The sequence below is a fragment of the Takifugu flavidus genome, chromosome 5, assembly GCF_003711565.1.
Source record: "Takifugu flavidus isolate HTHZ2018 chromosome 5, ASM371156v2, whole genome shotgun sequence".
Classification (NCBI taxonomy): domain Eukaryota; kingdom Metazoa; phylum Chordata; class Actinopteri; order Tetraodontiformes; family Tetraodontidae; genus Takifugu; species Takifugu flavidus.
In genome coordinates this window covers 14,115,711-14,217,186 of record NC_079524.1, presented here as the reverse complement: position 1 = coordinate 14,217,186, position 101,476 = coordinate 14,115,711, and the positions used below count along the sequence as shown (strand labels likewise).

The window sequence follows — 101,476 nt, the reverse complement described above, 5'->3', positions numbered from 1 at the left end:
TCATTTTTGGTCAAGAGACACATTTATTTCAAAACAGAGGTAAATGCAACATAATCATGTGAAAACGTATGCCGCAGTCACATTATAACGTTTTTGACGTTTTCTCGTGGAGAAAACATCATTTTTGGTCAGGAGACACAGTTATTTCAAAACAGAGGTGAATGCAACATAATCATGTGAAAACGTATGCTGCAGTGACATTATGACTTTTTTGACGTTTTCTCGTGGAGAAAACATCATTTTTGGTCAGGAGACACATTTATTTCAAAACAGAGGTGAATGCAACATGATCTTCTGAAAACTCATGCTGAAGTCACATTATGACGTTTTTAACGTCTGCTCGTGGGGAAAACATCACTTTTGGTCAAGAGAGACATTTAGTTCAAAACAGAGGTGAATACAACATGATCATGTGAAAACGTATGCCGCAGTCATATTATGACTTTTTTGACGTTTTCTCGTGGAGAAAACATCATTTTTGGTCAGGAGACACATTTATTTCAAAACAGAGGTGAATGCAACATGATCATGTGAAAACGTATGCTGCAGTCACATTATGACTTTTTTGAAGTTTTCTCATGGAGAAAACATCATTTTTGGTCAGGAGACACATTTATTTCAAAACAGAGGTGAATGCAACATGATCATGTGAAAACTCATGCTGCAGTCACATTATGACGTTTTTGACGTTTTCTCGTGGAGAAAACATCATTTTTGGTCAGGAGACACATTTATTTCAAAACAGAGGTGAATGCAACATGATCATGTGAAAACGTATGCTGCAGTCACATTATGACTTTTTCTCGTGGAGAAAACATCATTTTTGGTCAGGAGACACATTTATTTCAAAACAGAGGTGAATGCAACATGATCATGTGAAAACGTATGCTGCAGTCACATTATGACTTTTTTGAGGTTTTCTCGTGGAGAAAACATCATTTTTGGTCAGGAGACACATTTATTTCAAAACAGAGGTGAATGCAACATGATCATGTGAAAACGTATGCTGCAGTCACATTATGACTTTTTTGAAGTTTTCTCGTGGAGAAAACATCATTTGTGGTCAGGAGACACATTTATTTCAAAACAGAGGTGAATGCAACATAATCATGTGAAAACGTATGCTGCAGTCACATTATGACGTTTTTGACGTTTTCTCGTGGAGAAAACATCATTTTTGGTCAGGAGACACATTTATTTCAAAACAGAGGTGAATGCAACATGATCTTCTGAAAACGTATGCTGCAGTCACATTATGACGTTTTTGACGTCTGCTCGTGGGGAAAACATCATTTTTGGTCAGGAGAGACATTTATTTCAAAACAGAGGTGAATGCAACATAATTATGTGAAAACGTATGCTGCAGTGACATTATGACGTTTTTGACGTTTTCTCGTGGGGAAAACATCATTTTTGGTCAGGAGACACATTTATTTCAAAACAGAGGTGCATGCAACATGATCATGTGAAAACGTATGCCGCAGCCATATTATGACGTTTTTGACGTCTTCTCGTGGGGAAACCATCACTTTTGGTCAGGAGACACATTTTTCTCAAAACAGAGGGGAATGCAACATGATCAGCTGAAAACTAACGTGAATGCAACATGATCATCTGAAAACTGATGCTGCGGTCACATTATGACGTTTTTGACGTCTTCTTGTGGGGAAACCATCACTTTTGGTCAGGAGACACATTTTTCTCAAAACAGAGGTGAATGCAACATGATCATCTGAAAACTCAGGTGAATGCAACATGATCATCTGAAAACTGATGCTGCGGTCACATTATGACGTTTTTGACGTCTTCTTGTGGGGAAACCATCACTTTTGGTCAGGAGACAAAGTCAGGAGACAAAGTAGCAGCCGCAGAATGAAAATCTATCAGCCAAACATTAGTGCTGTGTCCTAAACCACCCCCTATACCCTACATAGTGCACTCAATAGTGTGGATGCCATTTTAAAATAGTGTCCGAATAAAGTGAGCATCGCTGTACCCTATGTGATGCACTACTTTTCGCAGTGCATTGTGGGATCACAATGCACTGCGAAAAGTAGTGTACAACCGATGCACCCTAACTCGGAAATGTATTGAATCAGACTTCACGGTATCATGTGATACCGTAAAAGAGAAGATTTTTTAAATGTAATTTTCACTGCGGTTTAATATATGAAATTTTTGGGAAATAAGAAATCAAGGTGAAGTTTACAATTGTTTTCAGTAGGGGTCCAATATGATCATCTTAAAATATTACAACATAAATGAAAAAAAAATCCATCAACCTTCACTGCCCCCCCCCCCCCCCCTTACTTAAAATTGTTCTTCGGAATTGTCTGTTCCTCACCAGGCGACAGGATCTCAGTAAAAGAATATTTACAAAGATGAAAAGTAGCTCTGGAGCCATTTCTTGATGAAAAATTGCTTTTATGAAATGTTTTCCCTGCAGCGGGATATATGACTTGTTCTGAAGTGTCCGAATGATAATTTTAAATTCAGTGCACTACGTAGTTCACTCAATCCATGTCCCCCATGGAGTGAATAGGGAACGAGTGTATGGTTTTGGACACAGCGAGCATGTTTTTGAAATGACAGTTTATTCTGTGAAGTTGTGCACAGCATTGAAAGTAAACCTGTGTATTTGCCTGCCATAATCCTTCTATGCTTCATATCAGATCCTGATTCAATGGTTCATCGTTCACTGATGAATACCACCCGTTGTCAACTTTCTGAACGGAAAATAACGGACAGGGGACACAGAGATTTTCTGAAGTCATGTACTACAATCCAGTTGTGATATCATTGACTGATGACTCGGAATTGTGTCATTATCACACAAGATCCCAATTTTTTAAACAACCTTAATTTTGAAATGCTACATCACATTTTTCTGGAAATGAGTGAAGGGTCTCCTAAGATCATGTTATTGTTATTGTCACTGTGAGAAGAATTATTGTTGTTATCGTTTAAATGCTATAGTGAGTAGATTTAGAGTGTTTAAGGAATGTTTAAGAAAAGGAATGTATGAGTGTTTGGATCAAGTATTGAAGCTGTTAGGTACCCAGCACTGAGAGGTACCATGTTCAAGGACACGAGGAAGTCGTAGAGATAGGAAGAGAAGGAATCGTGAGGTCAGGTTGACATGATCTTGTGTGCACCAAATAAAAGAGGTGAGCGAGCAGCAGACGGACGGAGTTGAGAGAGGAAGCTTGAACTGCTCGTCAGCTCTCCCTTGCAAGGCCTCCTGTTGTTTGCGTGGTTGATCTGAGTCTAGTAAACGAACAGCGCGGGTGACCAAACATCACCCTCACATCACCAATTCTGTAGTCCCAATTACTGTCATAGACAGACAAATTATCATACTTAGGGGTAGTCTAATCATTAGGTTAACATCTTAGTTATGCTGCTATGGGCCGAGGCTGCCGGAGTCCAGAAACATGATCACCTGACAGGCCTCTGTCATCCCACTGGGAAATGGTCTCCTCTCCTCTCCTCCTCATCAAGTAGATTAGTGATGCTATTTCTTGTGTAGTCGTCCCCCCCACCCCGTATTCATCTACAGGTATCGCCGCCTTCAGAGCTGCATACTGACCTCCGACCACGCTGACCCACTCAATGTGACTCTACCGGCAGCTTACTTTACTTAATATAATGTATTTCTGTATGTATTCTCTATGACAAGGGTGGGCAAATCCAGTCCTTGAGGGCTGTATCCAAGCCAGACTTTCTGTCCGACAGGTAAATACTTTCACCTGGGCTTCCATTTACCTTGGTAAAAGCGGTTTCTCCCTGGTAGGATGCAAAACCTGGCTGGATTCCAGCCTTCATGGATTGGACTTGCCCATCAGAGAAGGTCAAATCTATTCCTCGAGGGTTGAATTCAAGCCGGGATTTACATCCTACCAGGCAGGAAATGCTTTCACCAAGGTAAATGAAACCCCAGGTGAAAGTGTTTACCTGTAGGACAGAAAGTCCGGCTTGGATACGGCCCTCGATGCCCACCCCTGCTCTATGATCTATGCCTATTCTCTCCTCTACCTCTCCTACCTATTCTATCCTTTACCTGTCCTCCCCCCTTCTCCTCTCTCTCTACCCAGCCAGCCATCAGCAGGATGCCCCCTACATGAGCCTGGTCGTGCTCAAGGTTTCTTCCTGTTAAAGGGGAGTTTTTCCTTGCCACTGTTGCTTGTTTGGGGTTAGGCCCTAGGATTCTGTAAAGTGCCTAGAAACAATTTTGATTGTAAAAGACGCTATATAAATAAAGATTGATTGATTGATGTACTACGTCAAGAAGATGAACAAGTAATAGTAGGGATTTTCCAAAAATATAAATCTAAATTCAAGTGCATAACACACGCTCTCAATTCCTAAAAGGAGCTTTATTTTGAAATGCAACATCAGAATTTTCTGAAATTTAGACAAGGATTTCCGGAGTTTGGGTAGTACCACATAAGTGGAATTATCACGTGTCAACTTCAAATGTTCACAAAGTATTTTTATTTTTCCCAAAATTGTTTGTTACCAAAGTCTTAAATTTACAGCGGTATTTTACTTATTGTTGCGATTAATATACCATGAATAATTTTAGAATCACTCAACGAAAGAAACGCTTTCTCTCTCTCCAGTACTGCCGCCATCTTGGTCCGGTCATCTAAACGCCAATAGTTAGTAGCGGTCGATGCGGCATCTGCTCTTTATTGTGTCTACGGCTTTGCTCTGCGTTTACCGTAATGTCTCGTTTACACACAATTGAACGACTGCTGGCTTTACTGCTGGGTGGTAGTATAGCTCAGTAGTGTTAGATCATAGTGCTCTACTGGCTGAATGATGTGTACCTCTTGCTTTTTTTCTTTTTTTAAAAAACATTTTAACACTGTTTGTGTTTTAATTAATTGTTCAATTTCACGTTGCATGAAATATTAAGCATTTCAGCTCAATGGCTTCTCGGTCCAGTGCTCAGTTGACACAAAATCAGTGTTGGGTCATAGTGCTCCACTGGTTGCATGAGATACACCTCTTGTTTCTGCATTTTAACATTGATGATATTTTGAATTAAATTTGGCATGTGTAATTATTAGGATTTTAGCTCAATGGCTTCCAGGTGCAGTGTATTCCACCCGTTTTCCGTTTTACTGTAAAGTTTGCAATACGGGTGCACTTGAAATGTTTGAGCGGCGAGCTCGGAGTCGTACTGCACCCGGAGCGAAGTAGAGGATTACTCGTATCCAACATCTGTCTAAAGTCCAACGGAAAGCCATCTTCACAGTGGTCCCCAAGCGACCATGTGGCTTTTCTGAGTGTGGCGTTTTCCCCTCCCCTCCTGTCTCTAGCTGTGGCGCGATAGCACTAGAAGCAGTGTGCGAAAAGAAATGGGTGGCGTTTGCGTTTACGTATGACGTCTTTTTGCTCTGACAGCATAGAGACCCATTTCATCTTCGCAGCTGGTTCGGGTTGAGGTAAAGCCGGACCTGTCCGCTGTCTGCTGGGATCGTGTTTGTCTAAGGTGCACTTGGATTTTAGCTGGTGCATGTAGTAATTTTTTATAATAGTTGAAAATGAAAAATGTTTGAACTTTGATTTACGGGCTCACTGTATTTTAAACATTACCCTTTAACTAAGGTTTAAAGCTGTGTTGTGGTAGAGCTTGATGAGAATTGTCTTTATCTTGTTGTATGTGTTTCACCATATGTTCCTGTCTTCTCTTAGAAGTTAGGCAAGGTAGACTCATTAGCAAATGTAATAAAGAACAGAGACATTCCATTCACAGGATTGTTGTTTGTTCCACTGTAATCTCAGGACCAGTCAGGCAGGGGGTGTTAAACAATCATTGTAAACAGGACATCAGGCTGGGGTTGATGATCTTATTTGCATGAAGAATGGGAACTTTGATCTGGCCACCTGGGAAAATAATGGAAAAGAAGGACTGTACCAACACCAAATTGGACGGGAAGAAGAGGACGAGGTCATCCCAGCAGGGGATCTGGATTGGATTGCATGAACATTGAGAATTTGCATGTGTGTTACTATAAAAGACTGGGCCAAGGGATAGTTAGGTTGTCAGACTTCGTGCCCTGACAATTAACTCTGTTGTTGCTAGGGTTATGAACTGGCCCGGAGCTCTGTAATATTTGTATCTCGAATTGGTTCTATTGTTAAATACATTTTGAAATTGGCATTTTTCTTCTTGAAGTCTTCATTCAAAGAACACGCGGATTAGCAGTTACATACGGAAGGTATTGCGATCCAACAAGCTGTTGTGGTAACCCTTATCTGCTGAGGTATCTTGGTGTAGGCTCTGTCTCTTAGAATTGGTTTTCTTCAGGTTTAAAGTACTTAAATGTTGTTTGACATGATGCTCAAGAGTGGAAAAATTAAGTCAATGATAACTAAATAATAGTAGTGACTAACAACAACGATAATAGCTGTTCATAATATTAACAGGAATAATAATGAAGCCAAAATCACTGTGGTTTGTGGAGTGGTTGATCTAATAGGAACCACAGGATAGTTAGTATAGAGTCAGTTTTTATGTCTCAGGTTTGGTTTGTGATGAATTCAGATTAGTAAGTACGTACACATTAGTCCAAGGGCAAGAAAACAGTCACAGATCACTGCAGGTTGTGAGTTCAGCGCAATGTCTTGTATGATCAAAACTAGTCCCAGTGGAAGCTCCATTGTGAAGCTGCAGGCTGCTTTGAGTGTACCTGTCCAAGCACATAATGTGCTGCATCAGGCCTAACCGCCTCCTTCATGTCACGTTAGCACAGTTAGAAAGTTAAAGCCAGAGTCTCAACACTGTCATTTTGGACGGACAAAGCAGCAGTTTCGCAAGCAAAAGAAATGCTAAAACTCCTAAAACTCTTTTGCCTTGGTTTTATTTCATTATATCATTATGTGGGACATCAAGTCTGAACCATCCAACCAAATATTTCCATTGTCTTGTGTTTTCTTTTGTAACACTGTGATTTTGATGTAGGAAAGCATTTTTCTGCGTCATAAAAATAAGCATCAAGGTGAGATGCACTACGCGGCAGTAATCATCAGAAACAGGGTGTTAGCTTGTGTGTCTTGCCAACAACAACATCTAATTGTGCATACAGTGAATGTGGCAACATTGAAATGATTCATTGGTAGAGTGGGGAGTATGTCAAGCAATAACCTGCAAGTTTAAAGACTGCCACACCAAACCATATTGGACACAAAACAATCCTGTTTAACAACACAATAAGACTTACATCAGTTGTGTCTTTGTGGTACAGATGGATCAGTTATGTAACATTTACTGAAAACAATGACAGCATTAAATTGTAGGAGTGCAATAAGAATGCCTGTGAATTTATTGTGTGCAATGATGGAAAAAAGTCATCAGTCACCACCCTGTTTGTCATATGTTATCGTTTGAATTTTTTTTACCTTGTCCATGACAGAAGCATCATCTGACTAAATGGGTGTGATTTGGAGAATGTAAAGAATGCTGTTTTGCTCACCAAGCATCCCTATTAATTTTTTGGGTGTGTGTCCAGGCAGGTACAGTAGGTACAGGGAAGAACCAACAGCAATAGAGCACACAGGGAGTGGTTGGACTTATATGACTCATAGTAAAAATATTCCCTGGCAACCTTTGTGATGTTGCCACAGGCAGCCCGTGTGGTTCTGGTCCTACATCAAAGTTTAGACAAAAGCAGTATTTCTGATATTTTATGCAATTATTTTTTCCTAGTATTTACCTGCTGGTAAGATGCTGTCCATGTCCACTTCAGGACAGTAAATGTTGACTCTCGGTTCAAGTAAAACATAATTATTCAAGAATGAAATAAGTTAACTTAGGTGGCCATGTTTCTGCTGCACAGACACTCAAGTTCCATTAACAATCTCCTTTGTTGGTCAATGAGAGTGTATTCTAACATTGCGGATATTGTTTTTTCCATTCTAACGTGCGTAAAAGCACGTGGGGGCCACACAAACTACTGAGAATCATTTTGAGTTGCGACAATTTTGACATTTTGGCAAAATGGACCAGTCTGCTGCATCAGTTTTTCACTTTCATTGTTGGGGTGTCTTTGATTTCCCCCCTCTATAGGGTGATCATTTTCATTTTTATCAAATTATGTGGCATAATTTTGTTACTAATATGTCACCTACTTTTTATCAGGAAAGATATTCAAGATCACCCCCCCACCCCATCTGATGTGTTTTCGAAGTGTTCCTCTAATTTTTTTGAGCAGTGTATATTTAAAGTTCATCCATCCATCCATTCATCCATCCATCCATCCATCCATCCATCCATCTTCTGCCGCTTATCCGGGATCGGGTTGTGGGGGCAGCAGCCTAAGTTGAGAGGCCCAGACTTCCCTCTCCCCAGCTACTTCTTCCAGCTCATCCGAGGGAATCCCCAGGCGTTCCCAGAGCATTCGAGAGACATAGTCTGTCCAATGTGTTCTGGGTCTTCCCGGGGGCCTCCTACTGGAGGGATATGCCCTGAACACCTCACCAGGGAGGCGTCCAGGGGGCATCCTGACTAGATGCCCAAGTCACCTCATCTGGTTCCTCTCAACGCGGAGGAGCAGCGGCTCCGATCCACCTGTCGATCTCCTGCTCCATTCTTCCCTCACTCGTTGAAGTTCCTTCTGACAGGAGACTCTGCCAGGTGTCCCCAGAAGACCCTAACAATACGTTTGGGTCTGCCGGCTCTGTCCAGCATCCTTCCTCACCCTGGGAGCCAACCCACAGCTCTGCCCCTCTCTTCACCCGGTCGTCCAAAACATGCGGCCACAAATCCGATGACACGACCACAAAGTCGATCATTGATCTGCGGCCTAAGGCGTCCTAATGCCAAGTGTACATGTTGACGCCTTTATGCCTGAACAAGGTGTTCATTATGGACAATCTCAGATGAGCACAGAAGTCCAGCAACAGAACACCACTCAGGCTCAGATCAGGGGGGGCATTCTTCCCAATCATACCTCTCCAGGTCTCGCTGCCACTGCTAACATGAGCATTGAAGTCACCCAGGAGGACGAGGGAACCCCCAGCAGGAGCACTTCAGCATTCCTTCTAAGGACTCCAAAAAGGGTGGATACGCTCAACTGCTGTTTGGGCCATGGCACAAACAACAGTCAGGATCCGTCCCCCCACCCAAAGGCGAAAGAAGGCTACCGTCTCATTCACCGGGGCAAATTTCAATATACAGGCACTGAGCCGGGGAACAACGTGGATTGCTACCCCTGCCCATCGCCTCTCAGCATTGACAACTCCAGAGTTGTAGAGAGTCCAACCCCTCTCAAGAAGACTGGTTCTAGAGCCCTTGCTATGAGTCTAGGTGAGGCCGACTATATCAAGTCGGAACTTCTAAACCTCGCACACCAGCTCAGGCTCCTTTCCCATCAGAGAGGTGACATTTCATGTCCCTAGAGCTAGAACATTTCACACTGTGGACATGTTTGTTTCTATCCAGTTTATTCGAGATTAAAAAACTATTGTCCATCAGAGTGGCAAACCTTAAAACATAAATGCCACATAAATATAAAAAAACACCAATGCATTTATGCATGCAATTATACACCAATGCAATATTGTGGCAGCACGCGGACAACTCTCACCCAAGGAGGATTATGGGTTGGGGGGTTTTCTGCGCCCTTTTGTTTTTGGCGCATTTTTAATATTGATTAATTTTGTTTATGGCATTCATAAAGAAAACTAACAAAAAACATGTCTGGAGTCTTTCTTCGTCCTGCCGCAATGTTGACGCCAACAGTCAGCCAGTTGTTCCGTGGCTCCGTGGTTTCAACTTTTCCACCTGCAAGGAATCACTTCTGATGACTCCAGGTATCGGCAGTCCACACGCTGTGCCATGCACCTGATACAGGCACCGCAGCGGACCAGGAAGTAGAATCAAGAATCAAGCAGCTCCTGCTCTGGAGCACAGCCTCTCTGCAGTGCAAGAACGGATAAGCTACTTTCTCTGCCTAGATTAGGCGATTGTTCAGCAGTGGATCTCGGGAAAAATATGCTGTTGTTTTTAGGCTTGGATGAATGTGGTTTCCTTTCCCGCACATTTTCCTGCACCATCTCCCACCTCTGGTACATGGAGCCCTGGCGAATTTACTTTGCTTGACTTCTAGTGATTTCCATGCTTTTGCCAAAGAAGTGGATTGTACTGCTCTCTTCTCGATGTTTGTCCATTCACGGAGTGACGTCGGATACCCTGCAGCCAACTGCGGAAGACTTGGTCCCAACGATGGTGCCTGGAGCTTCCACCCTGAGGCAGCTGGGGCGACCTGTGCTTTTTCTGCCAGCATTTTTGTGGCAAGGCTTGGCTCTACGTCCCTCCATGCACATTCGAAGTGATGGGAAATGCCAAAGCGGGAGCTCAGTAGCAGCCGTGGGCCCTGGTGAACAGGTGGGGAGCTGCTTTTCATCATGGACTTCCTGTCTGGTAGAAGGCTCCTGGTGGACTCTAGCACTCAGAGGAGCCTTCTCCCTCCAGCTGGCTCGACCCAGTCGTCCAGAGGGAGTGGCCCACAGGTGAGCGCCACTAATGGGCCTTTTATTGGGACAGGTCTGTGAGTATTTGTTTCTATGAACCCAATTTTAATGGGGACTTTAATTGGGCCTCCACTGCAGTGCCCATTAGAGTGGCAGATTGTGTTTGTGCTAATGGTGTGCTGGTCATTGTTGTTTGATTGATTCTGTGTGTTTTGCTACGTTTTCATGTCAGACAGGGGGATGTGGGCCCTTAATGCATGTTAACTTCTCGTGTTCAGGTAATGATTTTCATATGGCGACTTTCCCCGGCTGAGCAACGTCACATGACTGTTATCCCATTTTGCACATCCAGGATTTTTCCATTCACCTCACAGATTTGGATGTGGCGCACAGTTCTTAAAAGGCCTCCATGCGGCTGGAGGCTTTCTTAAGACCACTGTGATTACCCCATTTAGGCACAAACATTTCAGAGCCTGACCTCCAGCTCATATTTATTCATCCAAATTACATTTTGATCACCAGCCCGTCAGCTGAGAGGCATCTGGTGCACCTTAAACAAGTTTTTCCGTGTCTCAAAGAGATTGTCAACCCAGCAAAGTGAAAGTTCAGACTGCCCGAGATTGATTTCTTGGGTACCATATTTTCCGGACTATAGTCGCACTTTTTTTCATAGTTTGTCAAGGGGTGTGACTTGTACTCCGGAGGGACTTAAATAAATACATTATTACAGAATTTCACATGTTTGTTATTTTCACACTGGCAACCACAAGAGGGCGCTCCAGGCGTGTGTACCTGAGGGACGAGTTCCTTTAGCGATGCAGAAGAAGAAGCGGTGCTTCGTCTATGGAGTTAGACTTGATTGTTTAGTAAACTTGCTTGGATGTTCTTTATGCTATAGTTGTCTGAATAACTGTTAATATGTTACATTAACAAAGCAGACACGTACTCAGTTCGTTGTGGGTCATGTAGCTGAATTTGTTACGTTAGCATTCTGTAATCCTATTGCTAATCCATGCTAATTGCCTTTCAAGAAGATCAAATAAATTTTCCCCCAAAATGCGACTTATAGTCCAATGCGACTTATATATCTATTTTTCTTCATTATGCATTTTTTGGCTAGTGCGACTTAAACTCCGGAGCGACATATAGTCCACAAAATACGGTAATCGCATTTCATCACAGGACACGATTCCCTTGCCTTCCAAGGTACAGCCGGACGAATGGACTCCCAAACGGATTTAGGCATTTATTGAAGCTAATACTTGCAGACGTGGCGCTCCTTGCACATTCTGCACCGTGGGCACCCATAGCTCTTACGACCGATTTATCAGGCATGGCTGTGGGGGCAGAGGTCAAGCAGTGGTCGGCTGGTGCATCGCATTGTGTTTTTTAGACATACAAGAAGTGTTTTTGATTGGGAGTTGTTGCCATTTAACCTGGTTATGTGCTATTTCCATTTTCTGCTAGAGGGCCACTCTTACAGCCAACATCGACAATAAACCCTTGACATTTCCTATGGTCAAGCCATGGTCTACTTGACAGCAGCACCACCTCGCAGCCATTTGCCCCCATCGTGCAACCATCCCCAGTGTGACGGCCCATTTAGGGTGTTGAAGATGGGCTCCAAGAATTTTTTGTTGGATATGGGAGGATGTAGGGAGCGCGTAACATTGGTTGGGTTTAGCCGGCACATTTGATGGCGGGCAAGGTTCTGCTATCAGCCCTGGTCCCCTGTCGGGGCCATCCTCCTTCCAGGGCCCCTACTGTGTTTTCTCGTGTTGTGTGTACTGATTTGCAGAGTAGTGTAAATTGGGTTTCTCCTGTGTCTCATCAGGGGCAGACTGATTAAGCCTCTGGCAAGGGACTGACCTTTGCCCCTAGTTTTACTATGGGTGTTGGGGGGGGTTGTGTGGAAGCATGTGGGATACCTCTTACCCAGGATGATTATGGTTTGGAGCGTGTTCTGCACTCATGGTTTTGGTGCATGTTTAGTATTTATTTATTCTGGTTTTGTGGTTCATAAAGAAAACAAACAAAAACCCTGTCTGGAATATTTCTTGTCCTGCCACAATATGTCCATTTTGCTTTGTTTAAAGTAAAAACAAACATATCTCATTGTTTTAACATCTTTATGGCATTTGTTTTGAACCTCTATATGTGACAAAAACGTTGTTTTTTCAAAGTTGTTTGAAACTTGTGTCATTAGCTAGCAACTTTGTCACTTGTAAACAAACCTGTCAGTACAGTGAAACTTCTTTGGAGTAAAAGAGACACATAAAACATTTTGAAACAACAATGATATCATTGATCGGATTTGTTTGATTGATTGACATTAAAGCTGATCATGCAAATTGCATAAAATCTAAATATTTACCAATCTGATCAGATCCGGCATATTAACAAAGAGCTAACTCAAAGTTTTCAGTCATAAGGCGGTGAATCTTGCGCAGAAAAGCATTTTCGCAACACATTCAAACCTGATATTCAACTGGTATTCATCCTGGTATTCATTAAGATGGACTGCTGTCACTTAAAAAGAGAAAATGTTCATATTGAGCTATTTCAGCTATACGTCTGTACTTCATCTAATACACAAGTCTTGCTTAAGATGAAATATGTGAGATGTCAGAAGATGAAAAATACATACAAGACTTTTATACCACAAAGAATTCCAGACATTTTTCAGAGTTGGTAAATAAGCAAAGCTTTAAACTTCTGAACATTTTAAAATTTGTTAAATGCAGTAGTTGTCTGAGAAGATCCCTTTTTCAACCCTCTTTTTGAGTTTGTATATGTCTTTTATTGGTGCATTAAATAGGATTTTGCTGGGCATCAGCAGTGTCCAGCCCCAGATCACTGCCTTACGTCAGCATACTTTTGAACAATGGGAACCATTCTCACCATGATATATCTGACATTCAAGTGGCTGACAAGTGGCTGTTAGATGCTGTCACTAGTCTACAGTATGTTTTCTGCACATTTTATGTTTTTAAAAATACCTTGTTTTAGTCACAAAATCTAGTCTCATAAAGGATTAGGACTGCATTAGAGATTATTTGCATTGGCAATCTTCAAACAAATGCCAAAGCCGCATGGTATATACAATACTGTATGTCCCCCTGAAAACCCTGAAAGTCTCTCCCTGAAAACATCTGTTTTTATAAATTCTGTGAAACCACATCAATAACACTGTGGAGTTTCAGTGACGCTGCTGCAAGTAAACCAAAGTGTCACACCTTCTGTATTGGTGCACCAAAAACACTTGAGCTGTGCTGTGGTCAAAAGCTCCTTAAGGAAGTTAAGAAATTACAGCATTCCAGTCAGAACAGTCTATCCTGATCTTGCCTGTTTGTAGAGTTCTGCACTTTCATATTCTCCCTCTTTTTTTCCCCAATTCCACTGACCTTAATTTCCCTCAAAATTGAAGCCAAATTGTGTGTCCTCTGGGAGAATTGCATTCTATTTCATTTTATCACTTTCTTTCAATATATTTGAAATTTTAGCATGTAGCATGATTATTTTTCTCCAATTTCTTCTACTTCTAAAAGTGTTGCCTGTTGTTTCGGTCATTGTTTTGATTGAAGTTTTTTTTAAACCTCTTCATTTATTGGGCATCCATCCTTGTTGTCAAGTATTCTGCTGCTTCTATAGATACACTGCCCTTTTAGAACCCGGGTTTGCAAGAACACAACACCTTAGTAAGCATTGATATGTGAGCTGGCTGTCCTGGCTGAAAGCTGCCAAGTACAATTGATTAGCTCTTTTGAAGACCTCATTTTGAAAAGGAAAACCTCTGTTTTGGCTCCCTTGTTGAAGAGACCGAGATTTGTAATAAGATGCTCTATTTTTCAGAGTTTTAACTATTCTGGGGGGAAAAGCCTGCTATATAATTTTGGCTGTTAACAGACACTGTCGATGGCTAATGCTGCTTTTTTTATTCTCACATATCACAAGCCCCATCCTTGGGATAAAGGATCTGGGGATAGGGAAGAAGATTTGGGCTGGGATGGAGAGAACTGGACAGAATGGAATATGTATGATATTTAGAATTTTGAGATATATATATACCAGGGCAGTGGTAGCTCAGTCTGTTGAGGACTGGCTGAGAAGCGGAGGGTTTTCAGTTCGGACAAAACATAGAAGGTGTTCTGGTAGTAGGGAAAGGTGCCAGAACAGCTTCAGAGCACTGCCGAGGTGCCGTTAAGCAAAGTACTGAAACCACAAATTCTCGCATAGGGCCCTGTGATGAACTGGCAAATCATTCTGCCTTTGCACATATGGTATATGTAACCTTCCCAAGACCCCGAAAGGGGAAAAGCGGTTAAAAAGATGAGATGAGTGAGTTTTAAAAAGAACAATTGTGCTGCATCATTCGGCAGCACATAAAGTCCGTTCAATGATTTATTATGTTTTTATGAATGTAGAGAATGACCATCTGCTCAAGGAATGCTACACAATTTGACACTGGTATTTAGGTGGCAGCAAACACATTTTAACATTAGATGAAAACTGCATGTAGTGGAACAAGCAGGAAAAGACAAACACTGTAGGGATGCAGAAAGGCCTTTGATTGTGTCAACTGGGATTTTTTTATATAAAGTATTAGAGCAGTAAATCAATACCATACATAAGGACATGCTGTCAACAACCAACTGCAAGAATTAAAAAATTAATTCTGAAGCTTGACAGATAAATTCAGATTACAGAGGTCTACATGGCAAAGATGTTGTCTGTCATCCATTCTATTATTTCTTTTTATAGAGTTATGTACCAGCCTTTTAGAATGGACCAAAAAATCAAGAGTGTTGGTGATGGGAGAAAAAAATGTACCATTCTTCACAGATGATGTCATAACACATCGCATGCACAAGTCAAACAATAAACCAACATGGGTTACATTACTGTCAGACAGTGCAGTGCGCTTTGTCGACAATACTGTAGTGTGTTGGGGTATATATGGAATTGGCTTCCCAAAATGCTTAGTGACATTGTGTTGGTGGATATAATTTCACGTTAATTCTGTCAAAAATCACCACAGATGTCTGTTATGCAATCTTTAGTCGTACTGTTCTATACAATATTCCACTAGTCTGCAATTACTGTTATAGGAAAAAGCACTTTAAAAAAAATAATAATTTGAATTCTAATTGTGGATTGATTAGTTGACTGAGGTGGATAAACAGTATTTCTCCTGTAGTTGAGCAGTGTGTGAGGTCCAAGAGCTGGTTGCCACACTTTATTCAGCCACATGTGTTACCCAAACAAATTTGTATATTTGCAGCTTTACCCGTTTCCTCTCAGGGTACGTCTTGAATGTAAAACCATCTACTGTCTGGCTGTTGTCGTCTCTTCTGGAATTACTTGCAATGTAAACAATGGTACCTGACTCAATGGGCCTGATTCTGTATCATCATACTTTTATGTGAGGCTGCTGTCAGCTCATCGATGACATAGCCAGAGAGGGCTGGAATTGAATTAGCCCAAAAAACGGAATTGGCCCAGAAATGTAAAATTTGACTGCTCAAAGTTTAGCAATGACTAAATGTGAATAAGCAGACTTTTGCTCGTCATATAAATGTATCCTACATTTGTTGTGATCCCCTCTACTGTCACAATTTAAACATTGGCTAACCCCATTCTTATATTTTCCTTTGTATGGTTAAGTTTTAAGTTTAAATAAATATTTTTTTCCTTGCGCAAAGATGAATGCCTGTCATCTTGATCTAATTTTTCCCAAATGTCATATATAGAGAGTCCATGTAGAAGGAAATCACATGTGTTAAATATCAACACTCTGCTTAACTGAGCAGTAACACAGGGACTTATGCCTCAGCACTGAGTTGTATTTTATATGTGGGACTAATATTTATGGTGGAAATCACAATATGCCACTCTCCGAGTGCTTTCTAGTTGTTATTATTATTGTCTTTATCTTTCTTTCTTTTAATTTATTTTCTTGATTATCTTGTTGTATTGCAGTTTTTGTGAGTAGAGGCCTCGAACAGGCCCTTACGGGTCTCTTGCCTCAACTCTGCACCTCTTTTTTTTATTGTTTTGTATGATCATGAAAACATATTTTACTTGTTTGTCATTTTATTCTATTTTTTGGGTGATTTTTATATGCATGTGTGCTAAATAAATAATTCAAACTCAAATGCAGCAATCATGAGACTTAGCAACACAGTGGTTATAGACTTTTTTTTGTCTTTTTTTTTGCATCCCTAGGTATGTGTTCATAATAGTATGGCCCTCGGAGGACTTTATAAAAATTGAAATGGCCCTATATATGAAAAAAGGTTCCCCACCCCTGACTTAAATGGTAGTTGGGTGCTCACTGTTGCTGACGTTTTCCATTACAGGAACACTGTTCTGCAGATGACAGAAACAACTCACTGTCCAGCAGAACTCCAACCCTACCAGGACATGACTCACCTCATAGCCCAATTGATCTGGATGTTCTCACATCTCCATGCCATAGGTAAAGTCCATTCCTAAGGCGATCGCACAAAAATCGTAAAATCACACTTAATTGCAAAATAAATATGATTAATGTCCACAACAATATGTTGTGTAGAACATAAATATGGAATATCTTGAAAAAGAACCAGACATACAGTTGAATAATTTATCATCAAAAAGCCTGAAATTATCATTGCGTAAAAGAATATTATATAACAAACTCAAAGATTTGTCTGGACTTCTTAGGGAATGTCACACATGCTACATAATATATCTGGAGTTAATTTTGTGATCTAAGAACATTTTTATCAAATATTTATGGGGATCTATTGACAAGTAAGTCACATTTGATTGCTTGTTGCGGGTCAGGCCCTGGGATTCTGTAAAGCGCCTAGAAATAAGTTTAATTGTAACAAACGCTATATAAAGATTGATTGATTATGTGAACATGGGGGATGTAAATATTATTTTTTTCCAAACTTATATCAAAACTTACATTTTCAATACCTGTATTTGAGTAAAATTATTTTCTTTAATTAAACCATGATCACAGTCTTTATTAATTAATTTAATTATATTATAATCATATCATTATTTATTTACTTACTTTTTATTGGTTAACTGATAAAACAATAACAAAGATTTTTCATAATGAGCTAAAATAATAATCCTGAATAATAAAAGTGTTGAGCAGTTGAGATTTATTCTAGACCTGCCTAAGTTTTTTTTTCCTCTTTTGTTTGCATTTGTATCTCCACTTCACATAATGGTTGATTGGCCCCTGATAAACCACCAAATTAGTGATGTGTCAGCAGCTGCAGTCAAATCCAAGCATTCCATTTAGCCAAAAATCCTGTGATTTTCTGTGGTTCTTCCCCTGATTGGCTTCACGTCGGAAGTCCCCAGCCTGACCACAGAGTCAGTGACACCCATTTACCCTCCCCTTTATGACACATAGCCAATGAGTGTTGGGCAAGAGTCACACCTTACAACTCTTATTTTGTTGTCTGTGTTAGTGTCGACATATTTAGTTCCGTCTAGTATGTCTTTTGAGAGAGCAGTGCTAGTCATACGGGACAGACTGTAACCAAACAGTTGGACTGTTTCTTTGTTCTATCTTTCTTTGTTTGTAAGGTGAGTAATTTGAAGATTCTGTTTGGTTCAGGCCAAATAAAAGCATGATTGGAATTTGCCATGTCAATCTGAATGTTTTTAGTACGTGTGTGCTATGATTATATCATTATCCATTCTTGCTTTGTGCCATTGTGCACATTGAAACCAGAAGTACATTCATCATCAGCTCAGACATTTCACAGATGTGACAATAGAACCAAACAACCAACTTTCTGAAGTTGTGTAATACTTTAAAAGATCTGCCTTTCCCCAACTCTAAACCAACTATGTCATTCCTTTCACTCTTATGCTTGTATGTTCCTTATTTGAACTTGACTTTCCATTTATTTTAAGATTGCAGTTCCAGCAAGCATGGTGAGAGAAGTGAGATGGGAAAATAGGCTGAGGGTGGAGTAGAGAATTTGGAGGGTCTGTTTTCAATTGGAACCATGTTCGATGATGCATAGGGAAACACATTACATGTTTTGAATTTTCTGAATGTTCTTCTGTTCCCCAGAGCGTGGATACTTGAGGCTAGAACTGGAAACCAGTACACAAAACCTAAATTAATATAGCCTCCTCAATTTCTTTCACTTAAAAGTTTTTTTTGTTGCATTTTGTTGAATTTTTTTGTTGCATCTCACATTAAAGTATATTTGACACATTCAACAGTAATACATAAAACTTAATCAAAAGGGCCAAATACAATATGGGGAATTAAAAATATGATTATGGAAACACTGTATAGTTGTGCTCTTATCACACAGTTTGTCTTATATCATCCTGAGTTTATGCTCGTTTTCTGGTCAGGGTTGTCACACTATTAGTTTATAATAAACAGTCATGTTATAGAAAAACATTACTGTTGGAAATCCAGTGATTGAGAACTGTCACTTCACCTGGACAAATAAAGGTCTGATAAAAAAAAAGTACTATCTGAAATTAGTGCAGCTGTGCTCAGGAAACGCGTTAAAAAAAGACATGAATTCAACAAATTTGGTAAATATTAAAATATCTATTGTGATTTCTCTCTCTGGCAGCAGTTCAGGCTCTGATTTTGCCATGAACAGGTTTGACAAGGATTCTGAGGTGTACAAGATGATACAGGAGAACAAAGAGTCCCGTATACCCCCTCGTCAGTCCAACACCTTTAAAATGCTACAAGAAGTCCTGGAAGCTGATGAGAGAGGTGAGGAAAAAGATATAGCAAATTATTAATTGTAATATCAATCTAATCTTTATTAAAAGACAGCAATAACAGGTCTATTAATGACCAGTTTTTGTCTGTCTGTGTGTATATGTGCATATATGTGTGTGTTGTAATGTACTGTACTGCAGAGGCAGCCCTGCAGTTTCCTGGGAAGCTTTCACCCAACATCTCTAAACTGACCATGTCAGAAAGTGGTGAAAAAAAACCCCGCATCTGTGAAAAGTGTGGCGCCAGCATTGTGTAAGATTGGCTTCACTTGAACTTCTATAGATTGTGACCTCTGTTTGTGCTTTCCTATAATTTTCCTTTTTTGATCCTTGTTTGTAGACTTATGTGGAAATAAATCCATTATCAGCTCATCTGGTGTCATCTCTCTCCACAGCACAGTCGCTGTGCGCATCATGCACAACCACTTTCGCCACTCGGAGTGCTACACTTGCACAGATTGTGGTCTTAACCTAAAGATGAGAGGCCACTTCTGGGTAGGGGATGTGATGTACTGTGAGAAGCATGCCAAAGAGCGACATCAAGGCTTGGCATCCACTCAAGCCATGGTAACCCCTCACTGAGACTGGTGCTACACCCTCCAGGCAGAGTGCTGCTGAGCTTCCTAAGGTTCTGCCTCACCTGACCAACTTAAAGACTTTGGGATGGGGTGAGGTGGGGGCACTGGTTGTCTAAATGAGGCAAGATGTTGAACAGCATTTAACAATATTTTTCACTAGGAAGCTTCGCTTTTGCCTTTCTTGTACTTGTTTCAGAACTTGCTATGGTTTTATATGTGGATCAGTGTCTTTAGTTTATTTACAGCTCTAAGGTTGCACAACCACAGTGGAATCTTTATATTGTACAAAGATGGTGCCAGATTTATCCAGCACCAATGCTGGAGACCAATTTGACAACACTGGTTTTCTGATTCAGAATCTGGATTCTTCTGGCTGTATGCAACTAAAACCCAGTGGACCCAGTACTGCGTGTTTGAGATGATTGAGATGGGGTTCTAGTTGTTCAGGAATGAAAAGGGGGAAGCAGCGTACGCATATATGAAATTACAGTCAGTTCAAAAGGACTCAAGTTTTCTCTTTTTTGCATATAAAGCAAAATTTAATGACTAGAGGTAGTGGTGAAAATATACACAAAATCTCAACTTGTTTCTTATGATGGATAATAGGTTCATTATTCTTTTATTTTAGTGTTATTGTGAGTGAATTGTATTCTATAATATAAATGCATATTGTGCTCATTGAACCATTCGCAATTACTTGTAATGATTCTAAACTCCAGATACAGCAGTACTCAGACACATTAACATTTTCAAAATTAAGTGCAACTAAATAAAACTTCACTGCCTGAGGTTTCTTCACTCAATTGTATTGAAATCATATGCATGAATCATCAGTTATATTGGTTTTGTTCACTGTCATTGAGCCGTTTCTTACAGCACAATATAAGGTTTCACAAGCATCAGTTTTAAATTTCAATCTACCTTACACCAGAATCTCGACAGTGAATTGAAATTATGAGAACTCCCAAAAGATCCAAAGTCTAGCTTAAATTCACATTTCTCATTGTGAAATACGAATGGTGTTTCATTAATTATGAGATAACTTGACACAAGCCAGACCAGGCTAAATCTGAAAATGTAAAAACCCTATTCACAGGAAAAAAAATAGAAACAGAATAACTTCATGTCTTGGAGATAGGACAGACACAAAAACTTTTTCAGTGACCCTTTCTGTTCTGTTTTGTACCTTGTTGAAAAACATTTAAAATCCAAATTAAGTCTCTTTATAGAGCTGTGTCGAGGATGCATTCAACATAAACAGTGTGACAGATATCACAGCTAATTTTTAGGAGATAGAAACACAACAACGAACACATATCTAAAATGTGCGACATACATAAACCAAAATGAGATCATCAGAAAGCAGTTCGGTGTGTTCACCAGTAGAGGGCACCATTGCAAAACACACATAAACTGTTCAAAAAAAGTAGAGGAACACTTTTTAATCAAAGAAAAGCAACCAATCAGTCAAACGTCTGGGATATTGATCTGGTCAGTTAAGTAGCAGAGGGGGTTGTTAATCAGTTTCTGCTGCTTTGTTGTTAATGAACAGCAGGTGCATCAAAGGGGCAACAATGAGAATGTTTTCGAAGTGTTTTTGAATTTTTTTGAGCAGTGCATGTATGTGTGTGTATGTGTATATATATATATATATAATATACCGGATGCTACCTGATGTCAAATGAACATCAGGTAGCTACTGATGGCTACTGGAACAAGGAGTCATTCATGGAGCAGATCAGAGATCCTGGTTGTGATGGAGTGTTACTATGGGAGTAACCCCAGCAAGAGAGGGTGCATGCAGAGGATGTGGGAGAAACAGTTACTTCGAAACCCCACATCCTCACTGACTAAGAAGCAGCTCTTAGCTCAGTGTTCGAATATGCTTAAAAAGTAAGTTGCTAGATATTGATGAGGTACAGTGTTGTATCTTGTCCACAGTACAAATACGCTACGGCAAGGGGGAGCCAGGACGCCAGGTCAGCTTGTGGGTGATTTCACCATCATCCCCAAATATCGAGATTGGGTACAAAGCCCCAATGACAGACGGACACAATACATCATGAAGTCCTGAGGGAACTCAACGACCTCCTTGCCAAGGCTAACACAGTACCAGAATAATCTCTACTGAAGGACTTGAACGCGGCACTGCCGGTTGGCAGTGCCACTACCATCACTGAGACCAATCAGCTGATGTATGCAATGGCACCTGTCATCCTACAGATGCTTGGCTACAAGATGAAGAGCATGAACAGCCAGAAGGAGCAAACTGCCCCATGGAGGAGAAGGCTAGAGGCAAAAATCATGGTGGCACAGAGAGAAGTCAGCCTTCTAACAAAACTGAGTAGAGGCATGAATCTAAGGAAAGAGCTGCCCAAGAAATGTAACAAACTGTCCACAACTGAGGCACTGGAGACTGCGAAGCAAAGACTCACAGCCCTCGCTACCCGACTAAAGGAGGCAAGAAGAATAAACAAGGTGTTCTCCACCAATCCAGCAAAGGTGTACTCTCAATGGCAGGGCAACAAGATGGCAACAGACACCTCAGGGCTGTGACTGAGCAATACAGGAAGAGTATCTGGGAAGAGTGGAGGGTTTCACCATACCATACCATCCTCTACCGCTTATCCAGGGTCAGCTTGCGGGGGCAGCAGCCCAAGCAGAGAGGCCCAGACTTACCTCTGCCCAGCTACTTCTTCCAGCTCGTCCGGGGGGGATCCCGAGGCGTTTCCAGACCAGTCGAGAGACATAGTCTCTCCAATGTGTCCTGGGTCTTCCCGGGGGCCTCCGACCGGAGGGCCATGCCCTGAACACCTCACCAGGGAGGCGTTCAGGGGGCATCCTAACTAGATGCCCAAGCCACCTTATCTGGCTCCTCTCAACGCGGAGGAGCAGCGGCTCTACTCAGAGCTGCTCCCGGATGGCAGAGCTTCTCACCCTATCTCTAAGGGAGAGCCCAGCCACCCTATGGAGGAAGCTCATTTCGGCCGCTTGTACCCGTGATCTTCTTCTTTCGGTCATTACCCAAAGCTCATGACCATAGGTGAGGGTAGGAACGAAGATCGACCGTTAAATCGAGAGCTTCGCCTTTTGGCTCAGCTCTCTCTTCACCACAATGGACCGGTGCAGAGTCCGTATTACTGCGGATGCCGCACCGATTCGCCTGTCGATCTCCTGCTCCATTCTTCCCTCACTCGTGAACAAGACTCCGAAGTACTTGAACACCGGAGAAGGCACTCCACATTTTCCGGTTGAGAACCATGGCCTCGGATTTTGAGGTACTGATTCTCATCTCAGCCGCTTCACACGCGGCAGCGAACCGATCCAGTGATCGTTGGAGGTCACGGGCCGATAACACCAACAGGACCACATCATCTGCAAAGAGCAGATCCTGAGGTCACCAAGCCGGATCCCCTCAACACCATGACTGCACCTAGAAATTCTGTCCCTAAAAGTTATAAACAGAATCGGTGACAAAGGGCAGCCCTGGCGGAGACCAACCCTCACTGGAAACGAGTTCGACTTACTGCCAGCAATGCGGACCAAGCTCTGAAACTGATCGTATAGGGAGAAGACGGCCCGTAACAGGGGGCCCGACATCCCATACTCTTGGAGGACCCCCCCCACAGGAACCCCCCGAGGAACACGGTTGAATGTCTTCTCCAAGTCTACAAAACACATGTGGACTGGTTGGGAAAACTCCCATGCACCCTCAAAGACCCTGCTGAGGGTGTGGAGCTGGTCCACCGTTCCACGGCCAGGAAGAAAACCACATTGCTCCTCCTAAATCAGAGGTTCCACTATCTGCCGGACCCTCCTCTCCAGTACCCCTGAATAGACCTTACCAGGGAGGCTGAGGAGTGTGATCCACCTACAGTTTGAACACACCCTCCGGTCCCCCTTCTTAAAAAGGGGGACTACCACCCCGGTCTGCCAATCCAGTGGCACCGCCCCGATGTCCACGCGATGTCGCAGAGTCGTGTCAACCACGACAGCCCTACAACATCCAGAGCCTTAAGGAACTCTGGGCTGATCTCATCCACTCCCGGGGCCCTGCCACCGAGGAGTTTTTTGACTACCTCGATAAGTTCAGCCCCGGAGAAACGGGAGCTTGTTCCCAGGTCCCCAGGCCCTGCTTTCTCACTGGAAGGCACGTTGGTAGGATAAAGGAGGTCTTCAAAGTATTCCTTCCACCGATCCACAACATCCCGAGTTGAGGTCAGCAGCACACCATCGCCACTATACACAGTGTTGACAGTGCACTGGTTCCCCTTCCTCAGTCGCCGGATGGTGGTCCAGAACCTTTTCGAAGCCATCCGGAAGTCGTTCTCCATGGCCTCATCGAACTCTTCCCATGCCTGGGTCTTTGCCTCGGCAACCGCCGTAGCTGCACGCCGCTTGGCCTGCTGGTACCTATCTGCTGCCTGAGGAGTCCCACAGGCCAGTAAGGCCTGATACGACTCCTTCTTCAGCCTGACGGCATCCCTCACCACTGGTGTCCACCAAGGTAAATGAAACCCCAGGTGAAAGTGTTTACCTGTAGGACAGAAAGTCTGACTTGGATCCGGCCCTCGATGCCCACCCCTGCCCTAGAAGGAGCGCTCTCCAGCACTCCCTCTAAGGATTCCCTAAAGGGTGGATACGCTGAACTGCTGTTTGGGCCATAGGCACAAACAACAGTCAGGTTCCGTCCCCCCACCTAAAGGCGAAGGGAGGCTACCCTCTCATCCACTGGGTTAAACTCCAATATACAGGCACTGAGCTGGGGAGCAACGAGTATTGCCACCCCTGCCTGTCGCCTCTCACCATTGGCAACTCCAGAGTGGTAGAGAGTCCAACCCCTCTCGAGATGACTGGTTCCAGAGCCCTTGCCGTGCATCGAGGTGAGGCCGACTATATCTAGTTGGAACTTCTCAACCTCAAGCACCAGCTCAGGCTCCTTTCCCATCAGAGAGGTGACATTCCATGTCCAGAAAGCCAGTTTATGCAGCCGGGGATCAGACCGCCAAGATCCCTGCATTTGGCCCCTCATGCAGGTGGTGAGCCTATGGGAAGGGTTTCACCTTAAGTCCAGCATCCTGAGGCTGTGTACGAAGTGAAAGGAAATGGCCCGAGGACTAGTAAATGTCCGAACTACTGTCCATGAGGAAACAACATGCCACCGAGATGGCCCCCTCAAGAAGATGGCCCCCACTGACCTACTGCTGAGTGAATGCCTCAGGCAACAAAAGCCTAGCAAGGAGGAGGAGCCTGAGGGGTTATTATGCAAGGACAAGCCCTGCATGGTATGTACCACTGACAAATTGAGGAAGTGGCTGATATCGAGAAAACATACCAGTGGCTGGAATAGGCCGGACTGAAAGACAGCACAGAGGCACCACTCATGGCCGCACAAGAACAGGCCCTGAACACCAGAACAATAGAGGCCAGGGTCTACTATACCAGACAAGACCCCAGGTGTAGGCTGTGTGGAGACACCCCTGAGACAGTCCAGCATATCACAGCAGGGTGCAAGATGTTGACAGGCAAGGCATACATGGCGCGGCATAACCAGGGTGACTGGCATAGTGTACAGGAACATCTGCACTGAATATGGACTGGAGGTCCCAGGGTCCATGTGGGAGACACCCCCGAAAGTGCTGGAGAACAAGCAGGCCAAGATCCTGTGGGACTTCCAGATCAAGACTGACAAGATGGTGGTAGCTAATCAGCCTGACATACAGTGGGACCACTACTTACGAACGTCTCTACATGCGAATTTTTCAGGTTACGAAGCGTCTCAACGGGAAAATATTTCCTCTTGTTACGAAGGAAATTTCAGGAAACAAAGGTCAAAAGTATGCTACCGCTGCTACATGCAGCTCGCGGAGTTTAGCGAACACAAACTTGCTTGTAGCTGCTCTGCCATTGGCTATCGCCTAGCATCTTCCTGTCATCCCATAGCAGGGGACATCAATATTTACAGGTGTGTGTGTCCCAGCGTCGTCTCTGTTTAACTTTTATTCGCTATGGACCCCAGGAATGTGATGGATAAAAGTGAAAAGGAAGAAAAGAAGAAGAAGAGAGGTTTTTTGTCAATACAAATGAAGCAAGAAATAATAGAAAAGCATGAAAAAGTGATGCGTTTGGTTGATCTCGCCAAAGAATATGGCCGTAATATGTCGATGATCGCCACAGTATTTAAACAAAAGGAAGCCCTAAAAGCTGCGACTCCTTCCAAAGGACTCTCTGTCCTTTCAATGAGGAGGTCGGCAGTGAATGATGAGATGGAAAGGTTGTTACTCGTGTGGATAAAGGAGAAAGAGATCGCTGGTGACACAGTGACCGGGGCTATAATTTGTGAAAAGGCAACCGCCATCTATAATGACCTGGTGACGGAGGATGCAGGTGGGGGAACTTCAGCGCAAGAATTACACCAGGAGTTTAAAGCATCGCGTGGGTGGTTTGAGAAGTACAGGAGGAGGACTGGAATTCACTCTGTTCTTCGCCATGGTGAGGCATGTAGCGCAGACGACAAAGTGGCTGAAGAATTTGTGCAAAAATTCAAACAGTTGGTGATTGATGAAGGCTATGTTGCACAGCAAGTTTTTAATTGTGATGAGATGGGCCTTTTTTGGAAAAAGATGCCTCGCCGTACCTTCATCACAGAAGAGGAGAAGAAAATGCCAGGCATGAAGGATCGCTTTACGCTTGCTCTGTGTGCCAATGCCAGTGGGGATTGCAAAATCAAGCCCCTGCTGGTGTACCACTCCAAAAATCCCAGAGCAATCAAGGCTCACAAAATAATAAAAGAAAACCTTCAGGTGCTATGGAGGGCCAATGCCAAGGCCTGGGTCACCCGACAATTTTTTGTTGAGTGGGTGAATTTGGTTTTTGGCCCTGGTGTTAAGAGGTACCTAGAGGAGAACAATCTCCCCTTCAAGTGCCTCCTCATTCTTGATAATGCCCCTGCCCACCCACCTGGCCTTGAAGATGATATCCTGGAGGAGATCTCGTTTATTAAGGTGCTGTACCTCCCACCTAACACCACCTCTATCTTCCAGCCCATGGACCAACAAGTCAATTCAAACTTCAAGAAACTCTACACAAAACCCATGTTCAAAAGGTGTTTCGACATCACTGAAAACACGCAGCTTACCCTTCGTGAGTTTTGGAAGCAGCACTTTGATATTGTTGTTTGCCTCAAGATGATTGACATGGCTTGGCAGGAGGTGACCAGACGTAACCTTAATGCAGCTTGGCGAAAGCTGTGGCCCGATGTTGTTGCCCTACGAGATGTTGAGGGGTTCGAGGTGGAGGGTGAAGTTGAGCCTGAAGTTGATTAAATTATTTCGCTTGGCAAGGGCATGGGTCTTGAGGTGAATGACGAAGACATCAACAAGTTGATTCAGGAACACAAAGAGGAGCTTTCGACAGGGGAGCTGAAGGCGTTGGAAGCGATGCAACACACGGCAGTGCAGGAGGAATTCGGAGAGGACGAGGAGGAGGCAACCAGAATAAAAGACATTTTAGGAAAATTCCATGAAGTTTCAGAATTTGTCCCAGAAAAAGTGTTCACGAGTCGGGCTATTGCTCATTATGATGATGTTTGCCTTTCACATTTTCGAAGGATTCTCAAAAGCCGACAAAAGCAAACGTCCTTGGATCAGTTCTTTAAGAAACATCAGGCAAAATCCAGAGAGAACTTGAACCAAAGAAGGCAAAAGGTGACGATGATAGCAGCTAAAAAGTAAACATAATTTTTATTCTTTACTTTATTCTTTGTTTTTTGCATTATGTACAGTTCTGTTCGTTTATTGTTGTAGTTCAAATGTTTATCCATGAGATGGCGTGTTACCACAAGTGTTAGTAATGTTGCTAGTAATGACGGCTAATGTAAGATTAGCCTTTAATAAAGTTCATTTTGTTCCTGAAAAAGCCTTGCACTGATTTCCTACATTTATTGTGCGGTAATCTAATTGTAACATCTATTTGTTACATGTTTTGATGTATTTTTATGCTTTATAAAAATAATTATGTCCGAATTTTTGGGGGCTTGGAACTAATTAGGGCATTTACATGGAAAACGCGTCTCTACTTACGTAATTTTCAGGTTACGAAGCAACTTCTGGAACGAATTAAATTTGTAATTAGAAGTCCCACTGTAGTGGTGATAGAGAAACACCAGAAGACAGTGGTGGTGATAGATGTAGCAATTCCAAGTGATAGCAACATCAGGAAGAAGGAACACGAGAAGCTGGAGAAGTACCAAGAGCTGAAGGAGGAGATAGAGAGAATGTGGGGCATGAAGGCAACTATGGTCACTATGGTCCCAGTAGTGATTGGGACACTATGGTCCCAGTAGTGATTGGGACACTAGGGGCAGTAACACCCAAGCTGAGTAGTTGCTCCAACAGATACCAGGAACCACATCAGAGATGTCTGTCCAGAAGAGTGCAGTCCTGGGAACAGTTAAGATCCTGCACAGAAACCTCAGACTCCCAGGCCTCTGGTAGAGGACCCGAGTCTTTTTTTTTCTTGCAGGGCATATATATATATCTATGCATTCAGGGCTGAGCCTATATTATGTACAAAACATTCAGTCATTAGGCTAATGAATGTGATAATGAGGGCGGTTCAAAGTGATTTCAGGTGCCTCTTGTCTTCTTTGTTCTTTGATGTTTCATTCTTTTTGCATTGTCTCTTAATTTCTGTCTGTCATTTTTTATTTGTTGTTTCTTTCAGCTTTGTTTTTCTGCCTTAAATTTTCTTTTTTTTAAATCTGTAAATGATTGATGAAAAAAAAGATGGAGGGAGTGTGTTTTATAGATTCAGATTGTCCACAAAGAAAAAATAATAAAAGCCACCAGAGCTGACCCCACATTCTTAGCAATTACGTTTTCAGCAACTAAAATAGCTGTGTTTGTAACGTGAAATTACCACTAGGGGCGCTGTGAGTCGGGTAGGAGAAAACCACTGTAAAGCCTTTCTTATACTTTATTATAATGGCTTGAACTTGTTTGGCACCTGATAAGGGCTCAGCCCTGAATGTGGCAACATTTTAATATTTTAATATAATCTATACCTTACTTCCACCTGGTGGAAACAGGAATTTACTCTGATCTGGGGTTGACAGTCAGAGGAGAATTGGGCCACGGTAAGATTGGGGTGCAGGATTTTGAGGGCCTTTTCAATGATGCTTGCAAATTTTATTTTATTTTTTATTTCTTCCCATAATTGCTGACTAGATGGGGTAAATTTGTACAAACAATATAGAGGGCAGTTATAACACAATGTAACATAGATGAAAATAGAATGTAGCTATAGTAATTGTAAGAATTAAGGTTAAAATTAGGTTTTCACAACTGTTCAAAGTCTATATTGTGAAAGTAATACGTTAATTAAACTAATAAGTAGCATATGCTCTTGATTTAATGTATCTAAAGGCATTAGACAAGGGTGGAGCTGCTTCAGAATCCATCTTTTCCTGCCCAGCTTTTGATTGATCAATTTCATAAAAAATATTCATAATGTAGGCACTGAACGTTCAGAACTCAAGTGACAGAAAACACAAAAACCACTAATTAATAAATGTGAAATTATATTCAGGATTAAGGATTGGTCTGCCTTATCCCTTTTAAGATCTCGGGCAAGGTGCTGCAGCCTACCCCAGCTACATATGGGCAGAGGCAGGCGACACTTCTGGATAAGATGCCAGCTTATCATATAGCCCAATGTGAGCATTTGGGGTTTCAACGGGGTACTTTAGCAGTGTTCGGAAGGTGTTCTGGTAGTAGAGGGGGGTGCCAGAATGCCTTCAGATAGCACCTTCCCCATGCTTGGGTTTGAACCAAGAACCCTCAGGCCAGCCTCAGCTTCTCATGTCATGGACCAGACAAGAACCCAAATGCGACACCAGAGTTTGGCTGAACACCACTTTTTTGTCAGAAACAGACAACAGACAGGATTCACCGGGGAGCAGGCAAAACAGAATGGTCAGGAACAGGCAAGGTCGGAACCGGGCAGGCAGGCAAACAGGAAAACGCTGAACACAAATAACGATCTGGCAGGGAGCAGGTGTGCCTCCGGGAACTAAGAAGGGGGCTCATTGGTGTCCAGATGCACAACAGGTGCGTGGGGCAAAGCAACTCAAGGGCGAGATTCCCTGCACCTGTGACAGAGCCCCCTTCCCCCTCAAGGAACGTCCCCCGACGTCCCCAAGGTAAGTCCAGGGTCGCCCTCCTGGGAACGGTGGGTGTGTGTGTGTGGGTGGGGTGGGGGGGGGGGGGGTGGGGGGGGGGAGGTTAGAACTCCTGTGACCCTGACGACTCCAACCCACGGTCCTCGTTCTCCGCCTCCACGTCTGGTTCAGGCCTCCGAGGTCTGGCACGACCTACTCTCCTGGGTCATCAAGGCTGATCCGGATGTCTGGTGTGGAAGTCTCGAATTAGCTCCTTGTCTAGGATGTGTCGTGCAGGTACCCAGGCCCTCTCCTCAGGTCCATAACCCTCCCAGTCCACCAGGTATCGGAGGCCCCTGCCCCGCGGCAGGGGCCTCCAATACCTGGACCTCTGCCCTGACTGGGTCAGGCACGAAGAGCCGGTTGTTGGGGCAGGTGCTAGGTCCGGGTTGACTGGCAGCCGCCCTCCGGATTCTCTCCTCAATTCCCCAGGTGACTGCTGCCACGAAGAATGTTCTCCGGGATCCTCCTAGGGCCTTCGTCCTCCTCCCCCGCGAACTGCCGGAAGAGGGCGTCTGCCTTGCCGTTGAGTGACCCTGGGCGGTAGGAAAGGGTAAAGTCGAACTGAGTGAAAAACAGTGACCACCGAGCCTGACGGGAGTTCAGCCTCTTGGCTGTTTGAATATAACCAGGTTGCGATGGTCTGTCCACACGATGAAAGGCAGCACAGCACCCTCCAGCCAGTGCCACCATTCCTCCAGTGCCAGCTTGACGGCGAGCAGCTCCCGATTTCCCACGTCATAATTCCTTTCCGCTGGCATCAAGCAGCGGAAGAAGAACGCGCACGGGTGCAGCTTCTGGTCCTCCTGAGCCCTCTGTGACAGCACCGCTCCCACCCCCGTGTCGGAGGCGTCCACCTCAACCACGAACTGGCGACTGGGGTCTGGTAGTTGCAGGATGGGGGCAGTCGGAACCTAGGAAGTCCTAGGAAGCTCGCGTCCGCCTCTGGAGTCCAGGCAAACCCCTTCTTGGTGCTAGTAAGCGACATGAGTGGGCCTGCTGTGGAGCTATAATTTCGAATGAAACGCCGGTAGAAATTAGCGAACCCCACAAATCGCTGCAGCTGTTTGTGGGATTTGGGACGCGGCCAGTCCACGACCGCCGAGACCTTCCCCGGGTCCATCTGGATGTTCCCTGGCGCAATGATGAAGCCTAGCACGGGGAGTGGAACTGGCACGTCTCGGCCTTTACGAACAGCCGGTTGTCCAGTAGCCACTGTAGTACTGCCCGCACATGCTGTCCTTTCGAAAAGATCAAGATGTCGTCCAGGTAGACAAAGACAAACCGATCTAACATGTCCCGGAGTACGTTGTTAACTAAGGCCTGAAAGACAGCCGGTGTGTTTGTCAATCCAAAGGGCATTACAAGGTACTCGTAGTGGCCGGCCGGGGTGTTGAACGCTGTCTTCCACTCGTTGCCCTCCCATATGCGAACCAAGTGGTAGGGGTTCATTAAGTCCAATTTCGTGAAGACAGTTGCCCCCTGGAGCAGCTTGAACGCGGAGGCGACAAGAGGAAGTGGGTACCGGTTCTTCACGGTGATTTCGTTGAGCCCCCGGTAGTCGATGAAGGGACGCAGAGACTTGTCCTTTTTTTCCACAAAGAAGAACCCCGCACCTGAGGGACAGGAGGACGGCCGGATCAGCCCGGCAGACAGAGAACTGGAGATGTACTCCTCCATGGCCTTTCGCTTCGGTTCAGAGAGGAAGTAGAGTCTTCCCTTGAGTGGTGCGGTGCCTGGGAGGAGGTCAATCATGGAGTCGTGCAGTGGAAAGGGAGGTTGCCCGGGCCTTGCTGAACACCTCGGCGAGGTCGTGGTACTGCTCCGGAACCCCGGCCAGATCTGGGGGCGTGACGTCAGGAGCCAAGGTCCCCCTTAGGGCTGGCACTGGTACTAGGACTGGTGACAGTCTGTTCCCCACCCCAGGATCTCCCCTGTCTCCCAGTTGAGTTGCGGGTTGTGACGGCGGAGCCACGGGTAGCCCAAGACCAAGGGAAAGTGCGTCACCTCCAAGATGTGGAAGCGTATCTCCTCCCGGTGATTGCCCTGCAGCAGCATTGTTAGCGGGCCTGTCTGGTGACGGATGTTCCCCAGGTGATGCACGTCCAACGCTTGGGCTGGGATGGCAGACGCCAGTGGTTCGTGTCCGAGGCCTAGCTGTCGGACCACCACCGGGGTCGTTGAAGGGAAGCAGAAATAGGACTCACCAGTATTCCCCCAGCTACTGGTGAGTCAGGGCTTTTACTGGACAGGTCGCCATGAAATTACCTTGTCCACCACAGTAGAGGCACAGGTTGAACTGACGCCACCGCCTGCGCTCCTCCCCTGAGAGCGAGGTGCGGCCAAGCTGCATGGGTTCCTCCTCACTGAAAGACGCTGCAGGCCGAGGAGGAACTTCCGTCGAGAACTTGCCTGCCTCCGCGAAGTGTCCCCGCCGGGCTCTCTCCCACCGACGAGCCTGAACCCTCAGGTCCACCGGGATTGCTAAATCAATGGCCCCATCCAGCGAGCTGGGGATGTCGTAGGCCATCATTGCGTCCTTAATGTGGGCTGCTAATCCATGCAGGAAAGTGTCCACTAACGCGGCGGGGGCTCCACTGGCTTCAGCTGGGCAGGGTGCGGAAGTCAATTGAGTAATCAGACACAGACCTCTCTCACTCTCTCAAATGCGACACCAGAGTTTGGCTGAACACCGCTTTATTATCAGAAACAGACAACAGACAGGATTCACCGGGGATAGCGAGCAGAATAGAATAGTCGGGGACAGGCAAGGTCGAGATCGGGCAGAAGGCAGACAGAATTTACCGGGGAGCAGGCAAAACAGAATGGTCAGGAACAGGCAAGGTCGGAACCGGGCAGGCAGGCAAACAGGAAAACGCTGGAAAATCATCTGAACACGAATAACGGTCTGGCAGGGAGCAGGTGTGCCTCCGGGAACTAAGAAGGGGGCTCATTAGTGTCCAGATGCACAACAGGTGCGCGGGGCGAAGCGACTCACGGGCGAGATTGCCCGCAGCTGTGACATTCTCAGTCCAGTTTCCTACTGCCTGAAACAGCACTGCCCCATTATTTATTTAGGCATCATTATCACGGACCAACAAAAACAAGTTTGCCTGATATTCTTATCTTCTTATAGCAGCTATACCCTGACTTCTTCATTGTGCCTCCTTTTCTTTCTCTGCATTCTCTTTACCTGGAACGGAATCCAAATGCAGACTAAGGTAAGAGATTACCTGCTTGGTATTGAAGACAATATTGAAGACCGGTGATTCCGGCGTGGTGCATGGAGAGAAAACACTGATATTGTGGCAGGACGAGGAAAGACACAGCCCCCCCGAACAACCAGAATGGAAACAGCAGAAAAAGGGAACAGCAAATAAAATAAAAACTTCAGTCCCTGACAGGGGGTTTAATCAACCTGCCATAACAGCTGCGGCGCCCCTCTTCTGGGAACGCAGATGAGTCACAGGCAGGAGAAACAAAGTCCACAGCAGGCTGTAAATTAGAACAAAGATCATCAGATGGGACATTCTGGACCCTAGGAGGACGGCCCCGACGGGGGACCTGAGCCGGCAACACATCCTGCCCAACCAGCAAATGCGCAGGCTTCAGCCTATCCAATGTGACCCGCTCCGCCCGACCACCCATATCGAGCACGAAACTCTTCGCCCCCGTCTCGAGCACCCGGAATGGGCCGTCATATGGAGGGCGAAGAGGTGACCGGTGGGCGTCATGTCGCACAAAAACGAAGCAAGCCGACGCCACGTCCATCGGAACAAACGACCGCGGAAAACAGTGGAGCACGGGGGATGGAGCCAGAGCGGGCCCAGCCAAAAAGGAACCTCTGGCAGGAAAGTTACAAGGAGGTGCACTTTCCGGCAAAATTCCCCTGGAACACGAAGCGGTTGCCCCAAGACCAATTCCGCAGGTGAAGCAAACCGAGCATCACCCAAGGTAAACGATCCACCCAGCTGTCATTTGAAAGCGTGGCACGCAATGCAGCCTTGAGTGAATGGTGAAAGCGTTCACATAGCCCGTTAGCCTGAGGATGGTATGCGGTGGTATGGTGAACCTGTGTGCCCAATGACCTCACCATAGATGACCAGAGATCCGAAACAAACTGAGGTCCCCTGTCAGAAGTAATGTTGGACAGGGAGCCGAAACGTGCGACCCAAGCAGAAAGAAATGCTCGATTGACGTCTGCCGATGTCGTGGAGGGAAGAGGAACCACCTCCGGCCACCTGGTGGTCCGATCCACCATCGTGAGCAGATGGGTGTACCCGTGGGATGGAGGTAAGGGTCCCACCAGGTCCACATGCATGTGGTCGAACCGTCTGGCTGGAATCGTGAAAGGCTCAAGGGGTGCCTTTGTGTGCTGGTGAACCTTAGCACGCTGACACGCCACACAGGCTGCCGCCCATTCCCTGACCTCTTTGCAAAGGCCAGGCCAGGCACTCACCAGTTTCCCCGACGCACGAACCCCCGGGTGTGAGAGGGAGTGGACCATATCAAAGACCCTGCGGCGCCAGGCCACCGGGACCACAGGTTGGGAACGACCGGTGGAAATGTCACAAAGGAGGGTAACGGTCATGGGCTGTGATGTTGTTAAGACGACGAAAATCGCCACAGGGCCGCCAAGTGCCATCCGCCTTGGGCACCATATGGAGCGGAGAGGCCCATGGGCTGTTAGAGCGCCGCACAATTCCCAAACGCTCTATTGTGGCGAATTCCTCCCTAGCCGTCTTCTCAGCGTCGAGTTGCCGTGTGCGTGCGAAAACGGGCGGACCCGCGGTGGGGATGAAGTGCTGCACCTCGTGCTTTGTGACGGCCGTGGAAAATGTGGGCGTAGAAAGCGACAGAAAATCACCCAGCAATCGCTGAAAAACATTACCTGCCGCAGCAAAACTGGCATGTGCCAGTGGCCTAGGTCCCCCCGTCAGACATGGAAAGGTGGCAAAAGACACAGCATCGATTAGACGTCGGTTAGCAACATCCACTAACAGACCATGAGAACACAGAAAATCTGCGCCTATGATGGGAACAGTAATGGAGACCAACACAAAGTCCGAACTCGCGTCCAGAAAAACAAACAGTCACTGACCTGGTACCAAATGTCTCAGTGGAGGAACCATTAGCGGCAGTCAGTTGGGGGCCTGCGCCCGAGGATGACAGGTTCGCGCCGCCTGGAGGGAGGAGGCTCTTCTGGGAGCCAGAATCCACCAGGAACCGCTGGCCTGACAGGGAGTCTTTGACAAACAGCAGCTCCTCCTGTTCACCAGCGACCACAGCTGCTACTGAGCACTGGCCCTGGCATTTCCTTGCGTCTCGAACGCACATGGAGGAACGCAGCGCCGGGCCTTGTGGCCAAAACGCTGGTGGAAAAAAACACAGGTTACTCTTTCTCCTCCGGGAGGAAACTCCAGCCACCATCGCCTGGTCATTGTCCTCCAGTACCAGTTGCCAGGAATCTGCCAACATGCTCTGCACGGAGGTCCTCCTAGCAGTCAGCAGCACACAATCCGCTTCTTCAGCCAAACCACGGAAATCACCTGCAGCCAAACTCGGAGAGTTCGCCAAGGCTGCCTGGACCGGATGTGGAAGTTGGCGCAGGAAAATGTGCGGGAAAAGAAACCCGCCCTCGTCTGAGCCCAGCAAAGACAGCATGCTGTCCATAAGGTCCACCGCCGAACCATTGCCCAAAGCAGGGAAAGCAGTTTGTCCGCCCTTTCCGCGGCGGATTGGCTGTACCTCCAGAGCAGGAGCTCTTTGATCGCTGCATACTTGCCATGCGGCGGCGGGTCCCGCAGCAGTTGCATGACGTGGCGAGTGGATTGCTGGTCCAGAGCCACGACCACCAAATAATATCTGGAGTCATCCTCTGTGACTCCTGGTGGAACAGTGCTTCGACATGCTGGGCAGCTTCACGGATGCGGTGAAACTGGCTGGCTGCGTGTGTCGGGGCGACATGGCCGAAGAGGAGATACCATCGTCTGCTGCCTCGAACATGTTCAAAACGGGGTCACCAATATGGCAGGACGAGGAAAGACTCAGACTGAGCAGATGGTTTTAACATCTTTATTCCGCATCCACCAGACAATACCGAATGGCGCTTCGAACAGTGCATCTAATCAAGGGCTAACCACGCCCATCACCCCATGCATCACCTGGGTGTGAGATACACCCCTATGTGTCCGCCACAATATTGAAGTTTGTCCGCATGTTATTAAAATACAAACTGATGTAATGTGTAGACTTAAACATGGCATTTTAAATGGAAGCTGTGCTTTCCAGATGAGATTTGGACCATAAGAGAGTCTGGGGGGGGGGAGCTTTTGTCAGCTCAGAAAAACATCCCTGTTTCAGTGCTGACCAGGCAACCATGCACCCTTTGTGCTTAATAACCGTGTGGGACTTCTCAACCCCCTTCATTGCACAGTATGAATGCAGAAATAGCAAACCTGGGCTCCACCGTCAGCCTCAGAGCACTGTGCACCATTATACTGCAATGCTCAGGTGCATGACTGAGTTTCCTTTGCAAAATTCTCCTTAACAAGAACTCTCCCGCTTCACCATTTCATATTTTGAAATGTTTCAGTCCCATTCTCCTGGGCCTCTTGCCTATCCAAAAGGTCTTTTTAAAGTACAAAATAAGAGGAATCTAGGTACGAACTTTGTGCACACACACACACACATTTTAATTATGTGTTTATTGAGGGGGACAGCCTAAATTTAAAAAAAAATGAGATTTTCCTCCGTGTAGAACCTTCATTGCATGAAACAGTGCACTATAGTGGGAAAAGAACGTTGGAATTTGTTGTTTTAGTACATTTATAAATGATACATGAATGTTGCTTTCCACACAAGGAATCCAGTAATTCCTGAACATTAAGATATGTTTTACATGCACAAAAAAGAAAAACAACTTCTCAAACATTGTCAAACAGAGTTGATGTACAGGATGAAAGCATTGATTCTTCTATTCCTGCTGACAGCTGCTGAGTTTTGTAGAACACTACCAGGTGGTAGAGTGAAGAAAATTATAAACGGTCTACTCACACACTAATGTCCCACATTACAATTTATTTTAGATATGAACGTCAGATTATAGTTTCACCAGATAGTGCATTTGGCATTTGCTTTAGTCCATCCCTTCTTTAAAATCCTACCTTATATCCATCTTCCTTGTGACGGGTAAAATACATGCTAGAAAAAACTTTCAAATGTGGTTCTAACGGTCTTCTATATTTTCTGGCACTCCAGATCTTTATTTGTGAATCGAAGCCATCTGGACCGGATGCGCTAGGACCGCGAGGACACGGACCGAAAAATGTGAAGGAGTAGGAGCACTTGGAGTAGCATATGCAGTGGGGAGCTGTTTCTTGGAGCGTTAGTGGCAAGAGATAAAACCGCTATATTTTGGGAACGACACAGGAGATGATCAAGACAAGCTCATTTCTGTCTGCCACAGTTTTATTTCCCTGTAAAACTGGAGGCAGGCGTCTGTGGAGAAAGCTCTGGGCTGGTCACACTTTCAAAAACGTTGGCGAGTAGCGGCACGAACGCGTAAAATGTTGAGATGATACTCTTTACCTATTCGTTAATACGTGCCAGTGTGACCATTCCGTTTTGGATACCGTCAATCGCTGGAATAACTTTCACTTAAAGTTAGGGCACTTCAAGGGAAGTTATCAAATACCATCGAAACGTTTTTTTTTTTTTTTTTTAATTTAAAAAAAAAGCCTGTCTGTCACTAGTGGGTCGTTTTGGATGGGCCATGACATAGCGGAAATGTTGGAACTTATTTCTACATATTCAGAAAATGACCAGATAATGAGAATTTAACTGCCCAACGGACTATTAATCTGCAGCGCGATCATTTCTGACCTCCTCGTCCTACTTAACGCCCCGCTGGAAGCTCCATGGTGGAGATATGGGATGACTGGTGGCGGCGATGCAGCTGAGGTGAGATTCAGCCGAAGGACAATGTATGGTCCCGGTTTTAGCTTTTGTTTGCTGTCGGAGCGTCTAGTACTGATGCTGCTTTTGCTGTTGTGCGCCACCGAGCCGAGGCTCTCCCAGCCTTGTCCCGGGTTCCTCGCCTCCTCTAGCGCCTGCAGTTGCACGGACGAGCTGTCCAAAGCGCATGGAATCCAGGCTGTGGGGAGAAGGGTCAGCTGCAGCAAAGAGGACCTGTTAGAGCCTCCCGAGGCCAGTCTGCTACCTGATGGGACCGTCAATCTGTGAGTTGAAAAAGTCCGACAAACTGTCTATCGCCTGTGGCTTGAAATATAACTGCTATCCCCACATTAGTATAAGATAATTTGAAACCAGTGTGATTTTTGTGAGCATCAATGGTTTTAACTGTGTAAGTTTGATGGTGTTCAGGAAACTCCAGATGGATGGTCATGAGTCTCTGCATGGATGCTTTGCTGTTTTGATAAGCCTTATTAGGCAAGATGTGCGTCTACTTTAACATTTTACTTTCTACTTTACATTCGAGGAATTAGTGTCTCCTCTGATAAGACTTTTTCAAGCTAGGGAAAGAAGAAATATGTTCAGATTTTTCTTTTTAATATTGTGAAAGGAAATGGATGAGGCCTTGACATGATTTAAATACATTTTAGCAACTTATTTACTTAATCTGGACAGAACATGAAAGGACATGGCTATGGGCCAAAAATAAGAAATCATTTTTTGATGGGGCAGTTATCAGCAGCATTTAACAGCTGGGAAGACAGCTGCCCTGAAGAACATACTGTTAATGACATTGCATTATTGTCCCCAAGACACAAATGGGAATGAATAATAAAGAACAATTCATGATTATGTGCCTTTCTGTATTGGGTTTATGAGGTATGGAAAGTGAAATTATGCCTCAGGAGAGCAAAAAAATATGCAAGTCAATAGGCTCTATGTGTTTTTCTTAATTAAGGCAGAATAAACATCTGGCAGGGGGTGGGGGAAGGTTGGTGGCAGTTGTCAAGGCCATTGTGCCAACAAACTCACTGAGATTTTTTTGTTCAGATGACTCACACATGAGGGCTTCTCTCAGTCCAAGAAACAAACAATTCCTCCTGTATTGTGCTATTTTTACATTTACCCTCCCTTGTATTTCTGATGTCTGAAAAGCTCATTTTCCCGAAGAGTGGGTTCCACAACCTACCATCATTGCTTCATGACATTTGTTCCAGATGTGTAACGTGAGAAGCTGGGCTGATATTATTGCTGACAAGCTTCTACCAGCCTCTCTGAAATGATCACCAAATGCAGCAGAGTGGACCTTTCCCCCATGCTCCAAAGTATTTCAGGCCATGACAGCTTGCCATGTCTTCTCAGGCACAGCCTGGAGGAAAAATTTCTTTTCTTAGTGCTGACCCTGCAGGTTTGAAGAACAGCAGGCCCAAGGCTTCCGGCACTGGCGGCTACGTCTAATGCAAGACAGCTGGCCTCTGAACATTCCATCGGAGGCCCCTCAGCCTCATGGGAAATCCAAATGGGGATTTGTTTATTAAAACTATTAGTTGGCTGTTTGTTGTTCCAGCCAACATTGAAGAAGCCACCATCTTTCCCTGGTATTTAATTATATCACCTCCTCCTTTAGGTGTGCTTATATATGGCAGCATAATCTCACATTCATAACGTCCATGATGATAGAAGTTTGGTTGGAGGCATTAGTTGCTGTCTTATGTATCAAACAAAGGTTGAAACAATCAGTGATCTGTAAAATAATATATGCATCCAGTTTGACCCTGTAATGATCTGACTAGCTGTCTAATTTTCCAGTTTGAACCAGGATCCATATTAGTATGAATGGTTTTAATCAACAGACCGTAATGTTAGGACGAAGTGATTACGGTAAGTCATGACACAGATTGTGGTAGTGAAGTATTTTGAAACCTGGTTGTCATTGAATTTAATTGATTAATTTTCATGAACTTTGTGAACTACATAATATTAGTGAATTAAACATTACATATGATGTTTTTTCCCTATTGTGGGGAGGGGAATGGCCCTTTTCCAGCTACATACGGGCAAAGGCAGGGTACATCCTTGCATTGACTTGGCAACTCGTGGCACGGCCCAATGTCAGCATTTGGGGGTTTGTACTTTGGCAGTACTCTGAATGAATCTCCCTTCCACAGCACTGGGGCTTGAATTAAGACCCCTTCACTTCTCAGCCCAGTCCCCTACAGACTGAGCTCCCAATAAACCATAGTCAAGCCACACATTTTAGACAGCTTTTTTAGACAGCTTATTTTTTAAGTACATTCTAGTTATAAAGTACATCTCCTTATTTTTTGGCCCCACTTTCCCTCTGTCATTAGATCTGCTGCTCTACAGTTCTTTTCCCTTCCCACCCCCTTTATCACAAGTTCATGGACACGCAGTAACTCTTAACCTAAATATTTAGTCGTCTTTGTAGGAAACTGCCATGTCCAAACTCCTTCCAGATGTGACCCAGTACAGACTTTTGTTTAGGCCTATTTATGTGCAGCTGTAGAGTTTTCCTTGGGAGAGAAAAAGCTGGATAGTGAGCAAAAAATCATGGAATTGTGAAAAAATAAATCTATCACCTCAAGTTGGACACAATTAAAGTAATGCAAAATTTAAAAAAAAAAGGCTGAAGCAAAGGTCATAGATATTACAAGTACGATGAACAAATGCAGAAAGAGAAAGAACACAGAACAAGAAAGGATGGAAGGGGGAAAAGAGAAGCTGGCTAGGCAAATCAGAGGGATGTGGCTGTGGACATTCGAAATCCTCCAGGCCCTGACTTACAGGTCTTCTGCTGAGAAGGAGGAGCTTCAGCACGCCATCGCTCAGTGTGTCCATTATTTTAGTGTGAAAAGGGGGAATTTGGTCATTTTGCTGGTGAGAAATGTACAATTGGCCACACTGGTTTATTTAGGGAAATAACCAGTAATCAGTGTGCAGTGGCAGTCTGTGTAGGAAGATTTTGCTGTCTGTATTACTGCGACTCTGTGACACTGTACCCTCTGCAAGATTGTTGTTGTCATTTATTTTAGTGACTTAGATTTTACAGTGAAGCATGCGCTGCTGTGCGTTCTCCACAAGTGCATGCTGGTCAGTCAGGTCGAGTTGTTTTGCTGACTCGTTGTCGAGGTTTTAAAATAAATAAAATCTTAACTTAAAATGACTAGTTGAGAGACTTCCACTTTATTCAAGGATTAATGTGTTTTAATGGTAGCCTCCTAATGTATTTGCTCTTCTTGCGTCAGATTAAAAGACTAAGACTAGTCTTTCGTTTGTCGGTTCCTGTTTATCATGACCCTTTTGGGGAAAATCTATTTTACAGTATTTTGCAATCATTAGTGTGTAATTGGCTGATTTTCATAGTAAAGTATTTTACATTTTCCATACATTATCAGCTTATTGAGAATGGGGCTATGTTTTTCTGTGTCATTAAGGCTTTCTCTTCCAAAATGGACCTCAGTTGGAAGGCACAAAACAGTAGCCTCAGTATCTCATTTAGAAGAGGGAAAAACAAAAGACAACAATGTTGGGAAGTAGTGTGGGAATTTAAAATCGGGTCCCTTTGGCTGAAATGTTAACAGAGAAATAAATAATTTGTTATTTGTCATTCATAATTTGACAACATGCAATTAAAGGCATGACACAACATTGTTCTGTGTAAGTTTGCAATACAATAATAAGAATCAAGCCAGTTTAGCAAATGCAACCGATAAAAACAGGACACAGTGTTGCAGTGTATATCAGCCAGAAGGTTTCTGGAATGTGCCACAGAACCCATCCAGTCAGTTCCATTCATTCCGTGTATTTATATTTTGCAATAACCTGACAAATTGTCCACTTGAAAGCAGGTAGGATAGACAGCCCAACTTCAAACCCATGATGAGATACATTAATTGAAAATGAATGAATGGCCAGTTTATGATGCTTTATGTTTCCTTAAGCTACGTCAACTGGCATTTGATTCACATCAAGGTCTTAAAATTGTACAAACCTTTAGTTAGTTGGTTGCTCTATGGCTTCAGAAACCTCCAAAAAAATCCCTTATTTTTTAAGCCTTAGTTTTGGTTCCATTTGGCAACACATTTGCTGCTGCTGTGGAAGGAAATCAAGTGTCAGATAGTGTCACTAGTTTGTGTATGGGACTTTTCAAGATGCGAGTATGCCAGCACCATCTTATCAGCTGGGAGAATTCCAGTAGAAAGGAAAGTGGCAGACCCCAATCATTCCTGCTGCAACAAGGTTTATTTATATGAAGAAAATTGCTGAGAGGAGGGGAATGGAGTGCCCCCTCCACACATGTAAGATTGGGGGAATGCTCAGAAATAAATCAAATAAGCAAACTCATGAGGACACTGGATACTTGTAGTTTTGTAATCCACTATAGCGCCTGCCAGTGCCACACACGTCATGGTCAAAGAACAGCCAACGTCTCATCTGTGGTGACTTTTAGTTAAAAAGACTGTAGTAGTTCCAAACCTGGCAAAAAACACAGGTGCACGTTATCCTTGTAAAATCCTCCAAGTGATGATCTTAGTTAGTTTTATCTTTCATTTTAGATTTTAATTTCTCCTCCTCTCTTCTCATCTTACTCCAAAAATGGCTGTTTCTTACTTCTAACCAGTGGTAATTTCCCTTGCCTTTCCCTCCCCAGCTTCAAAACCTCAAGATTAGAGTCTACAGCAAACAGATACAGATAGAGATAACAGATGCCTATAGTAGGAATGCCTCTGGCCTGTGTGTGTGTGTGTGTGTGTGTTGTGTGTGTGTGTGTGTGTGTGTGTGTGTGTGTGTGTGTGTGTGTGTGTGTGTGTGTGTGTGTTTATCAGCATGACATCATACATGGATTAGGTATGGAGAATAAAGACTAACAAAAATAACAAATTCAGTTAACTCAGTAATTGTGAAAGTTATGTAGGAAAATAAAAAACTCATTTTTGACACAATTTTTTCAAATAAAGCAATCAAGACAAGATAGTAGTGTGGAATTTAATGGTCAGCTCCATCAAATTAGCATTTTTGGCATAAAAATGTGCAAATTGCTAATATTATAATATAAAAAAAAATCATTTTCTTGTCATCTTGTCAGATTAAATGTACTATGTGAGTTAAACTGCAGTAATAATTAAATGCAAACACTAGTCACAAAACTTAATTGGTTGTACAATTCTTTTTTGATCTGTTCCATATTCTCTTGTTGGAGGAAGGAATACTTATAATTTTTTTTTAAGTTAGTTTAGTTAATTCACCATTGAATCGTCAATTGTGCATTAAAATGGTTACGTAAACCAGCCAGTGAGAGTTCATAATTTATCATTACACATAAAACCACAAGACATTTTAATGCATTATGTCAGATATTTTATATAATGCTCTGTTTGCATGTCTGAACTGGAAAGAAGATGTGGTACAAACGCTCAAGTAAAACCTTCAATTTAAAGCACACCTGTCTGATCATCATGTAAATTAAAACTGAAACAGAAGACACAACCGTCTGATACCTTCATTAGAGTATCTAGGCCACAGAATTTAGCCAGCCTTTTGTATGAGAAGAGAACAGAGATTAATTATGAAACAGAACAATTAGACAATGTAAGCCACAGTGCAGTGTAACACAGTGCATTCCTCTCACAACTCAACAAGGACTAAATTGCTTCAATAAAGTGTGTAAACACTTTAGACAGTGATAAAACTAACTATTGTGTTCTTGTTCTCTACCTATAAAACTTTACATTTGACATTTCTTGATTTAACTGTAAATATTGCAGTAATTTATTGGAGTATCAACATTTGGTGGTGTATAAGCCAATTTTCTGAATTTTCTCAAGTTCACAAGTTGTGCATCTTTTGCTGACTGATGCACAGGTGGCAGTGCACATATACACACCGATTAATCATCTGTCTTCAGTGGCAGATTTTCCCCAGTGCACAGTGTTTAATGTGTGCATGTGCACAAGACTATTTGCCTCTGCATGTGGAAAGGGTGGGCATGGCCTCAATTTTAAATATGGGATTGTTTCCTACCCTTCTAATTAGAGACATTCAAAATACTCAGCTTTAATTTTAAATCAGCTTTTGGCTGAGCTCTACACACATACACACAGAGTATGTGTGCCAAAGGACTGTACATGCTTGAAGCTATAATGTAGAACAGTGCATCAAATAGTGACTTATGTTTGGGTGTTTAGTGATTTATGTTTGAGCTATACACTAAACGTGTGTGTGTGTGTGTGTGTATATATATATATATATATATATATATATATATATATATAAAAAATCTCTTCCTCGCCCTCCTGGGCGGTGCCTCCTTCCTTCAGACTCGGGTTCTTTACCAGAGACCTCGGAGTCTGAGGGTTCTGTGCAGGATCTTAGCTGTTCCTAGGACTGCACACTTCTGGACAGAGATCTCTGGTGTGGTTCCTGGTATCTGTTGGAGCCATCTACTCAGGTTGGGTGTTACTGCCCCTAGTGTCCCGATCACCACTGGGACCACTGTTGCCTTCATGCCCCACATTCTCTCCATCTCCTCCTTCAGCCCTTGGTACTTCTCCAGCTTCTCGTGTTCCTTCTTCCTGATGTTGCTATCACTCGGGATTGCTACATCTATCACCACCACTGTCTTCCGGTGTTTATCCACCGCCACTATGTCAGGCTGGTTGGCCACCATCTTGTCAGTCTGGATCTGGAAGTCCCACAGGATCTTGGTTTGCCTGTGGGATCCCCAGGTATTTGTAACTGTCCTGCACATCTGTGATGTTCCCTTCAGGTAGTTCAACCCCGTCAGTTGCGATCACCTTTCCCCTTCTAGATATCATCCGCCCACATTTGTCTAGCCCGAATGACATCCCGATGTCTTTGCTGTAGATCCTAGTGAGGTGAATCAGGGAGTCGAAGTCATGCTCGTTCTTGGCATACAGCTTGAGTGTAGTGTAATGTAGTGTAGTGGCATACAGTCCATGTAGAGGAGGTGGCTGACGGTTGTTCCACTTTGGAACTGGTACCCATAGCCACTCTTGGTGATGATCTGGCTGAGGGGGTTTAGGCCTATTCCGAACAGCAGGGGGGACAGAGCATCTCCTTGATATATGCCACATCTGATACTCACCTGCACAATTGGCTTTCAGTTGGCCTCCAGAGTCATGTTCAACAGCTTCATGGAGTTCTGGATGAACTCTCTTAGTATCCTGTTGATGTTATACACCTTTAGGCACTCTAGTATCCATGTGTGCGGCATTGAGTCATAGGCTTTCTTGTAATCAATCCAGGCAGTGCACAGGTTGGTGTGCCGCATCCTACAGTCCTGGGCGATTGCCCTGTCGACCAGTAGCTGGTGCTTGGCACCTCTGGTGTTGTTCCCTATGCCTTTCTGTGCTCTGCTTATGTATTGATCCATGTGCCTTCTGAGCTTAGCCGCTATGACGCCTGATAGGAGCTTCCATGTGGTGCTGAGGCAGGTTATGGGCCGGTAGTTGGGCGGTATTGTGCCCTTCTGGGGGTCCTTCATTATGAGGACTGTCCGGCCTTGGGTTAGCCACTCTGGGTGGTCCCCTGATGTTAGCAGCTGGTTCATTTGTGCTGCCAGGCGTTCATGGAGTGCAGTCAGCTTCTTAAGCCAGTAGGCGTGGATCTTATCGGGCCCTGGCGCTGTCCAGCTCTTCATTTTGGACACTCTTGTTTGGATGTCTGCTGAGGTGATGACTACTGGGTCGTGTTCTGGGAGTTGGCTGTGTTCAGTCTGTAGGTCTTGCAGCCATCGGGCAGTAGTGTTATGCGTTGCCTCTTTCTCCCAGATACTCTTCCAGTATTGTTCCGTCTCAGCCCTGGGGGGGGGGGCTGTTGTCATCTTGTTGCCCTGCCATTGAGAGTAGACCTTTGCTGGGTTAGTGGAGAACACCCTGTTTATTCTCCTTTCCTCTACTTCTCTTGTGTACCTCTTTAGTCGGGTAGCCAGGGCTGTGAGCCTTTGCTTAGCAGTCTCCAGTACCTCAGGTATGGACAGTTTGTTGTACTTCTTGGGCTGCTATGTCCTTAGATTCACGCCTCTACTCAGCTCTGTTAGGAGGCTGACTTCTCTCCCTGTTGCCATGATTTTTGCCTCTAGCTTTCTCCTCCATGGGGCCATTTACTCCTTATGGCTATTCATGCTCTTCATCTAATAGCCAAGCATCTGTAGGATTACCGTTGCCACTGCATACATCAGCTGATTGGTCTCAGTGATGGTCATGGTAGGGATGGTTGACAGCGCCATGTTCAAGTCTTCGAGTAGAGATTTGTCTGGTACTTCGTGTATTAGCCTTGGCAGGGAGGTAGTTGGGTTCCCCCAGGACTCCATGATTCTCTCTCTCAGGTCAGCTGCCCTTGACCCGATTCCGTCTGTCATTGGGGCTGTGTACCCAATCTCGATATTGGGGGGGTGAAGATAAAATCACTAGCTGTGATAGCAGCTTCTTATTGCGGATATTCAAACACTGAGCAAAAAGCCGCTTCTTAGTCAGTGGGGACGTGGGGTTTCGAAGTACCCATCTCTCCCACATCCTCTGCATGTACCCTCTCTCGCTGGGGTTACTCCCGTAGTAACAATCCATTAGTACCATGTTCTCTGCCCTGCTCCATGAATGCCTTGTTCCAGTAGCCAATTTGACATCAGGTGGCCCTGGTTCCCTGACCCCTGACGCGGACCTTGTTGACCCGGGCGACGTCCAAGCCGGTATGACTCTATCAGTTAATGTTCCGCTCATACCGAGGTGTAGGCATATATGCGTAAGGAGCCTCGCCTGGATTCGAACCGACAACCTTCCGCACCAAAGTCAGTGGCGTAATATATATATATATATGTGTGTGTGTGTGTATGTATGTATATATATGTGTGTGTGTGTGTGTGTGTGTGTGTGTGTGTATGTATATATGTGTATATATATATATATATATATATATATATATATAATATATATATATATATATATATATACGTGTAATCAGATACCCTGCTGGCATAATACCCTGGCCACTGGAAGAGATACAAGCCACTGACCTCAAGACAAAGAAGCTACTCACCATGCACGGAGGGTTTCACCCTAAGTCCAGTGTCCTGAGGCTGTACACAAAGCGAAAGGAAGGGGGCCGAGGACTAGTAAGTGTCCGAACTACTGTCCAGGAGGAAACAACAAGCCTCCAAGAATACATCAAGAAGATGGCCCCCACTGACGCACTGCTGAGTGAATGCCTCAGGCAACAAAAGCCCACCAAGGAGGAGGAACCTGAGGGGCTATCATGGAAGGACAAGCCCATGCATGGAATGTACCACCGACAAATTGAGGAAGTGGCTGATATCGAGAAAACATACCAGTGGCTGACAAAGGCCGGACTGAAAGACAGCACAGAGGCTCTACTCCTGGCTGCACAAGAACAGGCCCTGAGCACCAGAACAATAGAGGCCAGGGTCTACCATACCAGACAAGATCCCAGGTACAGACTGTGTGGAGATGCCCCTGAGACAGTCCAGCACATCACAGCAGGGTGCAAGATGCTGACAGGCAAGGCATACATGGAACGGCATAACCAGGTGGCTGGCATAGTATACAGGAACATCTGCACTGAGTATGGGCTGGAGGTCCCAGGGACCAGGTGGGAGACACCTCCGAAAGTGGTGGAGAACAAGCAGGCCAAGATCCTGTGGGACTTCCAGATCCAGACTGACAAGATGGTGGTGGCCAACCAGCCTGACATAGTGGTGGTGGATAAACACCGGAAGACAGTGGTGGTGATAGATGTAGCAATCCCGAGTGATAGCAACATCAGGAAGAAGGAACACGAGAAGCTGGAGAAGTACCAAGGGCTGAAGGAGGAGATGGAGAGAATGTGGGGCATGAAGGCAACAGTGGTCCCAGTGGTGATCGGGACACTAGAGGCAGTAACACCCAACCTGAGTACATGGCTCCAACAGATACCAGGAACCACACCAGAGATCTCTGTCCAGAAGAGCGCAGTCCTAGGAACAGCTAAGATCCTGCGCAGAACCCTCAGACTCCCAGGCCTCTGGTAGAGGACCCGAGTCTGAAGGAAGGAGGCACCGCCCAGGAGGGCGAGGAGGAGATTTTTAAATTTTTTTATATATATATATATTTATATATATATATATACGTATATATATATACACACACATGTATATGTGTAAGAACATGCGTAAACCTGCAACTACAAGTCCCAACACAACCATACAGATTCCCTACATGCTCTCATTTATATATCACTTTAGCGCTACAAACCATACTTTAATGTTGCCTCTTTCGCCACAGTCTCTCTATCTAATGGCTACTTTAAACAATCAGGGGTGTCCGAATCATTTCAGAACAATATTTTTAGCATGTAATTATATGTTTACTCATTCTCAATTTGAAAATGCAGCCTTGAAAGGATTAGCTTTTTGGATGGATCCCACGCTGGCTAGTCACAAAAAGTACATTTTGCAACAAAGATGACACAATTACCTCCCAATGTGATAAAGTCTAGTCTCTTGTGAAGTATAGGCAGAGTTCAGGAAGAAGCAAGGCAGAAAGAGTTGACTCATGCGAATATTCACCTATGTGTAAACATTCTATACAATTATAGTGACACAGAAAGGCCTGTGTGATATTATCACTTATTATTATATATTGTTATTATTATTATTATTATTGTTGTTGTTGTTGTTGTTATATGTTCATCAGCTGTCACACTTTTCCTGTAGTGTCAACTCATTTTCCAGAGTTTATAAATATATTAAAGCCACACTTAGCTTTCCAAGCCTTTGACAGTAAGTCCTGATACTATTTTTCAGCGCATATCAACTTAGACTTATCACTTGAACATTACATTGTTTTCTTGGCTTTTTGACCCACATATTCTGCCTAATTTAGCAATGAATTGGGAAACCTGCTGTGAAAATACCTTTTGTCTGCTTTTTCCTGGAAAGCATGTTAAAAGCTGATAGCAAAGTACTTGAGTTATATTGGTTTGATTAACTACTACAGCAGTACAGCTAAACCATAGCTAACAATACACTTTTTAGCATTGTTTATTAGAAAAGCTTTATTGGATATTTTTTTTACGTTTTACTTCACTACCCAAGAAACAAGTTATTTCTACATACAAATTTCAATGCACTAATGCACATACAGGTAATCTAATTTTTCAGATTCCCCCAGCCCCACATAACCGCCCATCTTTTTTTAAAATTGAATGTACGGTGTATGTGTTTAATCTTCTCCTTTCTTACCTTTCTTGAGCTCTATCTTCCCTCCCCCTCCTCTTTATTCAGAGGGTCCACGCATTTGAGCCTGGTCCTGTTTGAGGGTTTTTTTTCCTGTTGAAGGGATTTTTGTGATTTTTGACACTGTCACTTCAGTGTCAAGGAACACTGGTGGTCAGCCTCATTGGTGGTCAGCCTCTGGGTATCTGTAAAGCACCTACACACAGTCATGATTATAACAGATGCTATATAAATAGAGGTAAACTGAACTGAGTCAATTATAATCTGATATAAGTGAAACTGCAAACTGAGGTGATGTCCAGCGACAATTGGTTCCAGAATTTTGAAATGAAAAATGTTCTGCTTCAGACTTTGATTTGGCAGAAAATCAACAAGAAGCACCTGGCCAGCAGATCAGTTAAATTTTATGGTTACAAATTTAGCCACTTCACAAAAACAGAAAATGTTATTTAAATCATGCCACTCATGTCATGTGCAGAGAAAAGCAGGTTTCACGGAGCATATTTTTTTCTTCTACTTTGCCATCTCCAATAAAAAGAAATTAAAATATAAAAAATGCAAGTAAAAATCTACAGTTGTATGATTACTGTAGATTTTGTCATCATCTGAAGGCATGAATATATGCGTTTACCTCTTAATGAGACCAACATGGCTTTGGGAAATGTGCGCGACACAATTAATCAACTGGTGAATGCAAACTGACGATTACAACAACTGGCAACTATAAAGCAGCTGACTAGCTTTGTTTAGCTTTAGCTTATCTCAGCATAGCATAGGGAATTGCAGCCAGATAATTTTGTGATTCCAATGTGGTATGGTGGCATGGACCGGCCACTGCAGAAATGAGGTGAGCAGCAGTTCTACTTTCAAGATGCAAGATGTGTTGCCCAGTGTTAGCTAGCAGTGCTGACACCTTGACTGAACCATATCATATAAGGAGTGGGGAGGGAAGCAGACCATGGCTGACTAGATTTGTTTATTTATTTCTTGCCAAAAACAACACTAATATAAAGACAAAAAATTAGTTTATTAGTACTGTACGATGCAGAAATGTTTACTGTGACAGGTTAAAAATATTCAGATTTACTTTCCACTAATGTTTTATTCTCTGTGGCCCCTGTCATTCATGGGCCCAGTACACCTGTACTGGAGTTTTGTTGTCTTAATATTGTGCAATATAAACTTACTTTCTGATCAACGTTTTGTGGCTTTTCATTTAAAAACATATCCAGTGTGTTTTTGGGATAAAAACTTCCATGACATATGAAAGAGCAGAAGAACATGTTCATTCTTACTTGGTCACTTTCTTACAACATTGCTTGAAGTATTACTTAACACACATACGCAATTTGAAATAAATAATTTTAAAGACATTTAAACCTTGCGACTAACCGAATTTAGAGAGAAATAAAAGTCAGACGTTGATTGTGGATCAATCAAATAATACAAAGCGTGGATGAAGAGAGCCCATGAAAGACAAAATAATTAAAGAGACCATAAACCTAATGCCATACCAATGTTATAGACTCTCGGTCCACATAGCCATAAGATTAATGGTGTGGTACAATTGATACAATGCTATATGTTTTAGATCAACAGAATTGATGGTAAATATTATGGTGACGTTATCTTACTTGATGAAATGTTTTTTCTGCTCTTTCTAATACTGGATAGTTTGTTTATCTTGAGAATATTCTCTGCAGACCTAAGGTCATCAGCAGCAGATCTAACAACCTCTGTAATGAAGTTACTAGTCATTCTCCTTGTCTCTCTTAACTGTTCTGTAGTCTCGCTCAGAAACCACATTGCCTCCACTGTCACTAGCCTCAAGACACTGTTCCAGCTGTCTTTTGGCTGGCCAGGAAGTCCACTCTCCATAACCCTTGAACTCTGAAACTGGGCTCTGAATAAACAACTAATTGACTGGGTTTCCTGTTTAGCCTAATAGGAATGCCGAGTATTTCTGGCTGTTTACAGTCTTGAGCCTCTCTCCCTTTCTTTGACTCTATGTTTTGTTTATAAAAGAACAATGTGCTTTGCAACAACTGTGCTTCAACATATTAGGCTTTGGAGATTTTTCGGTAGTGATCAGATGCTTTAACTCTGCCTGTTTTAAAAGTGTCTATTTGTCTGTGGGAAGGGTTCACTTCACTGTTTTTTTTTTTTGCCTTTGCTTATTTGTGAAATTCGATTTTCAAGTTTATATGTATAGCAGCATAAAAGCTTATTGTAATTTTGTCTGATGAAAGGCATTGACCTGAGCCAACACAGCAGTACTGCAATATCAAAACCATTCATGTGCAGAACATGTGGGAACATTGGAACATCTGTTGAAAGAAAGAATTGTGTCATCATGCAAACTGTTCACATTAGAAAATCTGCAGAATAAAAAAATACGCTGACGAGCGTAGTCCAGAATATATTATTTGTATCAAAACTGTTAAGTAAATGGATAGTTGTCATATGTGACTTTCTCCTCTCTAAATTCTAAACTCTTCAGTAGTAATTTTGAATAGTAATAATGAGTAGTAACCAGAAAGTAGTAGTATTTAGCAGTAATCAGTTACTGTTTTATTTGCATCTTAAAATCAATCACATATAGCTGTCAAATAATTAAAATTGGAATCATTAAGTTCAGGGGATTTTACTGAGGTGTTTAGACACCTGAGGCCGATGATGTTGCCCAAAATCTTGAATGGAAAACTTTTATACGCAACTTATCTTGAGTTTGTAAAAGTCATTTGGTGTCCCTTCAAGCCTAGACTAGATGATTCAATCAAGACAGTGAGCTTGAAGGTACAAAGCTGAAGGTGGGGTTTTTATTGATGTGGAAAGAAACTGGGGGTCGATTGCTTCCACATAATCTGAGTTTAACGCCAGATCCCACAGACACTCAGCTAAGCTCACTTTTTAATGAGAAACACCCAGTGGTGCAGACCCTTTAGGCCCTTATAGCACTGAAGTGATAGCAGGCTGTTGCTAGAGCGCAGCATAAGCCATGCCAAACAAACAAGATTGAGACTGAAAAAGTCAACCTACATTTCAAGATCAAAACACTTTTCTGCATTTTTTTTCAACTTGTTTTTAATAATTTTCAATCATAACATACAAAAATGGCACAAAAGTAGAACTCACTAACAATGGCACATACACACACAATTAATTAATTAAAATATTAATAAAATAAACCAAAAATTGTCACACGCAATAGCCTTATAAATACGTATCATCGATTACTGCAGGGGTGGACAAATTCAATCCTTCAGGGCCAGATTCAAGCCAGACTTTCTGTCCTACAGGTAGACAATGCTTTCACCTGGGGTTCCATTAACCTTGGTGAAAGTGGTTTCTGCCTGATAAGACACAAAACCCAGCTTGAATCCAACCCTCAAGGACTGGATTTGCCCTCCCCTGTCCTAGAATCATGACAGCAGGGATGGGCAAGTCCAATGCAGGAAGGCTGGATTCCAGCCAGGGTTTGCATCCTACCAGGAAGAAACTGCTTTCGCCAAATGAGGCAGAACCCCAGGTAAAACTGAACTTGTGTGCCTATAGGATAGAAAACCCGGTGTGGATCTAGCCCTGCATTAGTCTCTCTCTATTAGAGCAACCATCCTCCTGCCTGCAGGAGGCCAAAGTTGATCTTGTTGTCAAAGTTGTCTTACATATAGAGTTAACAGAAAAGCCTTTCAGGTATATCCCTAAGATACAGCGTTTTGGAAAGCAGTATCTGTAATTTTACTTAGAGTGCGAACAACCATTTTCCAAAAAGATATGAATTTAGGACATTCCCATTTAAAATGAATCAGAGTACCCTTCTTTTCACAAGTATCTGGAGTCCCAGAGGACCATTTGTTAAGTTTCCGAGGGGTTATCTATGTCTCCATCATCATCAATACATGATTAATCTTAACTTGATTGAACTAATGCTTTGCACTTTATACTGACATTAACCAGGCCACCCTTGCGCAGTCAGTCCAAAATGCAGCTGCTCACCTTTAAAAAGGCCCCTATCCTGCCCCCCTTTACTGATTTCTTGTTTCTTTTAATTCTGGTAAATTTTAAATGTCCATCCATCCATCCATCCATCCATCCATCCATCCATCCATCCTCTACCGCTTATCCGGGTCGGGTCGCGGGGGCAGCAGCCTAAGCAGAGAGGCCCAGACTTCCCTCTCCCCAGCTACTTCTTCCAGCTCGTCCGGGGGGGATCCCCAGGCATTCCCAGACCATTCGAGAGACATAGTCTCTCCAATGTGTCCTGGGTCTTCCCGGGGGCCTCCTACCGGAGGGACATGCCCTGAACACCTCACCAGGGAGGCGTCCAGGGGGCATCCTAAACTAGATGCCCAAGCCACCTCATCTGGCTCCTCTCAACGCGGAGGAGCAGCGGCTCTACTCCGAGCTCCTCCCAGATGGCGGAGCTTCTCACCCTATCTCTAAGGGAGAGCCCAGACACCCTACGGAGGATGCTCATTTCAGCCGCTTGTACCCGTGATCTTCTTCTTTCAGTCATTACCCAAAGCTCATGACCATAGGTGAGGGTAGGAACGAAGATTGACCGGTAAATCGAGAGCTTTGCCTTTTGGCTCAGCTCTCTCTTTACCACCAAGCCAGATCCCCTCAACACCATGACTGCACCTAGAAATTCTGTCCCTAAAAGTTATGAACAGAATCGGTGACAAAGGGCAGCCCTGGCGAAGACCAACCCTCACTGGAAACGAGTTCGACTTACTGCCAGCAATGCGGACCAAGCTCTGACACCGATCGTACAGGGAGAAGACGGCCCGTAACAGGGGGCCCGACATCCCATACTCTTGGAGGACACCCCACAGGACCCCCCGAGGGACACAGTCGAATGTCTTCTCCAAGTCTACAAAACACATGTGGACTGGTTGGGAAAACTCCCATGCACCTTCAAAGACCCTGCTGAGGGTGTGGAGCTGGTCCACCGTTCCACGGCCAGGAAGAAAACCACATTGCACATCCTGAATCCGAGGTTCGACTATCCGGCGGACCCTCCTCTCCAGTACCCCTGAATAGACCTTACCAGGGAGGCTGAGGAGTGTGATCCCCCTATAGTTGGAACACACCCTCCGGTCCCCCTTCTTAAAAAGGGGGACTACCACCCCGGTCTGCCAATCCAGTGGCACCGCCCCAATGTCCACGCGATGTTGCAGAGTCGTGTCAACCATGACAGCCCTACAACATCCAGTGCCTTAAGGAACTCTGGGCGGATCTCATCCACCCTGCCACCGAGGAGTTTTTTGACTACCTTGATAACTTCAGCCCTGGAGATACGGGAGCTTGTCCCCAGGCCCCCAGGCCCTGCTTCCTCACTGGAAGTCACGTTGGTGGGATTAAAGAGGTCTTCAAAGTATTCCTTCACCGATCCACAACATCCCGAGTTAAAGTCAGCAGCACACCATCGCCACTATACACAGTATTGACAGTGCACTGCTCCCCCTTCCTCAGTCGCCGGATGGTGGTCCAGAACCTTTTCGAAGCCGTCCAGAAGTCGTTCTCCATGGCCTCATTGAACTCTTCCCATGCCCGGGTCTTTGCCTCGGCAACCGCCGTAATTGCACTCCGCTTGGCCTACTGGTACCTATCTGCTGCCTCAGGAGTCCCACAGGCCAGTAAGGCCCGATACGACTCCTTCTTCAGCCTGACGGCATCCCTCACCACTAGTGTCCACCAGCGGGTTCGGGCATTGCCACCACGACAGGCACCAACCACCTTGCGACCACAGCATTGGTCAGCCGCCTCAACAATGGAGGCACGGAACATGGTCCACTCGGACTCAAAGTCCCCCGCCTTCCCCGGGACATGGTCAAAGCTCTCCTGGAGGTGTGAGTTGAAGCTCCTTCTGACAGGAGACTCTGCCAGACTCTGTCTGTAGGGCATCCTCCCCCACCATCGGAGCCAATTCACCACCAGATGGTGATCAGTTGACAGCTCTGCCCCTCTCTTCACCCGGGTGTCCATAACATCCGGCCGCAAATCCGATGACATGACCACAATGTCGATCATCGATCTGCGGCCTAAGGCATCCTGGTGCCAAGTGCTCATGTGGACACCTTTATGCCTGAACAAGGTGTTTGTTATGGACAATCTGAGACGAGCACAGAAGACCAATAACAAAACACCACTCTGGTTCAGATAAGGGGTCCGTTCTTCCCAATCACACCTCTCCAGGTCACACTGTTGCTGCCAACATGAGCATTGAAGTCACCCAGGAGGACGAGGGAGCCCCCAGAAGGAGCACTCTCCAGCACTCCCTCTAAAGACTCCAAAAAGGGTGGATACGCTGAACTGCTGTTTGGGCCTATGGCAGTCAGGATCCGTCCCCCCACCCGAAGGCGAAGGGAGGCTACCCTCTTATCCATCGAAGTAAACTCCAATATACAGGCACTGAGCCGGGGAGCAACGAGGATTGCCAACCTTGCCCGTCGCCTCTCACCATTGGCAACTCCAGAGTGGTCGAGAGTCCAACCCCTCTCGAGAAGACTGGTTCTAGAGTCCTTGCTATGCATTGAGGTGAGGCCGACTATATCTAGTTGGAACTTCTCAACCTCATGCACCAGCTCAGGCTCCTTTCTCATCAGAGAGGTGACATTCCATGTCCCTAGAGCCAGTTTCTGCAGCCAGGGATCAGACCGCCTAGGTCCCTGCCTTCGGCCGCTACCCAATACACAATGCACCTGACCCCCCTTGGCCCCTCCTGCAGGTTCCCACGGAAAAGGGGCCCCCTTGTTGCTTCTTCGGGCTGTGCCCGGCCGAACTCCATGGGCAGAGGTCTGGCCACCAGGCGCTCGCCAACGTGCCCCTTCCCCAATTTTATGTCATTTTATTGGGTTTTTCCGACCATTAATATTTATACCCCCTTAAAATCTACAACTCATCATCCCAAAAAGTTTCATTTAAATATTTTGTGGGGCACTTTGAAAACCTTCTTTATAAAATGTGCTATACATATATAAACTGGATTGGATTGGCTGATCATACTATTCAGTTAGGTCATTTTTCAATAAACAGATTGACAGTATTTAGCAGCAGCTTGCCTCTAATATTGCTTCAATTTTACCCGTACCAACTTTCCAAATCCCATCCTTCCTAAATTGATAAAACAAAGGTTCTTTCTGGCACCAAAATGCAAGGACAAAAAACTTCTCCATTTTCATTGATGAAAAAAAATGTCACAGTTTCCCCGTCCCAACGTACTAACAGTCTGGGTATCATCCCTGACAGTATTCTCTCAATCCAGTCCCATATCCATTATATTGCTCTGTCAGCTTCTTAAAATCATCATACCTCTCCCCTGTATTACGAACTGCAGACATGAATCAAGACCCTAAATGCTTACACACAAGATAGGGTGAAGTTGAAAACAAGTTTACTGAGGTCCAAGTTCTGAACAGAGCCAAAGGGTGCAGGTGAGAAACACACACAGTCAGATTGGAGCAGGCATCCGAGAGACGATCTGCTTTTTTGTAGCGTGTCCCACATGGAGAAACATCAAAGCACTTTGGGGTATCTCTTCTCTTCTCTTCTCTTCTCTTCTCTTCTCTCTTCTCTTCTCTTCTCTTCTCTTCTCTTCTCTGGGTGAGACGTGTGAGAGCGGAGGAGCGAGTGAGTGGAAAACCGTGCAAAAGCGCTATTTTTCCTATTCTTTCTTGTGTGCGAGTGAATGCTAGATAATATAGTTTCATTTATTGTGGTGTTTGCAAGTTTATATTAGTTTATCGAGTGTTTGTGTGAGTGTGTGGGGCGGCCAACGCCGGTTTAACCGGCTTGAGTCGGAAGCACGGAGTCAAGGTGGGTGCGGGCTCCATGCTTAGTGTGGAGGAGGTGGCGCTGGCTGTGGGCCAAAAAATTGGCCACAGCTCAATCAAATCTGCCGCCCGCATGAATAGGGCGGTGGTGTTGTTCCTTGAAAAGGTGGAACAAGTCAACAAGTTGGTGGAGATGGGGATCACTGTGGGCGGACAGTTCGTCCAGGTAACTCCGCTAACACAGCCGGTGGCACGGATTACACTGTCCAGTGTGCCGCCGTTCATTAGCGATGAGTTCCTGGTACGGGAGCTGTCTCGGCATGGGAAAGTGGTGTCTCCCATCCGAAAAATGTTGTCTGGCTGTAAGTCACCGCTGCTGAGACACGTAGTGTCTCACCGCAGGCAGGTGCACATGATCCTCAACAATAGCGCGGAGGAATTTAATTATCGTTTCATCGTTCAGGTAGACGATTTTTTGCAACTTCCTCCGCCCTCAAGTGCTTTAATTGTAATGAGGAGGGTCATCTCGCCAGGGCTTGTCCGAGCCGCGTGGCCTCGGACGCGCAGGCGGCGGAGCCCGCCGCTACCGCGCCCGTGGCGCCTCCGGCCCCGCGGCCCGTTCCGCGAGGCGTCGGTGGCTCAGCGCGGAAGGAAGCTCCGCTGCCCCGGATGGAGCGACAGCAGAGTCGTAGATGGAGGAGAAGCGGGACGAGTTTGTGCGTGAGAGTGAGGTGAGTGGAGAGAGCGAGATTGTGGAGATGGTGGTAGAAATGAATGGTGAGAGTGGTGAATCAGGGGGGAAGGTGGATTTAACTGGGGAGGTGTGTGATCTGAGTGGTGTGATGAGTGAGGTGGTGTGTGATTCAAATGAACTGGGGGAAAATGGTGAGGTGATGGGTGAAACAGTCGAACTTGGTGAGGCAGGAGAGACTGGAGACAGGATCCAAACGGGTGAGCAGGGTACAGTGGGTCAGGTGATGGGTGGACTCGATGGGCCAGGGATAGCGGCTGGTGAACGGGGTGAAGGAGAAGTGAGCACAGGTGAGTGGGGCGAGGGAGGAGTGAGCACAGGGGAGCAAGGTGAGGGAGCAGTGAGCACAGGTGAGCGGGGTGAGGGAGGAGTGAGCACAGGGGAGCGTGGTGAGGAAGCAGTGAGCGCAGGTGAGGGCACGAGTGGCGCGTCCGAGTGGTGGCTTGTTCCCGCAAAGCGGCGGAACAAGCGGAAAAGCGCCATGAAGGACAAGGGGGGCAAGACCGGAAGGCTGGAGGATACAGCAGTAGATACAGACACCAGCGACTGTGGGTCTATATCGGACGGCAGCGAACTGTCCGGCACAATGCCAGAGGGGCAGGAAATTGACCTGTACCCCTCAAGCTTGTTTAAAAAATTCCTTACCCAGACCAAGGGCATGAAAGGTCTTGATCTTGGAACATATTTCCCTGACAGGCTCCGTTTTATCCGGTCAGCAAGCTTTTTAATTAGAAATAAGGCAACGTCAGGCCTCACCGACCCTGAAATTTACAGGCTAAGGAAACACATGGGCAAAGCAAGAAAACAGCAAAATTGAAAAATATCTTACTGTGGTTTCTTGTACTTATTTTTTACTGTCTTTGATTTTAATCTTTTCCCTTGGCATGAACATATTCAAAATGGGAACGTTGAATGTCAACGGAGCCAGGGACGCAAGAAAACGGGCACTAGTGTTCGGCACAGCAAAAAGAAAACGCATTGATGTCCTGTTCCTCCAGGAGACCCACAGCGACTGCGGCATAGAAGCGGACTGGGAGAAGGAGTGGGAAGGACAGGTGCTGCTGAGCCACACCACCACCCTCAGTGGTGGAGTGGGCCTCCTTTTTTCAAGGGGCTTCACTCCATCGTCCCTGGAGGTGGAGCATGTGGTGAGGGGACGGTGTTTGATGGTGAAAGCGCGCCTCCAAAACCACTCCTTGGTTTTTATTAATATTTATGCTCCCACCAACGGTACAGAGAGGAAGAGCTTTTTAGAAAAAGTCGGCACTGTTTTAAATGGTTGTGGGGATGATTTTTTATTCCTGGGTGGAGACTTTAATTGCACCGAGTGTTTTTTAGACCGCAACCATGCAGAGCCTCATCCAGCCTCGCAACATTGTCTGAGACAGCTGGCCTATTCTCATGGCCTCGTGGATGTGTGGAGGAGGATGCACGCAGACAACAGGCAATACACTTAGTCCCACTTGAGTGAGGGTAGGATCTCCTCGGCCAGACTTGACCGATTTTATTGTTTTAAACATCATTTTAGTGTTTTTAGGAGCTGTAGCATCACGCCAGTCGGCTTTACAGACCACTCGTTGGTTTTAGGCGAAGTCGCCGTGAAGAACATCTTGCCCAAGAGTGCATACTGGCATTTTAATTCCAGCTTAGCTCAAGACAACAGTTTTAGAGATGTTTTACGGCACTTCTGGTTGGGGTTTCGAGAGAGAAAATCCAATTTTACTTGCCTAAGACAGTGGTGGGACTGTGGAAAAGTAGAGATACAGCTCCTGTGCCAGCAGTATACTCTCAATGCCACGCAGGACACACGCAGGTCAATCAAAGACCTGGAGATGGAGATAGTGGAACTAGAGGCGATTGGCAGCTCCACAGGAGATCGAGGGTGTATTGAAACCCTCCAATCCAAAAAAATGGCCTTGGCCAGCCTGCTGGACAGTCAGGTACAGGGTGCACTGGTCAGGTCCCGGATTCAAGACCTCACTGAGATGGATGCTCCCTCTAGTTTCTTCTTTGGGCTGGAGAAAAAGCATGGATGGAACCTAATAATCCATTCACTGTTTTCGAGCACAGGGCAGGAACTCGTGGAGCCAGGCCAGATAAGGCAGCGGGCGGTGGAGTTCTTTTCCTCCCTGTATGAGAGTGAGTATCGCAGGGATGACGGCCTGTTCCATGAGTTCTGCGGGGACCTTCCTCGGGTCTCTGAGGAGGCAAACTCGCGGCTGGATAGGCCGTTGCAACTCGATGAGCTCCACGCCGCCCTGCTCAGCATGAAGGGAAGGAAGTCTCCAGGTGTCGATGGGCTCACAGTAGAGTTCTTTAAAGCCTACTGGGACATTGTGGCCCACGACATGCTGGAGGTCTTTAATGAAAGCCTGGCCCCGGGTTCCCTGCCATTGTCCTGCAGGAGAGCGGTGGTCACCCTCCTGCCAAAAAAGGGCAACCTGCAGGAGATCAAGAACTGGCGCCCTGTGTCTCTACAGTGTGTGGATTATAGGATTCTGTCCAAGACCTTGGCCTCCAGGCTGAGGGAAGCTATGGAGCAGGTCATCCACCGGGACCAGACTTATTGTGTGCCCGGCAGGTCCATAGTAGATAATGTCCACCTAATTCGAGATGTTTTGGAAGTCTCCAGATCATTGGACGTTGATACTGGTCTCATTTCGCTAGACCAGGAAAAGGCTTTTGACCGGGTTGAAAAACCAGTTCCTCTGGAAGGTGATGGAGAGGTTCGGGTTCAGCCCTGGCTTTATAGCGATGATCCGCGTCCTGTACTGTGACATTGCGAGTATGCTGAAGTTTAATGGCAGTCTGTGTGCTCCCTTCAGAGTGCGTAGAGGCGTCCGGCAGGGCTGTGCCCTCTCTGGAATGCTCTACGCTCTCTCCCTCGAACCCCTTCTCTCTAGGGTCCGTGCAAACGTGGATGGCCTGTTTTTACCGCGGGCGGCAGAAAAATTGTGTTATCTGCCTACGCAGATGATCTAATAGTAATGGTGCGCAGCCAGAGGGACGTAGATGTTTTATCTAATTTAACAGTTTTATTCAACCGCCTGTCTGCGGCCAGGGTCAACTGGCAGAAGAGTGAGGCCCTGGCCGTTGGCAGGTGGACAAATGGTCTGCTGGTCCTTCCCCAGGACCTTGCCTGGCGGAGGGACGGCCTAAAGTACCTCGGTGTTTTTATTGGAGATGAAGAAACTGAAAAGAAAAATTGGCTCGACACGTTGGAAAAGGTAGACGGAAAAATTCAAAAATGGAAATGGCTCCTCCCCCGCATGTCGTACAGAGGCAGAACTCTTGTCCTCAATAACCTGGTGGCCTCTGTGCTCTGGCACCGGCTCAGTTGCATGGAGCCACCTTCGGGGCTACTAGCACAACTGCAGACAAGAGTTCTGGCCTTCTTTTGGGACGGCATGCATTGGGTCCAGCAGGGGGTGTTGTACTTGCCCAGAGAGGAGGGAGGACAGGGCCTCATCCACCTGGCCAGCAGGACCGCCGCTTTTAGAATACCGTTTTTACAGAGGTTTTTAACAGGGCCGGCAGACCTAATGTGGAGAGATGTGGCCAGATGTGTCTTCAGACGGGTGAGTAACTTGGGGCTGGATGATGCTCTGTTTTTAACTGACTTTAAATTTGCAAAGTTAAATGGGCTACCTCCATTTTATCAAAGTGTTGTTAAGGCATGGGCCCTTTTTAAAGTTGAGAAAAGAACCAGCTCTGAATCTCTGTATTGACTGCTAAGGGAACCCACGGTGCACGGAGCCAGGCTGGATGTCTCGGCCAAAGCCCCGCCGAGGCTGACGGCTGCACTGTGACGGACCCGGATCCTACTCCTCCAGCACGTAGTGGCCGTGGCAGGGCCAGACCTAACGGGCGCGGAGGCAGTGGGTTCCCTGTTAGGCATCCGCTCTACCCAGGCAGCTGAGGGGGTGCTTCGGCTATGGAGGAACAGACTCAGCACGAGAGAGAGGCGTATTCTTGAGGACTACGGCCAGGGGACCGAACCCGACAGCGAGGACCCCTTCCCGGAGATCAGGCTGGTTGCCCACCTCGGGAATCTAGACGGTCCTCTCCTCAGACCAGCAAAGACCTTCTCCCTGGTAGCAGTCGATAAGAAGACCCTATACAACGACTGTGTGAGGGTACTAAACAGGAGAGGACTGTCGAACAGGAGCACCAGCATGTGGGCCGATCGACTGGGAGGGGATGGAGCCCGCCCCTGCTGGAGGGTCCTTTACAAGCCGCCCCTGAAGAAGAGGACCGGGGACCTCCAGTGGAGGATCCTACATGGGGCTGTCGCCTTGAACGCTCTCCTCTCCAGAATGAACACTGCTGTGTCGGACCAGTGCCCGTTTTGTTCCGGGCGAGAGACTGTGGTCCACGCGTACAGTGAGTGTGAGAGGCTCACTGTACTTTTTAATGTCATGAAGGGTGTTTTTAATGGTTTTAAGGAAACCTTTTCTATTAGAACGTTTATTTTTGGCGCAGGTTACAACTCAAAAGCCGCTCGCAACAAGTGGCAACTCCTGAATTTTATCTGTGGTGAGGCAAAAATGGCAATTTACGTCTCCAGGAAGAACAAAATTTCAAAAACTGGGGATAGTGAGGCCGCCTCTGTATGGCGCTGTAATGTCCGGTGCAGGCTGACGTTGGAGTTTGGGTTTTATAAAATGACCTCGGCAAATTCCAGGACATATGGTGTCACAAAAATGTTTTATGCACTGTGACAGAGGATCTTTTGCACTTTGCACACCCCCTGGTGGGATAAATTGTATTGTATTGTTGATTTCTTAATATTTATTTATCTATTTTTATTGTGGTTGGTGGTATCATTATTATTATAACTATTGTTATTGTTATTATGATTACTATTATTATTGTTATCATTATTATTATTATTACTATTATTGTTCTGTGGGTTTTCTAAACAGGGCGTTTTGTGGCCCTGTGTAAATTTGTGAATTAAAGTATTTTGTAAAAATCAAAATCTCTTCTCTTCTCTTCTCTCCTCTCCTCTCCTTCCTCTCCTCTCCTCTCCTCTCCTCTCCTCTCCTCTCCTCTCCTCTCCTCTCGACTCTCCCCCAGCAGCAATGGAGATGTCTTAAAAAGCAACATATTTGAGTTTAGCATCATCATTTTCAGAGAAGTGCACTAACAGTACTGTTTTTTATTGCAGGATTCTGAGCCACAACAAAATCCATGCTCTGAGAAATGGATCATTCCTTGGACTTAATTCTTTGGTGAAACTGTGAGTACTCTATTGTTATAGCTATTATTTATGTTCTGCAGACATCAATATATACATTTCATATAGATGCGGCTTTTAAGAGATAAAATCGGATGAAAAACTTGTAGCTTATCCTGATGGACTTTGTAAACAGGTAAATGCTTCTGTTTTTGGGAATTGTCAGCTTCTTTCCAGCAAAGAGAATGCTACAGCCAGACCGGCTATAATGGCATTTAGTAGGTTGAAACATTCACGGAAATACACTACAGTCCATTATCAAGGAAGCCTCCACTCCTCTAGATAAGAAAATGCTTTGAGTTTACATTCAACAATTTATTTATAACAATTTAGACAACAACAACTTGTAATTAAAAGTCCTGGAAATATTGGTTGAAAAGGAGTTAATCAGCCTCACTTAACTCATTGAACAATATCAGCCTCTGCTGGCTCATGGACACGCTGGTGGAGGTCTGGTCTCGCACTCTAACCACACATCTGAGCTCATGCTAAAAGTGCTTTCTGGTAGGAAAAATGCTAGGTTGACATTCACTGGCACAGTGCTGAAAGGTTTTGAAATGAAGGTAAGTTTACAATAAACCTTTTCATTTCATAGTTTAGTTTTGGCTGTCTTGTTCTCCCATTTCGGTTTGTCTTATTGGGCCTTATTTCCATCATTACCTCTACATATGTTCATCATTTTGGAGCAGTTGTGAATAGTTACTGTTATTATGTGGTGTTATAATCAAAGGCCAGGTCATGAGGTCTGAGTAAATGCACATCAAAGATTTACACTGCATTCTTTCCTGAAGAGGAGAAACACACTGCTAAATTTATTCTCATACAATCTCACTCTTGGACTGTGATCTTTCCTAGTATAGAAATGTTCTCATTTTCCTTTCCAGTTAAAGGTTTTTGGCTAACAGACATCTTTTTACAGTTGAGCTGTGTGATCTGTCTGATCTGTGGGTGCTGATTGAGGAAGCCATCGAGTGTTGTTCAGTCAGCAGTCAGCATACTGTATACAGCCCTTTCTTTGGAGTAAACCTCCTCAGTCTGCTGCCTTGATAACTTGCCAATCCACCCAGTACAGCAGAGCTTTTTTATTTATTTGTCTGTTTTTGTCTTTGTACTGGACTACTGTCAATTTTAAACAAATTTGCTACATTTTGATAAGGCAATACTGTACTGTTCAGAAGTCTTGTTAGAGGACTAGTGGAGTCAAACTCGGCTTCTACATTACAACTTGCCATCCCCAAAATAGCCAGTGAAGTTTGGGAATTGAATTAAGTATATTGACCAAATTATTACATTGAATTATAAATATTAGAACTTTCCTGATTATAAGATTAAAAAAAGACATTGTTGCTCCTTTATTTATTCCGCTCTTAACAGGATTTTAGTTTTGATTATTTCTGACTGCTGAAGATATATAAGATAACTGTTTGTCATACTTAGTAAAATTGTACAAAATTGTCTTGTCCTTTGTTACCAGCTACTACTACACTACTTCCACTCAAAATACCTCTATGTGTCTATGGTTGGCTGCAGACACCAACAGGCATTTATTACAGTACTTGGGCTGCTATATAAGCATATCCACTGCTGTACACACACCCCTTTTTTATGAGACCTCGCTGTGCCAATACCAAGCCAGGACCCTTATGAGTTTTGGACATATCCCGGCAGTCTTCTCTGATTAGAGTCAGTGTAATGAGAATAATGAGCAAGGAGGGCTGGGGCAGTCTTGCTCTCATCCAATTAGGGCCCAATGCACCATAGGACACAGGACAGGCAAGGCATGAGGGGCCCTCATTCTGAGCTCTGTTCACCCAACAGGGAGAGAGAGCAGAGAGCAGCAGTGATAATGGATAAAGGAATAGCAAGCTGCTCGCTTAGCTTGCTTGTACTTAATGCTGGTTGAGCAACAAGAATTAAAGCTGCAGGCAACATTGTTTGGGAGCAGAAAATTTCACACAGGGCTTGCTTCGTTTTACTAGCAGGTGGGATTATGTCTGTAAGAGAATATTACTGTGTGTACATATATACAGTATATCACTGAGGCTAAAATCATTAAGAAAACATTGGGGAGGTGAGCTTGCACTGTTTTGTTTTGTATTTGCTTCTAATGTCAGCAGTATTGGCATTATGCAATATTGCATAGTGCAACATTCACATAGTACACTCCAAATATGAAGACTTTTGAAGGGTGCTATAGCTAAAAACAAATATGGAAATTTACATGTGTTTGGGTCAGAATTTTGGTCAAACATACATGGGTGACAACAATTTTTCCATTTCTGGTAGGACATTCAAAAGTTGAATTTTCACAATAGTGTCTTAAACGTTTTGTTGGCCTCTTCACCCCATTTGAGGTGAATATGCTCAACACACATGGAGCAGGCTATCACAATGCAAACCATGACATTTCCAACCAGCGGGCAGGACTATATCTATTACTGCAAATTATAACATATATTTGTCCAGGCCGAGACCACAGAGATATGATCTTTGACCCTGGTTCTACAATGCACATCTAAGTTACAGCCACTTCCTGTTTTATGGTGAGAGATGAAAATTTACCTGTCTACCACACCCCCACCTGCTTATCAAAATTTAAAGCTTCATAATATGTATAATATGTAAAATATGAAGACAATCCAATCAAATCTCTAAGAAAAATCCTGCAAAAACAAGAGAGCCTTGCGCCAGTCGGGGCCGGGGTCCTAATTAAAGGAAGTTTGCATTGAAATCATTAAGATACATTTTGTATGAGCTTGTGCAGGCAAGTTTTAGGAACATCTCTGCATGATGGAAAACATACACTCTCAATGTAGTGCATTTAAAAATACTCAGACCAATTCATTACTTGTTTTGATAAAATCAAGTTTGATACAGGGAGGCGGCCCACAGAGTCATTGCCCAAATCACTCTATTCTGAGCAGCTAAAGGTTAGCGAGTCCCTTATTGATGATAGTAAAGGAGTGAGAGAAGGAGGGAAAGACCAAGAGAGATAGTGGAGGAAAAGACTATCTTGAAGAATATCTTGAATTTGAGATTCTCGTATGTGGGAGACAAACAACATTTCCACACAAATTAAATTACTACTAATTAATTAAGTTGGTGGGGAAGCAAGAAGTGGGCACATAAACATAGTGGAGATGGTGTGTATATGCAAAAGACCGTCTCCTGGTTGACATCATACCAATCCACCATATTGTGCTCGTTTTGCTTCCTACACGGGCCATTGGACTTTGTTTAAGTAGTGTCACCAAATGAGAGTGCATGACATTATGGCGTGGAATGGGTGAGGAAGGGGTTAAGCATGCTTTGAGTGGAAACAGAAACAGGAGGGGGGCTTCTTTAGTTGATAGGTTCCAGATGTCTCTTTCAGATAAACTGAAGGAACAGGACATGATGGTGTTGTGAACATGGCTTAGTCATGGCTATAAGAGTTTATTAAAACAATGGAAAAACCACCGTAAACCCATTAACAAAATGTTAAATTTACATGCAAAAGTCTCACACACATTAATACAGTTTCAAAGGTATCATCCTTTCAGAGGCACTGAATTTTTCACTCTTATATATCTTTCTTTCTTCGATCTTACTTATCCCCCAACACATACACACACACACAAACACGAACGTACTTCCGATTGTTTCTTAAAGTTTATTTTTAACTCTCCCCTCTCCCAGTTCAACGTTTCTCCCCTTCCCATAGTAGATGTTATAGTCCACCTACTGTTTGAGCATTAATTGGCAGCCATTCAATGATAGATGAAGTGTGTTTGTTCCTGTTTCCCTTCTAGCCATTGAGAGTGTTGTGTATTGTTTGAACCCAGTGTTTATTCAGAAAGGCTTTGAGGCTACTTTAGATTGTTTAACAGAATAAAACTGTCAACTGTTTACAGCTTTTCACTTTTCAGAAACCTGTTTTTATGGACTGTGTTGTGGCTATTAAACTGGCATATACGGTAGTATGTTATGATCTAGAGTTCATCTGACTAATGCCATATATTGACTTTGATACTTTATGATCACTTTAAAACGAGCAGCTTTGTAAATTGATAAAGCTGCTCCACCACCATTATTTAAAAGATTGAAGAAATAATGGTGACAGATTTCCTCTTTTGACAAAAGAAATGCATCATTAAAAAAGAAACATTAAAATGGAAATAAAATATTTCTCATTAATTCTACTAATAGACCTTAGTTTGATATTGCTATTGATTTTGTAGCATTTGAAATTGTAGCATTTGTTTGAATATAATATAGTGGATGATTGAGTGTTCATTGTGTAGTTTTGAAGGGGAATATTTTGAATGGCTGGCAGCACATTACATAAATATACTAGAATGGTGTTATTTGTACCTTTGACGTCATGGCTGCACCATTTGTTGCCAGATGACAAAAGTTGATTCGTAATTCCAAGAGATCTCAGGGGAGGGGCTTGTGTTACAGGGCCCCATTGTAAGCTTGTGTCCTGACAGAAGTGTGCACAGCCAAATGTCATGTCACTCTGAATTCTGGCTAGCAAAGTAGCACAAGCTTGCAAAATTAACAGCAAATGAAACGAAAAATTAATGAGGCATGGGCTCTGCATCCTGACAAAAAATGACATGCAAAACAATGATGGTTTTCTCACAGCTGTTATTTGCTTTGCATTATCATAGAAGTGCAAATAAATGGTTGTAATTGGTCTAGTAATGCTTTCTATTTCCATTTTTAAAAAATCAAGAAATTCTTGATTTCAGTCTGCTGGTAATAAGCCAGCATTTCAGGCTTCCGGTCATTTTCCCAGTACCCTCCAGGGCCATGGCTAAAATGTTTTACGATTACTATCCTCTTGCTGCCATAAAGACATGTCTCTACTCTCCTGACTACATAGGGGCCGGGTGCCCATCCCTTAAACCTACAGTGAAGTAACTCTTCAGATTGGGCAAGGCCCATTACCATTATAAACTTAGAATGGGTGAGAATTAAAAATAGATTCTTATTGGCAGCTGCTGCTGTTAGCCCATCTGTAGCAAACAGTGGCCACTTCTGTGTCCGGAAGCAGGATTGAGTCGGTATAGGTCACTTGTGTGGGGTGGATAAAGTGCTGCACTCCCAAAGTTACTGAAAGAGCACACAACAATCATGCACATGTACACAATGTACACCACAATTAGTAAAAGTGAGGTACATGCTGCTGAAGATAATTTAAAAATTGTAGTGCTTCTTTGGAGTGTTCCGTCTATTGCATAATTATTCTGCCTGGAGTAACCTAGAGAAAGCTGTTGTCATCGGTATCAAGGCCACTGAACTATGAAGCTGCTGTCAGGCTTTGGTTCTTTCTATTACAGATGGCACACAGGCAGTCATTAACTGCTGTATAGGAGGACTTCCTAAAGCTATATTTTCTGCATGCAGTATGTTTGAAATATGGTTGGCAGGAAATCTGAGGTTGATATAAGGATGAGTGAAATTGATCCAACTCTGTATGGAATACTTGATTTGAATATATTTATTTTCAGGTACCATTGAGCAAGGTAGTGAACCCCCAAATGGTCATGTAGGTCCCTGCAATGAGCTGGTGACTCGTTTAGGGGAGTATGCTTCTTTTGCCCATATACAGCTGGGATAGACTCCAGCACTTCTACCCCCAAGACCCCAAAAGGGATATAGCAGTAAAGGAAAACAAACAAATACTTTACTAAAATACTTTAATTTCCAACACATTAAATAATATTTGATTATACTTCCTTTTTTTCCTCCATGTCCTCCAAGTAAAGATAGAAAGGAACACAGCTAAATTCTCCATCAGAAAGTTCACAAAATTTTAAGACCTTTTATCTACCATCCATCCATCCATCCATCCATCCATCCATCCATCCATCCATCCATCCATCCATTCATCCATTCATTCATTCATTCATTCATTCATTCATTCATTGTCAGTTTAGTGTTTTAAAAATCCATCCACACTCCTGTCATCTGAAATTGTTTTCATTTCCTGTAACATGTAATTATGGTGTCACAAATATCAGAGAAAAGCAAAGCCAAATGACACTGCTTAACTGAGAGGGAAATGTTTGATTGCATTGTATTAAGTAAATTGTCTAATTTTAACTATATTCCTCGTTTGATATGTAGATGCTTTATATGACCACCAAGTGTTAAACTTTATCCTCAGTGTTCCTATACTTTCAATCTTGTTTATATTTTTAAGTTCAACATCTTCAACTACATGTCTGGGTCCATATATGAAGGTCAGAATCCCACATTCCACACATGATATAATTTCAGTCATTTTCAATTTAAAACTCTTTTCAAGAGTCACAGAGAAGTTGTTGGTACATTGTTAAGGAGATGGGCACAGTTCAGCTTTTTTAATGTGAAGCTTCACAGTGTTTCTATCATTGTAATCTACTATGTACGTAATCCAATTGTAAGCAATGGTGCAACAAGCGTGTGGACACAAAGTGAAATCCTACATTTTTGCTGTCAACTAAATTCTTATCATTCTGCACAATCCTTGGTGTGGTCTTGCATACCACAATGGCATCTTGGACATATTCAAGAAAGATGAGAAAAAATACCTAAAATGCAGCCATAACAGTGATGCTTTCTTGCTCTAAATTCTAACAAATTAAATAGTATTGAAGTGTCTGATGGAAACAATGACTTTCTTTAGGATGAAGGGTCACACCACAGCCCATTCCAAATACCATCGGTCTTTTGAGACATCTTGAGCCCACTATTCCCACCTGGGCAATAAGAAATTTAATTTGAATTTGAACCAGTGATGAAAGTGATGAAAATCGGCTTCTGGCTGAAGAACTCAACTCACAAGTAATGTGGTGGACAAGACAAGGGAGAGAAAAGGGCAGCAACAGTATAAAATTAGCCCCTCAAAGGTCATTCATCACGGGATTACTAATTTTTAAACAACCTCAAAAATGACAGAAACTCTTGCAGTTTCGCCTTCATTTATTCATATTGTTTATCTGCATTGAAAGGCCAGGATTTTGAAAGGGGTTTTGCACAAATCTGCAAACATACCACTCTAAAACTCAAAAGCATGTTAAATCAATATAAAAAGAAGCTATAAAATGAGTTTTACAGTTAGATGTGTTGTGGATACGTTTTTTATTCAATAGAAACAAATGTATAAAATAGCACAACGGGTACCCATATCGATGTATAACATTTGTATCTTTCATGCTTGTGTCTGTCCTAGTTTGGAACAATTCCAGCCCACAGTTTTTCATTCTTGTCATTTACATCTGCTCTCTCAACAAATTACTATACAAGAAATGTGTAGTACTCACCAAGATGAGTTTGTTAGATTAATTTAAATGTGTATAATGCAAGATTTAAGTGGAGAAAGTAACTTTCATATATGTAAAATTACCTCAAAGGAAAGTGTCAATCTGATCTCTTTATCGACATTGTTACTCCCTTTATTGGTATTTATTAATCCCTTTATTTTTACTGCTCATTTAGCTAATATTTTCTCTACCTGCAGGGATTTGAAGCACAACCTAATCAGCAGAATCATGCCAGGAGCTTTTTTAGGCCTTTCAAAGCTTCGGAAACTGTAAGTAGACGTAAATGTGACTCACATTTTTTTGGGGGTCAGTACATTAAAGATGGTAATTATGGGCCACACCAGTTGTCCTTTTTACATTTCACCATAAAAATCCATGAGGAAGTAAGTCAGCGAGGTGAGCGGTCAAGATGGTTGCAACATAGGTGCTTATCTGTCTTTTCGCTCTGACTGGTCACTTAAAAGGTTTGTGCATAAACAACCAATTTAGTATCAATACTCATATTAGGTGGCATATGAGTAATATTATTGTTGAGTTGAAAGCAACCCTAATTCCAGAATAATAATAATATGGTAAAATAAGATACAGGGTTATAATAGTTATTTGGACCTTTTATTGTCTTCATTTAGCTCCAAAACAGTGCTCAAAGCTTTGATTTTCCTTATTTCTTTAACATTTCTCAAGTTATGCTACAAGTGCTTTTACAATGGACAATTCACCATTAATGCAAAGCTAAAGGTAACTTTCTCCACACTTATTGGATTGATTGATTGCTTGATTGCATGCTTGCTTGCTTGATTGATTGATTGTTTTTTTGTTTGTTTGAATATACAACATCTTCACTGAGACATAAATTGTTTGCATGTTACTTGGGGCCCTAATTGATTTCATTTCAAGTTTGCTATATTTGAATGTGAAAGGAAATGGGTCTCCTTTTCCCTTCTTTCTCAAAGTCCCAGCCACTATAGGAACTTTGTAACTGAAACAATGCTGTTACAATATAGTCAGTTCTATAAATAGTTAAAAGCTTCTGTCTGAACTAAAACCAGATTTCCCTTCTCTTAAAATCATGTTAGGTAAAGCTAAAATCTTTATCATTACCATTTTGTGTGAGCCAGTTTAGAAGGCTATAAATTACCCATCAAATGAGGGGTTTTTTTTCTAGTATCAAGTTGTTTAAAGATGATACTGTTTTCTCAAATATTTTCTCTTCCTATGTTTTATGGATTTTACATTTTTACATTTATTATCATGTCACTAAATGTTACTATAAAAAGAGATATTGTTCTGCAGTGGAGAACTGATGCAGATTTAAATTCGAATTGTGCTTTCCAAAACTGGATGTAAAAAAAGCATGTTTAAAAAAAAAAAACACAAGATAATTTTGTTTTAACTCTCTCCTAAAAATTGGCTCGAAAGGGTACCACCTCATTCTAACTTCACTTTTTAACTTTAACAATCTTTCAATACATTCAGTTGTTCCAGTTCATTTGGAGTCCAGTGACTGCATCTTTTCATCTGCAGAGGTCCACTACACAGCTGCAGACATCCCTTCCCCCTGCCAGATCCATCCTTAAATCAAGAAAACTCATATTTGCATTTGAATAGACACACTAAGCCTATAATTGCCATAAAACACATAGTACTAGCTAGATCATTTTGCTGCAAAGCACAACTGTGTCCCCAGACACCACAAACAAATTAAAAATCACACACACAAAAATGTGTTTAATCTGCAATGGAACTGCAGTAGCATCTTTCAGTTGCTGCCATCACGAGTCGATCCTGATCCCTCCCTGGGTCTCCTCCATCACTGGCCTCCCTTTATTCAAGTCAATTGCTAGCTCCTCTGGGTGGACCACCCCGTGCCAGTTCTGTGTGCTTTTTTTGCAGCTCAAAATGTACAGAAATTCATTGTCAGCACAAAACAAATCCTTCACTTCATTTGATAATCGCTATTTAGGCCACACAAAAGTAACTTCCCAGACTGCAATAGAGTTTTATATATTCTTGTGTTTTTGCATCCAGAGATGTGCAAGGGGCCGTCGCTGCAAGGGAAACAAAAAAAGGGGAAATAAACACATGTTTTGGACAGCTCTCTGGTGTGTAGAGCATCGCAAAATCTGCCCCGACTAAAGTTGTCCACCAAACTCGGATGTGCACGGTAGAAAATAGACCCAGCTTGTATCCCCACTGATGACAAGCCTATGCTAAAGTTCAGTCCAGTTTATAAACTATTTAGTTAGCTTTCCAACAGGAAAGTATATGCATGTTTGATTACAAAATATCTAACTGCTGCAGGAAATGTTAAAATTACACATTTTGTAAAATTAGGAATAATGTAATTATTCCATGCTTAGGGCTGCTTTATTTGGTGATTTCCTCCAACAAAAACATAAATTTTAGAATAATTGGAGATCCTAGATTGGCACTGAATGTGACTATCCTTGCTTTACAAGAAGCATTTAACAGAAAATGGATGGATGCATCGCAAATTTATTAACGACAAAATATCACAAGTATTTCTGAGATTATTCCACTTGCTTTAAAAATAATTAAAGCATTCCCTCATTTTTTCCTGCTTTTTTAGTGACTTGTCCAACAACCGCATTGGCTGCCTGACTGTGAATGTATTCCAGGGATTAACTAATCTCACAAAACTGTAAGAGAAGGATACGATGATTTTATTAAAATATTGTTTGCACTTTAGAGGTACTAGATTGAGTTACATTTTAATGTGTGTGTTTTGTTAGGAATCTCTCTGGCAATATCATACCAACCATTGATCAAGGAGTGTTTCAAGAGCTGCCATCCCTTAAACTAGTGTAAGTGTTAAAATGTTGGCCAGCCAACAAATTCACAGCACGCATATCTGAAACAATGTATGTAACAATGATGTAATTTGAACTAACATTACGTCTAAAGAATTAATGGGAGGAATAAGAAACAGAAAATGCCGGGGGAAAAAACAAAATAGTGTGGCTGAATCTCTGGAGTATGTCATTAGAGTTGTAACATCTCCAGTGAACATCTCCTCAGGAACTTTAACTCAGACTTCCTGACGTGCGACTGCAGCCTGCACTGGGTCCCCAGGTTCTTTCACAGCAGTTCAGCCCGTTTGGGGGAAGAAACCCTGTGTGCATTCCCCAGAAGTCTCAGGGGAAAACAGTTGCGTGGACTCAAAGAAAACCAGCTGAGTTGTGGTAAGATTATTTGAATAATGCAGTTTAACACTTTGCTACAAAGAACATAGATATGTGTTTTATTACGCTCGCTGTGTCTGAAAACACACTCGTTCCCTATTCACTACTCACTACATGGGGGACATGGATTGAGTGAACTACGTAGTGCACTGAATTTAAAATGATCATTCAGACACTTCGGCGCACGCAAAATGACGTCATGGTGTCGCATAATAATTACGACCCCGGTCGACGGTAAAAGTGGCCAGGTCCATGTAATTATTTTAACGCATCCGAAATACATTCAGCGGTCATTTTATGAAAATGCAATATTTTATCCTATAATTAACTTTATATAATAAATAAAATATTAATGTCAATAATAATAAAATAATAATTACTTATTACCTAAAATAATTGGTGTCCCTTGATATTTTCAAGCCAAGACGTGATGGCACATTCTCAAGTCATATTCCACTGCAGGGAAATCATTTAATAAAGCAATTTTTCATCACGAAATGGCTCCAGAGCTACTTTTCATCTTTGTAAATATTATTTTACTGAGATCCTGTCGCCTGGTGATTCCGAAGAACAATTTTAAGTGAGGGAGTGGGGGGCAGTGAAGGCTGATTGATTTTTTTTTTTACACATTTATGTTGTAATATTTTACGATGATCATATTGGACCCTTACTGAAAACAATTGTAAACTACACCTTGATTTCTTATTCCCCAAAAATTTCATATATCAAACCGCACAGTGGAAATTATGTTTTTTTTTAAAAAGTATCCCATCAGCCTTTACAGTGTCATGTGATACCGTAAGGGCTGATGGGATACATTTCCGAGTTAGGGTGCATCGGTTGTACACTACTTTTCGCAGTGCATTGTGGGATACATTGAGTGCACTAGATAGGGTACAGCGATGCTAAGAATTCGGACACTATTTCAAAATGGCGTTCACACTATTGAGTGCACTATGTAGGGTATAGGGGGTGGTCTCGGACACAGCAAATGACTTTTATTTACTGCATACTACACATACTACAAAAATAGTCCCAATTGTTTTATTGCTTTCTGCTACTATTTAAATACTGAATAGATAAATGGGTTTTAAAAAAGCTACTTTAGGAAATATTTGGCCAACTTTGAACAGTTTTATCTTTTTTCATCCTGTCCATGCCCAGGTGGACCTCTAGAGCTACACACTCTGTCACTCCTTCCATCCCAACATCAGGTGGTCTTTAAAGGTGATCGGCTACCCTTCCACTGCACCGCTGCTCTGGTGGACAACATTACCACCATACACTGGCATCACAATGGTAAGCTGGTAACCTCAGATTCAGAGATAGGGGTCCAGCTGGAGAGCAGCGTGATGCATGACTGCACTTTTATTACCAGGTACTGAATGTCCGATACTCATTGTTTATGTGCATGATGTATGTTTTTGTATAAATGAACTGTACTTAAATGCATTTCTATTGTCTAATGAGGCATGTACATATTTTACCCAGTGAACTTATTATAGTCAACGTACAAGTAGAGGCCAAAGGAGTATGGGAATGTGTTGTCTCTACTGGCCGGGGCAATGCTTCTTCCAGTGTTGAAATAGTAGTCCTGGAGAATAACGCCTCTTTCTGTCCAGAGGATAAAATTGTCAACAATCGTGGGGAGTTCAGGTTTGTTAAAGATGCAATGATTGTTTTGTTTCACTGGGGGGCTTGAGTTCTCATGCCAGTATTTAATTTCCAGGTGGCCCAGTACTCTGGCAGGCATCACCTCCCATCAGTACTGCCTGCAGCTGCACTACCCCTCCTTGTCTATTGAGGGAGGCATTGAGCAGAAAAAGGCCTCCCGATACTGTGATCGTTCTGGAAAGTGGCAGGAGGGGAACTACACAGACTGTCACTATACAAATGGCATCACCCGTGTCCTACATACCTTCATTTTAGTTAGTATTCCTTTGCGCTTTACTATACACAATAATGAGTCCATTTTACATTGTCATATTCTGGTTTTCTCTTAACTTTTCACTTAACAGATGCCCATCAATGCTTCAAACTCTGTAACTGTGGCACACCAGGTGCGGACATACACCATGGAGGCAGCAGGCTTCACTGATTCTGTGGATGTATTGTATGTTGCTCGAATGATGGAGAGGTTTATGGAATATGTCAGACTGCTGGGAGAGGTGAGAATTTCTATTTTTATTTTTGAAAAATTATGCATATTGGTGTGAGTTGTTTCTCATTTCTTCGTATTATACTGTTTACCCAGTTGCCTGAGGTGTTGGTTGAGATGGGGAGTAACCTGATGCAGGTGGATGACCAGATTCTTAGTCTGGCCCAGAGAGAAAAAAAAGCCTGCAGCTCCATTGTCTACTCTCTAGAGATGCTTGCATGGCCTCAGCTCCACAGCCATGCTCAGGACTTCACCATGGTACAAACAAGTGCAGTTATATATCATTCTTGCTGTCTGCCAGAGCCAGTATGAAATACCAGGGTGAGCCTTTTGGTTCATAGGACCCTATTGGGTCTCATCGGGAATGTGGCAAAAAGCTGTTTATTTACAGGTCAGCAAACCATATTCATTGGGGTTGTCCCCAACTCTGACAATTAGGGCTTCTCCTTCTCCCTCCCTCTCCTCCTCCCTGGGCCCCAACTGGAGGAAACTCTTGTGCGTGAATGTTTTGGAGCTACGTATAGTACACTTAACCCTCAGGCACTTCCTGACTGGGTCTTGTCCTTCCCTGATGGAATGACCCAGTCATTCCCTATGAGAGTCTCAGATGTTCCTGCAGTAGGCCTCACCTTGCTTTGTATGTCTCAGTGCAATGCATCTGTAAGGGGTTCATAACACAGCTGCAGACATGCCAATTGCCCCCTTCAGAGAAGTGTAAGCCGAACCCAACTATGGTTTTCAATGATACAGGTAAGGCAGAGCAGTTATTGACTAGTTTGCCTTAGACACAATTAACCCATACTCACAAGATGCCTTGGTGCATTCTTGGCCAGACACCCTTCTTAAGAGAATATTGCAATCACACGATGGTGCTGGTGGCTCCCTCTTGGGAAGACATTCTTTCCTTCCTGATCTGTTTGCTTCGCAACAGAGCGCCTCTGCCTCTCCTTCTCAGGCAGGATCTCCTGTCATAGCTAGAGGGAAGTGTTTGGCATCCTCACCTGGGGCACCTCCAGTTGCATGTCTGGCCCCAGTACCTGTTCTGCTCAGATATTTGCAGACATTGCTGGATAAAGATCTTGCAGCCTCTAGATTGAAGCTGTATGTTGCTGCTATGTCTCTACCTATCTGCTCGACATACGTTTGTGGATGGTCGACTCGTGGGGTCACATTCTCTGGTGAGCAGGTTCCTTAAGGGTGAACTTCTGTTGTGGCCTCCACATACTCTTTGGGTGTGTTCTAGGGATTTGCTTGTTGTCCTCGAGGTCCTTATGTTCTATTTTTTTGAGCCACTTGTGCGTGCTGACCTTAGGCAGTTGTCTGGCAAGTCTGCTCACTCTTGCATCTACCAAGCGGGATCGTGAGCTTCATGAACTGTCTTTAGCAAGGGACTGTTTGCAGTAGCATCTCAAAAAATTGGGCCCAACTGCAATTGCTACATGTGGCCCAACTGCAATTGCTACCTTACTCTGTCCTGTTCAACCTCTAATGGTACATTGAGATTTCTGCTTTGTTCTGTAAGTCCAACGCCCTACTTCCGTGTCAAGAACGGTACAAAAGCAGTGCCCTGTCCAAGCAGAGGGTCTCATATTGGGTTGTTAATGCCATATCCAATGCATACAGGCTAGGTGGCCTCCAAATTTCCTGGCCAGGAGCATCTCCATGTCATGGGCCAACTTGAGCGGCGCTTCACTGACTGTGCTGCAGCTTTGTGGGCTTCTTACTCGACCTTTGCCTACTTCTACAGAGTGAATGACGCCACTGCCAGTTCTCTGGTGACAGCTGTGTTTTCTGTTGCTTCACTCAGTCTCACTGAGTCTCCTTGAGTGTCCTCATGGCCGTGTATAGTTCATCCAGGTAGTTAATACTAGCTCTGGCAGTCAGGAAGATTTCAAATGAATGAGTTATGAATGTAATTAAGGTTGTATGAATTTTCAATGACCTCCAGGGAGTGTCACTCAGAATCTCATTGAGAAGATCCTTTAAGAAATATATGCAGGGTGCCAGCCCCCTTTATCAGCTTGCATGCGCACCCAGGTCATGGGACTTTGTTGGTATAATGTCTCGATCTGCATATTTGCATGTTCATTAGATGTAATAAATAGTCTTCCCTGCTAATAACAGGTGAGCATTGTTAATTAAAAATAACTTGGTCCAAGACTTTGTTGAAAAAATCCGTGCTGAAAATGTGTTATTTTGAAACGCATACAGGTGTCCAGGAACATCGTGATGGAGGCCCACCTAATCCGAACAACCCACTTTATTGGAATAACTTGCACTGTATTTCAACATCATGAGGTCAGCCAGGGATTGTTAGAGCTGGCTCAGGATGAACAACTTAATTTTCGTTGCAGTACTGGCTCACATAACACCTCACTTATAAATTTTCCCCTAAAGGTAAAACATCACCATCTGCATCCTGCAAACATTAAAGCTTACATTCCAACATTATGTACAATCTATTTCCATTTGTACCTGCTTTCTTTGTAATCGAGACATTTTTTTCCAGAACACTGTTGCACTGGCCTCTGTGACTCTCCCAGCTACTCTCTTCCCTCCTGATGTCCCTGCTGACTGTAAACTACAAGTTGTAGCTTTCAGAAGTGGTAGTTTTTTCCCTATTTTTGGAAACTCAAGCAGAACCAGAACACATTCTCGGCAACTTAGTGTCAACACTCCTGTTATCTATGTTGGTTTGGGTGAGGATGAAGATGTCATTTTTTTCTTGTCACAGCAATATCAATAACAAACTCAGTACCGTATTTTCACGACCATAAGGCACACTGTAATAAAAGGCGCAGTCTCAGTTATGGGTGCTATATCTGTATTTAAAACATACATAAGGCGCACCGTATTATTAGGTGCATGCTAAAACATACAGTAAAAAATGACAACGGAAGTAAAACAGTGAGTTTCGACACGTTTATTGAACAAAATATTAATTCTTCCGCCACAAAACCATCAAAGTTTTCATCTTCTGTATCTGAATTATACAGCTGCGCTATTTCAATGTCCAACATCCCGAATTCCTCTTCTTCATCATCTGAATCAGACTCACCGACTGGTTCCGCTTCAGCGTTGATGCCGACTTTTGTGAAAGCTCTTACAATACATGAAGACGGTATCATAGCCCATGCGTCTACAATCCACCCGCATATGGTGGCATAACTTGCCTGCCGCTGCCTCATAGATGTGGCTGGGCGTAATCCGCGGGCAGCCGCTGCGCAACAGTTGTCCTTGAGCGTATGGAGAGATGCCACCTACGGTATAAAGCGAAAACACCAAGATCGACCTCCTTGGAAGTGCTCAATGTCCATTTCTTCAGCAATCGCTTTGGCCTTTGGTGACAGTAGAGACGCCCCTTCCAGTTGTTTGCTGTCCCACAACCAACTGTTCCACTCGGTCTTCCAGCTCGGGCCACCTTGATTTGTTCCCGCGGAAACTCAGCTTCGTCTTCCTCACTTTCGTTCACTTTCTTGTTTTCTCCGCTTTCTGACCATGGATTAATTTACATTAAAATGTCTTGCAGCTGCTCGATTGCCATTTTCAGCCACATATTCGATGGCCTGTAGTTTAAAGTAAGCCTCATACGCGTATCGCTTGACCGGCGCCATTTTAGGGGATCCTTACGCATAGGTGTGCCGCTAATCGATGGGCAGAGTGTTTACCGTACTGCACCTACCAAAGGCACACAGCAGATTTTGGAACTCAGTCCACACACAAGGCACACCATATTATAAGGCGCACCATCGATTTTTGAGAAAATCTCAGTGTTTTAGGTGCGCCTTATAGTCGTGAAAATACGGTAAATCACTATTTAATGAGGTTGTAGTTCCATTAGACATAAATGCTCAGTTTAATAGTAGCTTAAACTTTTGTTCATCTCCTCTCCTCTGCCAGATGGGTGCAGCATGTGGAACCACTCAGAGCCAATCTGGGTTTCACTGCGCCACTTATCTCCTGGCACTGCTGCTGTGGCAGCCCAGTGGAGTTTGAAGTCATTAGAGAACCAAGGAAGTTGGAGTCAAGAAGGCTGTGAGTTGATCCACAGTGACAGCAGCACTTCCACAATGCGCTGCTTCCTACTCAGCAACTATGCCGTGCTGCAGGTAGAGAAATCTACACACACACACACACACACACACAAATATATATATAAAATCTCTTCGTCGTTCCCCTGGGCGGTGCCTCGTTCCTACCTTCAGACTCGGGTCCTCTACCAGAGGCCTGGGAGTCTGAGGGTTCTGCGCAGGATCTTAGCTGTTCCTAGGACTGCGCTCTTCTGAACAGAGATCTCTGATGTGTTTCCTGGTATCTGTTGGAGCCATCTACTCAGGTTGGGTGTTACTGTCCCTAGTGTCCCAATCACTACTGGGACCTCTGTTGCCTTCATGCTTCACATTCTCTCCATCTTCCCCTTCAGCCTTTGGTACTTCTCCAACTTCTCGTGTTCCTTCTTCCTGATGTTGCTATCACTCTGGATCTGGAAGTCCCACAGGATCTTGGCCTGCTTGTTCTCCAGCACTTTCGGGGGTGTCTCCCACCTGGACCCTGGGACCTCCAGTCCATACTCAGTGCAGATGTTCCTGTACACTATGCCAGCCACCTGGTTATGCCGCTCCATGTATGCCTTGCCTGCTAGCATCTTGCACCCTGCTGTGATGTGCTGGACTGTCTCAGGGGCATCTCCACACAGTCTGCACCTGGGGTCTTGTCTGGTATGGTAGACCCTTGCCTCTATTGTTCTAGTGCTCAGGGCCTGTTCTTGTGTAGTGTGTCTTCATGAGTAGTGCCTCTGTGCTGTCTTTCAGTCCGGTCTTTGTCAGCCACTGGTATGTTTTCTCGATATCAGCCACTTCCTCAATTTGTCGGTGGTACATTCCATGCATGGGCTTGTCCTTCCATGATAGCCCCTCAGGTTCCTCCTCCTTGGTGGGCTTTTGTTGCCTGAGGCATTCACTCAGCAGTGGGTCAGTGGGGGCCATCTTCTTGATGTACTCTCGGAGGCTTGTTGTTTCCTCCTGGACAGTAGTTCGGACACTTACTAGTCCTCGGCCCCCTTCCTTTCGCTTTGTGTACAGCCTCAGGACACTGGACTTAGGGTGAAACCCTCCGTGCATGGTGATATATATATGGTCCGTGACAGGGGTCAGGGAACCAGGGCCACCTGATGTCAAATTGGCTACTGGAACAAGGCATTAATGAAGCAGGGCAGAGAACGTGGTACTAAAGGAGTAATCCCAGCGAGAGAGGGTACATGAAGAGGATGTGACAAGGGCAGCTGACCTGAGAGAGAGAATCATGAAGTCCTGGGGGAACTCAACTACTTCCCTGCCAAGACTAACAGACCAAGTACCAGACCAATCTCTACTGGAGGACATGAACACGGCACTGTCAACCATCCCTACCACTACCATCACTGAGACCAGACAGCTGATGTATGCAGCGGCAACGGTAATCCTACAGATGCTTGGCTATAAGATGAAAAGCATAAATAGCCATAAGGAGCAAATGGCCCCATGGAGGAGAAGGCTAGAGACAAAAATCGGAGTGACACGGAGAGAAGTCAGCCTCCTAACAGAGCTGAGTAGAGGAGTGAATCCAAGGACAGAGCTGCCCAGGAAGTATAACAAACTGTCCATACCTGAGGCACTGGAGACTGCTAAGCAAAGGCTCACAGCCCTGGCTACCCGACTAAAGAGGTACACAAGAGAAGTAGAGGAAAGGAGAATAAACAGGGTGTTCTCCACCAACCCAGCAAAGGTCTACTCTCAATGGCAGAGCAACAAGATGACAACAGAACCCCCAGGGCTGAGACTGAACAATACTGGAAGAGTATCTGGGAGAAAGAGGCAACACACAACACTACTCCGCAATGGCTGCAAGACCTACAGACTGAGCACAGCCAACTCCCAGAACAAGACCCAGTAGTTATCACCTTAGCAGACATCCAAACAAGAGTATCCAAAATGAAGAGCTGGATAGCACCAGTGTACTATCCACGCCTACTGGCTTAAGAAGCTGACTACACTCCATGAACGCCTGGCAGCACAGATGAACCAGCTGCTAACATCAGGGAACCACCCAGAGTGGCTAACCCAGGGCTGGACAGTCCTCATAATGAAGGACCCCCAGAAGGGCACAATACCGTCCAACTACCGGCCCATAACCTGCCTCAGCACCACATGGAAGCTCCTATCAGGCATCATAGCGGCTAAGATCAGCAGGCACATGGATCAATACATGAGCAGAGCACAGAAAGGCATAGGGAACAACACCAGAGGTGCCAAGCACCAGCTACTGGTCGACAGGGCAATCGCCCAGGACTGTAGGACACGGCACACCAACGTGTGCACTGCCTGGAGTGATTACAAGAAAGTCTATGACTCAATGGCGCACACATGGATACTAGAGTGCCTAAAGCTGTATAACATCAACAGGACACTAAGAGAGTTCATCCAGAACGCCATGAAGCTGTGGAGCACGACTCTGGAGGCCAACTCAAAGCCAGTTGCGCAGGTGAGCATCAGATTTGGCATATATCAAGGAGATTCTCTGCCCCCCCTGCTGTTCTGCATAGGCCTAAACCCCCTCAGCCAGATCATCACCAAGAGTGGCTATGGGTACCTGTTCCGAAGTGGAACAACTGTCAGCCACCTCCTCTGCATGGATGACATCAAGCTGTATGCCAAGAACGAGCGTGATATCGACTCTCTGATTCACCTCACTAGGCTCTACAGCAAGGACATTGGGATGCCATTCGGGCTAGACAAATGTGGGCGGATGGTATCTAAAAGAGGAAAGTTGATCAGAACTGATGGGGTTGACCTACCTGAAGGGAACATCACAGATGTGCAGGACAGTTACAAATACCTGGGGATCCCACAGGCAAATGAAAACCATGAGGAGGCAGCTAGGAGGTCAGCCACAGCTAAATACGTACAGAGGTTAAGACAGGTCCTGAAAAGTCAGCTGAATGGTAAGCATAATATCCAGGCCATAAACACCTACACCCTGCCAGTAATCAGATACCCTGCTGGCATAATATCCTGGCCACTGGGAGAGATACAAGCCACTGACATCAAGACAAGGAAGCTCCTCACCATGCACGGAGGGTTTCACTCTACGTCCAGTGTCCTGAGGCTGTACACAAAGCGAAAGGAAGGGGGCCAAGGACTAGTAAGTGTCCGAACTACTGTCCAGGAGGAAACAACAAGCCTCCGAGAGTACATCAAGAAGATGGCCTCCACTGACCCACTGCTGAGTGAATGCCTTGGGTTCCTCCTCCTTGGTGGGCTTTTGTTGCCTGAGGGGCTATCATGGAAGGACAAGCCCATGCATGGAATGTACCACCGACAAATTGAGGAAATGGCTGATATCGAGAAAACATACCAGTGGCTGACAAAGGCCGGACTGAAAGACAGCACAGAGGCACTAATCATGGCTGCACAAGAACAGGCCCTGAGCACCAGAACAATAGAGACCAGATCTTCCAGATCCAGACTGACAAGATGGTGGTGGCCAACCAGCCTGACATAGTTGTGGTGGATAAACACCGGAAGACAGTGATGGTAATAGCTGTAGCAATCCCAAGTGATAGCAACATCATGAAGAAGGAACACGAGAAGCTGGTGAAGTAGCAAGGGCTGAAGGAGGAGATGGAGAGAATGTGAGGCATGAAGGCAACAGTGGTCCCAGTAGTGATTGGGACACTAGGGGCAGTAACACATAACCTGAGTAGATGGCTCCAACTGATACCAGGAAACACATCAGAGATCTCTGTCCAGAAGAGTGCAGTCCTAGGAACAGCTAAGATCCTGCGCAGAACCCTCAGACTCCCAGGCCTCTGGTAGAGGATCCGAGTCTGAAGGTAGGAAGGAGGCACCACCCAGGAGGGTGAGGAAGAGATTTTTTTAATATATATAGATATATATATATATCTATATATATATCTATATATAGACACACACATGCACATGTCATTATACATGTCTTTTCAATTTTCCAGGAGGTGTCTGACGTTCCCAACTCTACACTTATCCCTGTGAGGGCGCTCCACCCTGTGGTCTATGCATGCACTGCATTGCTCCTCCTTTGCCTCTTCACCGTCATCATCACACATATATTACACCAAAGGTACTGTGGTATGTGTATGCATGGAGGGAGGTGTCGCTGATTTGTTGGCCTTTATAGGTTTTCTCTTTATTTCAGTTTCTTGTACCAAATGTATTGTTCATAGTTGATACTTCTGTAAAGTATAAGTGTTTGCAAAAGAATTACAATTATGAACTATGCTCATTATTATGACTAATCATCAAATGCTGTTTTAGGTGTTATAATCATTGTTGCATTTTTTGTGAAGATTATGAAAAATAACTTTTATATCTATTATTTCAGTTCCGTCCATATATCCAGAAAAAATTGGCACACATTACTTAATACATGCTTCCACATCGCCATGACAACAGCAATCTATGCAGGAGGCATACGCTTGAACAACTACCCAGTTGTCTGCCAAGCAGTAAGTGGAAAAGTTACACATTTTCTCATTTTCTTACATCCAAGTGGTGTGTGAAGCTTGGAGTCTCAGCTGACTGTAATGCAACAGGTGGCAATTGCTCTGCACTACTCCTCGCTGTCAACCCTGCTGTGGTTTGGAATCAGTGCCAGGGTAATCTACAAAGAGGCTGTGTGGCGACTGCCACAACAGTTGGAAGGAGAGTCTCCAACTCCAGAGCCTCCACAGCGGCCTATGCTCAGGTCAGTGAACACAGCTCACTTAGACCCACACTGCATACCAGGACTTTGCTGTTCACTATCAATAAGGATTTAGATACATTCTGGTGCATGGCCACCCAGACTGTGGTGCATGAAATTTGTTCTTTGTGCTTAGCAACCAAATCACCATTATTTTTAAAAATTTATTGGAGGGACAGAACAGGATATTGCTGTGAGGCTCAACAAAGATTCATAAGGGAGTGTAAAAAACTGGGGAGGAAATAACTGTATGGGAGTACTTTACCAGAAGCAGGGGAAATTCAGAGGGTGCACTGTCTCCCCAAATATCTTGTTCTATTTCTACTCCTGCTGCCGTTGTGATCTGAGAACCTCATATTATGACCAGCTATCACCCCTTTGTTGCCCACTGGGCCATGTGTATTTATGATACAATAATGGACTGGTACTTGGAATGACTGCAGAAGCTCTGTTCAGATAATATCAATAAATCAAAAATCAATCAATCAATCAATCAATCATTTTTTATTTGTATAGCATGTGTTACAATCAAAATTGCTTGTAGGAGCTCAACAGAATCCCAGGGCCCCAACAAGCAACAGTGTCAAGGAAAAACTCCCCTTTTAATGGAAAGAAACCTTGAGCAGGACCAGGCTCATATGGGGGACCCTCCTGCTGATGGTTCGGATGGGTAGAAAGGAGGAGAAGGGGGAGGACAGAATAGAGGAGAGGAGAGAATAGGCAGAGATCAAGGAAATACATTAATTATAACAAAGTGCTGGTGTAGGAGTTGAGTCAGCGGGGTCGGATGTCAGTAGATCAGGAGAGGAGTCGAGGCGAGGTGAGGCAAGGCCATAACTCAGCACTGTGACAGAGGCCTGGTGGGTCCGGTGATCATGTTTCTAGAACCCAGCAGCCTCAGCCTATAGCAGCATAGCTAAAATTAGACAAACTTCTAAATATGATAATTAGTCTGTCTAGGATAATAACTGAAACTACAGAATTACTAACAATAAGCTTTTTCAAAGAGGAAGGTCTTTATGTCTAATCTTAAAAGTAGAGATAGAGTTTGCCTCCCGTACCTGGACAGGGAGCTGGTTTGAAGATATCCAAGTCTTTATGTCTTTAAGACAGGTCTGAAGCTTCACTAACTGCTCTGTCCTCTCTGGTTTCATGGATAAATATAGCTGAGTGTCATCAGCATAGCAATGAAAATGTATTCCATGCTGCCGAATAATGTTCCCTGAGGAAAGCATGTACAAGGTGAAAAGGATTGGTCCAAGTACAGAACCTTGTGGAACTCCATGGCTAACCCTACTGTATGAAGAGGGAACGCCATGAACATGACTGGTATCTATCTGATAAATATGATCTAAACCAGTTTAGTGCCGTTCTTTTGATCCAAATCATATGTTCCAGTCTCTGTAACAGGATGCTGTGATAAACTGTATCAAAAGCAGCACCGAGGTCCAACAGAACCTGCATAGAAACCAGTCCATGATCTGAAGCTATAAGAAGATCATTAGTAACTTTAAAGTGCTGTTTCTGTGCTGTGAAATGTCCTCCAGTTCAGATGGGTGATGCCAAGAGTCAGGATTTCAAATTAACTGGATCTATGTTTGGGTCTAGGATTAATTAATAACTTAGCATGATAGATTGCTGCCACTCCCCCTCCTCGACCAGTATCACACGGAATATGATAATTAAGATGGTTAGAAGGAGTGGATTCATTTAAGCATAACATACTCCTCCTCCTGAAGCCAGGTCTCAGCAAGACAAAATAAGAGAGATAAAATACTTTCAGATACACTTCATAAAGGTCTTATAGAATGAATTACCTTTATCTGACTTGTAAATCTGCTGTGAGCATGTGTTTAATAGATTTCTTTTAAATATCTTTTTATTAAAGATTTTACCTGATAGCTGGGGGAGTACCTCTTATCATCTGTGGGATTACAGCAGCTGTCAATATCAACAACTATGCTGACAACAGCTCTTAGTGAGTACTTTCATTTCAATTCAAAAGCTGGCTTTACTTTCTGTTATTGTTCTGTTTCAGAGCAGAGCAGAACTTTTACCTTTTTTTTGTTTGTTTTTTAAATCATTTTTGATGACTCCAAACTCCCCCCCCCCCCATGTCTTGCAGCTGCTGGCTTGTGTGGCGACCCAGCCTCGGATCTTTCTTTGTGCCTGCTGGTCTAATAGTATTAGTGACTTGGATCTATTTCCTGTGCACCGTGTTTCGCCTCAGGTACCAGGAGGTCAAAGAGTGCACAGGAATGACACAGTCTTCTCCTGTCATTGAGAGCCAGCCGGCATTGCCAGGAAGCACCAGACTACTCTCCACAGATTCTGTTGTGGAGCCACTAAACACTAATGTATCACCAGAAGACCAGTATTCCTTGAAGATACAATACTTAGTGTTGGTGGCAACCCACTTCCTGTTTTTGTCTGTCTGGTGTTGTGGGGCCATGGCAATATGGCTAATAGGACACACTAGCTTGTTGTTTTGCTGTCTTTATGGAATAGCTGCCATAGTGTTGGGAGTGTTTCTATTTTTACATCATTGCTTTAGACGTAGGGATATTCAAAATTCATGGTTTGCATGTTGCCGAGGCCATCTGCACTCACATCATATGTCTACTTATACACACACCTGTGTTACTGGAAGTGGAATGCAGAACTCTGAGCAGGGATCAGGGCTTTTTATCAACTGCCATCCACCTGGTGACTCCCATTGCTCTTCCTCTGGCCAGGCCTCTTCAACACCTAGTGGAATCAGTAGTATAGGCTCTGGGCCCTTCAAACTAACCAATCTGTTACAGGTGATACAAGACAATTCAAATGGCACATCACATGCCCCTGCAGGCAATAACACTAGCACCAGTACTGAAAATATCACAAAGATATCAAACACAATTCTACCTATTGGCAATCCAGCAGCTTTAGTGCATTCCCAAAGAAAAAAGATTGGTAGCAGAACTAAACAAGGAAGTAACCAGCATCATCATCGGGCTGAAGGCAGGGGTCACTTTCGTCTCAAAACCCTCAGCACTGCTAGTGGTGGGGGCAGCCTTGGAGCTTTAGGATCTATTGAATTAGAACACACAAATACTCTTCATGCCATTTACAAACTAGCCACAAGTGAGAAGGGCAGTATCCAGCACAGCCTCTCAGAGAACCAGGCCAGCCTGCTCACCAGTGTAAAGTGTTCTGGAGAGTCAGTTGCCACCAGCCCTTCAGAGGGAAGTGATGGGGGTAGCAGTGAGAGCCTTAAACCCTTCACCTTGTTGCCTTCAATGGCTAACAGAGCAGGCATGCATGGTGTTCAAAGACGATGTGCCAGCAGAGACAATTTTAAATATTTATCTGCTGCACAGCAAGAAACAAAGCGCTGTTCCTACCCTACAAACAGTGTCAGCACCCCGACGCCAGGTGCTGCTACCCAAAATCGCACCCTGAAAAACTCAGTGCTTCAGCTGGAGCGGGACATAAGCAGTCCCGACAAATCCCAGAACTTTGTTGGAATGAAGAGTGGTTTGTGGAAAAGTGAAACCACCGTGTAAGCAATACTTATATTTGAACTTCTATACATGACCTTAGAATAGAATCCAAAATGAGTGGTTTATTTTTTAGCAATCTTTTGAACTTAATTGTTATATAATTTAAGACATGAAATCGTAAAAGGCAACCAGGACCACAAACTGGTACTGCTGCTTCCAAAGCATTGTTCATTGTCTGCTGGAGGAAAATGGATGTGAGGAAAACAAACAACTTTTTTGTTGTAAAATTGTAATATAAGAAATGAAATACTTTTTTCACATAAAATGAAGATACTTTTGAAATTGGCACGTATTATTGATTGTTGATGTGAAATATACAGTCAAATTGTTATCCTTATCATTATTATAACTTACTATTTGTATTATTATTGTTGGGATTTATCTATGCATATTATATCTTGGAATGTATTACAAGAATGTCCAAAATATAGAGCAAAACACATTTAATCTTAGAGCATTTTTTTTAACCCTTACTACCTTACCTTTTGTTGTTAATGTGTGTGAGAAGGTGTGTATAGCAGGCGAACCAGAACCATGTTTAAAGAAAAAAAAACGTGTTAAACTGTACTGCAGGGACTATGGTATTTAATTTTACTGGACTAAATTGATAGATTTCAGGAATTTACACATTGTAAAATCGAAGTTATGTATCCAGTATGCAACTCATTGTCACAGATTTTATCATTGTTTTTCCAAAATTAGGTCAACGTGAAATAAGATGTATCAGTTTGAGATTGATTAAGATTAAGATTAAGATGTACTTTATTCATCCCCGTGGGGAAATTGAATTGATGATGCTATTGTTAGCTGTGTGCAAAGCTTTTAAATCATGTTGAACATGAAAATGGTCTGTGACTGATTTTGACAATGTGTCTTCATATAAACAAAAATGTTGATATGAAGACACATTTTCCTTGGCAATGAGTCAGTTTGGATTTTAATCTTATGGTGACATTTTTTAAAACTGGTGTAGATACTGTTATCTCCAGCATTTTAACTGGCCACTGATAAATTTAGCTGTGATACTGCAGTGGTTTCCAAATCATGATCAGGTTGGCCAAAGATTTAGAAATACGAATAAATAATTTGTCATGTTTTTCTCCCATTGTAGCAAAATTCAGTGTGTTGACTTTGCGCGCACGTACACACACGCAAATATACATATATAGATCAAATAATAAATTCTGACAAATTCCCAGTCCATGTTATACACCTAAAAACAAATCACAATATAGACAGTACAAGGTTACAAGAGATTGTTTCCAATCAAACAGATGGCAGATAAAGTATCACAGGAGTATGGCAGGAGTAATAAATTGATGTAAAATAGCTGACCTATCAAGTTCTGGCTATTAATCCTAGTGACGTAGATGGACTTAATAATCATAACGTACTGTTTAGTGGCCGTCCACGAATATTTTTTTAAATTATTTGTGCTCATAAGCCAAAACATATTTTCATATATTCAGCTCTAAATTCGGCCCACTATTTGCAAGTATTCTACACTGAGTTTAATTAGTTGGAGGTTTTAAATGATTAACAGAAAAGGAGAACGGAATGTTTATTTCTAGATGGTTTATTTAAAAACTATTCTAGCGTCTAAAATGCTACTCAATGGCTGCTACATACGTTCGGCCAGTGTCGAATCAGAGACCCGCTGAAGAGCCGACAGAAATATTAGCCAATTAGAAGGCGCTATTCACCCCTTAGGGGCTGGACTTTAATATCAGGGAAGTGAAGTTGTTTTAGTGTGTGCGGAAGTTGATTTTTGATCTTTTATTGAAACTCAAGGAATCAGTTGCACTGCAGTAATGTCGCGCTGGGATCCCAATAGCCAGTAGAAGATGGGAAAGAAGTTCTTTCGTCGAATTTTTTTTAGTTTCCGTCATTAAAGCCAGGCAACTGAACACATCCAGTCACAGGTACACCGAAAGTGAAGCAGAGTCCTGAAATTGGTCATCCGAAATTTGAAGGCATTTTATAGTGAAATCGGCGACATATTTGCTAAATCTTAACGGACTTCAGTCATGTCACTGGCCGCCCAGAGCCAGATGTGGTTTCCCACGAATGTCCAGGTAACGGTGCTTCAGGCTCGGGGTCTCCGTGTCAAGGGCAAAAATGGCACCAGCGACACGTATGTAATCATTCAGGTTGCCAAAGACAAGTTTTCCACCTCGGTTGCTGAGAAAAGCGTCTCTCCTGTATGGAAAGAGGAGGCTTCGTTTGGCCTGCCGCTCTTCCACTCGAGCAACGCTGAACGCTGCACTCTGTACATAACAGCCATGCACCGGGCTCATGTGGGACTTGACAAGTTTCTGGGCCAGGCAGTGATCAACCTTCTGGAGCTGTTTGACAACAAGTCTCGCAAGAAGACAGAGTAAGTGAACTGTTCCCACTTAGCATGCATGAGTGCGTGTAATAGGAGAGGCATGCATACAAATGAGCCCCGTCTTGTCTGTGTAGAATAGATTCTGATTCATCCAGGTCATAGTTATCCAGTTAGGATTTCTTTGTTGACTGGAATGTGTATGTGAAATGTCAAGCTCGAGTCAAACAAATGAAGTATATGATCTTATTTAATTACAGACACTTGAATTAGGTTACAGCATAGTGTACACTAGTGATCAAAATACGGTTTAAGTGTTTCATGTCACTTTAGGGATACAATGATTGTTGGTCCTCGGAAACCTGCAGTGAGGAAGCTGCTGACAGATTGTTCCTCAGAGTGCCTCTACTTGATTGTATAGTTCTCCTGAAAAGCATTTGTTGAGTAAAAATGTAAAGCCATGAAGTCAGAAGATCACCAGTAAAGTGCTGTATACATACAATTGATTTACTCTAAAATACAAATTTGCACAAAAATGCAAAAAATACTATCCTGTAGAGTTTACTTTTAGTTTATTTTTTTAGAAGATATACTGTCATTTGATGAAGGCAGCAGTCTGTCTGAAATTAGGTTGAATGTTAAATTTAACATAATACTTTATTATTCATGAGCTCATAAGTTCATGCCATTTTTTCTTGTTATTTACAGTTGGTTTAAGCTGGTGGACAAGGCAGGAAAAGATGACAAACCACGTGGAGAGGTGTTGCTAGATATCCAGTTTATGAGAAACAACATGTCAGCCAGCATGTTTGACCTTTCCATGCAGGACAAACGGCGCTCTCACATCTCCAAACTAAAGGACAAAGTCCGAAGAAAGAAAAAAGATGGTTTCACTGATTCGGCCTCAGCTATTGTTTCCCCTGTCAGCCAGATTTTTACTGATAGTGAGGGGGAGACAGATACACAATCACTTAGTCAGTCTTCAGGAGTAAAAAAAAAATCCAAGCTCAAAACTCTTTTTGCTCCCAAATCAAACCTACAACGCAATATCTCTCAGTCATTGTCTACATTGAGAACTCATCCAGAGAAAAGCTCAGATCTCACCAGCAACCACTCATCGGACCTCAGTGTTGACTCTCCTGAAGGTAACCTACTTGCCTTCCCTCATTGTACAAAGTAGATAATTCTGCATGTGGATAACTACATAATTTCTCACTGTCTTCTCCCACAGTTAAAAAAACATTTAAACTCCTGGGGCATAAGCGAACAGCCAGCTCTGATAGCAAGACTTCTCAAGGCCCAGTCTCACTGCTGGGTTGCTCCAAGCAGAGCAACAGTGACCTAAACAACCTGTGCATCAATGGAAGTCATTTATTCATAGAAGATACCAAGAGTGGTTCTACTGTCAGTCTAAACAGTATAGGGCAGGATTCTGTGGAAGATGTGCTGAAACACAATAGACATGCTTCCTGTGTGAGGTCAGATAAGATGATTCTGGAGCAACAGTGCCATCTACAGCAGGAAGAGAAGAGTGAAGGAGAAAAAAGGTGCATAGCCGAGGCCAAAAGGCTGGAGGAAGAAGAGAAATGCAAGCTAGAGGCTTCCAGACTAAAAGAGGAAAAGGAAAACAGATCCCGTGAGGAAGGGGAGAAGAAGCGATGCATTTCTGAGGATGAAACACAGAGGAAGAAATGGAGAGAAGAAGAGGAAAAGATCAGAAAGTTAGCAGAAGAATGCAAAATGTCAGATTTAGCAGAGAATCCGAGACTTGAGGAGGAATGCCACAGAGAAGAAGAGCAAAGACAACAGGAGGAAATTTCCATGAGTGAGAGGCTGACATCACTGTTTGGGATTGTCCGGAAGAAGAAGGAAGAGTTACAGCAGGATATTAAAGATGAGCCACCCACACAGGCCCCTGTGAGTGACTACAGTCTGCCCATTTCCCAGTATTTGACCAACCCGTTTGAGGACATCCCCCTCAACTCTGTTCAAGTTGGCACCTTTGTGTCCCAGAAAGCCGACATCGGCCATCAAGACCGTTCAGCCATGGTCTTCCTCAACCGTACTGCCAAAGTGTCTGCAGTTAAACCCAGGTAGTTCCTCTGCTAGCTTCACATTCTCAACAGGTTCCATTGTGCTAATATTCTGAATGTTTAAGATGGTTTGTGTACTGTGTGTGTGCTGCTTCCAATATGTGCACAAATTATACCACCTGCACTTTTTATTTCTCTGCAAATGTTTATTACCCGCTGCAAAAATGTTCCTTTTAAATCCATTTGTGTCTAAGTCTTGTAAGATGTAGCCAAAATATGATTTTTGTTGATCCTGTTTTTGTCACACCTGCCCCTGCCAGCACTAAAACAAGGAAATGCAAACCTTTCCCCTTGCTTTTTACACAGAGTGAAACTTGTGTGTTGAATGACAAAAGCTTTGAATTTCAGCCAGTGGCTGATCAACCTGTTTGTCCGGTCTGTAAAGATGGAACTGGTTGTAGCTTATGCATGTGAGGAACAGGTTGTAGACTGAAGAGTCATTTCAAGGAGTGACTGAACTATCAGTTGAGCTTATTTGTTGCTTTGGTGGCATTTTGTTTAGTATTTTCTGAATAGTTTTATTTGTGTTGTAGAGATGGATTTTCATATCTGGAACATAGTGGTAAGCACTGGTTTCTTTGGGATTTTCAGCAGTCTAACTGTTATTTTCAGGAACTTTTAGTTGTTAATGATTATCTGTAAAGATTTGAATTGTGCTGCTGTTGTAAATTAGCCATCATTCTGTGGAGAGAAGGTCAAGACATTTTGTACATTTGATGATGGGAAAGTTGTTGGTTTTCATTAATTGTGGAAATGGGTTAAGTGTAATGTTGTGTTTGCACCAACTTTTAGGAAGTTTTCTAGTTGTCAGGTTGACAACTCTCTTGAAACTGAACCCCCTGACTGTGTGTTCTTTCTCTCTCTCTCTCATTTGTCCCAAATTATTTCCCTCCTACACTCTCCAGTGTTGACTCAACCTTAGGGCCACCAAATATCCACATCACTCCTTTTGGTTCCCTTTGTGACAGCAATAAGAGTATTTCCTCTGTGAAATCTTCGGTCAGCATGGCAGAAAAGAAGAGAGCCCTTTTGCCACCTTCATACCAAGCACAAGGAACCTCGAATGGTGGAAACCCCATGAAGGTCAAAGAGATCAATAACCCTGTATATGAAGAAGGAGAGACATCGCAACGGATTAAAAAAAATACTTTACCACTTCCTGATTATGAAAGCCTATTCCCTCAGAGGAGACATGCAGTCCAAGGACACAGTCAGTGGGATCACGTGATTGCTGAGGTCAATCAAAAGCACATTGACACTTCGCCTAAATTTTTAGGAAAGGAAATGAGTGTAGATGGCCCTGAAGATCATGATCCCACCATGTCTTCTCCCCAGCAATCAAATCCTGCTTTAAGGTACTGTCCAACCAAACCTCAAGACACCAAATCGACAACATCACGAAAAGAAGCGTCCCAGATTACTCGTCAATCAGGAACGCCTCCACACCCTCACCCCACACCAGGTTCCAGTCAAAGGCACAACCAGGGTTTTGCTCAGTCTCCCATCGGACCTAGTTCATCTACTGTCCAGAGACCTGTGAATACTAGTGCCTCCAGCAGGGAAAGTGTTTCAGCGAGGATGAGGGATGAGACTGTAAAAGTGTTACAGTCATCTCTTCCTCAACAGATTGACCAATTGAACGCATTGGAAGCTCAAGCTTCAGAGAATCAAATAAACACACACCTCACTTTAAAGAAAAATGCCCCTACAGCCAAGCCCAGGCAGAAGACTAATGGTAACCAGCTGACACAAGAACAGGATTCTACTGCAGAAGTAGATTTTTCTCCTGCTAGTTCACTGCCGTCGAATACAAGTATGAGTGGCACAGATAACAATTGTCCATGGACAGAGAACTTTGCAGTGTTTGACCCATTCCCAAGTACTGATCTTCTTTCAAAAGATCCATGGACACAGCTGACAAACAACTATCAAGACCCTTTCACAGGAGGTGGGCAAAAAGAAGAGAAACTTGAAGACTGTGGAATGACAGTAGAAGATTTAAATGACATCTTTAGTCAAAACACCCCAGTTGACGAGTGTAAGAAAGATTCCACGCAATCTAGTCCTTCCTTCAAAAGGCTGCCAAATCAGACTATTGCAGCCACAACTCAGTCAAATAAAATGTGCAAGTCCCCGGAAACCTCCACACCAATAACCAGATCTGATCATAATCGCTCTGCTAGAAACACCAAGAATGAGTCTGGATCACAAAAACCTCAAGCTGATGAGAAAACACTGAATACTGATGGCAGAAGAGAGAATCCAGTTGGAACTGAATCTCTTTTTTTCATTCCTCCCAGGACCATCTCAGACTCCCATCAGCAGGTAATTATGGAAGAACCCATGGAATATCAGTCAGAAAATGGGTCAAGTGGAAAGATGCCTTTGAGGGCATGGGTCTCACCGTCTGAAGTTCAGCCTGTCAGTGCTCAAAATAGCAGTGGAAGTGGACTAATGATTTTCCCACGCAGGTGAGATAGAAGGTTGTTTATGTAGTATATTTTAATATTACTTGGCCGAAGGAGATAAGGTGCTGAGATTTTCCTTTGGTGTGGAAGCTATTTTCTTTACGGGGTTCTTCCTTTTCAGTTTCAATAGATGGAGTTCAATTGGAATACTGGAAATAATAGAAAAGCTTAACGTTCATGAGCCTAATTCCCCCGAAATAATCAAAGGGAGGAATTATGTCATTTTTAATATACTGTTAATAATAGTTTGTGCTCCCTTAAGTCTTTCTTTTTATCATTTCATTCTGACCTTCTCATAATATAGGTATGTTGCTTAATGAAAATATTTGCACTTTGTCCACAGATCACACCCTGTGAAGCCCATGAACTCTCAAACTGAGAGCCAGCATCCTCTCAGTACTCCTGCTGTGAAAGAAATTAGAGTTCAAGACAGCACACCAGGAAAGATTCAGGTACAAACTGTATTTTATTCCCCATTTCAGCAAGCAAGTCACTCCCACAAATCCCTTTTTTCGCTAATGTCCCAGATAAGAGATTTTTGTTTACTTTGTCTACATTTGCTCCAAAATGAATTTTTTAAACCAGAAGCATCAAGGTAAATTGTAAATTTTATGTTTGCTCTCGTATGGCCTCAGATGACAGACTCAGAAAGCCAACCTTACACTCAGCTAACCCAAGAGGAGTTGATCACACTGGTGGTGAAGCAGCAATCGGACCTCTCGAGAAAAGATGCTAAAATTATTCAGCTGGAGGAGTACATCGACAATCTGCTAGTCCGCGTCATAGAGGAGAAACCCTCAATCCTACAGTGTCTTCAGGCTTTGAAATGATGCTAGGAAAGTCGGAGCTACTGGAGGTTAAAGGTCAAGTTGACTTTGTAAATGGCTATTGGGAGAGATTTCTAATGTATGAATGTATAAGAAACACTCGAATGTGTTTGAGAATGTTGGAATACCTACTATAAAATAAAATCAATTAATTATCAACAAATAACAAGCAAGTAATGAAAATATTTTTATTGACATAAATGTAATTGTTTTGACCCTTAGATTTTGGAATCTGCTTTAAATACACTATGTTAAATTGATACTGGTAATTGATGCATGAACAATCTTGTTTTGACCTTTATTTAAAACTATAACACAAAATACCAAAATATTTTTCTTTATATTTTCAAATACATTGCTTAGCATTTTGGTATATAATATTTACTTAAGTTATACATCTTAGACACATATTGCTTATAAAATCATTAAACATTTTTTGGAGTGAAGAATGAGGGTTTTGACTTTTCCCCTTCTCAAATGTATTTAATCAAGTGTCTTCCTCTTTCAGTTGCATAATTTAAACCATTTTACCTGCATCTTTGTGCCTGTAATTTAATTAAATGACTGCACATATACCCTCATCTGACAATATCACTTGTATTTACATCCAGAAACTAAACATTTGTGCCTTGACTGTTCTGGCTGCTTTTCCAGATCATACTGATTACAGACTTTTTCTCCTCTTTCTACAGTGCTTCTATTTTGTACAGCGTTGACAAAAAAGGTGCTACTGTAATTGATTTTAAATCTATTAAATAAAAGTACTGCTCTGCAAAACTACTAATTTTATTTAAAATGAACACTATTTCTGAAAAGGAAACATGGAGGGTGTTTGGGTACTAGGGGGAGGTGCCAAACATCCAATGCCAGGGTGCCCTTGAGCAAGGAACAAAACCCACAATTACTCACATAGGGCCCTGTAATGAGCTGGGCCCTATCTAGGGGTGGAGACCGGCCTCCAGTACCACCACTACATATACCATAAACTTTATGTATGTATCAGGGGTCACCAACACAGTGCCCTTGGGCACCAAGTCGCCCGGAATGACCACATGAGTCGCCCGAAAGCATGTTCTAAAAATAGCAAAACTCGCAAGTGAGGTGCGTCTAAGAAATTTTTTTCTACCGCTATTTTTTTAAAATCACACCTGCATTTACATAGATTTTAAAATGGCAATGTCTTAAAAATATAAATAAAGTGAAGGTGAACTCTGACCTAGTTCAAATTGTGGCAAAGTCAAGTTGTCTACACTTGTCTACACTTGTTTTGCACGTTGTACGGGCCGAGGGCCGCTCGCGGTGAAGATGGTGAGTTGAGTGCAATTTTCTACCCCAAAAACATGGCAAAAGGAAGACAGTAAATTTATCATTTTCAAAGTGAATGGGAGGAAGAGTAATTTTTTACGACTGTGAAAGGAAGGTGTGTATGTTGCATTTGTGGGGCGGCGGCGACGGCGAAGCAGCACAATGTGGAGTGACGCTTCACTACGCGTCATGAAAGCTACAATGCTAACTACCCACCGGGAAGCATTCTACAGTCAGAGAAGGCCCATGAGCTAAAAAGTGTGTTTATAAAATGTAACAGATTTTGAGCAGAATTGCAGTAGATTTGTTCAGTTAAGATTTATTCAATATGAAAGTTAATTTTTTTTAAATGTTGCATAACTTTTTAAAACATGGTTCAACATAGTTTATGAATTGTTAAAATGGTTTAGTTTATTATGGTTGAAAGGGTCTGGTGAAAACTGGACATTTTTTTTTCCTGATCAAATGTAGAAGTGATCATCTGAACATTTGCTGAGATTATTAATAATAAAGTGTTGAATATTGATCTTTTCTGTTACCCGCTCTAAATTATTGATACACACACACACACACACAATTTGTTATTTTAGAAAAATATATAGAGGTAAAGCAGTTTAAGGGCTACTTGGAGACTCCTTATGATCCCACAGTCAGCACATCTGGTGATGGTCTAGCAGCTGTTGGGATGGCCTGATAGGCTTTTCTCTAATAGTTATAACTTTATCAGTGAAGAAGCTCATGAAGTCTTCACCACTAAGTGAAGAAGGGATATGTGGATCTATAACACTGTGATGCTTAATTTGTCTATTGTGCTGAAAAGAAACCTGGGGTTATTCCTGTTGTCTTCAATTAAAGAAGAAAAATAAGGTGTTCTTGTTGCTTGAGAGTCCTAATGTGTGAATTATACCAGGGAGGCTGCTGCACCTTCAGCAACAGAGTTGACCTGGGATTAACATAGAGATCACTTCCTTCAATTTACAGCAATATCTGAAAGACATCTGCTATAGTAAGACTATTCTATATCTAATCATAAAATCATAAAAGTGACCAAGAATGATCTGACAGGAGTGTATTCTGAGGGAACACTGACACATGTTCTACTTCAACACCGTAAGGCAAGATGTCTGTGTAAATTCTCAGTCATCCAGGTCATTGTATCCAAGGTAGTTTTCTCTGTCAACTGGACTGGGTTTCTTCTCTTGAAGACGTTTCGCCTTCTATCCAGAAGGCTTCTTCAGTTCTGAAATCGCTGGGGAGAGAGCTTGAAAATATATAGCCCCTGTGGACCATTTGCATGCTAATGATCTGGGTGGTCACCTGAGAGTCGTTAGCAGGGTCGTTGGTCGGGTCGTTCACCTAGTTTCTGTTGAGGTGTCTCCCCTTTGTCTGCTGGATCACATGGTGATGAGTCACTGGGTCTCCTGGAATGGTGTGAATGTTTGTTTTGCTGTTGGAAGGAGTGGAGGACTGCATTGTACGTGGGTGATAGGAAGTGCCTCAGGCCACCACCTCTGTTTAAGGATGGTTTTTCCAATTTAACATGGATAGCTTCCTTGACCCCCCTTTCAAACCAGCGGTCTTCTCTGGACAGTATCCTTACTTGGCTGTCCTCGAAGGAGTGCCCACTCTCCTTTAAGTGTAAGTGGACTGCTGAATCTTGACCCGAAGAGGTGGTATGTCTGCGTTGTGCCATTCTTCTGTGGAGAGGTTGTTTGGTTTCCCCAATGTACAGTTCCTTGCATTTCTCCTGGCACTGTACAGCATGAACAACATTACTTTGTTTGGGTCTTGGTGTCTTGTCCTTTGGGTGTACTAACCTCCATCTGAGAGTGTTGCTGGGTTTGAAATGAACCGGTATGTCGTGTTTCTGGAGGATCCTCCTAAACTTCTCCGAGATTCCAGACAGGTAGGGGATGGAAACGCTGCAGCGTTTGTTTCTCTCCTCCTCTCCTTTGCTGGGGTCTGGCTTTCTTGAGGTTTTGGTGAAGGCCCAGTCTGGGTAGCCACATGTTTTGAGAGCTGTCTTAATGTGGTCCTGTTCCTTCTTTCTGCCTTGGGATGTGGTGGGTATTTCTCTGGCCCGGTGTTGGAGAGTTCTGATCACTCCCAGCTTGTGTTCCAGTGGGTGGTGAGAGTCAAACTGAAGGTACTGGTCGGTATGTGTAGGTTTTCTGTAGACTTCGATGGTGAGATTTCTGTCCTCAGTGATCTTGACTGCGCAGTCCAGAAAGGCCAGACTGTTTCCTTTTACATCTTCCCGGGTGAATTTTACATGCTCGTCTGTTTTGTTGAGGTGATCGGAGAACGCTTCCAATTCTTGTGTTTGAATTTTGACCCAGGTGTCATCCACATACCTGAACCAGTGGCTTGGCGCAGTTCCTGTGAAGGATGTCAGGGCCTGGGATTCCACCTTCTCCATGTATAGATTGGCAACTATGGGGGATACTGGTGAGCCCATGGCACAGCCATGTTTCTGCCTGTAGAAGCCTTCTCTGTACTGGAAATAGGTGGTGTTCAAACACAGGTCCAGCATGGTGCAGATTTGGGCCGGTGTTAAGGTTGTTCTTTCTGTAAGATTCTTGTCCAATAGAAGGTCCTTGTGGATGGTGTCTATGGCGCTGGCAGTGGGGATGCACGTGAAGAGTGACGTGACATCATAAGATACCATAGTCTCTTCTGGAAGTAGTGTGAGTCCACTGACTTTTTGAGCAAAGTCTTGGGAGTTTTTGATGTGGTGTGGGGTGTTGCCAACCATGGGCGACAAGATGGAGGCCAAGTATTTGGAAATGTTGTATGTTACAGAATTGATGCTGCTTACTATGGGTCTAAGAGGGGTCCCTGGTTTGTGGATCTTGGGCAATCCATATATGCAAGGGATGGTTTCTCCTGGATATAGACGGTAGTATTGTGGTCTGTCAATGGCTTTATCCTTTTCCAGTTTTTGTAGTAAGTCTACCACCTTCTTCTTGTATGAGCTGGTGGGGTCTCGCTTGAGTTTCTCATATGTAGCGGTGTCTGTCAGGAGACTGAGTATTTTGGTGTCATAGTCAGTGGTATTGAGTAAGACCGTGCACCTACCTTTGTCAGCTGGTAAGATGGTGATGTTCTTGTCCTTGGCTAAGGATGCAATGGCTCTTTTTTCCTCATTCGTGATATTGGAGGTTGCACTAGCAAGAGTGGCTGTTACCTTGAGTCTAATCTGTTCTGCTTCTGCTTCCGGGAGTTTGTTGTTTCTGATGGCTGTCTCAGTGGCTGTGATGAGTTCGACAGTCAGTACCTCTTCAGGGGTGACTAAAAAATTCAAACCTTTGGACAGCACTTCCTCCTCGGTTTGTGTGAGCTCCCTGTCTGATAGGTTTTTTACCCATTTCTCCCATTGTGAGTCAGACAAGGATGTGTCATGGTTGGAGAAGGGGTTGGTTCCGCTGGGGTTGTGTTTTGCCAGTAGGGTGGTGAATTTTCGGATCTGACGTTCCTTGGTCCTGGTGTGTTGAGTGTACTGAGTCCTGGAAACGAGTTTGGCTATTTCTTCCATTACTTCAGAGGGGAGCAGTAGGTGTACAGTGAGAGTAAAAAGTATTTGATCCCTTGCTGATTTTGTTGGTTTGTCCACTAATAAAGACATGATCATTCTATACTTTTAATGGTAGATGTATTCTAACATGGAGAGACAGAATATCAAAAAGAAAATCCAGAAAATAACTTTAAAGAATTTATTTTAATTTATTTGTTTTTCATTGAGGGTAATAAGTATTTGATCCCCTAGTATGCATTAGGAGTTCTGGCTTTCACAGACCAGTTAGATGCTCACAAACAACTTGTTACCTGAATTGAAGACACCAGGTCTAACTAATCACCTGTATGTAAGACAGCTGTTCACAGAATCAGACAATCAGACAGATTCCAAACTTTCCACCATGGGTAAGACCAAAGAACTCTCTCAGGACCTCAGAGACAGGATTGTTGACCTGCATAAATCGGGAATGGGCTACAAAAACATTAGCAAATTGCTGGGTATTAAAGTAACAACTATTGGTGCAATTGCGGGAAAATTTAAGAAGTATAACATGACCATCAATAGACCTCGGTCTGGTGCTCCACAGAAGATTTCACCTCGTGGGGTGGCAATGATCATGAGAACAGTGAGAAATCGGCCTGCAACCACACAGCAGGAGTTGAATGACCTCCAGGCAGCTGGGACCAAAGTCACCAGGAAAACAATTGGCAACACTTTGCGCCGCAATGGATTAAAATCCTGCAGTGCACGAAAGGTACCCCTGCTTAAGAAGGCACATGTGGAGGCTCGCCTCAAGTATGCCAATGATCACCTCAAAGATGCACAAAGTCGTTGGGAGAAGGTTCTGTGGTCAGACGAGACCAAAATTGAATTATATGGCCTAAACTCTACTCGTCATGTGTGGAGGAAGAAAAATGCTGCCTATGATC

At 43.7% G+C, this 101,476-nt stretch overlaps 4 protein-coding genes and 1 long non-coding RNA gene across 19 annotated transcripts; 3 read left to right on the top strand and 2 right to left on the bottom strand.

Annotated features, from left to right (window-relative positions):
• Positions 1 to 17,922: 17,922 nt before the first annotated feature.
• Positions 17,923 to 20,617, top strand: pdlim2 (PDZ and LIM domain 2 (mystique)). Of its 5 annotated transcripts, none has more exons than XR_008950767.1 (5): positions 17,923 to 18,075; positions 19,125 to 19,243; positions 19,393 to 19,504; positions 19,647 to 20,012; positions 20,055 to 20,617. XR_008950767.1 is itself a non-coding variant. In XM_057034297.1 (4 exons), exons 2-4 carry the CDS (start codon positions 19,117 to 19,119, stop codon positions 19,831 to 19,833), a joined length of 426 nt encoding a protein of 141 aa, XP_056890277.1. In that variant the 5' UTR covers positions 17,932 to 18,075; positions 19,095 to 19,116; the 3' UTR covers positions 19,834 to 20,617. The 5 variants fall into 5 exon arrangements, 1 of the variants encoding a protein (XP_056890277.1); XR_008950765.1 differs by having other exon boundaries at positions 17,924 to 18,075; positions 19,098 to 19,243; XR_008950768.1 differs by having other exon boundaries at positions 17,931 to 18,075; positions 19,095 to 19,243; positions 19,592 to 20,012.
• Positions 20,618 to 37,383: 16,766 nt separating this feature from the next.
• On the top strand, positions 37,384 to 89,127 carry adgra2 (adhesion G protein-coupled receptor A2). 4 transcript variants are annotated; one of them, XM_057034193.1, is made up of 19 exons: positions 37,384 to 38,288; positions 62,988 to 63,059; positions 70,549 to 70,620; positions 72,942 to 73,013; positions 73,105 to 73,176; positions 73,391 to 73,554; positions 74,719 to 74,932; positions 75,046 to 75,210; positions 75,284 to 75,482; positions 75,573 to 75,722; positions 75,809 to 75,970; positions 77,924 to 78,109; positions 78,222 to 78,411; positions 79,613 to 79,821; positions 83,721 to 83,848; positions 84,110 to 84,233; positions 84,321 to 84,472; positions 86,358 to 86,447; positions 86,595 to 89,127. In XM_057034193.1, the coding sequence occupies exons 1-19, from the start codon at positions 37,984 to 37,986 to the stop codon at positions 88,012 to 88,014; spliced, it is 4,146 nt and encodes a 1,381-aa protein (XP_056890173.1). In that variant the 5' UTR covers positions 37,384 to 37,983; the 3' UTR covers positions 88,015 to 89,127. The 4 variants fall into 4 exon arrangements, with proteins under 4 accessions (XP_056890173.1, XP_056890174.1, XP_056890175.1 ...); XM_057034194.1 differs by lacking the exon at positions 70,549 to 70,620; XM_057034195.1 differs by lacking the exon at positions 72,942 to 73,013.
• LOC130526539 (uncharacterized) lies at positions 84,955 to 89,662 on the bottom strand. Its single transcript, XR_008950782.1, has 2 exons — positions 89,347 to 89,662; positions 84,955 to 85,371 (listed from the first exon to the last, which is right to left on the bottom strand). It is a non-coding gene; the product is annotated as an uncharacterized LOC130526539 (long non-coding RNA).
• Positions 89,663 to 89,720: 58 nt separating this feature from the next.
• On the top strand, positions 89,721 to 96,502 carry rab11fip1a (RAB11 family interacting protein 1 (class I) a). Of its 7 annotated transcripts, none has more exons than XR_008950758.1 (7): positions 89,721 to 90,388; positions 91,046 to 91,482; positions 91,569 to 92,430; positions 93,336 to 94,378; positions 94,731 to 94,901; positions 95,242 to 95,350; positions 95,534 to 95,702. XR_008950758.1 is itself a non-coding variant. In XM_057034198.1 (7 exons), the coding sequence occupies exons 1-7, from the start codon at positions 90,039 to 90,041 to the stop codon at positions 95,726 to 95,728; spliced, it is 3,444 nt and encodes a 1,147-aa protein (XP_056890178.1). In that variant the 5' UTR covers positions 89,723 to 90,038; the 3' UTR covers positions 95,729 to 96,502. The 7 variants fall into 7 exon arrangements, 6 of the variants coding, with proteins under 6 accessions (XP_056890179.1, XP_056890178.1, XP_056890177.1 ...); XM_057034198.1 differs by having other exon boundaries at positions 89,723 to 90,086; positions 90,162 to 90,388; positions 93,336 to 94,901; positions 95,534 to 96,502; XM_057034197.1 differs by having other exon boundaries at positions 89,723 to 90,388; positions 93,336 to 94,901; positions 95,534 to 96,502.
• A 1,648-nt stretch (positions 96,503 to 98,150) lies between these two features.
• Positions 98,151 to 101,045, bottom strand: LOC130526494 (uncharacterized). 2 transcript variants are annotated; one of them, XM_057034226.1, is made up of 2 exons: positions 99,141 to 101,045; positions 98,151 to 99,062 (listed from the first exon to the last, which is right to left on the bottom strand). In XM_057034226.1, exons 1-2 carry the CDS (start codon positions 100,659 to 100,661, stop codon positions 98,358 to 98,360), a joined length of 2,226 nt encoding a protein of 741 aa, XP_056890206.1. In that variant the 5' UTR covers positions 100,662 to 101,045; the 3' UTR covers positions 98,151 to 98,357. The 2 variants fall into 2 exon arrangements, with proteins under 2 accessions (XP_056890206.1, XP_056890205.1); XM_057034225.1 differs by having other exon boundaries at positions 98,151 to 101,045.
• Positions 101,046 to 101,476: the final 431 nt, after the last annotated feature.

Excerpts from the sequence above, each read along its gene's own strand:
- pdlim2 (XM_057034297.1), top strand. The coding sequence starts at position 19,117 with ATGAACAGGTTTGACAAGGATTCTGAGGTGTACAAGATGATACAGGAG. Across the intron at positions 19,244-19,392 it reads CCTGGAAGCTGATGAGAGAG|AGGCAGCCCTGCAGTTTCCT; the intron begins GTGAGGAAAAAG and ends ACTGTACTGCAG. Across the intron at positions 19,505-19,646 it reads AAGTGTGGCGCCAGCATTGT|CACAGTCGCTGTGCGCATCA; the intron begins GTAAGATTGGCT and ends CTCTCTCCACAG.
- adgra2 (XM_057034193.1), top strand. The coding sequence starts at position 37,984 with ATGACTGGTGGCGGCGATGCAGCTGAGGTGAGATTCAGCCGAAGGACA. Across the intron at positions 38,289-62,987 it reads CCTGATGGGACCGTCAATCT|GATTCTGAGCCACAACAAAA; the intron begins GTGAGTTGAAAA and ends TTTTTATTGCAG. Across the intron at positions 84,473-86,357 it reads CCACAGCGGCCTATGCTCAG|ATTTTACCTGATAGCTGGGG; the intron begins GTCAGTGAACAC and ends TTTTTATTAAAG.
- LOC130526494 (XM_057034225.1), bottom strand. The coding sequence starts at position 100,661 with ATGATCATGTCTTTATTAGTGGACAAACCAACAAAATCAGCAAGGGAT.
- rab11fip1a (XM_057034197.1), top strand. The coding sequence starts at position 90,039 with ATGTCACTGGCCGCCCAGAGCCAGATGTGGTTTCCCACGAATGTCCAG. Across the intron at positions 94,902-95,241 it reads CTAATGATTTTCCCACGCAG|ATCACACCCTGTGAAGCCCA; the intron begins GTGAGATAGAAG and ends CTTTGTCCACAG. Across the intron at positions 95,351-95,533 it reads GCACACCAGGAAAGATTCAG|ATGACAGACTCAGAAAGCCA; the intron begins GTACAAACTGTA and ends GTATGGCCTCAG.